The 144,179-nt window shown below is 39.2% G+C and overlaps 5 protein-coding genes and 1 long non-coding RNA gene across 7 annotated transcripts; 2 read left to right on the top strand and 4 right to left on the bottom strand.

The window, feature by feature from the left end:
* Window positions 1-23,943: 23,943 nt before the first annotated feature.
* Window positions 23,944-42,617, bottom strand: znfx1 (zinc finger, NFX1-type containing 1). Its single transcript, XM_062415546.1, is given in 18 exon segments — window positions 23,944-25,328; window positions 25,330-27,030; window positions 27,269-27,364; window positions 27,922-28,032; window positions 29,534-29,701; window positions 31,029-31,161; window positions 36,403-36,542; window positions 36,985-37,223; window positions 37,703-37,817; window positions 37,929-38,072; window positions 38,344-38,492; window positions 38,783-38,914; window positions 39,086-39,324; window positions 40,220-40,326; window positions 40,698-40,877; window positions 40,990-41,342; window positions 41,517-41,751; window positions 42,245-42,617. Coding segments are annotated over 18 exon segments (5,217 nt in total). The 5' UTR covers window positions 42,470-42,617; the 3' UTR covers window positions 23,944-24,578.
* Window positions 42,618-43,055: 438 nt separating this feature from the next.
* LOC133978225 (uncharacterized) lies at window positions 43,056-44,305 on the bottom strand. The gene is made up of 3 exons (XR_009924996.1): window positions 44,175-44,305; window positions 43,279-43,363; window positions 43,056-43,176 (listed from the first exon to the last, which is right to left on the bottom strand). It is a non-coding gene; the product is annotated as an uncharacterized LOC133978225 (long non-coding RNA).
* A 2,963-nt stretch (window positions 44,306-47,268) lies between these two features.
* tbc1d20 (TBC1 domain family, member 20) lies at window positions 47,269-53,571 on the top strand. The gene is made up of 8 exons (XM_062415551.1): window positions 47,269-47,679; window positions 47,903-48,088; window positions 48,248-48,328; window positions 49,876-50,062; window positions 50,220-50,321; window positions 51,107-51,248; window positions 51,827-52,005; window positions 52,167-53,571. The coding sequence occupies exons 1-8, from the start codon at window positions 47,622-47,624 to the stop codon at window positions 52,429-52,431; spliced, it is 1,200 nt and encodes a 399-aa protein (XP_062271535.1). The 5' UTR covers window positions 47,269-47,621; the 3' UTR covers window positions 52,432-53,571.
* A 1,753-nt stretch (window positions 53,572-55,324) lies between these two features.
* Window positions 55,325-63,017, bottom strand: rbck1 (RanBP-type and C3HC4-type zinc finger containing 1). 2 transcript variants are annotated; one of them, XM_062415559.1, is made up of 14 exons: window positions 62,690-63,017; window positions 62,553-62,600; window positions 61,984-62,128; window positions 61,247-61,343; window positions 60,859-61,057; window positions 59,700-59,848; window positions 59,404-59,577; window positions 58,645-58,805; window positions 58,262-58,358; window positions 57,687-57,809; window positions 57,630-57,653; window positions 57,442-57,540; window positions 56,501-56,644; window positions 55,325-56,377 (listed from the first exon to the last, which is right to left on the bottom strand). In XM_062415559.1, the coding sequence occupies exons 2-14, from the start codon at window positions 62,590-62,592 to the stop codon at window positions 56,297-56,299; spliced, it is 1,533 nt and encodes a 510-aa protein (XP_062271543.1). In that variant the 5' UTR covers window positions 62,593-62,600; window positions 62,690-63,017; the 3' UTR covers window positions 55,325-56,296. The 2 variants fall into 2 exon arrangements, with proteins under 2 accessions (XP_062271543.1, XP_062271542.1); XM_062415558.1 differs by having other exon boundaries at window positions 57,630-57,809.
* Window positions 63,018-63,926: 909 nt separating this feature from the next.
* Window positions 63,927-100,710, top strand: necab3 (N-terminal EF-hand calcium binding protein 3). Its single transcript, XM_062415554.1, has 14 exons — window positions 63,927-64,055; window positions 70,524-70,548; window positions 79,269-79,377; window positions 81,057-81,082; window positions 83,609-83,706; window positions 85,341-85,477; window positions 88,449-88,570; window positions 89,923-90,002; window positions 92,286-92,339; window positions 94,874-94,876; window positions 95,538-95,650; window positions 96,161-96,238; window positions 96,751-96,842; window positions 100,682-100,710. The coding sequence occupies exons 1-14, from the start codon at window positions 63,927-63,929 to the stop codon at window positions 100,708-100,710; spliced, it is 1,095 nt and encodes a 364-aa protein (XP_062271538.1).
* An 11,687-nt stretch (window positions 100,711-112,397) lies between these two features.
* cbfa2t2 (CBFA2/RUNX1 partner transcriptional co-repressor 2) lies at window positions 112,398-133,852 on the bottom strand. The gene is made up of 12 exons (XM_062415548.1): window positions 133,543-133,852; window positions 120,800-120,958; window positions 120,281-120,522; window positions 120,040-120,129; window positions 117,369-117,553; window positions 117,000-117,253; window positions 115,263-115,348; window positions 114,615-114,836; window positions 113,303-113,369; window positions 112,890-113,080; window positions 112,611-112,760; window positions 112,398-112,511 (listed from the first exon to the last, which is right to left on the bottom strand). The coding sequence occupies exons 2-12, from the start codon at window positions 120,930-120,932 to the stop codon at window positions 112,398-112,400; spliced, it is 1,734 nt and encodes a 577-aa protein (XP_062271532.1). The 5' UTR covers window positions 120,933-120,958; window positions 133,543-133,852.
* Window positions 133,853-144,179: the final 10,327 nt, after the last annotated feature.

Genomic DNA, 144,179 nt, shown 5'->3' with positions numbered 1-144,179 from the left:
AGAAGCTATTTTGTCAAAGACTAAAGGCTTAATACCCGTAGTGGACAACTGGTTAGTAATTTACTGTGGAAACTGCATCAGCAACAGATTATATGGAGACTGTGTCTCTCTAAATTCTACATTGTCAGTGTCCAAGTGTCAAAACAGCTCGAAGTATCAACACAACAACAGATGGTTTACTTTCTAACAAGCTGTAAATATAAAGTCTTGTGTGTCATCACTGTAGACTATTGCAGGCTGATGCTCAAATTGATCCCACTGATCTGTTTAAACAAGACAAGGTAAAAACCTAATATATGGCTGGGCTTTTCATTTGAAACAACACAAACAGGAACTTGGTTATAAAGTACCGACCTCAAACCAAACAGAGACAAACTCTTTCAGTGCTTTTTTTAAAATAGGTAAAGTCAGAAACCTTTACATCAACGAATTGACCATTTATAGCACAGTTTTGGCAGGAAAGACTCTGTTCTTGAGGGAGCTTTCAAAGAATCCCCTTCAAAAGTAATCCACAGTGATGAGGATTCTGCTGACAGAGAAAATCTCCCTATATACATCCATAAACATTAATCTTAGTTAAATCAACAATATGGAAATACCACATGAGGAAAAATTTGGGGTGCAGGGAACGAGCGTAATGAATATGGTTAGGCGTTACTAGCTACAGAGCTGTGAATTGGCCAATGATTGTGAAGGATATTGAAAACAGCTGGCGCCAATCAGCCAATACAAGCATGACTTCAGTGCTGTATCAGAACTAATGATATACTTAATGAAAGGCAGAGAAGGGATTCTAATTAGTTATTTTTTAAAGCTCAAAAGTATTGAGTTTTAGACATGGTGTGTGTGTGTGTGTGTGTGTGTGTGTGTGTGTGTGTGTGTGTGTGTGTGTGTGTGTGTGTGTGTGTGTGTGTGTGTGTGTGTGTGTGTGTGTGTGTGTGTGTGTGTGTGTGTGTGTGTGTGTTTGCGTGTGTGTGCATGTGTGCAGCAGTGTTTCTGAGTGACCTAGTTCACATTTACACTGTAATGCTCCAGAGTGCAACCATCTGAGACCCAACACCCCCCAAAACACTACAGCAATAATATTTTAGGGAATTTTAATTCAGAAACACCATAAAGGGAACAGACACTGCAGGGAAAAAGATGATGCAAATCACACTGGTGAGCTCTCCAAGGTTACAGTCTTTATATGTATAAAGAGGGCCTGACAGTCTCAGATGCACTGGGGGCTGTCTGACAACACAATTAGCAGTCAGAAAACATGACATTGCTGTTGCATCCAATGAGTTATATTTTCATCGAATTATATGACTACCCCACAAGTCACTTAAGACCTGTGAGGCTATACTGCCATTGTAATGGATTAAATATGTTTTTTTCTCTGATGATTACCTTGCAGTGCTAGCTATTTAACCCGACAGCCACATTTGTTTTCAATGAAAATCAGCTAAACACTTGTGGTATGATGGGTTAACAGGCACCTAGAGAAAGGATAGTACAGTATATTTCTCATATAGAAATCACATTTTAGGGATATGAGGCATGTCAACAAGACCAATGGCACTTTTCCACTACACAGTTTCAGCACGACTCGCCTCGCCTCGACACGGTTCCTTTTCCATTACAAAAAAGTACCTACTCAACGTGGGCGGGGTCGTCATAGCACGGCTCCGTGAAACTGCCCTGACTTCGTTTTATACGCGACACAAAACACATAAACAATGGAGGACATTGAGGCAGTGGTGTACTTGCTGCTGTATGTGGCTTTTTGTCTCACACAAAGCAAGAAAATTGAGCCGTATGGCTGTAACTATGGTTGTAACGTTGCTGCCGGTATTTAAAAATGCCGGGTTTGATTCTTGTGTGGGACGGCTCATGACGCTTCCAGCGACAACTACCAATCAGCGGCCAGCAGTGTGTCGACGTCACATTTTAGTACCGGCTTGGCTCGCTTGGAACCTCACCAGAGCAGGTACTAAAAAAGGACCAGGTACCAGGTACTTTCCCTAGTGGAAACGCAAAAAGAACCGAGGCGAGTCGAGGCGAGTCGTGCTGGAACGGTGTAGTGGAAAAGCGCCACAAGAGTCCACAGCTATGTAAGTGGACCTGTGAGGCTGAGCTTAGACACAGTGGTGCTTTAAGATACATGTTAACACTAGCATGGCAACATGATCACAATGACAATGCAAACATGTTGTTTGGCAGGTACTGTTTTTCTTGTTCCCCATCTTAGTGTAGAATTTTAGCTTCCAACATTTGCTAAATTGCAGTAAACATAATGTACAGCTTAGGCTGGTGTGAAAGAAATTAAGTTCAGACAAATTGCAAAGAATTGGACAAATAAAAAATTTGACTAGATGAAGGCACAAAATTTAAGGGATAACCAAAGTTAATACAATCAGACCCTATGAGAAACATGAATACTTGTACCAGTCCATCCAGTAATTGTATCATCTCTATTTTGCATCAATTAAAAGTAGACTTTTTATCTTTATTTAAACTTAACAACTCTGTTAAATCTGAACTTCATTAATGATGAAAATACGTTACAATGATAATTGTACAAAAGTACAATTAAAAGTTCTGTTATGACCTCTTAGCCCTGCCAAACATTGTTTATTTAAATGTTTCCACTTTGCCTTTTTATTTCTTGTTCATGAGATCAACACCTGCACTAGCAGACAAAAAAACAAATCATCATCCTAAAATGCCTGTTGTTAAATTTGATACATGCTACATTACATGTACAGTCAATTTGAAACTGGTGCAGGTTGCAAAGAAGTTCTTGAAAATCAAGGGACCATCAAATGCTCATTAAGCTTTCCTTATCTGCCCCATGGGAATGGTGTGTTTACTGTCGCTGGGAAACAGGAATGCTGAACAGAGAAGTGACTGACCAGTTGTTCATTATGGAGGAGAAGCTGGTTTACTGACTTGACTGAATATCCATTGATGGTTTAGCACTGGTTTGGTCCAATATTGACCAGTTTTAGGCCTGAATAGATCTAGTATCTGCTAGGGCCCTATTATAACGATCTATAGCGCATGGCGTGAAGTGCGTGATGCAAGTGCCTTTGTGGCGTATCCAAATCCACTTTTGCTATTTTAACGGCAGAAAAATGGTCACTGAGCCAGGCGCATGGTCTAAAAGACTTAAGTCCCCTCATTAATCATAGGTGTGTTTTGGGCGTAACACGCGGTAAACCAATCAGAGTGTCATCTCCCATTCCCTTTAATATCCAGGCCCGCTGTCACCTTGGCAGATTGTTAATTTGATGGCGGATCTACCAGGATTGGTCACATGACTACATTGACAGTTTCATTGATCATTACTGCGATTGACTGATTCTGATACATAGTGGCACGTCATTGTGACTTTTTTTAAAATATGTACATCATAATACAAATTCACATTGTGGTCCTTTTATTTGTGATGTTTTGCATGTTTGTGTGCGGCTGTGCGCCCGTGTGTGTGTAACAGACACAGTGTCTAATATGCTGTCTAGGAGCATATTGGACTCTTGATGATGTGCCCTTTAATAACAGTGACATATGCTCCAGTGACTTTAGACCTGTTTTTTTTTTTTGGTCAGTAGCGCAATCGCTTTCCTCTGCCTCAAAATAGCAATGCGCCTGACCACACCTCATTTTGAGACCAACAGGCCCATAGGCGCACAGGGAAACTAACAAAGACGCAAGATGGGGCCCCTAGTGTTTAAGCCCAGGTTTAGTGTAATATTCATTCCAGCTAGTGTTGTTTTTGGCGGCCTGTTTTAATTTTAGTCTTAGTCTAGTCTTTGTGTCAAGCTGTCAATTTAGTTTTTATTAGTTTTAGTCACGTTTATACTCTTTTTAGTCTAGTCAAGTTTTAGTCGACTAAAAGTCTGAGCATTTTAGTCTTATTTTAGCCAAAATTATCTGTGACTATTTTAGTCTAGTTTTAGTTGACGAAAACTGATGACATTTTAGTCTTATTTTAGTCAATGAAAATTGTATTTTAGTCTCTTTTTAGTAATGCAATTCTATTTAACCCAGTCAATATAGTATAAGTACCTAGTAGTATAGACGAAACCAAAATGTTCTTTTAGCCAAACCCATTTCACAATTCAAACAAGGTTGTCTTATTATATTATTATTATTATTATAGACTCAAGAATAACCCCAGCTGGCCGGCCATCATCCCCGTTCTCTGTGTCAGTTGTCTGTCATTAACGCTAACCTACCGCAGCTGCATCTTCTAAATAATGCCGCGAGTGGGGATTGAGGAAGTGACGTCGAAGTGAGACACAGGAAACAGAAATACTGCAAAATAATAGTAACAACGCGACTAAACGAGACGAAATAACGTTATAACATTTCGTCTTGTCTCGTTTTAGTCAACGAAAATGAAGAGACATTTTAGCAGAGTTTTTATTTTGTAAACCACATTTAGTCTTGTTTTTATTCGTCCACAATATTGCATTATATATTTAATTATGGTTATCGTCACATGACTAGCATTTACGTTACGTCTTGTCTCCTTTTCGTCACGTGATAAAGGTTTGTTGACGACGATATTTAGTCATAATTTTCGTTGACGAAAGCAACACTAATTCGAGCCTAAAGGTGTAAATGCAACAATTTTAGTATTTAAGTATATTTGAGGGTTTTTTGTTTGTTTGTTTTTCCTGTTTTGGAGTGCTGCCATGTCCTGTTTTCATCTTGTTGTCTACAATCTACTGGTATTTGGGAGAGCATGAAAGAGATTGGTGATACATCTGCTATTCATTTACACAAGCCAAGTACATCTGTTATCCATTCCCTGCTTAAGACAGGTGTTTTCCTATCATACAATATGTATCCAGTTATCTGTTTTCTATTATCTATCCAATGGGTATAAAAACAGAAGAACAAGCTTAGAAGCAAAACATCAACCTTGACCTTTCTTATTCTGCCAGCACCTTTGATGAATGTGCAACCTTAAGAAATAACCAAGGCTGGTTGAGAGACACATAAGACTGGTCAAAAAGAACTCATTGCTTATTTATTGCATACACTACACTGTACATTATTCATAGCATTCAGTTATTGCAGACATTTTCCAGATATATGAGGTTCTTTTGTATTGCATAGGCTGTTTCTGTGCTATGACTTCCACCACAAGCTCGTTGATCACGGCCTGGAGTATGAATGTTATGTCATCTTCTGGGTGTCTATGCTTGCCTGCAGATGCGTTTTTGTTCAAAAAAGAAAGACTACTACGTTCTCATGCAAAATAGTGGTAAATAATGAAATAAACCGTGCCACCTCGACAGGATTATTCTACATTTTAAACCAGTAATAAACTTATTTAGAGAGTAATAATACCCAATTGTACCCTTAAAAAAGTAGTCAGTGTACATATTGGTTCCCTAAAATGTGGTTGGTTACAATTCCAGTCACAGCACTCATTTATTTACATTTCCAAACATGGTAAAACATTGAGTTTTCAAACAAAGGGTTTGTCAAACACAACTCAAATTCTTCAAATCATCTTTCTTGCTTGTTTTTTTTAAATATATGTTTAAATCTGTTCATCGTTGCAAAAAAGCCTACACCATTGTTTCTGTGTTGCACAGTGTAACTCTCCATCAGATCTATCTGTGACAGCCACATTAACCAAGAAAATGTCTTGCTGCAGATTCACTGTATTCAAAGAAAATATGCCTTATGAGAATTCCCACTTCAGCCCACCCCTTCAGACATTTCAATAATGAATGATCCCTACTTCCTGAACCTCACTCATGGGTCAAGGGCTGATGTATGGGAGCCCAGAGGGGACATACAGGATGCATTAGCTTGGCTTGAGTCAGTACAAATGGGAAGTGAGTGATGGTGGAGAATGTTGACATCCTTTGACATCTCAGACAGAGAGAAAACAAGGCACTGGCATTTCAGACATTGTAAACTGTAGACAGTCAATTCTTATAAAAAACAAAAACAAAAGAGTGTCTATAGGATCAGAACAAAGAAGAGAACACTTACCATGACATAATTTCTTGCTAAACTTTCGGAAGGCAGTGAAATGTTTTCGTAATCACTCATCAGCCCTCCTTGGTATTGAATTCCTGTTACATTGTGCCTGCTTTGCATAGTGCAGGCCAATTAATCCAACTTGGCTGCTTCCTCTTTGAGTGCTAATGCGATTAATGGGATTGTGACTAAAGCTAGTTGGATGTGGGTGACCATACTCTCGCTAGGGGATAAAAGCAGTGACAGAAAGACATATGTTTACACTTCAAAACCCAAAGAACTAAAGGGATGTTAAAATCACTTTGAAGACCATCTTAAAGCAGAAAGGTAGGAAAAGGGTCATAGCCTATTTTGAAATGTATACTTTTTGTATGCCCCTGTGTTTCAGCAGAGGACATACATTTCTTTCAGACTCTATCCATCACACCATGGGTAGGTAGATGAAACCTAATTACCTTAACATTGAACATTGTGTTGAGTAGATGTCAAGTTGTTACATGATTCACTCCCCCTTTCTCTACTACTCTTTTTGTCAAACACAAATTAACTTCCCTCTTAGTTTTAGTCCTCAACAAGGCCTGTTTTTGCTGTTACTTGTTATTGTGATGTGAGCTATTACAAAACTTTGAGCTCAATGAACTGCATGCATAATTTATTTTAAAATATATAACATAACACACAAAACATAATTTTGATATAATATAAATAATATTTCAGCAAACAGACAAACTGAAAGTGGGCCATGCCCTGATTCTGTGTGGTCAGTGCAGCTACAAAACACGGTCGTCAGTAAACTCCATCCCACAGAGGCCACTGCCCTCACAACTGCAAAGCGGCTCAAAGTGTTTCACAAATCCAGAGACAAAAGGCAAGCAAGAGTGAGCAATTTAGTGCTAGCTGCTTTGTGAAGGGTCTCGCAGCCCACACAGCACCATTCAGGGGACTAAAACACAGGCCAGGATTACTCTTATCAAGCATCAACTGTTTGGTCACACAGACAAAGGCTTATTGCTGTGGGACAACTTTAATGGCCCATGGCTGAGTGCAAAGAGCGCCTCTTATACAGAGAAGGAGGGTGAAATGAGGGCGAGAAAGGGAGGGGGCCGCAGCAGCACAATCACTACTTTCGATAATGATGAAAGCAAATGAAGGGATGGGCAGTTAGAGTTTGTTGAGTGGTATTATCTCTTTGGACCGTAATGAAAAGGAAGAAGCACATGAGCCATAGTGAGAAGCTGAACTATTTCAATCCCTCATCGTCCAGAGGTCCATGTGAGTTTCAGAAGCTAATAATAGCTGAATGGATGAGAAGTCTGCTGAAGGCTTGGTATAAAGTGGTGAGAAAATGTTGCCATGGAATTCCAATCTGTCAATAACACACTGTCAAAAAACAGAAGAAGCTGTTCCAGTTGGTTTGGCAAAAATCCACAAAAATATGAGCAAACTTTCACAACCTTGGGAAACAGGTGTGACCTCACTGCCTTGCTGTCACTTGCATGAGATAAATGCTAAATTAGGTCTGCAGCTTTTACCACATTAACACATAATGCAAATTATTTTCACCTTTATGCTCTTGGTCTTGTTTTTTTTCATGCTCTGTTCACCATTTTAGATTGCTCAAAAGTGTAATTTGGGTTTATTTTTAAGTGGGTCCCATTTTGAAGTTTTGGCCATAATTCTAAGTTGCAATACATTGTACTCATCAAATGAATTGCTAAAAAATCTGGGAATATGGCGACATAGCTAAAAAGAAGTCCGCTGAGTGATCAGAAGATCATAAAGGTTTTAAAGAAACCTCCTGGTATACCAAACATATTTAAAAGACAACAAATGGGAATGGTAGAATTAATTCCCAAACTGTCGAAAGTTACCTCTGGTTCAACTTTGACCTACTGTATATGCTGTGGCTGTGCACACACGGGCAGATTTTGTGATTTGGGGTCCCAAGGTAAACTCAGGCATGGGACCAGTCAGTGAAAATAAAGTAAAGTACTTGAATAGTCTAATGCTATACTACTTTATATTTCTATTCCACTACATTTGCAGAACAATATATTAGATATAAAATATATCAACTGATAATGTATGATGAATTATCATAGATTACACTACCCAATACATAAGGTAGTTATTATTTTTATTTTAAATTATTACATGTTAATACATCTCTAATAACAATACTGCAAGTAATAATAATAATATAACATCAGTAAAACGTTGAAATCAGGACGCTGACTTGTAATGGGGTATTCCTATATTGCTGTTATATGATTCCCATCACTGGGAGCTAAATGCTTCTAACATGGCAACATGCTTACAATGATAATGCTAACATGCTGTTTAGCAGATATGTTTACCATGTTCACCATGTTAGTTTAGTTTGTTAACACTTGCCGATTAGCACTGAACACAAAGTACATCTGGGGATGAGGGAAATTAGTTAATTTGGCATGTATTTGGTCATTTAAAAAATTTCGGAAAAAATGTTGGTGCACAAAGAAAAATCGAGTCAAATTGAAATAATTCACCAAAGTTATTAAAATTAATCTTGAGGAGGACATGAATGTTTGTTCCATATTGAATGATGGAAATGTCAGGCAAACACCTAAATCATGAGGATTCATTGTCTGGGAACCATGACTGACCTGGCAATCCCTCCAATAGTTCTCAAGACATGTCACAAAAATACAAAAATGTCAACCTCATGTTGGTGCTAGAGGAAAAATCAGGGGATTACCTAAATCAGTAGACTGTTTCTTTGGGGATGATGAATATCTGTACAAAATTTTATGGCAATCCATCTCAAAGTTCAACCAACCAACAGACTGACATGTCAATGCCTGGAGCAGTGTTGCTAGCATGGCTACAAGTAGGACCCAAGTTGTAATAAAGCAGAATTATCTTTAAAAGAAGGTGAAACACTGGCCACATCATACACTAATCTGGCATTTTTTTTTACCTGAGCTGCTTTTTATGTAAAAATCCCTTCCAGCCATCATGTGTCCTCTGCCTCTTCTAGGCTCTTACTTTTGGAGTAAGAGAGGAAGCCTTATTTCTGGTTCAACCAATACTCCTCTATCCCATTCCATATGACACCACTTCATCTGCTCTTCTCTGCCTACAGTTCTTTAGCTCATTTCATGTAATACTTTTATCCTCGCGTCAACATTACAGAGCTCACCTACGTATTCTCAGAATCACTGATACACTCTCCCAAATCCATCAGATATAGTCTCTCCCTGTAAATCCATTTGGGAACTAGACTCTATGTAAATCCTGTTCCTTCCTTTTTTTTCTCGCCCGTTATTCTTATTTCTATAATCCTCAGCTTTCTATCTTTCTTTCTTTTAGCGCCTCCACCCATGCCACTTTGTTTCTCTTCTGCTCCTTCACATCCTCAACACATCCTTCTTATACTAAAATAAATGCCTGCCCTCAGACCTACATCTAGTCAAGGACAATATGTAAACAAGAATAAGTAATTTGGCATCTCTCAGTGCAATATGTTTCCTTCCCACCTCTCCTCCTCCTCTCTCTCTCTTTAAAGCTGCTTGTCTAATTAAAAGGCATACAAAACGTTACATTATGACTCTGGGACTTCAAGCTCATCTCCTCGCAGATCTACAGTAAAAAGGTCAATTATATGATGCAAAGTGCTGAGAAAAATTAAACCCACCATTAGTTGCTTTGCACCATCTGCCTTATTGCAGAGTGCACAGGGAGAGTAATGTCGTAAATTTTAGTCTGATTTTTCTTATGAGGCTGGGCTTGCATTGCTGAGTTTGCTCCTAATAATTATTGTCAAGGAGGTGTGTCACAGTTAATCTGATTCTCTGTCAGACTAACTAACTACTTATGGACATTTTGCAATCACAAGATAGCTGTTGGGACAATAAGATGCGTGTTTGTTTCTATTTTACGAGATCAGCTTTTGAAATGACATGCAATGGACCAAAGCCTTCTCTGCCATCTAGAAAACAGGGCCATTACTCTGCCTATTGATATTCCATAAGAGTTCACATTCTAAGGCTTCTCCTCTCTTGCATCCCAGTTCTCTGTACTGACGTGACAATCTTTACTTCCAAAACACAACATAGCACAGCACAACTCAACACAGCAAAGAGCAAAGAACCAGTCAAAGAGAAGGAGGTCGATCAGCCATTCTTCATTTTCGTCTGTTCTCGATGTGGCAGACTTTCCTGTGGAGTCCTGTGGTGGATGAATACTAAAGAGAAAGCAATGCTGTGATGTGGAGAAGGCACACAGGTCTCAATCACCTCCCCAGAGACACCAGGTGCCTCAGCGAACGAGAGAAGAAACGGAGACTAGGACTTTCTTCATTGATACCGCCCACTGAGGTAAAGAGTTTCAAATGGGTGGAATTACAAGATCAATAGTGTGATTAGCAGAGGCCTTGTAGCTATAGCGTGTTGTTGGAAATTCATTGCATCAAGCTAAACCCAGGAGATGAGGGGGCTGTTGCTCCTTCCAAGCATGGAGCCCACAGGGAGGAGGAGAAATGCGTGAGAAAGAGGCTGAAACAAGAGTAACTGGGGACTTACGTCGTAAGCCTTTGACATGGATGGATGGATGGACGGATGGATAGATGGATAGATAAACATTTTAAGAGCAAAAATGAAATACAAAGAAATTCTGAGCAAGCCAAAAAAACAAAAAAAAATATATGGATCAAATGCTCATCAGTTGAGACTGAAACCATTAATTAATGGAAAGTAAAAGTAAAAATAATAATAATACTACATTTGACACTATTCCTAAAAGTAAATGGGGATGAAATAATGGTTCAAATTGTGATAACTCAGAGTATTTTTCGAAATGTGTGTCATTCTTTATTATTCTTCAGCCATTTCTTCTGCAATGGTTGTGTATAGCAAAAAACTGTTTGTTCCCAAGCCGCAATATTACTGTTGCTGTGGGCTTGTTCCGCACAGCCTTCCACACTAAGTCAAGCATTTTTGCTGTAGATCTATATCATTGCAAGTTGTGAAAAGCACAAAAAGCTACTGTATGGATTTCCAGAAAGCATAACATTACTTGGATGGACATTAGTGCTTTAAATCAGTGGTTGGAACATTGCCATCTTTTTCCACAATACTGTATAATTGACGCTATTATGTGCATTCTCTGAGCTCTTTTGTCACATAGCCAATGCTGTTATATACTGCATGTTCCCAATGTCAATAATGTAATTTCTGTCATTACCAGCAATTTAACATTGGACTCATCCCATTTTTTTGTGTGTTAATACTTTGTACATGCAAAATAATGGTACTCAAGAGCAGGACAAGATTTAGTTTTAGACAGTCAACACTCATTTTCTATTGCAACAATATATTTTATTTGACATCTATACCATCATCAATCTTTATTTGTAATGAAGTATAGGTGTAATTAGTGTTTCATACTGATCTTAATTTTTAAAGTCCCAGCCTAAATGAGCCATGGGCACCTTCAACAACATTTATCAAATTCCAAAAATGAAAGAATTTGGCACATATGTTTTTGAGCTAAGCACAAAATGCATCTGGCCTTACAACCTCCAATAATGGACTACCAAGTGAGTGGTCCAATTGCTTCTTTTTTTTTTTGGCTCACAAACCTTGCCTAAATGTGACTGCCAAAGAAAAATCCCTAACAAACAGCTTACTAAAACACAAGTTCATGACATTACATAAAAAAGTCACCCTGGGGTCTAAACACAGAGTGGTTTTCCCTCTCAGCAAATTTGGGCCACTGTGTGGCCAGCATATATTTTGGGGGGTGAAGCAGGGATAGTGACCTCCACTTAGTGGTACACCAGAAGGCACTCTTTCCCCTGCCCTCCATGCATGGCTCCACAGTATCACCAGTTTACCTCAGTTCAGGCCAGTCCTTATGCTTTTAGAGCTGCTGGCTCTGACGTTCTGGTTGAATTTCATTACAGCATGCTATTACAAGAGCAAGCTGCTGGGCTGGCCTCAGGATGAGAAGGCCAATCAATACAGTCAGTATCTGCCCCCTCTAATCTCTGTCGCCTGTGTCAGCCCTGCTATCTGTAATAGATCTTAAGGATTAGGGGGCCCTTCTTAAGACACTTCTTCTTGCTGAGAACTGGCCAGCCAACAGGACCCATGGGGACCCAGTCATGCTGATCCAAAACTGTATGGGGAGTGCCATCGGGGTGATGAGTGACATACTCACCAAAGGAGAGGAGAGGCAGTGGCATGGCTAAAAATGAAGATAGGGGTTGGAGAAATAGAAATAGGGTTATGTCAGCGGGAAGCAAGTGTAGAAGGCAACGGAGCAGCTATGACATTGAGAGATTGATAGAGACAGTCAAAGAAGAGAGGAAAGGACACAGCAGTGGGAAAGATGGTGGGTAAACAGCGAGAGCAAGGCGAAGAAGGTAAAGGAGCAAAGGATGGAAAATGACAGAGAGAGAGGGAGAGAGAGATGAGCAGAGAGGAGGATAAGCACCAGGCCAGGAAAGGCGAGAGCCCATGTAATTTCTCTAATCCTCCTGGCATTTATACTTTCACCAGACAGATAATGAAAATGAAAAATAAAATGGAAAACTTCCCCTCTCCGACTGGGCACAGGATTTTTTTTATCTGTTGCACTGCTCAACTTTCTTTTTCTTTTCCTTAATGCCTCAGTGGGTGTGTGCTGAGTCAGCAGAATTGTCTATATGTTATTACTTCACGTCATGGTAGATGTGACTCACTTCAGCCTGGTTTCTCAAACAGGAAAACATCAGGATGCAGTACATCAGTTAAAGATAGATAAATAGATAGATAGATAGATGGATAGATAGATAGATAGATAGATAGATAGATAGATAGATAGATAGATAGATAGATAGATAGATAGATAGATAGATAGATAGATAGATAGATAGATAGATAGATAGATAGATAGATAGATAGATAGATAGATAGATAGATAGATAGATGTAATGTGTCATTGTGTACAGGTTCTCTCTCACTCAGACACACAAGCACACAGACAGGAGATTGAACTGAAGTTATTGTGAGCAAGCTGGAGGGCAAGAGCCATGTCCAATTGTTTATAATGTGCATGGCATGGGAAAGCAGCTTCGACACACTTGTAAATCAGGACAGACAGCAGCGAGCCAATTAGATAGACGTCACTGTTCATAACCTACAAAACATGTTAGTGTTGCTTATGCTTGTCAGAACAGGGAGACTGCATGTGAAACCAGTGGCAGGTCATGCCGGGTCATTCGCTGAACATCATAAAGCATAATTCATAGTTTATATTTACAACAAGGACATAATCTATAAATACAAAAAGTGTGTTGACACTTTAATGTCATGAATAATAGTCCTAGTGATTATTTTGGCACAGCAGTTTACTTATAACCGTCAGCAGCAAGCTGTGTACACATTTTGTTGAGATAATTGCTCAACTGAACACAGTGAGTTTTGTATTTTAAATTCTTGTGACGATTTTACACACAGTTGTGTGTTGCACCGAAGGATACAAAAGGGCTCCTCCCTCTTGAGTGAAAGATTGAGATGAAAAAGAATTGCAGTGCTTTCTAGGTGACACACAAAGCACTCTCATCTACAGCTCCACCTGGACTCAAACAAACCTCTCCTCTTTTTCTAAGCACATCACAATTAACCTCAAGTACAACCAGGTCGGAAAGAAGTAATTTCAGTCATTTTCAGTCATTTCTACTACTGTGATGATGCCACTGCCCCTAATTCTTCACTCTGTGATTGATTCAGCCAAGAGCCAGATTAATGTGTGCATATAGCCTTGGGAAAGCAAATGTAATTGCGAAAAAGGAATGCAGAAAAGCAAAATGTACTAATCACCACGACAGCCCAGTATTATGTCCCTTCCAGTGATGTGTCTGATCAAGAAGAAAGGGTGAATAACTGAGATTTTGTTTATCAGTGGTTGGCCATAACCTTGAATTGTGTTTGTAATTCACAATGGTGCTTGAAAGTCCTCCAAAAATTCTGCCTCGGGATTGTATATTCCTTCAGCCTATGTCAATTTTCAAAGCTGTTTAATTGATTTTTCCCATTCAGCATTATCTACATATGTGTGAAACAGTAGATGCAACACTGAACCACAGGTGAATTCTTTGAATCTCACCAAGCCTGTGCACGTCTATTAACCTAACAACACCAACATGTCTCCAAGCGTCCCTTGGCACTGTCCCACTACATACTGAACCTTTATACAAGCAACATTCCAAAACTTACTACAACCAAATGCAAACCATAAAGTTACACATGCATGAGGCGTGTTTTCTGTGCTGTTGACAGGACAGCTGGTTCTGAGGTCAGTGACAGGCAAATGTAGGACAATGTAGATTGAACTGCAGCAACTGGATGCTAAGAGTAAGTCTATAGCCATGCTAGCTGCCTTGTAAAGCTGTTTTTTGGACAACTTTTAGCTAAATTCTCACACTAGTATGCTATCAGTGCTCATAATGGTAATAATTTGTGTACTGGGACCATGTACAGAGTTAAACATAAATGTTATCATTTGACGTACTGTACCAGAGTTAGTTTATAGCTAATTTTCATCTGCATTCCCTTCAATAGGTCAGTATTAAAACATACACAGCAAAATAACAGCAATTAAAGCAAAAATGCACAACACAATAAGAAACAGCACAAATCGAAGAAAATCACACTGGACACATACGAAATTCAAACCTACAAACAATAGCACATCATATACAATGTAAAGTCAATTGTTACATAACTGAGAAGCTTTTAACAAATTTTTAATTAGGTTTTAAATGTGTTAATGGAACTGCAACTCCTCATGTGATCAGGTAGGGTAATTCCACTTAGTGAATAATGACAATGAAAACATGATGGTGTTAAAGACAAAGTCAGTGATTAACTAAAGGCATTATGAGTAATCCTTATGGTAACATAAATGTCTGTACCACATTTTATGGCAAACCATCCTATACTTGTTGATATATTTCACTTAATAGCAAAAATGTCTCTGCGGACCTTTAATGTATGTACTAACTTATTTGACAATCCATTCAATACTTATTTACCAACACAGTGATATCACCATTCGTGGCTAAAAGAGAGCACATAAAAATATATATTCAGCAATTTAATATACTTTGAGACGTGTTTGCACTCTCTTGTTTATGTTTAATTTGACATTTCTTTTGTTATGTTAAATCTTTTTTTTTATGACAATATTCATATTCAATGCCAATTGGGCAGAAAATCTAATACCCTGCTGACTATTTTATTGTACCATTTTCTAAAGTATCTCTCAGGTTTCTCTCTCTGCTGGATGAGAATTAAGCATTCTAAACAAGTACGCTTTTCAGGGAGTTATAAAAATGATCTTTTCATGGCATTCATATTTAAAACATCAGTTAGGTAGTGTTTTCCTGAGCTCTGAGGTTACAAAACAAAAAGGATCATGTGAATTTCAAATTGAAACTCAAGAATGGATCAGCTGCCTTGAGAACAAGTTGGAAAGGAGACTTGCTTGGAATTAATTCTTTAATTCATTATTTTGTGTTATCAGTCTGTGTAATGGGTGCTGAGTGTCACCTAAGCATTTTTAGATTGCGTTGCAGTGTTGATCAGGTGAGTGCCTGGTCTCTGACAGTGTGGGCGCGGTTCTGTCACTAAAAGGTCTGACAGGGTTTTTTTAAATGGCCTCTTTTCTGGATCCAGTTTTGCTGTCGTGGCACATTCTGACTATCTGTGCCTTTACAGCTGTCCAAATTCATTCTCAGGGCTCACACAGTACCCAAAGCCCAGTTTATCCAGAAACAAAGAAAATGACCATAGCAAGATCTTCAAATACAGTACAGGTCAGTAGATGACGGCCAACACTAGGACGGACTTAAAATCATTTACTGCAGTTGGCTTCTAAATATTGGCTGCATCTTTTTCCACTTATGTATGAAAGTAAAGAGAGTATTTGAACACATTTTAAGCACCATTTTAGACGTTGCCTCTGTGTAAATGTATTCAAATTGAATCAACCATTTACCATTTTACAACTCCTTGACTCCACTTAATGTCTTCCTTATTAAAGGCTTGCATAATTCATTTTATTCCATTTCATGTTATCACTTATGTGGCCATTCTGCATCCTTTCCAACTTTTAAAGCTTATCTGAGGTGCGAGCATGTTATATGTTATATGCAGTGTCCTATATTACAGTATGTGTCTCAAATGGCTAAATGAGAAGTGTAGAGTACATTTTTTTTAAATATCCTTGTCTGTAGGCTCTGTTAAAATAGTTGTCACAACATGTTTTACAGATGAAATAAAAGAGAAAGAGGGAACAAAGGAGACAGAGAAGACGATTTGTAGAAACAAGGATGAGTATACAATTGTAAAAGTGTTCAAACGAGAATAAGCTATAAAATCAATAAAAAGTCAGAGAAAACAAGTGATACCTTAGAGAATGTACACTGATCTTCTTTTTTCAAACTGCATACGGCTGTATCAAAGTGTAGGGGCAACAACAGCTAAAGACTAAAGAAAAGAAAAAAAGACTAAAGAGAAGTCAGTGTTTCTCTTGGGGAGGTTGGTATGTTTTGTCAAATTATAATGCCTTGCATGACACTGAATTAAAATGGCATCCCACACAGTCAAACAGTAAACAAATATTACTTTTACAAAATGATATACTCACACATCAAGTTAGTTAGTTTCCGCATGGCATATTTTTAAATCATCGGCACACTCACACATTTACATTGGTTGGTTTAAACTGTACACACTGAGGCTTCTAGTGCTCATAAGCAGCTAAAGAGAAATTTAACTGCAGGCATTCATTGTTTTTTTCCATCTCGGTAGCTTGAATACACAGAGGGTGGGAATGACAGCTTTGCCACTTTAGATTATTAACAAATGCAATGTTAACTTTTGTACTACAGTTTTCATTATAAATATATTGTTTAATTAGGGGAAAATATCCTATAATTTGGTGCTATCTAAAAACTAGTATTTGTCATAATCAGCCAAAGGAATGAGGATGACACAACAGCACAAACATTTCAATGAATCCAGCGACGCATACATGTGTGAACAAGACACTGTTGTCTCCTGCTGGGAAAGGAGCAGTCAAGCAGAGTAAGGCTTACTGAATACTGACAGTTGTAATCATATCTGGGTTTCTTTTCTCTCTAAGTGGTTATGCTTCATATCAAGCAAAGGCCCCTCTAAAAGTAGGATGTGAAAATCTGGCAACAATAGAAACAAAGCCAGATATTTTAAGTGTTTTATATACTTGATGGGACCAAAAGACTGACTTTACTTTTGAAAACATACCTTTACTGTTCTGATTTCCTCTCACTGGTATACCTGATATCATGAGGTCCATTTACACCACTGTTGGTTAAAGCTACAACCTGTATTTTCTGCCCCACTGAGTGCTTGTTTCATAAACATCGCATCAGAGAGGGTCGTGGCTGAAACTTAAACTGTGCCACCCAGCTTCGGCTGACAGCTTCAGCATGCGGCACAGACTGAGGATAGATAAGTAAAAGTTGACAAATGAGCAGGATGAAAGTAGATGTATGATCAATAACAAAGGACAGTAAAAGCATCAGTTCAACAAGAGCGCTAGAGTAGAATATTAAATGTTTTTGAAGTCTTCCTGGCACTGACCAGAGTCACAGAACACTTGATACAAAGTCCTACATAATTTACAGTTCAAGAGCTACTACAGATTTACTATTACCAGGTGAACTTTTGATGTCAGTTAGTGTCACAAAGCTTGCAAATACTTTTAAAATACAATTTTGATAAGTTGAAAGCGCATATAGGCACAAACACACAAGGAAATAACTACTTTGAGACTTTTAAATTCTAATTATATTCTAAACTGATTTACAAATTGCCTACATCCATTATTAAGGCATAATGTCACAAATATTGTAAAAGATTGCAACTGAGAAATACCAACCTCTATCACTTTGGAAGGTCAGCTTGTTTGCTGCCTTCCCAGGATTAGGATGGGAGGGCTAATCAATTTTGTCTAAGACGCATTAGCATGTGCGTGGGTGCTGTAAGTGAAGGCTAGTTCTGCCAAAAATATGTCTTCCACTAACTACAAATTATTTCCATATGGTAACTTCTTAACTTCAGCTACTGACTGACAAGCATTCAAAATTTACCCCAGAGCTGGAATCCCACAGCTTCAATGTGATGTTGGGGCTTCACCTGGGCTAAGGTAGCTGTTGTAGGCTAGTTTATAAGCTGATATCTACTTTTCTATTTCTACATGTGCCCCACATAGGAGGTGTAAAGTTCAGGTGCGACCACTTTGAAGTTGCTGGAAGGAGTATCATAAATGTCATGCAACTACTTATTTGCTAGTGTGATACACAAAGTATTGTAATTAAGTAATATAATCTTGCTCAGACACAAACTGTCAGTGTTGTCTGTGGAAGCCCCTTACAAATAAATATCAGAACAGACCAATGGAAAAGATGAAGATGTAAGGTGGGATTTAAAAAGCATATAGAGAGTTTACATAATTTTTTTAGGGATTACCACCAGGTTAATCTCTCTTTTTTACCATGTGTGTCTTTATTCTTTCATTCCCCTCTTCTCTTTCTAATTCCCTGCTAAATTTTGCATACTTTTCTTGTTCAGAGTGATATAATCATCTATTGATGTCCTGTCAGTTGCAAGTCTCATTCATTCTGGCATAAAGAGGTGTAATGACAACCATTTTAATTAAGGGCAATAAAGAATAGAGGGCTCACCAGCAGTAATACCGTACTTCTGAACGAGAATGGATCAATGAGTTTAGCGGTGCACAAATCATGCAGCCACACAGGCTTACAAAAAGCTGACAGAGGCCAGGACAGAGTGTGTGCTGGTCTATGCTAACACAAATACCCATTCAACTTCTCTGGCAGATTCAGCTGCTGGGGTGGTGCCAGGAGGATGTGCATCTTTGCTTAATGTTTTCCCTCAATGGAGCAGAAACATAGTTTGTTTTAGGCCTGTCATGGCCTGTTGGGGTTTTGCTCGATGGTGAGATGCCCTAATACATATTGATAATCATACACTGATGGTAATGGTAATAAACCACCTTTGTCACAGCACTCAGGCGTAGGAGAGTAGAATGGATTAGCCTGGGTATTATTTTCCCTTTCTTGGCCATATTTCACTGCTGTTCTGTGAAACACCCGGCCAAGCTCATTGCATATTCCGCAAAGCACATATGGTGTTGTATTAAAAATTTGGAGGTAAATCCAGAGTTATGAGGCGGCAGGAGTAGCACTTGGAAGCCCAATGCAGCAAAACAACTTAATGTCAGTCACTAATCTAGTTGCAGGTGTTCAGAAGAGCAGGGCTCAATTAAACCAAATTGGCTTTCACACAGTTATTCAAATTAGTTTAGAATCAAACGCTTACAAACTAAATATGCTTACCTGGGCAGAATCACCCTATTCCCTTCGACTGCCTCTCTTCTCCCACACCATGACACTGTAACACTGGGAGGAGCTGAAATAAAAATGAATTTACATTTAAATCAGCCTGGAAGCTGAACAAAAATGTGATCAGGGTCTGTGCTTTTCCCACTGCATTAATCAAAGTTTTGATGTGATGACACATGCCCCACGAGAAGTTGCCGGGCTAGTATCTCAAGAGAGGGCCAAGGTAATAAGTTATTAATGTACTGCCCAGGCTGCAATTAAGCACCAATTAAAACCACAGGTTGTGTGTCTGACATTTTACCAGACTCTAAACCCTTTAAACCTCCCCTTGCCTGTAGCTGACTTCTAACTGAGTCTCATAAAGTACACGTCATGTTCTGGGTACAGTACAGAAGATTGAAAGGGAGACATTTTTAGAGCTCAAAAATGATTTAAAGGGCACATGAAGTGACAATTTCCAGTTATTAGAAATTATTTGTACATAAAGATTTTTGGTAAAATGAACTACAAGTCATCTAAAAATATGAGGTTCAAAATCAGTGTTGAATGTTGCTGTGCATGACCATAAATGATCATAAAGTGGTAGAAGTTGTTTGGGGCTGTCAATCATTTGGTAAATTAGTTGTCACCTCTGTTACAGCAAATGGAAGCATATTGGAAGCAAAGTCTTCATTACCAATATGATTGGATATTTCTAGAAAGACAATCATCCATCTCCTCCTGTGGTTAACACTGGAGTATGCCGAGCAAGCTGGTGCATCTCAACACCCAGCATCTGCTTTGTGAATCGTAAATTCTCTCAAAATTAAGAAGGCTGTAGTGGGTGGTTTGTCATAATCACATTAAAGTTGCATTTGGATTTGCCATTACACATGAAGTGCTCATGTGGAAATCTGAATTTGAATGAATGATATTTGGCAGCTTCCTTTAGAAAGCACGCTGACCTTACAGAATATCAGATATAAGCCGTCAAAGTGTAACAAAATTGTGATTACAAGCTTATATTGTGTTACCATAAATGTCAAGTGACAGAGGATTTGTACTGTAGAAATGTCCTGCCTTACATCATCACATTGTGAGCACAGCTGAGACTGACAATGTATGAAAGTCGGGCCAAGTTTGACAATAGAGCTGAGCCTCAAAATGTCTCAGTTTTATTCTTGCAGATTTTTAGTTCCCCTTTATTCACATTTTCTCTCCATTCTACCACCTACCTTTATATTTTTTTCTTTTTTCTTCCTTTTTCCTCTTCCTTTCTGTCTGCATTTATATCTCCCTATCACGTTCACTGGTCCATTGGTGAGGTAGATCAGTCAATCTATCCCATTCACTTCACATCAAATCAGGCCTATTCTCCCTCCATATCATCTCTTTCAGTCTCTCTCTCTCTTTCTGTCTTTCTCCTCATATCAGCAGAATACATTTCTTTCTAGTGGACTGAAAGCTGATCAGTCAATCAGTCCAGTACATCCCCTTCCCAACCAAACTATTTCTATTTCTAACTTGATTTAATCTTTCTTTCTTGTTCTTTCCATATGAATGTATGTGTGATTTTGCCTGTGTTTCTGTCTGGCTCCTTGTGTTGCTTTCTCTGTTTCTCCGGTCCAATAGATGGGGATCAGTCAAATCCAGTGGGGAGTGAACAGCATGTTACCAGAGCCCAAAGCCTCAGGTGGAATCGTGGTTGGGGGTGGAAGGCCAGTTGTGGCTAAGTGAGCCCACCACTGTCAACTAGATGGAGGAAAGTCCTGTCAGCTGAGGTGACAATTTTGGAGGGAATTCAGGCCAGTCAAGCAAAGGTCAAAAGAGAGGAAAAGTGACACTTAATGTAAGTGTGAAGACTGTCATTTCTTTCATAATAACTTGTTTTTCATATAAATCTGTGTTCTGTCTTTTGGAAAGTGTGCTGAGGAGTGTGAGCTTTGGTGGAGTATGACCTTCTGCACAGGACAAAAGTGAATTAAAGTGGAATGCGGTTGAATAAATTTCAATGTACATAAGTTGAAAAAGTTGATTTTTTTCTGGAATTAAATCCTGCGATCATTATAAGAAAATGTCTATACTTGTAAGATGTGTTTAATAACTTGCATGCAAAAATATGTTGCAATTATGCAGTGCAGTAAGAACGTTAAAAAGGAACTTCTCTTGAGCACAACCATGTAAACAACCACTCATCTATTATTAAACCTGGAGACATAGTTCATCACACATGAAGATTTCATTTATGAAACTTTATCACAGTTCCTGTTTCATAGAATATCTTGTTTTAAAGACAAACTTTGGACCTCAACTAGCTTTACTGATGAAATGCCTCCAAGGGAACATTAATAAGCTATTTTCTGATAATACAAACCCATTACCCTTGCAGCTAACATAATACCAACAGTTCATTCTGCGAATATAAACCTTGTTGCATTTTCTCAGGAGTAGAGTTATAATTAGTTATTAAATAGTCTTTTTCTCCTCTACATTATAACTGCAAAGATGTGAACATGTTTCAATGAAGATGTTATTGACTCAGGACTACACAGTTTAAATAGTACTTTTCACTATGACTTATTGTGTTTGAATTCTTAAATTCAAGCTAAATATGATACTCATCCCCCCGACATTTGTTATTAGAAAGGTTGCAGACCCCCTGATTGTCCGTTTATATTTTCCAGAGACCTTAGGTAATTTTGGTTTATATACTACATTTAAATTAAACATAAAAATCTTACTGACCACTTTGGAGCTTGCTTTGCCACTCTCTATGAACTTATCTTTGAAACAACTGTTCAAAAGTTGGTTTCAGCTAAGATTGTAACACTTTTTGTCAGCCAGAAATAAGATAAACCACATCCATCTAATCTTCAAGATCCATGATGAAACATGTATATCAGAGATAAAGTTATGCAGATAGGAATACATCTTCCGACTTAATTTAGTGTCTTTACTTTCTAGTAAAGTTTCCCCACTAACTCAAATTTTTGTTTTAATTGTAACACAAAGTTGTTATCCTCCTACTGTAGCTCCACATAAACTATACTACTACAGATTGTCATTTTAACATTCATAAGGTATACTTAAGGAATTTCCGGTGTCGCTTTTCCAGTACATGCATTCAACATAACTGTAATTTGTTGGCATACATAGCTCTGAGGGTCAGCGTATGCAGCTTAAATACTATCCTATGTAATTATATCATTAGGACACTGCTCATATTATGCTGTGAAGGAATGTTGATGGATTGAGTTTCTCTAGCTTTACCTGTCCGGTCAGCAGTGCCCGTGTCATCACACTTTATCACATAGTAAAGTTTGTGTTCATGTAACCTTGTCAGTGACAATGATTTTTACTCCAAATGCGAGGAGAAACAACTTCAGTAACACAATACTATCCAGTTTGTCCTGTTGGTTGTAGTTTGAATGTGAGGGGAAAAAATGCGGGTGGCACCTTTATAGAGAATTTTCCTTTTTAATGTGTTTTACTTTTTACATACCCTACAGTTATTTCTTTTCACAGATCACTGCTTCGTGTATCAGCTCCTCGTTTCAACAATGCTTTTTCCACCCACGCAGTCTTATCAGTTCTGCTAGAGACAGTAATCAAACCACATATTGTACAATGGGGGAGGGGGGGGACTTTGTAGTTTTTATTGCGGGGCCAGACTAGCTAAAACTCTGACAATAACATATTTTAAGGCCATCTGACATGATAGATGAGACAGTCCACCCTGTAGGATATTACCATTTTTCTGCAGTGCCTCCTTTCGTCCAGCTCTCTCAGCCTGGTGCTCGGATCCTATAAATACTAGTGGCACCCTTTTAAAGTTTGCTCAATTTTAACACTTGTCTTGACAGCGCATTTTTGTTGTTCTTTTTTTCCCCCCTGCAGACAGCACAGTTTGCATTGGAGCTGGTTTTGTGACAGGGACACATTCATCATGTAATAAAGTGATGCAAGCTGTTATAAAATGCCAAAATGAAACTCAGCAACTCTGAGCCTGTACAGTAGTGAAGAGGAATTGTAGCTATTTAAGGGTTGTTTCTTTGGCTTCACTGGCAATGATGGCCTCTAACAGACACAAATGATTAACTCTTGCTGGTGCTAGCTCTATGTGTGCTAGAGAGAGCCAGAGAGAAAGAAAGAGAGAGATGGGGGGTGGGGGTGAAGAGAACTGATGATTGTTAAAATGGTGAGGAGGACATTATTTTTTCACTAATCAGGCAATTCATATTATTACAGAACATCAAAAAAGGATTCATAAATGTTGATTGTTCCTGTGTACTGTGTGTTTTTGTGCATGTATATGTGTATACATGTGCGTATATATATGCGTGCCCTGTAGCAGCAATGTTAATCAGTACTGATCTTAATGCTCTCAGCCTACAAAGGTCTATATAGAAAATATAAACATATAACCCCATTAAATGTTCTGAAACCTGCTATTTGAAGCCACTGCTCTCCCTGGTGGTATTTCGTAAATTATTGCATTATATGTGTATAAAATTAATACAAGAATGTGCTCATAGATTCAGATACATTTTATTATATTTGAGCAAATTGCAAGCACAATAACAATCAATTCATGTTTTTCTTTTACAGTGTTTTACTGCCATCTATTGTTAAGGCACAAGAAAATGTACACAGGGGCCTTGAACATACAGTATCTGAGGTACAGTTAATATTTGAACAATCATTCAGCAAGCTATTATCCAACACTTACTCTTTGCAAAATATATTGGAGAAAAAAAACAGAAAACAGTATCCACTGTTTTGAACAGCATATGGCAAAGATCTCATGAACTAGAAGCTCCCTTTCTTCACATCAGTTCATGTTAGAAAGCAAAGTGAATATTGATATGAAAGACATTATTGCTACTGTTTTAATACTCAAGGCTGTATTTTCAAGTTCAAAAGTCAATTTCATGCAAAAAGATTGTGATCTGAGAAGCAGAAGTGCTCTGCCCCATCCATCTTAAAGGTGACTTGATTGTCATGAAGAGAATAGACAATGTCTTCACTTCCCTTAAATGAATGTGAATTCAGTACAGAACCATAGAGAATCAAGCATGAATAAAAGTGGTTATTTCAGTTAAATCATAACCTGCCATTCACTGGTTGTGCAGTTGGGACTGAAGGCAACTGAACCTGCAGACTTTACTGGCTTTTAGAGGTCAAATCGATCAAAGTTAAGAAGGTTGTTGACTTCAGACCAAGCAGGGTGTTGTGCTCCATCCATCTCAGTGGCGACATGGTTGCCACTGGCCAGTCTGTGATTGGCCCCCCCAATGGTGGCATCACAATCAGGGCAGGTTCGACTCTGCATAGCCCCACCACAGTCTGCTATGAGATAGACATGGCCATTAGGACATTTGTGCCAGTGTCCAGGCGGCATTTTTACTGCCGAGATGATCATCTTTCTCTCCTCATCACTGATCCCCAAGCCGGTGAGTGGAACCTTTTTGCTCAGCTCCTTCATGATTTCTTTTACTCTTTCTTCATCTTGCTCAGTGAATTGGCCCAGCTTTTCCAAAACTTTTTCCATTGTTTGGACCTCAGATTGAATTTTGTTACTTAGTCCTCTTTTGCTTGCCATATTGCACTGGGCATTGAATTCAGCCAGGAGAGTGAGTCTCCGTAGTTCCCTCTGCAAATCAAACACCTGCTGCTCTGTGAATTTTGATTGGAAGCCATCGAGCCAGCGCACAAAATCCTGAACAGTCTTCCTAAACTTGTTGCCTTGAAGGATTGACATTTCTTCTCTTTCAATCTTCAGCAGTTTTTCAACCCTAAGTAGGAAATCCATTTTGTTTTCCAGGACCCATAGCTCATTTGCTGTGTGATACCGCATTTCCAGTCTTTTTTGGATATTCATATATTCTTGCTGGTGCGTTTCACATATGTGAAGGTTGTCGTTCCATTGTTTTTTGAAGGGCCCTCTTGTGCTTTTCAATATCTTTCTGGTTCCCATTTATCTTCTCCTTCACCATCTCTATCTCAGCTAGACTGCGGTTGATGTGAGATCCATAGCGAAGGTTCTTGCGGATTGGTGTTCGACACCTTGGACATTCCTTCAGTTTTATAGCCACCTGCTCTCCTTCATTTGCCTGCTGGTTGTCATCCATCCCCATGTATATGTCCATGGCTGTGTACTCAATGATGTGCCCGCAGTCCTCCAGCTGAATGAAGTGAGCCTCAGGGTCATCCTCATTGCCAAAGAAAATGTCAGTGACATCATCTTTATCACAGATGCGACATTTGCTTGGACATTTGTCTCCACAAAGACCTATGCATGGGTGGCTGCAATCCAGTGTCTTGTCACAGGGTTGGGTGCATGGTTGACGATCACACGGTTCATAGCAAAGCTTACCGCAGCGCTGGTGAGGGCACTGCCAAGCACAGGGCTCAATGCACGGAGCGCAAGGCTGTCCGCATGGTTTCTTGCACTCACTGTGGATGCAGCAATTCTCACACGGTCTCCTACATGGGGGACAATCACGAGTGCAAGGCTCCCTACACTTGTGAGAGCAAATGAGGAGACGCTCACACTGGTGAAGACAGGGGTAATGGAAGCGTCCCTGATAACACTTGCCACAGGTACCACGACAGGCATGGCCACATATTAGCTGATGCTCACAAGGGGCCTTACAATCAGGGTCCTTTCCCTGAGTTTTATAATGGCAAGCATCTTGCTGGATGTGGCCGCACCTTAGTTTTAAGGTGATCTTTACCTTGCACTCATATGTGCATGCTTCCCCGCAGGATGAATCACATGGATGTCCACACTGGAGCGTTTTCTGACAAGGCTCCTGGCACTTAAATGTCTCCGGGTCCTGGTGGCAAGGAACCATCTGCTTGTGTTGACACTGGGGTATGATCTTTTCAACCTTCACTTGACATTTCTTTGGGCATGCTTTATGGCAAAGTAATGTGCACCTGTGTCCCTGGTCACATAAAATCTTCTGGCACTTCTTGTTACATTTGTACTCTTTGTGCTCTGGGTCGTAGGGGTGGCAGACTCTTGAGCAAACATGGCCACAATCCAAACGGAACGCGCAAGGCAGAGTGCAGCCCCCCTCAGGGGCTTGTTTGAAATCGTCAGCACAAGACGCTTTTACCTGTCGAGTTGGATGATTCTGACAGCACAGGGTCAGAGCCTTTCCAACTTGGTCCTTCTCCCTCAAGGTATGGAAGATATTGCTCCACAGTTTGACTTGACTCAGCATTGCACTGTTGCCTATACAGTAGAGACCTTTCTTGGCACGGGACAAGGCTACACAGACGCGATTGGGGATGTTCAAAAAGCCAACCTTACCCTGCATATTACTGCGGACCAGAGACAACAAGACAATGTCATTCTCTTCTCCTTGGTACTTGTCAACCACATGCACTTTGACCCCTGAGAACTGCGGGGCAGGCATTTCTCTGCGAAGACAGTGGAGCTGGCCAGTATAGGTTGTAAGGATGGTAATTTGTTCTGGTTTGTAGTCCTGAAGGAGAAGATAGCGGCAAAGAGCAACTACAAACTTGGCCTCATGTTGGTTCTGATGGCTTTTCCCATCTTTGATCATTTCTTCTTGGCAGTTGTGCTCCACAAAGAATAAATTTGTGTTAAGGCCCTGTAAGACATAATTGAATAAAAACATTGACTATGTTATTATTTGATATTTATTGTATTATTTTGAATTATGTACTCTTAATCTTATACACTTTGCCTAACTTCAATTGAAAATATATTAAAAAGTTGAAAAGACTGATGCAGATACTTTATACCCATGCAGGCAAGTAAACAAATATTCACTGTTAGGAAAAACAAGTGGAATGGAGACACAGCGGGTGAGCAAATACAATATGCACCTTGATGTTGTCATAGTCCAACACAGAGGGATGGTTTTCCAGCTCTGAGTAGATGTGTGGGGTCAGAAGACGGGCAATGTCTGGCCTCATACGATGCTGAGAGAAGAACAAACAAAAGCACAGATAAACATCAATCACACAGTTTGGGTCAATATAGCATCAACAAAATATTGGGCTAATGTTACCCAAAAAGCCACTCAAGACGAGGGGTTATTTTTTTACACAGTTTTAGTGATTTTTTTTAACTTTAGGGTTATTTACCCAAACTAAAGCTTATTATAATCTAGCCTTCGTGAATTTACATGTGATGGTTATTGATAATTAATAAATAATAACATATTTTGAATGTCATATGCACATTGTTTTATACAAGAGACAATAAATCTGTGACAGTTTTTAGCTGAAGCTTGTTGTATCAGAATAACAGTTTGCTACTGGCTAATGTTAACTCAATGTCATGTTGGTGCTGTATTCATCCAAACTGGGTAAAAATGTTAACCCATTGATTTTTAGTGTGATGGCAGAATACAGACACAAAAAACACAGAGACATTTTTGAGGATGATGCATTTAACTCTGTCTTTACATAGGCTATCATCTTAAGACTTTTTATGTTTTAATGACTGATCATATCAAAGATGCAATAGCACAAACCTGATAGTTGAGTCTGACATAAGGAAGTCCCATCTTCACCAGCCTCTCAAACATGGACATCTCCAGATTGAAGTTCTTAGCAAGTTCATATACTGTGGCACTGGGACGCAGCTACAGAAAGAAATCACATGGTCATCATTCCATATGTTCTAAATGATTTGTACTCATGTATTGTTGTTAATAAAAATAAAATGTGATGCGCTGGTTGGATGTTTTGTGAAAATTGATTTGGGACTGCCATGGAAAGGTTTTCAGGGCTAGAAATATGCTTTCAGACATTATACCATTCTTAGACACAGGTGGAATAACCCATCCATAGCAAGGCTAAAAGGCATAAACAATAATTTGGGTTGGATTTCTGGTTTAAGGGGCTTGGAAAATAGAATGTGTGCAAATGCAGCCTAACTTTCTTTTGCTGTCCTGTTAAGTTTTCGCAGTTTTGCCTCTATGTGTATGTGTGTGTGTGTGTGTGTGTGTATGCAAACCTAATTTAGTTAGAGGACAGAGTGTGATTGTGCATGTGGGAGGGGTGTGGGGGCGGCAAGACAAATTCTACTATAAATGTGAAGCATTGTGTTCTGCTCGATTCAACACCAAACCTGTGATTAATGAACAGCACAACAATGCCAAAGCTTATTTTACTCAGAAAGTGTGATCCATCCACCTCCATTACATGCACAGGTTCGAGTTTGGGTCCACAGAAACAAAGCTCTAAACACAGAGTCAGAATGAATACTATGAAATGGATTAAAAACCCATGAAACTAACAGACTAGCCTGCCTTATCGTGATTGTTTTTCATAAATGCTTAACATACCTGTATTCATGTAATTGTCTACTAGTGTTAAAGATGATACTTTGATATTTATTTATTTACTTGTAGTCAGCATGTGTCTAGCACATTAAAAAGCATACACTTGTATAAAAGATTTAAAAGGGCCTTGGGAACAGTGGTAAATTACTTTTACATCAATCTGTTGTATCTGATGTATGAAAATAGCTATTGATTTCTAAGCTCAGGTTAAAATAAAAGCAATTTTCAAGTTACACTCTGTTTTAAATTCCATTCTTATACTTTCAGTGTAAGAAGTCAGGTTTGTTTGTATAATCAAATACATGCATAGATTCATGCATAAAATGGCTGCAACAAGCAAATATTAGGAAATGAGAAAAGAGCAGACAGGAGTTACACAGCAAGAGGAGACTAGAACAGAATATTGAGATGTGTGATAGAAGTGTGTGTAGTTGTGAACCCATGCTACAGATTGCCAGACAGGCTGCCTGGCCATATGTCCTTGGCAAGCCCTGACAAGTTGTTGTAATAGTCTACTGATGTCCAGCATATCATTCTTATCTTCTCTATCTCTTGTAATGGTTGGCAAGGGATGGTTTTTTTTGTCCAGCATCCATTTCCCTCAAGGCAAAACACAAAGACACTGTGGACAACTACACAGATACACAAATCCCCCATGACAGGATGTCCTTTAAATTTTCACCTATGCGTGTAACTCCAGAGTACAATGGCTTAATAAAACATATATATATAGATATATAGATGTAGGCCCACCGTCAGTACAGGAACCATTGGCCTGTTTGCTAGTGTGGGCTCTTACCTGCTGGTGGTCTCCAATGAGGATGAGGTGCTGGCATGCCTGACTCAATGTGGTGATGGTGTGGGCCTCCAAGACCTCTGCAGCCTCTTCTACAATCACCAGACATGGACGCACTTCCTGTAAAGTCTTTCGGAACTTGGCCGCCCCCGTTGTAGTCATTCCAATAACCTGATGAGCAGGATATTTGTGAGTTTATTTACACATAATACTAGCATATAACCATTTTTTTCTGATTAATACTATTATCACAAACTGTTATATTAGTGTAATTACATGTGATATTTAAATAATTATTATATAAGCAACATATTTGATAGTGATGACTTTTTGAGGTGATATGCCACTGCAGCTTAATTCCAAGGGAGGCTTATCTTTGCAAAGTGTCGTTTGATGTCTAACGAGCAAGTGTTTTTTCGCTGTTCTGAATGACTGCACTCAGGCAAAGTCAAAAGCCTGCCATCACAGGAGGGGTGAGACACAAATTTCATTCAAATGCGGAAACTGGCATGTACTTTCTGACAGTCTCACCCTGAGAACATTTATGACAACTAATTTCTTTGACACAATAATACTGTACATGGCAAAGTGTGGACAAGATTGAGTTTACACACTTAGCCAATCACTACAGGAAGTGGGTATGCTTATATTGTCAGCTTTGGAAAGTGACACAAATTGTCAGACGCAGCCGTCATATTGCAATGTTGGAAAGGCATTGAGAGAGGTGGTTTCCAACAATGTTCAATGATCCTTCAAGTTAGTTTGAAGCACACTGATGCCTTACGTGAACCTGTTATAGCTACCACAATATTTGCTGATAAACAAGAATTATGGCATATAAATTCATATTTATTAAATTAAGATTCCAAAATAAGAATACATTCTGACATATTTTTCCTTCATCTCTGGGTATATCTAATAATTTCTCCAGATTTTGAGGTATGCGTCTGCGATTTCTGTCCAAATACAATGGAGGCTGGAATGGAATTTCATCTGTGGTTCTACCAACACTGAAACAACATTTTTTTTTTTATATGTCTTTAAAGCGACATACTTTCAAAAACAACTGCTCATTTACTATGGATAATCCAAAGACTTTTAATTGTTGGACTCACTAATAGCTAAATTCCATTCATCCTCATTGTATTAAAGTGGAGTCAGTCATTTCAGCAAATTATATGTTTTTTTGTTTTTTTATATAATTTGGGTCAACTGGCCCTTAAACATGTCATGTCTGAAGCACAAAGATTACTCCAAAACAAGCTTGATGGGTATGTTATAATATTAACTAAACATAACTTCCTACTTGATTTTTAGAGAGTACAACAATGTATTATCTCACATTTACAAAACCCCAAAAATTCCTTAGCAGATGAGATGTGTATTTCACTTTCCTTGTTAAATATAAGTAGACATGGCTGCTGGATGTTTTTAATAATCTGTAGGATCGTTTAGAAAACCATTATTCCTATTATTTATTACTATAATAATACTGTACCGTGGCTTCCTTGAGGAGACAGAGTTGCTGGTGACGTTTCACATCAGCTAATCTGTCCACTGCATTCTGATAGGCCTGCTCAGACTCGAGAGCTCTGGTGCGAAGCTCTACTCTGTAGCGTGCCACCCACAACCTGCAGATACAAAGTAAATTAATAATGGAAGAACACTCAGAACCAAGGTAAAAAAAAATGGTGCTTGATATAAGAGTGTTGTTATACAATTACAGCAAGACATATTGTATCTATCTTGGAAAGGACATTGCACTATTTGTTAGTTTAAATCAGTGGTTCTCAACCTGGTAGATAATTTCCGGGGGTCGCCAGATGGTTGTGGAGAAAAAATAATAACATACTTTAGACTGGGGAATGATTTTTACATTACACTGTACTATTGATATAGTTTGCCTCATAATAGATTTTATTGAATGTGTTTGTGAGAGTCAGTGTGCTTGCACATGAGTTCTCATTGGACACACACACACACACACACACAAAAAAACCTCTTTCATTTTTCTGCTTTGTGTCACAGTATAGTGCTATGAATATAGTATAGTGAATGACTATGGAGCAAATGCTTCTCAGAAAAAGTATTTCAGCTCAAGATTCGGGCCAAAAGGAGGCGTCTCAAAGTAGGTCACCTGAAAGTCCGACAGCAGCACCATCAACTGAGAAACACAAGGCAACAACAACATAGCCATGAGCTCCCAACAAGCTTCAAAAACATCACCCTTACCGTGTGTTATTTGTTCTTGAGTTTCTTGCACATGAAAACTTAAAACCAGTTCAACTTAAAGGACTAGCATGTATGAATTAGTGGCATCTAGCAGAATGGACTTGCCAGAAATGTGTATAATAGTTTATAATTACCTGAAAATAACAACTGTTGAGTTTTTGTTAATTTAGAATGATGACCTTTATATCTACATAGGGAGCAGCTCTAGAGAGGGACATTGATGTAGGCTCTCCTACATGCTTGGAATGGGAGGGTAACGGGAGGTGTATTCATGATATGTCAAACAACATTAAAAACCAGCTCATGGACCGAGTAAAGAAAATTTGAATATTCCCACTGCAATGGACGAATCAACAGATGTGTCAGGTGATAAACAGCTGCTTGTATTTGTAAGATATACCTAAGAGGTAAAAATGCATGAGGATATATTGTTGTGAATGTCACTGTAAGGAGGTTGCACAGGTTGAGACATTTTTAACAAGCTGAACATAAAATACATGAAGAACGACTGAGTTGGGAAAACTATGTCTCCATGTGTACAGATAGAGCTGCAGGGGACAAGAAAGGGACTAAAAGCCTAAGTTTTGGAAGTCGCTTCACATGTGAAATTTTCACACTGCATTATCCACAGAGATGCCCCGGAGGTGTTCTCCAAATGGCAGTTAAAACTCCATAAAACCCCCGCAGTGCAAACCAGACTGTTCGCCACACTCTGCCATGACATTGGATTGGACCATGAAGTTCATATCGTCCTATCAGATTGTGGTCCTTCCTTCGTTGACAATCAGACTGTCCTGAAGTGAGTTGCTAGCCTTTGGCAGGCATTTTTGACAAACTGAACTGTTTAAACATGTTCCTCCAAAGATGAAATACAAATGTCCTTGCTCTTTCTGACAAGGTAACAGCATTTAAAAGAAAGCTGGAACAATGGGCTATGCAAATCAAGGAGGGGTTTAATCTTAACTCAAATATCATGTGTCCCCTAAGCACCTCTCTCCAGCTCTCTCCAGGATGTTGTGCTGCTTGGATGACAGTGGCTAGCTGCTCAATGGTTTCCTCCAGATATTGGTATTGTTCTCACTCACACTGTAGTTCACAATGACACCATCAGCTGTGTTAACCCGCCAGTTCCAGAAAGTACACTCCTTGCATATGTAAATATGAATCATAAATTTGCAAGGAAATTCTCTTCATTGTCACTGTCCAACTGCATTGTCACTTAGCTGGAACCAGCAGAAGAGGATGTACTGTAGTGGCCTTAAAGCTATATGCTGCTGTGGTGTCAAACTGCACTTGGTGGTTTATGCTCGTAACAGGTATCACCAGCCAGCTTCATTCCATACCACCCCAGGAGTATGGGGTTAAGAGTGTACTGTGAAACTATTTCTCAACTTGGACTTGACCACACTCACTTTGCTGAACAGCCGTTCAACCTCTGCATTTGAGTGGGGCAAGGAGAGGGTAGTGAGCGCAGCTTTTTACAGTTCTTAAAATGGATTTGATCCAGAAGAGTCAGTGTCGTTATTCACTTCACTCCAAAACTCGACTGTATGTTCAGTGAAACAAACCTAAACAGATGGTTGTTTCTCCATTGGGAAATAATTTTGTCAATTGCTTGGGGCTGGTATCTCAGTAGCTTAGCTACTTTAACAATTTCAGTGGTGCCTTTATTGTGCTTTAGTGTTTCCTTAACACTGAACAAGGCTGTGTTTCAGGCTGTGCCCTCTGGTGCAAGACTGAGTTGGGACACTGTGTTATTGAAAAGGTATCCAAGGTATGGTGAAGGCCATCAGTTTTTGCCATAGGGTTGACTACTCTGCTGCAAATTAATGTTAAGATGGTGTACCAGATTGTCCAAAACTTTGACAGGTTCTGTTTGCTCTCAAATGACTTCACTGCAACTTGTATGTCGGACAGGATTGATTTCAAGAATGTCAGGTAGACTTGGTCTTGTCCATGTGCATGACAGAACACATCAGCAATGTAGCAATGCCGACTGACCTTTGTCAACTCAAAGTGGAGTTTCAATTCTTCCCACTGGCTCAATATAGTTACCACAGGCTCAATAGATAGCCACCGTGTGACACACACTTTTGTGAGCTGCAGGGGTTTCTGGTTCAATTAATAGTAGCATATATTGCTTTGTACATTTTCTGTCGTTTTGGGGAAATCAGAAATAAATTGTTGGTTTCTCTGATAAAGTACTCAACACTCAGGATGTTTTTTTAGGATGCTGTGCTGACAGTGGATGAGAACCAAATTGGACAATGCACATTCTTCCTTTCAAACCTTGTGCACCTCGTTGTGCACTCCAATCATCACAATTACATTACTAGTGCCAATGCCATGAAGATTCTCCTTTTTAAGGTTACACTTCTCAAGAAGCTCAACTACCGTCTTTGCTATTCATCTGGCATTTCCCCCATCCAATTCAACAAGCCAGACATATGGGTTAGGGTTAGACATCACACATTGACATCAGTGAAGTATTTCCCTTCTGAGATAGTACTAATCATTATTGTACACTTGGTGTAGTCTATTTGGTTTGTCACTGCCACAGAATCTGAAAAGGCAGCTTTGTAAGCCATACCTAAATGTGTTGCATGCTAGCAGCGAACAATGCTCCACATTGATTTATTTATATGTTTGCTGTGGCAGAAGGTTTTTTTGATATCATACATTTTTGCAAATGAGATGCATCCCTATTAACTGGCTTCAGTCATCCTTTAAATGCAGGTACAGATGGTCATATTTTTCTGTACTTCTGGCTGTACAATTTTGATTGAGACACATTTATTGATATTGTAAGTTCTGTTTGTGACTATCTTCATTGTGTTTTAACTGTCGTTGTGTAACCATTTAAACATGTCTAGTAAGTTTAGCAAAGAAACCACCAGAGAAATACATAATGTTGAAAAGCTTTTTCAAGAATAGCTTAATTTTCATCTGCAGAGTGCAGTAGCACATAGTAATATTACTGAAGATTTGGTCCTTTTAAGATTGTTAATGGAACTTTGTGGAGGAAATTCTATATTTGTATTTTTTTCTTAATTATGACTTCCTATGCAAACAATTATGCTCTGAACTGAATTTGTCTGAGTTTGAACTGAGTTTGTCTCATTGAGCGTGTGTTACTGCTGCTGCAGTTGCTAGGGTAATCTAAAAAGTTTGTTCAATCTAGCATCAAAACTGCTACATTTGGTATCACTGCAACAGGTCATTCCCAAAAGATGACATGCCAGAGAGATACGACTCAATACACCAGGCATTCACCAACTCATCTGTGCAACACCTGTTTTCAAAACTGAGGTTGCTCTTTTGGACCTCTCTTCTGACCGCACATTACAGATTGCTTCAACATTGCGTACACTATAAGAATTCTGGCTGTCAGTGGCCATGGAATACTCAAGACTATCAAAAGCTGCAATCATATACTTATTATTTTTGAATTTATGTTGAAAGACAATTTCCACCCTGGCATTCATCATGACCGAATACAGATAACAGCTCATCAGAATTGTAGATGATCTTCATGTGGCGGTTTACAACATAAAACCAAGGATATTGCTTTGTTCAAATAAGCAGGCCCAGCCATCCCAGTAAAATGTGTCAGGATAGGTGAATAATGTCCCAGTTACATAAAGGGAAAAAAAGAATGAACTGATTATTGATATTAGGCTACAAGCCTTTAAAAGGAAGTCTATACAAAACTGAGGAAAATGTACTCTATGTTGGCTCATATAACTGATGGGTTTTGCTTTGATAGCAGTTTTGTATTCAGAGGACAGTTTATCTATGGATGAGACTCATTTTTTCTGCAGCTGGGCATGTAGACTTCAGTATTGACATGGTCTTTCTCTGCCCTCTTGTGGTCAATACTGGTGGTACAAGTTTTATCTTAATTTGCAACTGGAGCTTGATGTTGTCACTCATTCAAACTGAAATGCTAAAATCAGTCCTTGATTCTTTGATGCACCAACACAGGTCTGCTGTGCAAATCTACATCAGGATACACCAGACTGACAAATTGAGATTTATGTTGTTTTGAGATGTTTGGTATCAAATCTTTCACAAGGCTATATACTCTGTTTTTAAACATGTTAACAGGCCCAGTTACTACCTCGGTAATATGAATTTCTATTTATAATTGTTCTTTTACACCTAAAGCAGACATGTTGACTGTTGACTGTGAAGCGGCTGTCATTTCAATAAATCTAAAAACATCACCTCAAGCCAAAATCAAATGAGTTGTTGTTTTGTCTGTAGGGAAAGCATTTGTCTTCCTGTGGGGGGTTTGTGACTCCAAAAGGTTGAGAACCACTGGTTTAAATGATAATTACTACTAGTCCTTGTGACCTGGTTTTCACAGTGATAGAAGTTTGGAGACATGTCTTGGCTCTCTGAGGTAAGAAGATCCTCTGGGAAACATTTTCTCGGTGATTAGTTGACTTAATTATACACACTGGGAATAGACTACTTCTACTAGACTGAGGTTGCTTGGGGGATGAGAGGGAGGGAAAAAAATGAAGAAGCGAACAGAAACACACAGTATTAAGAGAAGTGATGGAAAGTAAGAACTAAAAAGAGGCACATGGGTAGTGAGGAAAGGAAAGAAAACAGAAACAGAGATGCAGACTGACCTATAGAGTCGCCATCGATCGGGCAAGCTAAGGGTCCAGATATCCAAGACGTGATATTCTTCTGTATCAGTCATTGCTGAGCTCCTCCCCAGTTCTTTCCTGATTTTGTTCTTCATCTTTTTCTTCTGGCCCTGTTGTATCTGTACGGACCAGAATAGGGTAAAGTGTGAACTTCAGACCTTCAGTTCATTAACTGTTTAATCTGCTTTAAATTGTATGTAATCTGATAAACTGTATTGTTCTGTAATTGGAGTAGGAGCCTACATCAGCATTAGCCCATAGGGGAAGCTGTAGTTTAATGGAGGGTGAAGTATGGTGAAGAGATAGCATGGCATAGTAGTGTTTTTAACTATTTTGTAGACAGACTATGACTATGTTTGGAACAGTAACAGTAAGGCCCTTAATTGTGTTTCTGTTGGTCATTTACTGTAAACACATGTATGAATCAACATCTACCCCCCAAACCAATCTGCTATTGCTCTACACAGTCACATTTTCAATCAATTTATAAAGGGATTGAAAAAAGTTTTAACTCATGAACTCATGACAATCTCTACATGGAAAATCTCATCTTGATTTTACCTCCCATCCTTCTTCACTGTTCTCAGCCTTTATTTCAACTTTATCCAGGTTCATAGCCAGCATCAGTTCTTCCACTTCTCTGGCAGCCTCCTCCATGAATTCCCTCTTTTTGTCATCTCTACCACCTCTGGGATAAATGTTGTCTTCAATAAATCGCTCTGCCTGGATCAGATCTGCTTCCTCTGCAATCTCAATGAGGTCATCTTCTTCCTCTTCCATTGCTTCCTCTGCTGCTGCATCTAACATGGAGCATCAGAATGACTGTATTCACCCAGTGCAATAAAAGTACAGAATTTTTGTTTTCATTGCCAACTGATAAAGTTGCATGCACATAATAATAGACAAGAAAAGGTCCTAAAATACAGTAACATTACATAGAAACTGGGTGAAGGGACAGAAAATATCAGTCCGCTTTCAATATCCTGTATGTACTGTACATTCTATGATAAATGTTGGACATTTTTGGTACATTTCAGATGTGGCCTGGCTGAACTTGGTGCTGGATTATATATTATTGTGTAGCTACAACATCCTGCTGCTTAGAGCTTAGCATTCAATTGAGCTCTTACATGTTAATTCCAGCTAATTTGGAGAGAGCTGAAATGGAACAGCTAGGGCTGGCATGAATACAAATTGCTTGGGACTGTCAGTGAAAGTATAATGACAGAGCTACTCTTTTAATGTTTAAGTGGAGCTCCACTTACAGTAAAAGACTTACCACCATTTGCATTTGCATTCTCTGTCTCCCTCTGCAGGAAGGCCGTGGTACCCAAACCCAACCACTCCATTATCAGACTGGACTTCTTACCCGAGGTCTCAAAACCATCCTGTGTCTTTTCAAAAATATGAATTCCTAAGTTAATAACATATTCTCAACTGTATAGCCCTGTTTACATATATACATTAAATCTTTTTTGATGTTGTTGTCTTTCAGTTTGACTCACAAGTGGTAGGTGCAGACTGTCCCAGTGTATTCCTAAAATGAACCTCTGAAGGAAGTTTTCACGCAGGACGCCTTTCAGAGAACACTCAAGCTTCACACTTTGATTTTGAATTTCCCTCTCTTCCTGACACAGCTGCTTGTAAATCTGTCATGTCATGAATAGGACAATTAGGTGGAGGAATCACACGACAATGTATGAAATATACCACAACATGTAAAGCTGGTTTAAGTGAAAGAACATGTGACAAAAAGATGAGGTAGACCATAACACAACATCAGTATGATAAACTTACAATTTTAAGTCTGAAGTCTATAATAAACTAAAATATGATGGCTTATTAAAACCTATTATATAGGTTCCTACATTCTAATCACTCACTCTAGCTCAGGCAGTTCCCCATACAGTTTGAGCTCACCTCATTGAACGCAGTACGCAGATGAGCTGGCAACGTTCGTCTGAATTCATGTGAGGTGATCAGCTCCCTCAGATTGAAACGCTTCAGGACTTCACTGTTGCTGCGGCCTCCCACTCGCACTATGCCTGTTGGTAGGAATTTATGGATACCTGGGGACACAGAGGCGAACAAAATCCACACAGGTTATTTGTCTTATATCATTCATTCAACAAGCAGGAAAAATAATTCAGATTTGAAGTGCATATTTGCAGCCCATTAGCAAACTTTCCACCACATAAACAAATACAGCTGCCAATATTTTTATTTGCCTTAGTAATAAATGTACACTTTTTGTTGACAAGAAACCTTATTGCATTTTCAAATATTTTGATAAACCACTAAAAACAAATAAAATAGATTTGATATTATAATAATATAATGAACTGGCATCACGTCTTACCCTCAAGGAACTGATCCAGAGCATGATTAGTGTAACACACTACCAGCATCGGAGAGTTACCAAATGGACTTCTCCAAAGACCCTGATTGTTTAAAAGAGCCTGAGCAATCTTAAGTCCAACGTAGGTTTTTCCTGAGAAAATGTAAGAAGCAGAGTTGCACAATTTCAGGTTTTTTATGAGGCAAGTAAAACTTTGCACTTCTTAGGATTTTGTCATTTTACACATGTGTAAAATGCATTTGACTACATTAATTCCCAAATTAATTAGGTTATGCTTCCAACAATGGCTTTTCAATGTGTTACCAGTGCCAGGAGGTCCCTGTATGATGGCCAGTTCCTGTGTGAGGGCCAGCTGGAATGCTTTCATCTGAGACTCATCTAGTCCCAGCTCCTCCATCCTTGGCCAGGCCTCTGCCTTCAGGCTGTGAAAGGCCTGTACACTGGCCTTATAGTCAGGGTCAGCCACGGATGACAGGTTATAAATATCATTTCTTCGGAGATAAGCTGGGGGTTGCACGTCTGTGTCACACTCCACAATGTACCTAGCAGCATTACACAGAGGATGACATATTTTAGTATCTATTGGCTGTGTATAAAAAGACATTGCTTTTCCGAAGTCAGTTTTTCTTAATGAGTCAACATTACACAAAAAAGTAGCATGCATCTAGTAAGGATAAGTAATGTAAAAAACTTGAGAATTGATCTTCAAACAAAATTTCATTTCAAAGGTTTCCATTGTTTAATTAACTGTTTTTTGTTTGTTTTTGTTTTTTTGGGGGAGGGGGGTTATTATGCTTAAATGTATTGTGCAAAGCACTCTGATTCACCTTTGTGTGTGAAATTTGCTATGCAAGTAAACCTTGCCCTGTAATATCTCTGGCTAACCTTGGAGTACTTGAGAATTAAAAGAGAAAGGTTGAGAAGGTTGTCGGTGCACTGCAACACTTTCCTGAATCAGCTTCTAACATTAAAAGCAACATCAAGAAAATGTGTTGACAGAAAGCAGAACTTTTCATGGAGAATTTTATTTAATAGACTAATTTTTTTTAAATATATATACCAACTTTCCTTGATATATAAAAATGCCAAAGTTGCTAAGTCCCATGATGCAGTTCTGAGGTAAACACAATTTAATGTTGTTTGAGTTAATGAGTCACAAGAGAAATGTCTGGGAGACATATGGCCAACAAAATATTTCATAGAATACATTACTTTGTTGTGGCTGCAGAAGGGCACAGAGAGTGCAGATAATAACAGAACGTTTGAATTATTGATGTTATTACCAGATGGCAATTAAGTGTGATAGCTGAACCTGCTTTGTACCATTTCTCCCCCCACTGCCCTTTAAAAGTGTTGTGGGATTATATAAAATCTATTACCCTGACTTTAAAATATGAATATCCTCCACAGCACAAACACACAGATTCAATTGCCTACCTCTGAAAGGGCAGGTCAGCCTCCTGCTGCTCCTGTAGGCCATCTAGAACATACCGATAGGCCTCAAAGTAAGCGGTGGTCTCCACCATCAGGAACATCTGACTTTTCTGTGGAATTAAACAAGTTTAGTTGATGTGTATCTGTTTCATAGAAAACAATAAATGACCTCCAACCATCACCTGCAACATCAATGCTGGCAACAACTAAATTGAATATGGTGAATGCCATCTAAATCTCAGATATCAGTTTGTTACATGCAGTACACCTAGTTAAAAGTAATAATACAACTGCCTGTAAGTAAATCCTACATCTGTAAGCCTGTAAATGTTACGTTTTTGTGTTTTTGTTAAAACTGTTTAGAGAGGTGTTGATTTAACTTTAAGGTCATTATTGAGGCTGTAGCTGTGTTGTGTTGGTTTTATTATTATATTGTACTGTGCAGAGGAAAGACACAATATTAGTGACAGTATTGCCCCACCTCAAATTGGGCCAACTTGATTCTGCTCTCTTCAGTAAAGATAATCTGGACCTGTCCCTTCTGCAGGTCTTTGGGGTCCCGGTCTGACACTGTGGCAAACAAGAAGCTCTCAAAATTATCATATGACAGGCAGACCAGGGACCCATAGATCAGCCTCTTGGAGTTCTGCCAGCGCACAAACTGTAGGAAAGATGGAGGAAGTTATATGATTAAATATGCCTCATTATGTATGATTAGCAAAATGCCATCATCTTCTAAAATGTCAATTCATCAATATATCTTAAAGGCTAACCTGAAGTGGCTGAGTGTCAAACTGGACTGTGTAGGCGAGGCCAGCGTGAGTGCACTTGGGCACCACCAGTCGTGCATCAAAATATATTCGGATATCATCAAAGCGCTTTGCCTTCAGAGGTTTATCACTCCTCCCCATGTCCATTTGGTTCTGAAGCAATTGCTGGATCCCCTCCCTGAGTGGCCTCACAAAGTCCTCTCTCAGCAGGCGGAAATGTGTGTCAAGGTAAAGGTGGGTGTTTGTGTAGCGCTGAGAGGTGAGGTTGGGCCTGAGAAAGGGCCTGTGGTCCTGAAGAAACTCCTCCGGTGTTGGGTAGATAGGTATGGTCCTGAAATCTTGCTGGTCTTCTCCACCTAGGTTAGGAGTAGTACGTTTCAGTTGAACTTACATATCTATAAAACTAGCTGAGAATTTTGTACAAACATCTGCACATTTTCGGGTTAATTTTGCAGCATTTGGTTATGGGAAGGATAACAAAACGGTCAAAGATCAGCATTTAAGTAAAAATATCCATAAGAGGTCATTACCTGGGTTGTTTCCACCATTGTTTAGGAGGGCATAGGTGTCCCTGCCTGAGCGGAGGGTTCCCTCCCTGGATCTCTGCTGGAGGTGATTGACCAGGCCCTGAAGATTCTCCACATTCTCTTCCACCTGAGCCTTGATGTTCACTCCTGATGCCCTCAGGTTGTTGATGGAAGTTGGGATCAGTGTCAGTAACAAACTCACAGCCTGGACTGAGCTAGCAGGGAAGATGTTGAGCACCTAATAATCATATATTAAGAATAATTCAAATTAACACTAATTAAAGAACTGTTAATAGAAAGAAGCTCAATAAGGCTAAAATAATACATTTGTAAAAGTGTATTTAAGGACCTGAAAACCAATGTCCTTACTATAAGCAATAGAGCGCTAGAGGAACACTGAGTTGTCTGTTAATATTTGTACACTTTTGATTATTTACATATTTAAGTTTTTGTCTGAGTTTTTCTTTCCAGTTTGAAGTGTGGAGGGCTAAATCTGACCCAACCACACCTACATAGTCTTGACAAAGCCTTTGAGCAATAAACTCTTAATGACTAAGAATAGGTTTTGACCTCAGGGCGGAAATCATAAAACAGACAAACCTGGTACACTAAAAGGACATTACACCAGCAATAACATTTATATGTATTTTCCATATATTCCTTCATTCATCCTTAAGCTGAATTTACTGATTGATAGGTTATTTCATTCATTCATTCACTCATGTCTTTACCTCTGAGAGAATCACCAGGATGTTTTCCAGATGCCGTGGGTACTGTTCCCTGCGGACAGGGTTGAACTCAGTCAACATGCCCACAAGATAGTGAGGCAGGATGGTGCGAAGGAACCCTGAATCTTTTATGATGCTAGCCAGGTGCTGCAGGGTTCCTCTGTCTGAGCGTGAATTGAAAGCTTTGCTCAGCACCAAACTGAGGAGTTCAACAAGGTCCTGCCTCATGTTTGTCTCACGTAGTGCATCGTGTAGGGCAGGGTTAGAGGAGAGGGTGATAGCCACTACAGACGGGTCTTTTTCAGAGAGTTCTTCCAGTGTTTTAAAGCCCAGTCTGCGGCCCTGTGGTGGCCCGGCTCTGCCTACAGAAACTGATCTCCCTCCATTCCTCTCTTGTCTTTCTCCCACACCGTCTCTTCTTTCACCCCCTCTGACTCCTCTTCTATCCACACTATGCCCTCCTCTCCTTGCTCCTCCTTTATCAGCTGCACCTTGCTCTCCATGTCTTCCTACCCCACCTCTCCCTCTCTCTGCCCATTCCCCTCCATTCCCGCCTCCTCTCCATCTGCCTCCCCTTCCTACATCTCTTTCACCACCTCTCCCAAAGTCTGCTGCTCCTCCTCCTCGTCCTCTGCCTCGCACCCCTTCACCTCCACCTACTCGTCCCCCATTTATTTCCTCCCTGACTCCTCTTCCTGCCCCTCTTTCTCCACCTCTCCCTGGGTCTGCTCCACCCCCTCTTCTTCTGCCTCTCCCATGCATCCCTTCCCCTCCTACTGCTCCTCCTCCATCTGTAGGCGTAATCAAGCTTTCACCTTGATTACGCCTACGACTTCTTGCTCTTCTTCTGCCCTCTGCTCCTCTCCCCCTGTCTCCCTGTGCGCCTCCCCATCTTGTCCCACTGCCTTCATGGACATTATCATTTTGGCCAGTATCTGGAGAGAAAAGCAACATTCACATTAGGAGACCTTGAAGATTTAGAACAACATATTTGTATCCATGTTTTTAACTGATTCCCTCTCATACTGTAATATTACCATCATTAGGTCCTCCTCTCCTTATTGGTCTTTCCATGGTCATACATTTGGTTGTTGTTGAAATTTAGGCTGGTAACACTGATTTCTGGATGGATTTATGGCAAGAAATGAGAAAGTGTGAGTAAAAATAACACATTTGAGCATCATTTCACAAGACTTTGTGATTCAAGAAAATTAAATATTAAAACAACAAATTAAATAAAACTGCCAGCATATATTATGTTCCACTCTTGATCCGCCCAACTGTTATCTGTATGATTTGCAAGGTCACAGAGTTGAGCCAACAGGATGATCTCACTGTTTATGGCTTCTGAGGAAATGACTGCATCTACACTGCTCGCCTGTTCTTTTTACTTTCAAGATAAACCTGTTATTTGATGTGTATTTGAATCCCCATTGTGTCAAGAGCAGACACCTTTTTAACTATTCTGAGACTTAGTTGTAGTGTGACATTTTTTTTAAACGATGCACTTTACTTGCAATTGCAATGACATAATGCAAATGAAGAGTGCGCCCTCTATTGGATGCATGAAGGACTTGCATGGGAGTGTAGGTTTCATTTTCTTCAGAAATCGGTTGACAGCGTTTAACCACAAGATATGTTTGGTTAGTGAGTTGTTGAAATACCCTCAGGGTTTCTACTTATCCAACAATCTAACAATTGTGCGACATAGGTACTCTGTAGCTCAGTTTCGATAGGCTAGGCTACTCTTATAACACATCTAGGCAATACATGCACTATAATGACGAGTGAGGTATTTCTTCCCGTCTGTCTCTTTATTATCAACCCTATATTTTAGGGTTTGTTTGTTGTTGTTTTTTATCAGCTGAGCCGACTGCTTCTCCCTTCCACCCTTTCCCCGACAGTAACAAAAAAAAAGAAAGAGAGCTCTTACCCAAATTGAAGTCTATAGGACGTTAAATTGTCCACTTCAAGCTTTCGAAAGGCCGATTTGCGATTATTATTAGACAACAGCTGATATATCCTGCTCTGTCTGGTCGCGGTATCGCAGGCTCTGACTTCTCGGTCAGGAAGCGGCTATTTAACTGCTCTGTCACTTTCGTTTCGTCAGAACAAACACACCTTTCGTTTCTGACTAAGAGTCATATGATTACGATAAATAAAACTGAACTTCTGGGCATGATGATGCTGCGCCTTTAATCTATGTAGGCTGCAGCGCGTTGGCGATATGTTATAGCCTACTGTCTGTCTGTGGTTATGTTCACAGGGATATTGCACAGAAGCACTATTCAGAAATGTTTGGTTAGTGATTTCATTTAACAGTGCATCGTTTGCCAAGACAGGATGAAGATGCAACGTTGTCGAACCAGATACAAGTCATTCGGACAGGTGCATGCAGCTTTCTTAAATAGACCACTATCGATCACAGATGTACTGATGCAGAAATGGGGAATAACAGTGCTGCATATTGCTCACCAAGTGAACAACAAATTCTACTACTGTTCCACTGAAACTGTCATAATTACAGTTCAATGAGTTACTAATTTACACAAATGAACTTTGCTATGTATATATGTAAAAAAAAAAAAAAAAATGAAATAAAAAAAAATAATAATAATAAAAGGCAATAAAGTTAGGCTAGGCTACATGTTAGAGTACTGATCTGTTCTTTGTCTGATGTAGGTCATGTTACTGTTATATATTTTTTTGTTATCCTTTCTTCATAGAAAACCACACAACAGTAACATCCAGCTGTTACTGCATGTGCCTCTGTATGTGTTGCTGCAAAGAGAGAAGTAAAAGGAAGTGTATATGCCAACTGAAGCTTGTCTGTAGCTGACCCTGGAAATGGAAATGTGACATCACTTCAAACCAGTGAGAAGAGCCCAGACAAAAATAACTTGAACTTTTATATCTTTGGCACAAATTGTTTGTTCATCACTCATATGTTTGGTCTGGTCTGGTCTCTCTCTCTCTCTCTCTCTCTCTCTCTCTCTCTCTCTCTCTCTCTCTCTCTCTCTCTCTCTCTTCTGCTACCAGCTCTATCTGGAGCAAGATATAGCCATCCATTAATAGTGCTCTAGGGCACAAGACAACAGAGAGTTCACCTCACAGTAGCTAAAACATACATGCAAACATGGTTCGAAATTTATTTTTTTGTATCATATAATGTGACAACTGGATTTTAAAGTTCAACATAAAACTGAACCCAGGCCCTACTGACAGGCATTCTGGTATGATATCTACAGGTTGAGACTGTCATTTTGCAGATTAGTTCAGTAATAAGCTGGCACCATCCCCCTACCAGGATCCAATATGGATCCAGAGGTGTTGAGCGGCATTGTATCACACAGAGCCATTTACAATTTAAAAATAATACAGTCATATGTCCCTTCTCGGGTTTCATAGTGTCAGAGTATGGAAACCAGGAAGGCATATGACTGCACATAGCATGCATGGCTCTGGGCCATATAACACTCAGTTTGACACCATTTATTGGGAAATGAGGACAGTGTGAACCATGTGAACTAGTCATGGTTGCCTATAGGAGTTCTAGTTAAACTGCATCTGTAAAATGATGATGTTTATATCACAGCAGAATGTCTGTCAGTATGGCCTGGGTTCAGTTCTATTGGAATTGCTCTTTAAAGTAAAGCCATTCCTAATTACCACAACCCATATCAGTTTTCTCCAAATAAACAAAATCTGGATCCCTTCTTCCTCCGCTCTTTTCTCTCTTCCTGTTAACCCCCCCCCCCCCCCCTTCCTCCTTCCATCCCCTCCACTCAAGTCTTCCTCTGTTCTCCTCTTCTCCCCTTCCCTTCTGTCCCCTTCCTATTCCCTCATATTTCTTCCTCTCCTCCCTTAAGGACACAAACTAACAATTAGCTTTTGACGTTTCTTAAACATATGAATCACACTATTTGCATCAAGGCCAATTTAACAATCATAACATATCTTGCCTAGAGGTTGCGTGCATAATCCTAGAAACACACTCATGAATGTCTGCCCCACCTTTGATAGCCAGTGTGTTTACCTGAAATCATGTTTCTTTTTTTTCTTTTTGTAAGCAATTTTTCAATATTAAAGTATTTTAATCAACAAAGACTATGACTTTCATAGAGGAAATGTGTTTTCCACATATCCTTAATATTATTAGTATAGATACAGTCTCTGGTTCAAACAAATAATGTATATTTCATATTTTAAATGGAACATCTACAAATCACATTATTTATGAGTATTACATGCATTATTATTTTTATTATTTGGAGTAGCCTCCTCTTTTTAAAATTAAAATAATAATATAATCACAAAGGTTTTGCCAGAATATCTTCACAAATCGGCAATGCCAAAATAAATGTACAGTGTTGGGGAGTAACTAATTACATGTAACGGCGTTACGTAATTTATTTACAAAATGAATGTAACTGTAAACTGTTACAGTTACTGAAAAAAATTGTTACACTTACCCTAACAGCTGAAAACATTTGTTAGAAAATGTAAAAAGTAATCAAAAAAAGTAATGAAATGTAATAATTTACATTACTTTGATTAAATAATTGAAATAGTTACTTATTACATTTTAAATAGGGTAACTAGTAATCTGTTACCTATTACATTTACAAAGTAACCTTCCCAACCCTGTAAATGTACAATAGCTTAATTTCTGACTTTGTTGTGGGTTGCAGTTTTGTTATGAATAACAAAACTGCAAGTTCTATGTTTCTTTTTTTAAATTGAAAATATATTTTCTTTGGTTTTCAAAATATTTCCACATAAAGTGAGAGAAGTGTACAAGACATATGTATGACTTCATTTACATTTACATTTACAATACATGGTTAATGTATATATATGATGAAAAAGACAATGATCATAAATGCAATCAAATCATGTTCAGAAAAACAAAACAAAACAATAAAGGAAGAAATTTCATGTTTTAAACATACTTTAAATGTAGACACACGTCGACGTCGTGACGCTATGACGTCATCAGTCCGTCTCAGTAGGGAGGCTAGCTAAAGCCGAAGGATCCTATTGGCTGCTTCTGCAACGTAAACATGTAGCTGTTTCATCAGTATAACTGTATTACTATCGAGTAGGGGTTTTCACTAATTGTACAGCAATTTGTCAGTAGTCAGACGAATCATGGCAGTGTTGCTGAAAATATCCCTTTCGGAGCCGGGTCAGAGCGGTGTCAGCTTGATAAGTAGCTAACACTGAGTAGCTAACTACCGTGTTTGTATTTGGCCTTGCTAATTAAACGGCTAGCCTCCAGTAGGGAGTAGCGAAGGGCTACATCGACGTTAGCCAAACAAAGAAGGATGGCAAGTAAGGTTATCTAGCAAGGACACGCTAAGAAGAGGAGTAAAAAAAAATGATTAAATCTAGAGGTTCTGGTGCCTCAACACCAGTGAATGGAAAGCAGGTTACTGGTAAGTGTGGCTAAGTTAGCTGTCTTCTTTCTGGGCTACCAGATGTTTGGGACATTTCAGCAGAAAAGATGGTCTTCTTTATGATCTCTTGTATCTGTTGCTCGAGTCTTCCTCCATAGCATCCGAAAATAAATGTGTGATCTGGATACAAAATGAGCTGCTGCAAGACTAACGCCAACATAGGCTTACTAGACGGTTGACTGTGGTGTTTTCTGTCTCTCAGACTGGGACACCAGGCGGAAAAGAAAAACTGCGGACATCACACAGGCCCTGAGTGCGAGTCCTGTGGATGTAGCAGCTCTGAGGAGGATGGCCATCAGTGAGGGGGGGCTACTGACTGATGAGATACGCCGTCAGGTGTGGCCTCAGCTTCTCAACGTCCCCCCAAACCTCTTGGATCAGGAGCCAGGTATCATGTTAGTCACACATGCACCAACAGAGCAACAAAGGCAAAATATCTCACTGCCTCCTGCAAGATCAATATTAAAGCATGGCGTCTTTGCAGGTGCATACTGTCCCACATACTTGACTCATATTGCAATGATGATGATTATGATGTGTTGTCCAGAAACGGTAGAGCGGGAGAATAACAAGGACTACAACCAGGTGCTGCTGGATGTCCAGCGTTCCCTACGAAGGTTCCCACCTGGTGAGTGCTGACAAACCATTCAGTCTGACTCATATATCCTGCTGTTAGCTGTGTTGTTTGAGCTGCATTTCTTGTATGAAGCACTGCTGGTTGTTACCTTGCGAATCAGCTGGATTCACAACATCACAGGATTACATGGGGAATCTATCTTGTAAGGCTTTAAGTTCTGCGCTTGGGTTCGAACCACCAGTGGTTCAGACCAGTCGGCGTCCTATGTTGGTTTTCGTGTGATCTTGCGAATCCAGCTGTCTCTCAAGGTAAGATGGTGACTAACAATGATAGGCAGGCCGTTTACCTAATCACCTGCAAAGTATTTTTTTGAAAGTGCCTCCCCTTTTTCCAAACTGTTTCCAAGGACGACTTCTCAGATGGTACTGTGTAACAACCCATCTGGCGACACGCCATGTAACAATTGCATAACCTGTGTCAGGTTATGCAATTGTTACATCCCACAGAAACACTGATACAACCACAGATGAACACATACACACAAACAAGCTGTGATGCACCAGTCTTGAGCACCAAATTTATTTATTTTTGACTTAAAAAATCAATTTGTTGAACATACTTTATTGTCACTGATAATCTGTAAATTAAGGTTTTTTCTGCACTATCATTGAACCAAAAATAAAACTGTTTGCTCAGTGGTGAGTTAGGCTATCTATCTATCTATCTATCTATCTATCTATCTATCTATCTATCTATCTATCTATCTATCTATCTATCTATCTATCTATCATTTGTCTCTGCACATAACTAAATTCCATTCACTGTAAGAAATGTACATGAATTGTCCTGCGGACCTGTCCATGTGGAAACAGCTTTGCCACAGCTTGCTTGTTTGCTGGACCGCAGACACATTTCCATAAGTCATAATGTCTACTGTGAACTGCTGGGGGAGGAGGGGCTGGGCAATGATATACTCTATTGTATTTGTATTCAGTATCCTTTAAATATCAATGCAGGCTCTTGCTATTACTTAGAACAACACAGAGTTGTCATCAATTAAGGTTTTACATTGAAAGTATTGAATTGCATTATTAATTTGTTTTTAATGAATACTATCTGGCAGGGAACAAGCAATCTAGGTCAATATATTGACCTATATCAGTGTATTGCAGATATATTGTTAAGGGTAAACGTTGTCTGATAAGAAACTTTCAAACTAGGCCAGAGGTCATTTAGAAAGTGTGTCGTAGTTACATTTTTTGTTTTCTAGAGGGCAATGACAAGATGAGTTTTAACACTGTAAAACCGTCTGCTCAGTATGTTTGTTGGACACAATTTATAATATATTTTTTATTTTTAAACTAATAAACAAATCTAAGGAATCCATATCAAGATTGTTTATTTATATTAAGATTATTGATTTATTGTAGCAGATGTTTAAACCCCCAAATATCTTCCAATATCCAGTCTCGGTGGGGCTATAATTGTTACTGGTGCACCTCTTGACATTTCATATTTTCAGGGTTGTTGATGCAGTGCCATTCCCAAAACAAATGGTTAACGAGTGTATATATTTTGTTTTGGTTCAACTTTTGCAGGTATGCCAGACGAGCAGCGGGAGGGTCTCCAGGAGGAGCTAATTGACATTATCCTCCGAGTTCTGAAACGTAATCCCCAGCTGCATTATTACCAAGGATACCATGACATTGTCGTCACCTTCTTGCTTGTCCTGGGAGAACGCTTAGCCACTGCCCTCGTGGAAAAGCTCTCCACACATCACCTCAGGTACCGACTGAGCTTGTCACTGCTTCTTTACCCGTCTACATTCTTTCTCTGTTATGTGCCCACGTCAGAAAGAAATGCCCTCTCCCTCCCTGCCCTCCATCCTTCAATAACGGTCTATTGTGCACTGCAAAATGTTCTGTATTATCCTTTTTCACAGGGACTTCATGGATCCCACCATGGACAACACAAAACACATCCTTAACTACTTGATGCCCATCATTGACAGGGTCAACCCTGAGGTGCATGACTTCATGCAACAGTAAGTCTCTCATTGTTTTTGTTACTATAGGGAAACTTCATTCATGTTCTCTGATGAGAGAATACCTGAAAGGCATTACATCTTGCAAATTAAAAAATCCACCAAATCTTTTATGTTCAGTATAAATATAGAGTAATCTGCTTCCTTGCCTTGCAAATTAAAACCCTATATTGAGAAAATGTTTTTAACTCAACAGAGTTTGCTTTCTGGTTATAAAACCAAATACCATGTACACTACAAATTTCCACAAGTGTCTCCTGTCCTAAATGGAAAAAATAATTCATTTATATTGTATGACTCAGTAGTGTTGAAGGGTAACATAAGGGTTATCTATGATTGTAGCTAATGTGAGCAGTTTTTACTATATTGCATCAGTACCATTATGAGCCTGGACATCTAATGATAAATGAGAAAAAGTTTATAAGAATTATGGACAGAAATTCCATTATATATGGTGTTTATTATTTTTGTTGGCTGTCTTACACCGTTTCAACACACATAAAGCATATCATCTTCCTGGTGTTGTAAAACAACAAAGGTTAATGTTAAGCTTTAGCATGCTTATCCTCTCATGACAGCTTAAGTCTGCAAAGACTTGAGAACATAGACCGTTAACACCTCCACTTGGAGGGTTAACATGAAACTTGCTGTCTGTAATATATCTCACTACTAATTGACATTTTTAATAATGTCTTTATATTAAGTGCTTTGTTGTACATGAAGCGTGAGGACACATGACTGTTTTGTATGCTGATGAACATTTTCTGTCATGTATTGATCATCAGGGCTGAGGTGGGTACAGTCTTCGCTCTCAGCTGGCTGATCACCTGGTTTGGCCACGTCCTGTCAGACTTCCGTCATGTTGTACGGTTGTATGACTTCTTCCTGGCCTGCCATCCATTGATGCCCATCTACTTTGCTGCTGTGGTGAGTTTCTTGGAATCAACACTTTCTGGTTTGCATTTCAGAGGGTTTGGTTTAGGAATTAAGCTTTGAATTTAGACTCCTGTATGACTTATTGGCTAGAACATTTGTATGAGCTACATTTATCACATCTAAGACAATTGTCCTTTGAGAATGTGTCATTTTATTCAAGGCCTTGAATACCTTGGATAGTTTTTTCACCATGCAAGCGGCTTTGTGACCGCTTAAGAAGAATGTGTATTATAATTAATATTATGTCCAGTTGCAAGAGTTGTTAGGACAGTTGAAGTTGCTAGACTGTGATAACATATTCTGCTTTGAGAAAGGTAACAGATGTTTTGTATTTTATTAATAGTTTTATTTAGCAGTTCAACTTTCATTGACCTCTAACTATCCGTGACTGATTGATTGGTCACTCGCTGCAGCAGTATAAAACCATAACATCCAATCAAGTTTGACTAACCTAATCATCTCAGTCATGGCATTGTATATCCTTGGATTTGTGATGGGAAATGGCCTGTTTAGTTATTATTGAGGATTAACAAATGTGATTTTGTGCATTATTGGTGATTGTGTTACAGATCGTACTGTACAGAGAAGAGGAGGTGTTTGATTGTGAATGTGATATGGCCATGGTTCATCACCTGCTGTCGCAGATTCCCCAGGATCTGCCATATGAGACTCTCATCAGCCGAGCAGGAGACCTCTTTGTCCAGTTCCCACCTTCTGAACTGGCTAGAGAGGCTGTCTCACATGACAAGTACTTATCTCCTTAGACAAACTACCCGCATCGGTCACATACAAAATTTCAATTCGTATTTCTGCTTCTCATCAACTTCAATTACTCTGTTCTTTCAATAACACTTTCATTTTCTGTCTCTCTTGCTTTCTCTTTGTGTATCTTTCCTTTTCCTCCCAAAGCATGGCATCCTCTACCTTTAAGGACTTTGACCTTGCATCAACTCAACAGCGGCCAGACTCTGTTCTCCGTCGTCGACGTAGACAGAAACAGGCTGCGCTGGAGAGCTCAGCAGCGAACTCAGTAGTGGCAGTGGCCCAACCTTCAGCAGCACGTCGGTTTGTTCGTTTGGCAGTCATGGGTCTGACGGTGGCTTTAGGGGCAGCAGCTCTTGCTGTGGTCAACACTGCCCTGGAGTGGGCCCCCAAACTGGACCTGTTTCCTTGAACTGCTCCTCCTTTAACCCCTTCACGCTCCAATTTACCTATCCTTGACTCAATCTACCTGTTGGGTCTGTTTCCAAGACTCCTTGACTGAATTACACCATGAACTCTGCAGTCGATAACACTGTCTGGAGTGTAGGCTCTAAACCGAGTTAATGCTCCTCTTATCTTTTGTAGGGTGTGTCTTAACACCCTATGTAGGGCTTCTTAGGCCTCAGTTGAGGATCATTTTAATGGCTCATGAAGAACATGCATCAGTGTAACAGCTACACATGCTGATGCTGAGAAATGAAGAATCCATCCTGTTATAATGAAAAGACTGAAAAGACTATTTCTAAGAACTATTATTGGTGGTGTCATTATTAAAGTTAATTTATATTTGGTATTAGAATAATCTGATATTCAGTTATTCCCATAGAGATTAATGAAAGCTTGGTGGACGCACTACACTTGAAACTGCTGCCAATTTAGAGAGTTTGAGTGAATGTGTGAGTTTGTGTATGTGCGCGTGTGTATGTGTGTGGTTGCAACCCATTTCTTAGCTATTTGATATCTGGACTGAGACCAAATAAGGGATTGTTAGAATCCTCTTTCTGTATGATTTCCTGTTTATAGGTATGCAAGTCGCTGTAAAAATGTGGTCATGACACAGGCAATTTTTAAGGCAGCCATTTTATTATGTTATTAAGTCACTTTGTCCCTTAAAAAGTTGTTTGAAAAAGCATTTTTATTTTAGAAAACCATGTTTCCGTGACCCAGTATCTTTAAAACATGTCAAAAGTTGCTTCCCTTGAGTTTTAATTGGGTTAGGGTTAGTTAAACGTATATGTAAGAGGATTTAACAAAAACAGTCATGGTGTTATCAAGCTAAACATATTGTAGGCTGCTTTAGACTTCATTATGTATCTCAAAATCAGAGGGTTACGCCCCAGAATGGTCTTAAGCTTATTCAGTCTAGAAAGTGGACAAATAAATGACTTTTAATTATAAATGGTTAATTAGTCACTTAATTGTTTGGTTGCACAACCTCAAAACCTGTCTGTGTTTCATGGCCCAAATGATTAGAGTATGTTATCTCCACATAGTTTAGCAACACACACGCTCACTTATTGCCTGGTAACAGAAAATATCAGAATTAAAAAACGCAAGTAAAATGGTGCATCACTGTAGTCTTTTTGTTTAGCACAGTGGGTGACCCAGTTTGCACTGACTGTAGTTTTGAGAAATCACTTTAAGATGAGTTTGATAGGCACCTTTTTTCACTCCTACTAGAAGGATGCTCTCCTGTCACAAAAATCGTCTGAGCCTTCAGATTGAAGCTAACATTGTTGTTTTAAACATGAATTTAGCTTAATTTGAATACATGACGTACAGTAAAGTGAATTGCTATGAGTAGAATGCATTTTCAGAGGCAGTCCAGCTCATTCCAATGTCCTATATTTAATTCAATCACATTTCTAAAGTCGTGTGGGATTTCATAGGTTTCAGTGGTGTGGCACTCACCTGAAGACCAGGGTCTTAACAGAAAATAAATAGCAAATAGCTTTTCAGAGCACTAAGCTAAGTTAGTCAATTCATTTTATTTATTTTTTTTAATTGACTGAGTTCTAGGTCACCTGTATTGGATGACAGCAACCAATCAACTTAAAGGTGCAGTGTGTAGAATTTAATGGCATCTAGTGAAACATGGCAGAAATAGAATATGATGGGTTTTTTTTTAAATTGGTGTATAATTACCTTAAACTAAAAACCATTGTGTTTTCATCACCTTAGAATGAGCTTTTATATCTTTGTAGAGAGTGGGTCCTCTTACAAGGAGCCCACCATGTTTATATGGTAGCCCAGAATGGACAAACCAAATAGTGACTCTAGAGAGGGTTTGACATATTTTTCACAGATTTCACAGCCACTGTGGGTTCTCCTACATACTTGTAAGGGGAGAGGGAAGAATAGTTGGTTAGTTGCAATCTGTCCCTAAATGCCACACACTGCATCTTTAAGACATCGCTCTTCTCTATTGAGGTTGACATGTTCATTGCCTTGAAAATGAAACACTGATTCAGATTGTAAGAGATCTACTACTTTATAAAAAAGGTGACCTAGAACATGTCCAAGGACGCTCCGAGGTGCCTCAGAGTATAGTTATTCAGCAGTATTGTAATTGCACCATGTATCTGCACTCAGTGGTTTTCATTTATTTTCGTTGCACTAAATGATTTATCTGCCTTTTATGTTTATTTTGTTATAATGAATCTGTCATACTAATGTAAAGTTGTACAACAGAATGCTAATAAACTAGAGTGAAAATGTTCATTGTATTTGTTCGGAGAGTTAAATATCAATGTAAAACTCATATGTACATTATCACATGTACGCACTAACTGCACAGTAAAATAGTATGAAAATGTACAATGTCGCCTTTGTAAATAGATACCATTTTGATAGTCATTATTATTAGACTGGATCTGCGAGTTCACCTGAACTTGTGAATTCATCCACCCAATTATTTGTTTTTTTGCTTGCAGTTCCAGTCTGATAGTGTTAAAGTGCATCACTTCAAAATGCATGCAGTACACCTACAGTATATGATTATGGTGGATCTAATATGAACTCAACTGATGTCTTCTGTTGCAAAAGCTGTAGCTGAATTAATTTATAATTAATTAATTTGCAGTTAGTTTATAGAGTTTCAAAGAAGCCAAAAAAGTACAGCTGATAGTGTAAAAAAACAACCGATGAGTTACAATGAAACCTGATGAATGTACAGCTGCAGCAAACAAATACAACGTGTCTATCATGGTTTAATACAGATTTAAACTAAAAAGGCTCAGGTTATGAGTTTAACCTTAATACATAACTAAAGACAAACAGACAAAGCTGAAACCCAACAAAAGTCACACATTTAAGACATAAAATATATTATACACACATAAGTACATTACTTTTTTATATTCCTCGAGTTATGAACACTTAGGAACCACAGATACACTTCCCAATACATTATAGTAATACAGCATCATTTATCCCACCTGTCATATTTTAAACCTGATACTTCAAAGTTATTACGTGCATTACAGCAGCTTGTTCTGCATTATGAACACATTCATTCAATGTAAACACTTAAAACAATATCCTTCACCACAGTCTGCTTAGTCGACTGAAAGAAAATCCACTTCTTATAATTCAGATTACAAATTACTATTCACTTATCTAAAGGCAAACATACACCGGTTTCAACTTGAAACAATTCAGTTTAGTAAGGAAGACATTACTTTGAGCTCCAGTAATCATCAGTTGTAGAAGTAATCAATAGATTATTCAGGAATTCTTCACACGGGATAAGACATTTCTTATTAATGGAGTTGTTAGTTGTTGATTTTTATATTTGAACATTTGAGAATGTTCTTGCAGTTTTGTTTAGAAAGCTTAAAAGTTATATTTCAGAAACCAAACTAGAAAAAAACATCATTATTGGCTCCTTAAATTGAACTGTGATAAAAGCTGTAGCCAGAGGTCAGAATGTACATTGAGCATTAATTTATCGCAACAACAAAGTATTTTAATAGCAGATGATCTCAGCAAAGCGTATTGTATTGCACTAACAGTCGGTATCCTGAGCTGCAGAGATGTAGAAGATATAGCTGGTAGTTTGTTTAGTTTGTGTATAACATTTCCACCTGCGGTTACCACACCATGGGGCAAGACAACTGCTGTTCACTGTCTTGCCACTATATCACTGAAGACAAGGTAAGAAGTAAGCAAAATTACTCAAAATAAGTCATTAAGATAGCTGACATTAGCTGCACTCTGGATTGCTTCAGACTGTGTGTGCTTGCAGCTGTGTGTATATGTTCATTAAGGTGCTCGCCTCAGTGGCAGTTTTGGCAGTTGGGATGGCAAGGCTGATTATTGACTCTGCATCTACAGCCACTAGATATGTCTCCGCTTCCCTGTCAAACACACAAAAACAACGAGTCATATTCACATATCATATACATAATCTCATCTTCTTGAAAACTGAACACTGTGAGAATTTGTCTTTGTTTTGTCTATTTTTACATAGGTTTATTTACATTTGGTCCCCAGCGAGCCTGTTTGGTCACCCAGCAGATTTCTGTCTTGCACATCAAACAGCAGATCCAATCACAGCCATCCTTCTTCTGGACGATAATGTCACACCTGGGACATTTCATAGCCTCCCCATTCTGTAGCATGTTCTATGGTAAATGTAGAAATGTACAAAAATGCAACAACTCAGACAAAAAGTCAACCATATGTTCAAAAACAGCAAACATTAAATGGGTACATAATACAAGCATCCATGCTAACTGAAAAGCTAACCCAAATATGTACAAACATTTCAACAAACATATTGAAATATTGAGTCCTCATTTAATTCATTCAGCATCAGTCGTAGGGTTTAGAACACTCATCTTGTAGATACATACAGTACGTCAATCAGGTTTGAAATTTGACTCTGTTAGAAGCCTTAAAATAGGCTTAAGATTCTTAAATTGATGGAGGATCACTCATATTTAATGTATACATTCCAGCAACCCTGCTAGGTTTGTGAATGAAGGAGTAAAATAAGGAATGAAGAAAGTTTATTTTCAATCTATACCAACATCTGTTTTTACTCATATTTAATCATAAATATTTAAAAGGAGATTACATAAAATAAATGAAATCTCTAAGTGGTGACTTTTACAACGTAAAATATTAGCTTTAAATGTTTACCAGTGTTATAGTTGCCTGTTCTGTCTGAATAATGAACTGGCACAATATGGCAGCATCACACAGGAAGTGATGCTTTCTTTTGTTTGTAATAAACAGAAATTATAAAAAATATGGTTATGTTCCAAATGTTTCTTAATCTATAGTGATCTGCAAGTATCAGGGAGCACATGTCTTTTTATCGTCAGATGTCATTAAAAGTGCATCTGACTGCAACTGTGAACTTTGACTGGGGAATGTGCTGATAAAGTCATTACATAAAGCCTCTAAGATAACTCACCTCTAACATCTGCTTTGTTTGCTGGGCCGCCTGGTCGTTCTCTGCTCTGATACGAAGGTCATCCTGGTAGTCCTTACAGTTCATACCATCATGGATGGCCTGGAAACATACAAACAGTCCTTTATGCTTGGGGCTTCAACTATTACGAAAACCTTTGTAAGTTAAGTAAATAAATAAAACCGAGTTACCCTGCAGAGAATGCAGTTGGTTTCTTTGCAGAGTTCACATTGAAACTCATCGACTTCGTCCTCGTAGATGCACCACCCTCGGCAGTTGGGAGTCTGACAATGGAAGCTGTGCTCTGAGCGGCTTTCTGCGATGCTCAGACGCAACTCCAGAAACCGGTGGTGCTCCTCTTCTGTGAGCAGCTGTATCCAAGATCATACAATAAATGACAGATGGAGAGAGAGGGAAAGTGTTTATCTGTATGTTTGTACCTATGAAAAATAAATATAGTATTTTATTCTCAAATAGATTTTCTTCATTAATAAAGATCAACAATAAATGTTTTCTGTGTCATATGTACCTTCAATGATGACAGAAAAAATACATTACATACTACAAACTTTTTACATTTTGCCCATTTGACAGGAGGGCTTAAAAAAGAAATCATTGTGTTATGCTTCTTTTATGAGTCCAACCAATGTAGATACAAACATCACAATTTTATTTTACTCCGGCATACATTTTAGAAACTTTATCTAAAACATCTGAAATGAAAATCTGGTGGTTCTGTGTTGTATTATTGCCCATTAACATTTACATTTAGTCACTTTTTGGCCATCCATCCCCAAAGTTTGATGCCCTGTCTTATACTCACCGATTTGATCTCTCGGTCCAGTAGCTTGCTGTCACATTCTTCAGGACATGGCACCTCAGCATCCTGACTGTTCAATATTGTCCCTTTCAGACAGTCCCTGGAAGAGGACACACACATACATCCAAGAAAAATACAAATATAGAAATACATAAAATAATAATGTTTTGCACATTTTGCAAGTAATAGCATATATATATATATATATATATATATATATATATATATATATATATATATATATATATATATATATATATATATATATATATATAGAAGTGCTGAACATACTGCCATATATATATATATATATATATATATATATATGGCAGTATGTTCAGCACTTCTATAACAACGTTCCAAAACTGCCTTTTCCTGTATCTGACCTGCAGAAGGTGTGCAGACATTCTCTGAGCACGATGCCCTCTTCTGGCTGCAGGAGAGAGAAGCAGATGGGACAGTCTGTCTCTGAGGTGTTAAGGATAAGGTCCTGATCATCTGTTGCCAACAAGTGCAGGTAGTTCCTCTCTCGCTCCTCCTGCTTAGCCTTCATGACCAAGAAAGTGAGGGAAACAGGCACAATGCAGGAACTCATTACAAACTGTTCTGACTCATTAGTTTATAGTCCTAGGTTTCCAGAAAATGGAAAGTGAAACAGCTGAAGAATGCTTCAAAAGTCATGGTTCTTGGCATCAGCTTAAACAGTTTTGGTAATCCATTACTTCTGCAGTTAGTTCAACTGTTGAACATCCTCTTCTGTAAAGGAGAATTGTGATGAACATTGGGAACACTACACTTTACTTTAAGTTTCAGTCACAGTTTTTTAATGTTCACTATTTTAATAGTACATGCATCAGGTTTTTAAAATATACAGAAATCTGCTCTGTGGGTAACAAAAACCAATAGATGTATTATATTCATTTGCAAGATATTTAAAAGTGTGCAAAAATGGAATGGTAACAGTGTATAGCTTCAAAATGTGAATATTAACAAAAATGTGTCACAAAAAAATGTAAAATTTAACTATACACATTATTTTTCTTTAAAAATTAGAAACTTACATTAATGCAAGTTAAGATACAAGGCTAAACAGATTTGAAGGAATCCTGTTTGCCTGATACAGCAGTGTTAATGAGCAGTGTTACCTGTTCGTACTGCAACATGGCCAGCTCTTCCTGCTGAATTCGTTGAACCTCGTCCTCATCTGGCTTGTAAATATCTGGGACCTCATAATCCTCTGGCCGTGCTGTCCCACACATCTCACAGCCAGGACGCGTTGGCTTGTTCACAAATGTGCACAAAACACAGGCCCAGCCCAACTACAAACACAAACACAGATATATGCTTTCACGGCCCCTGGACTCACACTATGCACAGTAGACACGTTTATAGGCTCAGTCACACTGCAGACATCATGTGTGAAACAGAGGTAGATTCTGACCTGAGGTTTGGGAGGCAAAGCAGGTTTAGTTTGATTCGGAACTCTGGGAGGAAGAGGAGGAGGAGTCTGCTGAGCCTCTGGAGGAGCTGCCTTCTCACCGCCACCTCCGCCCAGCCCTCTGGGTAAAAGCTGCATCGAGTCCATGATGCCTAAGTATAGTTATCATCCCAAAACCGGTTAGTTCACTTACTTGTAGTCATGGCTGGTGATAACAGAAAAAACGCGTCTATGGCTGAAATCAAATTTCAATAGATGTTATGTAAACTCCATCCTTATCCTCAAAAAGAAAACTGAATCAATTAACAAATATTTATATGAAATCTTTGGATATTTTCTTTGTTCTGTGTAATTATTATTTAATCAGATATTACCTAATTCAAATTTGGATTATATTAGTTTCACTTTGTTTATTTGTACTTGTTTGAAGACAACATTAAACTCTGAAGAATTACAAAAACTACCAAAAAAAGGTATTAAATTGGTACCATTATTGACTATTCATGTCTGAATAACACCATAAAAGTTTTGCCTCATGTGTTTGCCATAAGTGTTTTTACATTTCTAATGCATAATGGTTTAAATCATGTGTTCTAATTTTGGGGATTTTATGCCAAAATATTAAGTAGAGTAACTAATTGAGTAAACCAAATTTTGATGATTAATTGATCATTTAGGTCAATTTATCTGGTAAAATACAAAACATTTGATAGTAATGATTTCCTAAATACTTCAAATCGACTGTTTTGTTTTTTGCTTTTGTTGTAAAATGAATACTTTTTGAGTGCCAAAAATGTTAAAGCATCACGTTGGGCTGTAGTTGTGATTATTTTTTTGATAATAATGTAATGATAATAATATGTTTATTTAGATACAGTAGCACCCTTCAGTCACAAAGAAATAGAGCAAAAAATGAATTATTAAAAAAAAAAAAAAAGCCAATAAGAGACACAGCAACCAACATTAAATGCAGACCTCCAGCTAAAAGCACAAAAACAGAAATAAACTCAACACATTAAACAAAAGCAAGCCTTAAAATGATTTTTAAATAGGTCCAAATATTTTAAGTCCAATGGGAGAGAATTCCAAAGTTTAGGAGTCATGGACTTATTGGTAAAAATAAAATGTATTAATTGATAACATGTGTGTGTTTGGTACTTACTGTCTAAGCGTTGTTGCTCCTGGTCCAGGTTGTGTTGATGCCGTGTTAGATGAGCAGCCTGGGCAGAGAGGATAAACAGGAAAGCCTGGTCACCATCGTTACGAATACCGTGACTGTACAACGTGTCCCTGTCCCGCGCCAGCCGCTTCCCAATCACCCAACGCTGCAGAAATGGGTGGAACCCAAAGTCTTGGCTGACCTGTGTGCAGAAAATACAGTACAGGCAATGAAACCTCAATTTCAAGTTGCTTAAAGGAGAAATTGTAGCAAAAAAACAAGTGAAAGGTTATAATTAGTTGGCTCAGTTCAGTATTTTCAGTTTACATGAATGATGAGTTATTACAAGATATTCTGCATGTTAATGTAAGGAAAATGGCTGTTACACCACCTTCTCTTTAAGTTCTGCAATAGTCATGCTTGTAGAAACCACAACGATCACTAGGACGTAGTCTTCTGACTGAGCATCCTCCACTCCCACCTTCAACCTGTAACATAAAGAATAATAGTACCAGTCAGTCTTTTTTTAGGGCCCGACTGATGCCAATACCGATATTAAGGAGTAAAAAACTTCTGATATCGATATGTCAGCCAATAATTTTATATATAAAGAATATACATGTACATTTGTTGCAATGATCCCTTAAATGTAATAATCAAACACTTCAATGACATCAATGCACTGAAACAGTAAACTACACTGGGAATTTAATAATTATAAATAACTAACGCTAAGTAAATAACAAAAAATATATATATAAAAAAACACATGTACATACTGTATATATTTCAATTGACTTTAGGAAAAGGATCAAATATACATTAAATGCTGCCTGTATAACTTAAAAAAATATTGGCACAATATATGGTATCAGACAATATATACACCAATACCGATATCTGTGATAGGCTAATATCGGATGATAATATATTGGTCGGGCTCTACTTTTTTCCCCACAGTTGTTTATTTCGTGATACAATACTTGACCCTCCTTCCTAATCATATCTACTACATAATCCCACTTCAAAACAGACCACATCCTGGAAATAAACTCTGCTCTGTGACAAAGGGTAACTTTGAGCTTTGTGGTTTCCTGTTTTGCCTGTCTACACCCAGTTGTGTCCCACCTTATGGATTCCTGAGGATAGGCCTGACTGTCAATGCTGACAGACACTGGGATGGAGAGCTCTGACAGCTCCTGGCACAGTCTGGTGGCTTCCTCTCTTTCGCCGCTGCTGAGGGCTTCACTCAGAGACAGAGCCAGTTTCTCTGCTGCACAGGGAGCAAAGGAAGAGTATATATATCATCACGTGATTAATCATCAGCACACAGTGAGAGTGGCTAAAACTGTTTTCCTCTTTAATGATGGCTGCTTCCATTGACAGTGGCAGTGCTCTGTATATTATGTGATGCATTAAGCTATGTAACCTGTTTCTCCCTCAAACACACAACAAGTGTCCCAGTGCAAAAATGAGAAAGTTTTGACTATATTGTAGGCTGTAAATCAGTGGGACTTTAATTTAGAGAGCACATGTTGTTTATATTTAATCAGAACAATGAGACACTTTCACCCTTTCACCCTCACCAGAAACACATAATTCAGTAATAGCCTAACTCAGTACTAAACTTAAAGTAGCAGCCATAAAAACAGGTTCGACCCAATATCACAAAATCGAAACTAAGTGGGGGCGCTCACCGACTTCTAAATTGACACTCGGTGTAACTTCAGAGGCCATGTTTACACCTGAAACGACACGTAGCACAAGACTTGAAGAACAAATATCACACTCAATGAATATATTGACTGTCTGTAATGGAAAGTTTAAATGGCACCTCTTCGGGTCGTGTTATTGTTTCAGTTCAGTCCGCATTAAAGAAACACTTCCCTCTCCTTGACTCAGCAGAGTAGCAGCGCCAGCTCCGTCAGTGTGGAGGCGTTCACTTGCAGCGTAGAGAGTAGGTCACCCGAGTGTTGGAAGCGCTCACAGCCCAATGCGTTACGCGCGTCAGTTTAGCCTATTTAGAGGAAAAAAATGCAACCCTTTTAAAGTCTTAACTGCTTGATTTCTTCTACAATCGCGAAGTCCAGCTCTCGCTCCTCCCTGGCAGCTGACAGGTAGAACTGAAAGTGAAACTACCTTAAGTTCAGGAATACAACACTCTGGCCTCTAGCCTACTCCGCCCCTCGGTCAGCCCATGAAAAGCGTCGTGTTTGGTATTCCAGTTTAACCAGCTACGTAAAAACAAAACCAGGTGCCCTAAAAAGATTTGGCTTTTTTTTTAATTTAATCAACCTGACTTTTTATTTTTCCTACCTGATGAGCAGATATACCTATACATCTCTTCAGTCGGACTTTATTCAGTTTATTAACAGAATAAAACGACATGCAACAGATTAGACAATATTAGAATAGATAATCACACATAATCGAATATATAGCCCATATATACACTGCAAAGGGTAAACATAATGACTCTCAATATCCAGCAGATGGCAGTGTCTGTCAAACATTGACCCAGTGTTATTACAGATCAAAGTTTACTTTTAAATGAATGCGTCATTCACATTTCACAGCTATTAATTTAAGTTGACATTTTAGGCCGACCTAGGCTATAATTGACCTCAGAACTATATGATGCACGGCATAAGCGCACATAATGTATTTTTATTAGTATCAGTTACTATTAAAAATTGCTAAATATGACCTCCCCTTACATCACATTAATATTCCTACATTGTTTTATTGCTCTGATTCAGACGCGTGTACAGTATTTATGTATTAGGAAGTAATTCAGAAACGAGGGGGTATTTGGTCCTGTTCCAGCTGACACTTTGGTCCAGATGCACGGTGCAGATAAACGAGCCAATCACAGCGGCTCAAGGAGGAGGGGCAGGCAGCTCTGCTCAGCATCGCACAAAGTTGCAGAGCATCTCTGAGTCTCAGCCCGCTTTCCACTTGACATCCTTCATTTTGCTCCACGCTTCACACTCTCACTCCACTTCACAGCGTTTCATCGTCAACAGTTAGGGCGACCTGCACGATCAAGGTGTGTCTCGGTGTGTTTAAAGATGCTGGCTTGTACGGAGATGATCACTATGTGCCTGCAGTCGGCCAAACAGAAGCATCTTCGGGCTCAGCAGCAGCAGCAGCAGCAGTCGCTGCACAGCGCAGGACAAGGGCTTACTATCTTTCATGATGTAAGTGCATCGCCTCTTTTACTCACACATTTCAGAGAAAACTTGTAGCCTATTTGCTCACCACATTTCTACTCCTATTGGCTGTTACTGCTATTAGCTCTGAAGGTATTTTCGGTATCTTGTCATATTGTAAAAGTGTAAACACATTATTGTAATTAACTGTCTGTAAGACATCATACATGGTTGATAAAAACTCAGCAAATAATTGACCTACAGCTCAGTCAGTTTAGTATAAAGATGAAATTCTGACCCTTTTGGTTATTTATTTGCAGAAAAAAACTATATGAAAGTGAAAAGAAATGAATGCTTCATCAAACGTTCTTCTCTTGTGTACTCACAACACACACCCAAAGATGATACAGTATTTTGTGTGTGTGTGTGTGTGTGTGTGTGTGTGTGTGTGTGTGTGTGTGTGTGTGTGTGTGTGTGTGTGTGTATGTGTGTGTGTGTCAGAGGAAAGTAGGAAGAGCTGCAGCTGCTGCCTCTGCATGATAAATTAAGCTCTCACAGTTGGACAGGTTTAGGGGTAGCTGGGGGTTCTCCTCTTTTTTTGCACACACACACACACACACACACACACACGTCAGGTCTTTCAAAAGCTTCATTCACCATCACATATGACTCACACAAACAAACACACACACACGCACACACACACACACACACACACACACACACACACACACACACACACACACACACACACAAACTCACACACACACACACACACCTCAGGTCTTTCAAAAGCTTCATTCACCATCACATATGACTCAAGCGTATGTTTTAACTAAATCATGTGATTGATGAAATGCTTATTATCTGATTTGTGCTTTGTACGTGGTGTTGCATTTTTTATTTTCTCTCAACCAGCGTTTCTTGCTCTCTCTGTCTCGCACACACACACACGCACACACGCACGCACGCACATAGACACATCCACCCCAGCTTTAACCAATAACACCTGCTGCCTGATTAACCTGCAGTACTGCATTAATAACATTTGACTGAGTCTGTTAAAAGATATCTACCAACACAGTATGTATGCATCCATTCATTGTCCAGTCCAGCACACAGTTGACGGCTAAGGATATGTTCAAAACTACAGCTCTTAACAACTGGCAGGCTTCTCTCTGTACTCTGTCACATATACAGTACACAGATAACCTTGTCTGAATAAAGACACATTACTCATATTCTGCAGAAGTGTCACAGTATTGGTGCACACTGTACCTGATCTGTCTAAAACATCCTGTGCAAGGTAGATGATGCTAAATAGTCCAAATCCAGACAAGGACAGAATGATGCTTTTTGTTTGCAATCCTTGCCTGATCGTTGTCTCCTCTTACCTCAGTCATTGTTTTTTTTGTTTTTTTTTCTTATTTGGTCAAGGTGAACACTGCGCAGACATCAGAAATCTTTTTCCTGCCTGGTCCCCTGATTATTTAACTGGGAGAGCTGACAGATCGTAGCAAGATAATTCAAATGTTTTATATTAAACAAGGACAGGGCTGTGCTATGCTGTATTTCCCATAGCTTCACAGTGAGCAGTAGATTAAATAAAGTCAGGTGGTCATCTCCTAGGACTAAGAAAATAAATATTTTGTGTGCCCAGAGCAAAAAAATTGTAAAGCAGATCAATGGTGATTGATTTTTCAGAGATAATGTCAGTGGATTAACTTGATTAATGCAGGAGTATGTATTGATTGTCAATACCGTACCAGAGATTAAGTATGCAGCAAAATAAGTAAACAGAGGGAAATAATAATTAGAGTTAAAAGCAGCTTAATCCTTTTTGATAAACTTACCAATTTATCTGAATCAGAATTGGCTTTATTGGCCAAGTACGCATGTTTATGCATGCAAGGAATTCAAGTCAGGTCTCTTGTGGCTCTCAATTACACAAATAGCCAAGAACAATGCAGGAAGATACACATGGAAACATTGCCAACACAAAGACAACAAAGCTGAGCCAAAATAAGTAAACATAAACATATAACTATTATGTAAAAGCAAATATGTGAAAAAATATTCATGTGCAAAGAGTGTTGGATGAAATATATATTTTATCAAGCTTTTCATTTATGGCTGTTTTTATATATGATCAGAATGTTACATAATGTAAGCCTGCTTAGATTTACATTTGATGATGATAGATTATATACACATTACACAATCTGTATGTTAAAAATGTAATATGATTTTAATACACTAATTGTTTCAGTGTAAGTGGGTTATTGTTTTTGAGCATACTGCCCAGCTGTCATGTTGATTTCAAAGTTCCATTCAGCAGATACTCTCTCAGTGACAGAGATATCGATAAGTCAATAATTCTGTAGGTCTGTATTGAGTCCTTTTCACATGATAATGAGCCTATCAGTAATGAGAGAGTTGCAGAGATTGTTACAACTCACATTTCTAGAGTGAGAGAGAAAGCACTACCTCCAAATATTCCTGTAAAAAGGCCAGCGACAATTAATGATGCTGGCGATGGTCGTGGGAGGTTTTATCATGCACGTTGTTGGTTGCTTTTTTAATGTCTTTGCTTTGTGTATCGTGTGGTTCTGCATTTCTGAAGGCTTGCTCGATCACCAGCACTCTCTCTGATTTTCTCTCTCTCTTTCAATCTCTGTCCTCCCTCTCCCGATGTTCATCATTTCCCCCTCTGCTATTGTTTTGCTGCTCTTGCGATAGAGCAACAAAAAGGAAACAGCGATATACGTCTCAGCAAATCTCCAAGTATCCCCAAGAAAAGTGAAAAATATGTCACTGACAATTTCATCAACAAACTATGACCATTAGTTCCAGTTTCCTCTTTCAAAAATACAAAATCTAAAGCTCTCCACAAACTGCATGTCAGCAGAGCTTAAGAGAACCTACTGTCTTAACACCTGCCACCATGACATCAGAACAGCAGCGCTCTGGGAAGCAGGTTTGACCTTTCCTATCCCCGCTGTAAATGACACGTTATCGTCTCTTGACACTCGAGAGCCCAAAGACCCAGCCAAACAACAAACAACTTAAACACTATCTGTTTTCCGCCGAATTGAATAGGATAAAAAAAATAAAAAACACTGCTGAGATGAGTTACTGTGCCAAAGGGGAAAAGAAAAGACTGCTGACTGTGAAGGGAAAAGAAGGAGATTTATTGTTCACTATATGCAAGAGCCTGAAGCAAGCATGTTTGACGTCAAGAGGTGGAAAATTTCAGATTCTTGTTTTAAATAAGGAGCATTAGTGAGATTAGAATGCACATACTGATAGACAGGGGGCTGGAGTGTAGACCTTGAGCTTGTTGACCTATGGAAAATGAAAGTAAGGGGCAGCTTCTGCTGTTATTATTAACCTTTAGGTCAAAACTGTCAGTCCTAATCGCCTTAAGAATGGAGACAATAGATTGAGGGTGTGGAATAGAAACAAAGATCACAAATAATTTGTGTTGGCAGATTGTGAATAGGTTATTGGCAAAAGTTACAGTTATTCATTTAGGAGTTGTGGGGTATTTTTCCTGTTGGTTGATAATTGCCCTGAGAAAACCAAATAATGAAATAGATACTTATAGAAATTATTGTGTTAGCATATGTTATGTTTGAAATATAGAATTTCCAATTTGTCATTGTCACATTAAACTGCTGTTTTAAGAAAAAATGTGCTTTATTGATGAATTTTGAAATGTTAATTGTAAAACACATATGGAAACTAAATGCCTGCAGGTGATGTTTAAAATACAGTTTCCTCCATGAAAATCCAGGTTTTGTTATTAGTTTAATTTTAGCTTCTTGAAACATTGGATTTGGGATAATTATTTTAAAGGTTTTGGCCAACCATTCCTTCAAGGAGCAAGTTTTGAACAAGTTAAGATTGCATAAGATTGCATCCCCAACCATCCATTTGAATCATCCATTAGAGTTTTTAAGAGCTACTTCAAACTACTTTAACAGGCTAGTTTATGCCTGTGTGCATACAATTAAACTATACAATGGATGATTGTAACAGGAGTATTGGGAGCCTTTGTTTTCACTTCTCATAAGTGTTTCAGTCATTATAGTTACACTGGGGACTTGTCTCATTAATTGTGTGGTTGTTTGGTGCCCTCAGATCTTGACTCATCTCAGAAATTAAGCTGGTGAGTGAAAATAACCCAGAGTGATGAACAAAACAACAAAAATCTTCCGCATTTCACTTTTTTGTTTGAATCTATGCTGTATGGTGAAACCAAGTTTATTCCTACTTAACAAAGTATTTCAGTTAGACCTTGGTTATGACAAAGTGAAATTTTCCTTTGTTGACCATGAAGGCAGCCTTTTCCTTCAATGCCGCTAGCAGCTGACTAACACCACTCTCATGGTCAATCACAAACCATATTGTATGGCCTTGTGGCTTGTTCGTGTCAGCCAACAAATTGTATTTCCCAGCGTTAGTCACTCATCCGTATTGTATTCATTATGTTGTTGATTTCAGTCGATCTGTCTCATGCAAGTTTGGCTTTACAGCTTTTGACTATCAGACACACTGAGAGTCACTGCGAGTCTCCATGACGATAACCATATTCTCTGTCAACTCGTGACACACAGTCAGAGGATGAATGATCACGCTGTCAATTTCCCATGAGAAATAGAGAACAGATCCTTGAAATCATGTTCTGGCTACAGTGTGTGCAAATGTCAAACACTCCTCTGTCATATACCTCATTTCTCAGAGGTCTCCATGTATAACTGCATGCAGAAAGTATTTGATTGGTACAAAGAAAAAGAAGCATCCTCATCATAATTGCGTAATTATAACAAATACAATTTACTCTTGTGTTACAGCTTCATTCTAATCCAAAGTCAATCATTCAATCACTTGTCAATCATAAGCCATCTCATAGTGCACCAAGTCTTACTGGTAGCACTTTATTTTAAGTCCCCCTGTTTAGTATTTATAAGCAGTATATAAACCTTGAATAAATGGTTTATATTGTACTGAAAAATTATAAGCACAGACGGTAAAAAGACATTTTAAGTGTTTAATAATGTACAATACAATTGCAATGTAATACAATTATAACCTGGCCTATTAACACATATATATTAATAAAACTATGTTTTACAATATTGTCTTTCATTATCTAATACACCAGCATCCACTTAAGGGTGCGCATAGAAGGAGTTATAGTTCTTATTAAATGCATTATTATACATGTATATCTTCTATTAACTACAATATAGTATTATATTCTCCTTATAAATGCTAAAAAGGGGGGATTAAAATTAATTGTTACAATTTTACTGAAAGTCCATGAATCGGCTTTAATTGGATAACATTTGCTTTGAACTTGCAATACAGCGGTGGCCATCTGCCAGCAAATTAGCAGTAAGCAGCAGGCAAAGTCTAGCTCAAATAGATATTTTTCACAGCAGGCAGTTTGACATGTCATTGTAGAAAATCACATTTGTTAATAATAACACTAATGATGACTCTGTTAGGTTTCCCTTGCTATACCATGGCCCTGGGAGTGAAATACTTAACTGTAATTCAGCCATTGATGATGTTATTAGTTGTACCTGTGGTTTTCCTGTTATTACATGTTTAAATGTCTCAGTGGAAAAAAAGGTCTACTCAATCACATGGTGGGGGCTGTATTTCAACCTCAGCCAGTAAACACAGTTAACTGCAGCAGGAGACAGCAGCAGATGTTTCGTCTTTTCAATAGACCACTCTGATGACTTTATGTTCCTGCTTGAACCTGCACTATCGGGCACCACTGTTAAGCCTCAGCTTGTGACCATTGCTCTTTTTTCAATGTTTATTGTTTATTTTGATCCACATTAGTGGTTACCTTGGCTACATATTTAAATACACAGTATCGTCAACACATTTTTACACTTACATACAGTAAACAGTTACAATATCACTATGTCACCCAAACCAAACATTACATCAAACCAAACATATTATATGCAATCAAAAAGAATAACTGAACTCTAAATATAAAATAACAATACTTCTCAGACATTTAAAGAATAATTATTTGCTAACAGTATATGTCTTCAACCTGTTGAATGTCTGTATTAATTCAGTTTCTCTGTAATTGTAGAATATTATTTAAAACTTATCTCTAGAGCAGTTTTAAGCACCTGCCAGATAATAACTATTTAGCCTCTTTGATACTCAATGACCTCGCTGCTTCTGAAATTACTATTTACTTCTAAAGTGGTAATTGTCAAACCAATTTTAGAGCTGACACATACTACCAATTGGCATATAGCATCCTTTGTAAATGTCATTCTTCACGTGGTGTTTCGGCTCAGTCTGATCTGCTGTAGCAGAATAAATGAACCTACGCCAGCAGATGTCAAACATCTTATTGTATTTTTCACAGACTGCCGTGATTCTTAATAATAATATATACCTGCTTATTGCAAGAATCCTTTTAGTACTGCTTGACAAGGAATAATAACCATCTCCTCCCTTCTCTTTATTTCCCAGATTTTCCGTCGAGCAGACAAAAATGGTGAGTAAACATAACATGTTCAGTGATGAATAATTGCTTGTCATTTCCCCCATTCTTCCAGTTGTTATTATGCCTTAGACCGTCTGGGAGGAGAAATAAACGATTTGCATGAATGGCTCTTGAAGTGAAGCAGCTCTTCTCTTCATGCTCTAACAAGTTTCTCAGCCCAATTAAAATGATGCTAAAATGCTGGATTATAGCCACGAATGGAAGAATGTGTCACACAAAATGAAGCACATCTCTGTCATTGTCGACGCAGATGACTGGGTGCTGTTTACAAATTAATGTGAGTCATGTGAATGCAGGATGAGCCTATTTTTTTTTTCCTAGCAGCTGATAAAATGGCTTCATTGGCAAATGCAAATGTGGTAACCAAATATTTTATAGTAGTTAAGAAAAGTTAAGAAAGCGATTTATATAAGAAAAGTCAAAAAAACTATTTTGTCAACGTTTTTAAGAGGAACATGGTGACATTTTCAAGTCAAGTCAAATCAGAGGTCCTAAGTAAAAGAGACTAAAAGACACATCCACAGATGGCCAATTTAGAGCTTTGCTGACCAAATACAACCTACCATCAGAACTCAAGTGTCTGAAATGTATGACCAAATTCTCACAATGTGACTGCTGTTGGTCCTCAAACCACTCATCACTCCTCAAACCACTGTAATGACAGAAAACACTAGCCAACAGCAACATTTTTAGTGCCCATAGACATATACATGTACCTTTAAAAAGTACAAAAAAATAAATAAAACAGTGCAAGCAATAGCTGAAGCTGTTTTTCTTAATTGTTAGGCAAAAGCAAAGCTGCAAACTGAACCATTCCATTGTCTGTCATGTCACGTTGCCCTGAAATTGCACCTATACAAAAGAATTACAAACACAACTTGAATGTACAATGTGCAAATTCTGCCTGACACATCACATATTTATATTGTGTCACCCCTAAACATGAGAATCTAAACTATCCTCCTCATCTGCTGTCCTCTGCTGCGGCTGCAAATTTGATGCCAAAAGCGATATTTATTTCTGTCTAACAAGAGATGAAATAAGGTGCCAAAGCAGATCAAGAAACTGTGGACATCAACAGGACAGTGGTGCATTTTCTAGGGATGTAATCAGCATGACTCAAAACAGCAATTACTTCTCAACAGATTTTAACCTTCAGTATGATGAGGATTGGTTGGATATGGTTTCCAGCCAAATGTATTCACTGTTACATTTAGATTTAAATCTTATGTATTGTAATGAGTTCAGCTTAGAGGACTGTCATCACTGAACCAGTTGTGCATAAAGCATGGCAGGGAGATGGAGTAAGGAGTGTTAATATAAAAAGAAACAAAAAGAAAATATATTGTGCTACATTCACTGCTCTTTATCTTTTAGTAATAAACATCAGTAGGATTAGATTAAAAATGTAATATCACAATAACGATAAGGTTTTCAATGGTAGAATGTTTAATTATAAAGCAGTATTGTATTTATTAGATGTCTGTACATTACTTGCTTACTGCTGAGCTATATGCTGTACCACAATATCTTTATCAGTAGATGGAGTTTGTTCAGTTGCCATGGAGATGGATCTGTTGACAGGCAAGCTCAGTAGCTGATGTGATTTCATTCATAGCACTTTGAGATTTCCGTGTTGGCCTAACTGTTAGAGTTAGATGTGATAATAAAACACTAAGGGCCTGATTTACTAAGATCCCAAATAGTGGGTACTAAATTGCGTGCACGGTGCAATAGATTGCGCGTGCCGTTTGTGTGCGTTTTGCGGGTGATCTACTAAGAATAACTGCGTAAATAAAACAGGTGCAACAGGGTGGAGACAGCAGTATTTCAATGAGGGTTTTGCGTGTCTGAATGGAGAGTTTGGACGAGCAGAAAGCCCGCAAGCCAAAATTAAATGTGATCAGGTTCTAGTGGAAGAGGTTAACAAATATATTGAGTTATAACAAAAACAAATATTACCAGAAAAACCGACATATGGGAGAGTATTTGTGACGAAGTCAATGCTGTTAGTAAAACCAAAAATATTCCACTCCAAAATTATTAACACAGGTGGAAAAACTCCGTCCTGTGCATACTTTGTCATTGTGCCTCTGTCTCCTCCTCTCCGCAGTGACAAAAGTCATCTGTGCCCAGTGCGCAGCTGGTTAATACCTGCCCTTCAAAGGTATTATTTATAGACGCAGTTAGCGTCAGAAATAATACCTTCAGGTTTGGTAAATCACAATGTGCGTGCTAAATAACATAGTTGCATTTTCTCCTCCCTGTATTTTGCGCACTGGGGTTGAAATGCCCCATATTACATATTAATTATGGCAAACGTACTAAATGGACAGCGCGCGTCAACTTTGCACAGTTGAAAGACGCAAACCTCAGTGTGCTGCGTTAGTAGATCAGCTTGCACATTTTTTGCGGGTGATGTCAAGTTTGCACACGTTTCTACACACGCAAACCTTTAGTAAATCAGGCCCTAAGTGTAAAACTACAATCTGCAGCCGATTAGTTTAGCTCAGCATTTACACTAGAAGTGGGGGAAGCAGCCTAGCTCAGAAATAGTCTGACCACAAAAACACTGCTTCTTGTTTTACACTTCAGATTAAACACGAACACGATATTACATGTTAATTGAGCTTTTAGAGGCTAGTTGCTTCCTGTATTTATGCTACTTTAAATGAATTGGCTGCTGGCTTCACATTTAATGGGCACATATGAGTGGCATTGATCTTTGTACCTGTGTATCACGAGAAAGCAGTAATGATGATGATAACAATGTCCAAATATAATTTATTTAAGCATGAAGTTCATTCTGACCTGAGGTTATCGTACCAGTAGTTTCACAAAACAAGGTCTTTCAGATACCGTTATAGATCCAGCCAGTATGTGGAGCTTTGGCTAGAATCGTTAGTAAAGAACTGCAAAAAAATTCAGTCCAACTCAGTTTCACTTCATGCCCTGTAAGTTTCGTACTGCAATTATATCTAGCTTTTAATGGTGTAAGACTGGTTATTACCCATGTGCATGAAATCCTAAGAATAATTAACCACGTTATATAACCTCAACTGTACCACAACCTAATTGGTAAGATGGTCTCAGATCCAGAGTCTTTGTTTTATGTATAGCATCTTCCTTAAGTTAAAAAAAAGAAACATCTGGGGACCTTTTTAAACAACTAAGACTGATCTTAATATTTATTTGGAAAAAAAAGGCTCATCTCTACAATCCAAATATTCAGATTGCCTGTAGACATAAAACACTGTTTGCAGTGAGATAGTCGAAGAGGTATTTTCCTCTTTTGCTCCTCAGCTTTTAATGAACCCCACTTATTGCCTGACATCAGCTCCAATATGGAGGAAAAGACCAGTCGAGCTCAGACCATTAGTGAGGTGGAGATTGGTGAAGTCAGTATGATATGCGGTCTAAAAGCAGTGCACAGTATTAGATATGGAAGCTAAAAGACAGCTTATATTGGACTTCCTTACAGATAGCCTGGTGGAATGTATCCTAAAGAGCAAAGATACTAAGAATACCAGAATCTGTAAGAGCTGTACAGTATTTGTAGTGCAGAAAAGGTTACTATGAAGAATATAAGATCCAACTCTCTTAGTAATGCTTTTGAAGCTGTTCGTGGGAATTTATAAACCACTTAGGAGAGGCTGCAATGGGACTAACCTTTGGAGAGTTAAGAGTACGGCCTACTTTGTGCCCTACTTTACAGGACTTCCTCGCTCACTCATTTGGCTCTTGTTTACTCTGTTCCTGTGAGCACTTTGTTTAGACTAATCTGACTGTAACAGAGAAAAGGCTGCATATGAGCTGGCTGGATCCCTGTGTTGAATAAACAGTGCATGTCCCTTACCTCACACTTGCTTTGGAAACATTTTCTCACCTTGAATTTCCTAAGTGATTTTTCTGGCTCAGTATTAAAGGCAATTTATACATATTGCTTTTGACTCAACCTACAGTATGATTTATAGCTACTTTTGTTCATCGCAATAATGGATTTTCCTGTGCAGCAGTGCACTGTAGGAAGGCTTTAACTGTTTAAAAAAGGAAATCACACAGTTAGCCGAGGCCTTTTTCCTCAGGTGTGCTGTGAATATTTTCTGCCACATCTGCGTTCAACATGCTGCTGGTTTATTGTCGTCAAATGAAATAGCTGTACTGACAAATTGCTTCAGTGATGAATGGTTATGTTTGATGTTGGGACCATATTCCTTACAATTGTACCCCACCGCTAAAGTGTGAGGAGTTTTTTATTCATTGATGATAGAAGTGACAAGACATGCAAACTTAAAATGCACACTTTCCTTGTAGTCGTGCCACCTTTGTGTCACAAGGCTTAAAGCTTTTTGGATAGAAATATTCTATTTTGCACCACTAGTTATAGTGAAAAAATAACAGAAAAATGAAATGAAAAATGTAGTTTACAATAAACAGGAAATACTGTACAAAATAATTGGTTTTGTTCAAAGAGCTCCTGTTTCCTTTCAAACCAGGTGAACATTTGTGTATGCAGAGTACATATAATTAATGTTCAGTCAATAATTAAGTTACTCATCTGAAATGCTATTGTTTGCTCTCTATGAATATTCCAGGAATGGGTGCTATAAAATCACATCACCTCCACATTAATTGCAAACATGGCAAAGCAATCCTTAGTTGTGTTCATAACATAGGCGTTAATGTGTATGTTATGAGTCTTTTTCCCCTGTGTGTTCCTAATATATGATTGGGCCGCGCATGAATGATTTATTCATTCAAAGGCATCAGCTGGCATTTGGGTTGAGAATCTGTTTAGTAACTGGATATTGCAGCTGCTCTGAAATAACAGTAAGAGTTTGTGTAGAGCCACTGAAAGTCAATGACACTTTAATGTGCACAATTTTTCATGAAACACAAGACTGATCTTGAAGACTTAATGATTTTTTTTAACATTTCAGTGCATGAATAATGGTGGATGTTTTTCATGTGTGGTTTTATGAGACACTCTTTAGTGTCTTTTAGATTTATTCAGACAGTTTGTTTTCCATTTGGAGGGCATGAACAAGTTAATAAATGGAGCGATACATTTTACTATACCTACTCTACCATATTTTTTGAATTTATCCAAGTTATAAGGGAGAACTCAAAGGAACTGTCATATATTATGACCCATAGCAGGTTTGGAAAAGCAGATTCCACAATTGTCATAATCCCAGCAAAAAGGTACATCAATATATTAATTCTATAAAGCTTGTAATCCATTCTGCATATTAAGTGAGCTCACATTAGGTCCTGATGCCAAACTTGAGAAACTCTGCTCGAAGACAAAAACTAATCTGTGCAGAACAGTAGAACCAATAGTGAATGTGTAACACATCATAAACGATAAACATCGCTTCAGAATCATGCTTGACTGAACAAGGATGTCCCATTTGACAAATAAGTGTTGCATCAATTCTTCCATCCTCCAATCTCATCCTCATATCCTTCAAGTCATAGAAAGAGACGCATGTGATAAATGTGAGGATGCATAATATTGAAAGGACCAACAGGTACGCATCATTAGCTAACGAACACCTAATCCCCCACCAGACTGAGGATCTTCAGTTTCCTGATGCTCATAATGCCATCTTTCCACGCCATCTGGCAGCATCAGCTGAGGGCCTCAGAGAGATTAAAAGCAGGATGCATGTGATTTGATATTTCCAAAGATGTTTTGGGCCACATTTTATGTGGAAACATAAATCTGACGAGAATCAAATATCATCTAATTTGCCAGGTCCTTACCCCAACTTACATTTTTAGATTTGTCTTGTTTGTCCCCTTTTCAGATGCCATTTGGACTCATCTTGGAGACTGGGTTTTATTCATTTATTTATGTGAACAAGAATGATATTTTGCAGGCAGTGATTAGTTACGGCTCACATTTAAAAATAGATGTAAATTGAAAAATTCCGAAGTGGGAATTAAAACCTTTCATAGCCTTAGTCACTGAAAAGTAAAAGGAAACACAATCTGCATAGAGGTGCAGAGTAACAACAATTCTACATATTAGCCATCTTACATGCAACAAAGTCTTTCATGAAGAAGACATTTAACCCAGAACTGTCATAGTTGATAGAGGAAACCGCCAGTAACAATCATTAGTCCATCAAAAAGCATCATGAGTGTCACTTCGGAGCATAACTCCTGTCTGTGTGGTTTGGCACCCCAAATATAGGAGGCTTTCCAAACATAACACTGTGAGAGAAGACAAGGACATGTGTGTTTGGAGGGGATGATCTCATCCACCAACTAACTACAGATGGCATCGAAATATATAAGTAAAATTGCATAAACTATACTAAAGGGGATCAAAATGCTCCAGCATGCACAAATACTTTATGTAAGCTAAGATTAAAACACTAAACTAAACTGAACTAAAATATAAAATTGCACCTGTTCAATAGAACATGAATGATGCACTATATTTTTTTTATATTGCATACCTGTTAGCAATGACAGAGCAAAAAAACTGAAACTTTCTGATTTCACATCCCAGTGACATTATAGCTTTACAGATAGCTGTGGTAGAGAGTGATGCAAGTTCACAGACACAGATTGATCTGCCCCGAGGTGTAGATAACACAGATTAGTTTCCTTTAGAAATGTCTTTTTCCATTCTTTAATGTCTGTAATGATGCAATTCTTTTAAAGTTTTACTTTATCCCAGATAGATAAGCAGAGGCACAACCCGGTGCCTGAAACCATTTTTTCCTTAAATCACAAAAGATGTTGAAAATCTTGTTATCATTTAGATTTCTGAGTGGAGGAGAGAGACGCAGATGTAAAGACCGTCTGAAAAAGAGGGAAAGTGAGCCACACATTGTCCCAGCCAGCACATTAGACATTCTGCTCAGAGGTAATGATGGCCAGTGTCAAAGAGGCTCCAGTTGAACAGATGGTCTTCAAGCTTGCCCTTGAGTTTTTTCGGCTTTGCTGAGTCAGCCAACTGGAACTCCATGGCATATTAAATTGCTCTTATTTTACCTTGTCTTTTGTCTAGACGCGGGTCATTATTTTGGCAGATTACTCAGTGGGTTGCGAAGCCAGCAGTCATCCTGCCCTCAGAAGGTTTAAAACTAAAGCCAAATAAAAATGAGGGATGATAGCTCCCTGATGGGTGCTGTAATGACATGGCTGGATAGTTATTGTTTGCCTCAGTAGCAGTCTGACCCTCTATAACAATACCAGTCTGTTTGTCTGATTCAACTAATTCTTCACAGATCACTCATTTGTTTTTTTTGCCCATTTCGGCTCAGTCTGATAGCTCTGCTCTGTCGTTGGATCACATTACCTGTAACCAACTCCCTCCAATATACTTCTGATTGCTTGAGTGTCTGTCATGTCTCTGAAATGTTTTCCATAGAACCCAATCTATCTGTTGGTGTGGACTTCTTTATGAGGATTAAAGCATCTAGCAGTTTCTCTATGGCAGGCTAACTGCTGACTGATCTGTAGGATTGGTGCCAGTAGACAGATTGATGGTAGGCTCATGAAGGAACGTTTCTTCACAGTTGACGATCGAGCTATTTATCTTGTGCTATTGATTTTTCTGCGTATTGTCTATCACAACAAGCTGTGTTCACAGTAAACTGAGTAGAGGTCCAGACTGCTGATAGTCTGTAATTTCTTCTTCTTATACTTTGTGGAATACTTCCTCAATATATGCAGCAAGTATTTTTATCTTTCAAGATTTTATATACATTCACATTACCACATTAAATTATACATTATGTTATTCCTCTTTAAACATCTGACAATTGTTTAATTAAAACATGACTTTTATGCTTTTGATTGCAAGCTACAAATCAGAATTGTCTGTGATAAATGACTTTGTAGTAAGAAAATGTGTTATCAACAATCAATTAATAAAACGTTTCTACCTTGTTAAATGTGACAATTTGCTGCGTTTTTAATTTTAATTGAATATGTTTGGCTTTTGGACTGTTGGTTGAACAAAACAAATATTTGGACTCTGGGAAATTGTGATGCACAATGTTATTAGACAATTAGATTAGTGACAGATTAATTGATAATAAGAGTGGAAATAAGAACAAACCAGTAAGGAACCAGAATAATGTTCATTGAGATGGTGCTCATCAGTTATATTAGTGCACTGACACACCAGAAATAGATAAAGGGGTGTAAACACAAGAGAACTAATCTCACAATATGATATTATTATATTATTTTAAATTACATAAATGATGTTTCTAGAGTATTAATAGTCGACAAGCAACATAGTTTGATGCTATTAAATATAAATGTTATCTCTTTAATGCAGTGTAATCATTTTAATTTAAAATGAAAGAATTTATTGTGTATATTTTTTATAGATACACACATTTGAGCCCAAAATGTTTGTTTGCTCAGTATGAAGTTCATACAAGACCAGATGGTACCGTTGCATATGTATCCATCGTTTTCTGAGTGATGAAAAAGGAATATACAGTATAACAGGTTTGAGAGTCTTGATTCAGACAAAATTATGTTGAAAGAATAACTGTTTGTAATGTATTTATCCTAATGTGTTTGTTAATATTTAGTCTTGATCTGTCTTGAATTCTCTGAAAATGATACTCATAGCAAAACTTTGATTGAATAATCCTTATGATTTCATAAGAGCCAACACACTATGTAATTATGCAATTGTTTTCTCTTTTGTAATGTTTTTTACTCTGTTTTAGATGATGGCAAGCTGTCATTTGAAGAGTTCAACACTTACTTCGCGGATGGTATCCTGACTACTGAGGAGTTACAGGAGCTTTTCTACTCCATAGATGGCCAACAGAATAAGTGAGTTTTTTTATCCTGGATTTTAGTCTAACCATCACACTGAAAAATGACCAAATAATATTTAATCTTCATGTGCTACATTAATTTGAAATAGTGTTCAAGTTATTATTGTATGAAAGACACAGAAGAAAGACTCAACAGCAAGTGTTTGGAGCTTTAAGGCACAGTTAATGTGTTCCTTTCAAGTCATCAGTTACAGGCTAAATGCCTCACAGTTGGAGAGAGGTCTTCAGTAAAAAATAAGCCCAGCATCCAAACTCAAGCAGGCCGAATTAATGTTTACCCCCTTCCCTTGGACACCAGCCACTTCAATACCTACTCTGCTGAAATTGCAATCAAAGAAATCAGCCTCAGGGTTGCTGCTGAAATCACTGGTCTGCAGAGAATACTTAACTCTCCGGAGAGCCGCAGAAGAAAAAAAACAAAAAAACATTCCCCCCTTGTTGTGGTATATTAAATGGTTTTACTTTTCATTCTTTTACTAAAGCCGGTTGCCTTTATTGTCTTTGGCAGATTAGATATTTATATTCAGCTATTTATATCCCCTCTTAATATATACACGTTCTACTTTGTACCAACAATTGAAGGCTAAGCAAGGCTTTTTAACTTAGCTGTTGAACCATATGTATCAGCTCTGGTGAAATAATTAATTTGATATTTAATATGTAGTTTCACAAGCCATTTAAAAGGTTTTGTTTTTGTACCTAACCAATTAGAGTGAGCGTGGTGTTTGAACGTGGCATGTTTTCTGCTGTGTTGCTACTTCCTCCATCACTGTGTGATAAATTGACTTTGGACATGCTGCTAGGCCAGCACTGTCACAGTAGCCTTCAGACCCTCTCTAACCAAGCTCCAAGCTCTGAGGCACTTGGCATGAACTAAGCTCTGATATCTAATTAAAGGCCTTTTCTCGTTTGGAATAACAACACTGTTAGCTCAACAACATCAAGACTGGAACAAAAGCATTTCCAAAACCTGCACAGGCTTTGATGACGATGCTTATAGTAACGTAACATAGAGAAAGCTTCTTTTCAACTGAAAACAAAGGGAAACAAATCTCATCTGTAATTGTTGTAACCTCCTACAACAGAGATGTGTGTGGATTTGTCACAATCAAAATGGAAATTTACAACAGCGACTGAAAATAAAACATGGATTGTTTGGCCTGTAGATTCTGTTTGAGCTTTTGAATAATACAAGCCATTAACCAGCTTCACTTATGGTCCCCATCTGACAGCGAAAATGACCTGTAAAAGGCCATTAAAGCAACAGGGGAACTGTTCATAAAGTAATGCTTTTATCAAGCTATGATACTGAGAACAAATTTGCCTGCAAACGAATCATTTCTGCCATGACTGGTAAACAAAGAAGTATTGATTTGAGTGTTTTTTACAGCAGCGGAGCAAGTTAAAGCACTAAAACTGAACTAACATGTATTTCTAACCAGAAGGCTACATTATAATACTCAAATTGACTGGCAATTGCAGATATGGTCATTTTAGGCTGCACCAACACAAGTTTTACAAGATTTGTATTGTTTTACAATAACACCAGTGTAATAATCACAAGTTCAGAGCCCTGCAATCCCTCTAGCAGGAATGAAGTGCAGCACATTTCATTTCTCTAATTAACTTTCTCAGTTAGTCTCCTTTTACCATCTCTTATGCTCTGGCTTGCAGCAATCTGGACACTGACAAGCTATCAGGTTGGTGGGAGAATGCTTTGTCTGATTTAATATGTCACAGTACATCCATTTCTGTGAAACTTTTTTTTAAATCATCTTAAAATGTGTTTTTGTATGTGTGCATGCATGCATGCATAGGCGCCGAAACCGTGGGTGCTCCGGGGCCCGGGCACCCACGGGAATTCATGAGAACCCACGGGATCCAGCTGACATTTTTTTTTAATCAAACACGTACTTCGGACGAGACTAGCGGTTTCTCTGTTAAAACACTGTAACTCCTACCGTTGTTCCTACTTACACTTATTATAGACGTCCGATTGGGATATATAGCGCTCTATTTAAAATATGTTTGCATAACGGTGCGCAGAGAAGTGTAGTCATTTACTTAATAAAGGAGCACAATCCATACAAACAAGCATTATATTTGTAATGTTGTGTTTTGAGATGAATTCTGAGGTTCATTTTAGGCATATTTACTTTATTTCCATCAAAGAAATGTTTAAATATTTATAATATAGCTTCTAATTACTTCTAATTTTTGGTTATAAAGCGTCTCACGAATGCAATGAAATGTAGGCTATGATAATGTAATGTAGCCTAATGATTTTCACTCTTGATTTATTTTATTTTATTGTCATCTCATCTGTTAAAGATAGGCTATTTTTGTGAAGCGTTTCAAACGCACTCATGTTTAAATCTGTTATAGGCTACAACCAGTAGCAAGACCTGTCTAAATCAACTGATTTAGCCTAGTTTATGAATGGAATCAGTTATCTTGGGCAATGTGATTGTGTTTAACTTGTTTGATTGCAATCAACCAGCGTTCAGTATCAGCCTGTTGTTTTACCTGTTGAATTTCCTGATACAACTTCATGGTTACTCAGCTAAATAAATTAAGCTACTCAGTTAAAAAAAATGCAATGCCTAGGACTCACGTTGACAGTGCCAAAGTTAGGCTACTCGCCTTGCAATAAGAGGTAAATAAACGTTTCAAATGGAAAGCACTTGTTTGACTTTACGCTCCTTTATTCAGAGCGAACAACGTTTCGCCTCTGTGCGTTCTGTTCGCTCAGGCATCAAATAAGCGTTTCTTTTATTGTCCTGGAAATTATTTTAGCCTAACTCTAAACCAGTTAATAGAAATATTTTCATGATGTCTGAAACCTTTGAGTGTCGAAAATTTGGAGGAGGGGAGTCAGATTAAAAGTGCCAATGGAGATGGCGCGCGCACCCACCCGTTAGCAGCCTATCCAAACTCAATGCAGGGATAAAAGCACCACCCTTGATAAAATGTAGGCTAGATCTTTTAGCAAAGTGATATTACCACACTACAACACATGTACTAGGCTGGCTACAGATTGATTTGTCATATTACAAAGCTCAGCTTGACTGCTTTACCGTGTTTTCATCCCGGGAAATAGTTTTGGTCATAAGTGCCATCGGTTGTGTCGCGTCAAGCGTTTGCCGTGTAATTCCATTTTCGATTTAAATTTAAATAGGTTATTTTATTGTAAAATATTGATGCGATATGCACAGGGAAAATAAATAGGACTATATGAAACGTTATTATGCAATTTATGGGTCGCGACCCCCAGTTGGGAACCGCGAGCACCCACGGGCAAAAACAAAAGTCAGCGCCTATGCATGCATGTATGTGTGTTTGTGTGCACCAGACGGCCTGAATAAGTGAAGAAATGGGGCAGAGACCTGTAAATACCAGTAGTACCCAGAATAAAACATTTGCATTATTTATTGAATGGGAATGGCATCTTCCATCTGACGTAGATAAGTTGACTATTTTTCATGACAGAATGTTCCTTTTATCTCAGATTTAGTTCACTGACCATGTATCAGTCACTGTGTTTTGCTGTTTTTTGGAGTTTCAGATTGATGCTGGTGTAAAAATCAGTTGTACAACTTAAGTGAATGGAAGCAAAGGGAGTGTAAAAGGTGCTGCTGACCCATTAACCCCAGTTGTTGCGTACCTTTGTGTCATATTGAGTGCACTCTACGGTTATAGTGATTAAGTTTTTAATTATGAAGTAAGTTTTAGTTAAGAATAGAGTGATGTGGCATTACAAAAGGAACAGATTAACTTTCCCCATGCAGCCTCTTACATTGATTCATTAAAAAGTTAGAGCACTTTCTCAGTTCATGTGAACTTCATCATTTATTACAAAAAGAATCCCTGTTTATCTTTTTTCTATATCTGGTATCAAATTAATCACAGCTTCTCTCACGTCACGAACTGTACACAAGTACACAAGAATCTGTTAATAACATTAGGTCGTTAAAATTAACACAGCATCAATATCATACAGTGAGTGTTACTGACATATGGGCATGTGTACATCACATATCTCCAACTCCAATAATAATGTCTAAACTAAACTTGGATATTTTTTACCCATTTCCAAGATATTCTGACTGATTGGAATTTGTCATGCAACATAAAAAACATTTTTCTCAGCATTTCAAGACTCAAAGAAAACGTTTGATTGCTTTGACATTGTAATGACACTGACAGCTGTTTCCTTTCTCCTGTAGATTATTTTTCTCAGCACCTGGGGGAATATCTCAATGTTCTTTCATCTTTGGAGAGCCTGAATATTGCCATTTTAAAGGCGATGGATAAAACTAAAGAGGTAAGATTTCATTGAGAACATCCTGTATTTTTTGCTCTTAAAGTTATGTTGTAAACCACTTAGTTAAAGTGACTTTTACAGTACTAAAACTGATGCTGAGTGAAAAGAAGGTGTTAAACACAGACACACACAAAAACATCAGAGGTTTGTGTTTTGTTTAGTGCTGAGTCATGCTGATGCAAGGAAACACTGTCCTGCACAGATGGAGCCCGTGCTGCGCTGAGTCTCTCAACACTTATGAGTTAACTTAAAACACTTCAGCCACATACATTTCCATTACTTACCATTATATTATGCTTGATCCTTAAGGAATAGTTTTTGAAATTGTGTTAATTTGCTTTCTTCTCAATCTACCACCAACAGCTAAAGGAATAGGGTGAAACAGCTCGCCTCACTCTGTCCAAAGCATCTTTAAAGCTCACTAATTAGCATGTTTATATCTCATATGTATGTAAATAAACAATATGTTAATTAGTGATCTTTAGAGGTACTGGCAGGTTCTGTTTGTTGTGGGAACAGCTAGGCTAGTTGCAGTTTGCAGTCTTTGGGTTAAGCTAAGGTAAGAGGCTGAGACTAGTTACCACACAGACCAGAGATAGTGATAACCTTCTCATCTAACACTCAGCAAGAAAACAAGTAATTGTATCTGCCAAAATGTCAACTATTCCTTTAAGATTCTGATCTTGACTTAAAAGGATAAAGAACTGTCAGAGTTAGTCCAGAGTGTGAGATATTCATAAAAATTGATTTCTCTTTGAGCTTTTGCTCATTTTGGAGATGTGTCTGCTCAGTAGTCTGACAGTCTAATGAATCTTATCACTACTGCAGGAAACTATTCACTTGCTATTCCAAATGTTCCAGTATATTTCACACAAAAAAAAATGTATGTGCACCCATTTCCCACAAGCTAACTTTTTGATTCCCTGTCATCCCATTATATAACTGAAGCAGACAAAATAATATGGTAAAATTGCCTCAGGACTGTTGGAGGTAACAACCTCGAATCAGAGATTTTAATTGTAATTGAACAGAAAACAGCGATGCTTGTTCAACTAGAAGAGGAGAGAAGATGTATTTCCGAGTAATTATGCATCCTGTCTTAATTAGATCACCTCACTCCTCTGTTCTGGCTCCTCTTTAAAGCTGTCGGAGTGGGGAAATCCATAGAGAGATGCGCAATCACCAGTTAGTAGCTTTGGTCTGTCACACCGTGCTCCAGACTGCTAATCCCATGATGCATTTTCAGTAGAGGCTAGTTGTCATCGTAAGCTCTGACAAAGAGCTACTGCACTGTTACTTCAGTACCACACTGCGTTAACAACACTCCCTTAAGAATGGAATCAAATTTATGTTTGGGGACTGGAGGAGCAATTATGTCTCCTATTAAAGTTCCTCCACCTCGGAAATTTGATATGCAGTTTTGAATAATGTATGTATTGAGCAAATGAATTAGCCTATTTAATTGCAGCCATCACACATGTGTATGTAGTTGTTTTGGAGAAGTTGTCAAAGCATCTTTTTTTATCCAGCTCTGTGCAGCTTGTCCTGTCTTGGAGATACTTACATTTTCTTGTTGCTTCTGTATTATCATTTTGTGATCTCTATGTCTGTCTGTTACTCTATCTTTCTCTCAGGAGTACCAGGGTTCCAGTGTGTTGGGTCAGTTTGTCACCCGGTTCATGCTGCGAGAGACGTCCAGTCAGCTGCTGTCTCTGCAGAGGTCGCTGCAGTGTGCCATGGAAGCTGTGGAGGAGCAGAGCAGCCCTGCCCCGTTAGTACCAGCAGCAACACTTCACTTCAGCACACTATTTTATACCATTCTATGGGCATGGAAAGTACTCACTCAGTATGTTACAATCATGTATCAGGACAAAGATGATCTTTATTAGTGTAATGTTGTTATTGTACAGCAAAACTATCTTTCTTATCAACAGTTAAATTTGGTTGCTTTTAACTGTATCGTTAATGTTTTCATAACCTTAACCATGACTATAGTATCCCTATAAAGTGTTTTAGTTGCTTCAACTTAAACACAACTCATCAACCATGTCAAATCTATGTCAATGATCTTTCATTAATCCTAAACAGCACTTTGCCCAAACTAAACTTAAACCAAAAGGGCAGCAGAATAGAAAAGGTTCATATGGGTTCATGCTTTTCCCTTTAAGCGCAGTCATAGAATGAAGTCGACGCTGCATGCTTTTTATATCAAAGTTTTCCAGCTTTCTTTGCAAGTTATTCTACCTTTTTTAAAGCTACAATGAATCAAGACATTTTCAGCAGTAAAGCATACTGAAGGTTTGATTGAGCATGTAAGCTACACAATGAAACTTCTTATGTTTTCATTCATGTATGAGGATATAGATATATATATGAAAATGATTGACCACAGAGGAAATGCCACAATATATACAGATTTCACAGTACAATGCAGTATAGTATGTAACTGACAATACACAACACAGTGCCAGGCTGAAAATTGGAGACAGACACCAATGAAACCCAATGAGTGATGCTGAGTGCTGGTGGAGAAAACTGTCAATCAGTTGCACAGCTCACTGTATACGACTTCAGGGCATATTCGTCCTTACCCTGGCCAGACAACAATCTTCAAAGCAAAATAGTAATTTTAACATACAGCACTGCACTATATTCTGCTAGTTAGTATTACAGTCACTGCTACAGGAAGGGAATCCAACATTACATTATCAGCACTAACTTTATGCTAATAAAAATGAAAATGCTGTCACATTGGTTAAAGCAGTGAAGGAATTCAACTAATGAGTTCTACGTCACAAGCCTTTTCTTTCAAGGTATGCCTTTTAAACACAAAGCTTTTTATGTGCTACATTCTCACAATAGTTCAAACAGTTGCCTCAATAATAGGCAGGCTGCTTTGTATTCAATGTTTTCTGTCAAAGAGCCTAACGCTTTCATTAAATGTAAATGGAGGACAAGGAATAAAAACAGATTGAAATAGCTGTCACCAGTTTGGGATTTGGTGAAGCACTGTGTATGAGCCACTGTGTGAAATGGATCAACTGATTACTATTTTTTTTTATGCAAAACTTGTATTTTACAGTTTTCTTTACACTTTGTAGTACATCAAAAATCTCAGCACAGCCTCCCACATCACTTATTTAAAAAACTAAATGCAGAAGATATTCAAAAATAATCTATCAATGGCATTTAATGAGTAGAAATCTGTCCCACCACAGGTCAACATCGTGACAAATTTCTTTCAAAATGATTGTCAATTTTAAATCAAAGATAGTCATCCTCCTTTGTGTTGCTACCCAATTTAGTAGCACAACTGGCAGCTGGGTTGTCTGTTGCACTGCATGTGTCAGCAGAGCTCTGACACACTGGGCACCACACTGGTATTATTGGAAATAATGGAGCGATTATAGCCAAGGTGAATTATTGAGAGGGGACCAAGGGAGGCAGAAGGAGAAAGGATGATAAGGATGGCATTGAAATACAGAGCAAGTGAGTCATGGAGGAAGGCAGGAGAAGGCAGATGAATATGAAAGTAAATGCATGACAGAAAAGCACAGAAAGTAGATAGATTGAACTCTTCAAGCATATATAGATTACAGAGAGAGAGAAGAGTATGTGAGTGTTGGGAGCATCAGAATTACAGGAATATTGAGTTGGCAACAAGCAGTTTATTTCTCTCTCCTTTGCATCCCTGCAGTGGATTTACGGCTGTTGCAGTGGCCTTTGGGTTCCAGGCTGTTCTCAGCATGAGAACCTCCTAGCAATGCGCTCCCTCTGCGCTGTCAGCGTGTCGCTGCACACACATGCACACACACAACGTGCACACTCAGACACACTCAGACACAACAATAGGAGCGAGAGAGAGACACACACTAACAAGAACAAACAAATGTGCACCGGCATTCAGAGGCACAGACACATACACACACACACACACACACACACACACACACACACACATACACACACAAAATCAAAGTATGCATACACACGCACTGTGAGTGTGTGTCTCAAGTGTCACACTCTCAGTGTTTGACGTCTTGTCCTTGACACTCTACATTTACATACAGTAAACATTTCCTTCCCACTACAGTGTTGTGTGTGTTTGTGCATGTGCATGTGTGTGTGTGTATGCGTGTATGTGTGTGGGTGTGTGTGTGGGTGTGTGTGTGTGTGTGTGTGTGTGTGTGTGTGTGTGTGTGTGTGTGTGTGTGTGTGTGTGTGTGCACGTGTATGTGTATGTGTATGTGTGAGTGAGTGTCTAAGTGCAAGTGTAGGTCCTTCTTAACACCCAGCCTGTGGGTTAATAAGCAGTGGTGTGTAACAGGCCCTTCACTTAGTGTTTTTCACCTCTATTCTGGACACTTTCTATTTATCTCTGCTTCTTGTGTCTCTGAACCAGTAACTTCTCTCTCTCTCTCTCTCACACGCATGCATGCACACACACACACACACATACACATCAGACAGTTTCTGATTTAAATCCATTATTAATGCATCTCTCCTTTCTTATCTCCCTTACTCTCTATGTGTATTGCTCTGCACCTCTACTCCCTATCTTCTCGCTTTCCTCTTCTTTCATTCCATATCCTCTTCCTTATTCCCTGTGTGACCATACCTCTGTCTGTCTCCATCTGCCATATCTTCAGTATCTGTTTTTTTTTTTTTTTCACACTCCTCTGACAGTTGCTGTCTTTCTCTCTGATGTTTGTCTCCCTGGGTCTCTACTGCTGTCATGGCAGGAGAGAGGTAAAGGCACCGGATCTGACAGCAGTAAAGAAGAATGGCAGGCGGTGTGGTCGCAGGATCCATAATAACCTGTGCATGTCCCCATCAGATCCCTGCTCTGGCATCCTGACCACAGGTAAGAGGAATATATCATATTCAAACTAGTAGGAGTAAGGATTAAACTGGTGTTTCTTTGTCTATATTTTCAACAGTCTTTATCAGTTTTCTCACAATTACTTTTACCACTACTTTATAAAGATTATTCTTTAGATCCCTATTCTTGGCCATTAACTATTAATAACACATCAAAAAGCCACACTGTTGCTCTGAGTGATACACTCTTCCATTATAATAATGAGGACAATAAACACTGAATATTATTTATTAGGCTTGTTGTTGTATTTCCTCCTCTGGTCTAACACACGCTGTAAATTTCTCAATAATTGTTAAGTCCGAAATAGTCAATGATAAGTCGTGCAGATAAAGAGAAAGACTGTGACAGATTTAGGAGCATTTTTTTGTTTTGAAATTTTCAATAGTTAATTTAATTATTTAAATCTTCATCAGATCTATTTACATTTTACACATAAGGATTTTTCACTAGATTTCACTACTGTGCCTGTGATGTTGCATGGGCCAGACAATATGTTTTGATCTCATCTGTTGCCCTCAGCTTTACCCTTTAAAAATATGCAGAATTGTGTCAAAGTCCCATACTACGTCAATTTATATCATACTATAACTCAACATTTCTTAAATTATGATCATGTGATTACATTCCCAGGAAAGAATAACAATAAGGAGATGTTTCTCCTATTGTCAGACATCAAGGGAAATTGTGCTCAGTGGTGTGTACATAGATGAGTCCCATCACTGTCATTAGTAATGTGCATAATTAGAGTGTAAGATTCCTCTGAGGGTAGTGTTCACCTACAAAAATCATATTGACATTAGAGACACCTAGAGACAATCACTTTGTGCCTCATTAACTGAATGCCAGATATTGAGCCCACAATGAAAAGGAATAGACAAGATGCCTCTTCAACACTGTTTTTATTCATGCAATAAGGAATCTGAGATGATTTTCATTATTTATTGTATTGGGTTAACCATACTGTTTTCTCAGATTTTTTTCCACCTTTGTTGTTTTTAGTGGTAAGAGATTAAATGCATTTTTTTTTTACAATTTACACAAGGAAACACTTTCACATTGAACATAAAGCTGCTTCTGTACTGCTCTTTGCATTTTTTTTTTTTATCCTTGTAAGCTGATGGAAACCATCTGTTTGATATAGTCTCCTGACATCAATCAAAGGATTAAGCACAGAAAGGAAACTCTGAGAGATGTTCAAACTCCAAAACATTCATATGCACATATGTACGCACTACCTGTACTTACTAGTTAGGATCAGTACTTAGAGTGAAAAATAGGCTACATATTTAATGTTTTCTGGTCATTTTGATGAGTTTGCATTGTGTTGTTTCCAGGCGTGAACATAGAGGATGGAGAGAACTGGTGCTCTCAAATCACCAGGCTGCAGCAGCTCCTGGATAAACTGGAGTGTCAGGTATGAAACTGCTGTTTGTGAATATTTTGAAATTGACTGCAATGTATCTCTGAGACAGCCTCCGCTTTGATATTCACCTTGCTACTTCAGTGACATACTTTAAATTTCAACTGATAAGATGAGACTAACTTTTTTGATTAATATGAGTCATCTTTGTATCTCTCTTGTATCCCAAAGGTTACACACAAGTGAGCACAGAGCTTTAATATTTGGACATGCTGGTCCTGGTGATCATAGATGAAATGAAAGCATAAACCCTCTCATGAATACAAAAATGTAGCAGTCATCAGCAGATAATGGGACTCATTTAATTAGAAACATCTAAATAACTAACATGGCTGTGCTGTCACAGGTCTTGTCTGTCACCTTGCGTTTTAAAACATTTTCAGCATGCAATTACCGATGAATAAACTAAATTATACAGATACTGTGCAAAATACAAACACCTAGTGCTGTATTGATGGGTTAGGAATCATGAGAAGTAAACAAACTTAGTTACATCAACAGCACAGACAGCCATCTCTACAGAAATACATGTAAACCTGCCTGCTAGGCTGCATTTATGTAACCGTAAAATTACTTAGGATTTTACTAATGTGGGGTTGATGTTGTGTTTCCATGATTATGTCTGGGACAAAGTTTCAGCTTAGTGCCTGAATGGTTTCACCAGTGATGTGGAAAATTACTTATTGTCTATTTTCACTCCCTTGCTTCTAAACTGGTTCTATCATGTTAAACAGTGTATTGTAAACTTACAGTATATTCAGCTTTACACTGACAGAAAGCACATTTTGAAGTGTTTGTCATGATCAAAAAGAACACCGAAGGGTGCACTTGCAGCATGTGAGAAACAATGTTTTTCTGAAAGGAGTTCTGTAGATGTGTGCATCTGTCAGACACAAAGCACACTCACCTCACTCGCACTTCTCTGCTCTCCCACCTCTCTCTCTGTATCCTATGACCCATTCTCACTTCGACGTCCCAAAGTCTCTTTCACGCTCTCTTGCTCCAGCTTCTGCTCCACCTCACTTTCTCTCTCTCTGTCTGTTCTTTTCTTGATTAACTCCTATTATTCCCATCTTTTGATGTTCATTCTTCCCCCTCTTTCAGTCTTTCTCAAAGCATTTTACTCTTGTCAGGTCTTGGTTTTGTCAACCCAGGGGGACTCTGTTCTGTGTTCAATATCCAACCACACACCTCAGTGCTGCCACTGTCATCACACACAACTTCGTCCGTATCGCTCCCTTTGCTCTCTCAAATGCAACAGAAATTAGTTTTCTGCCTCAAAGGTTATGTTCTCTGTACACACGCATGCATGCACTATAACCTTTAAGACAGAAAGCTCATTCTGCATTATTACATTTACTGTATTTCACATTTAATAACATCATACTTTTATAGACTACATATATCCTTCAAAATAATAATGTGTCTTATGACTTACATGGTTTCAATCTGCTTACCCTGCTGTGGTTATGACCACATCAGATCATCATGACTTCATCAGATCATTCATTTTCTCTGCAGTCACATTTCTAGCTAACACAACGGCAATATTGAATGAATGGCTGTAACGTTTATTGCCCCATAGAGATTTTGTCAAAGCACAGTAGTCTTTAAAAAGCATGAAATCCAACACATAAAAAACATCAGATATATTACAGAACAAGGACAGAACAAAAAATAACTACAACAGCAATGATTCACATACTTACTCCATCTTCTTTGCAGAGTAATTTTATGTACCACATTTTTGCCTGCATCCTGCAAGCACATAAATTGACAGCATATACCACACTGTTGTAAATATCAAAGCCATGTCAAGTCATCAGTGCTTTGTATCATTATGTAATGTCTCTGTTGGTATGATGTACTTATGTTGGTTGCTTATTTTAAAAGTAGCAGATGCTTTATCATAGCAAACATTACACCTTACCTTGCAAACATATGCAATGCAAAAGAAGTTCAGTAAAATATGTGAAACCTTTGCTTGTTACTAAAATGTTATGAAGAAATTCTGATGGCTTTTTAATCAAATCAGAAAATATGAAATGTTGACAAAATGTATTCCTCATATTTATAAATTACTGTTTGCTAACAGGGGGGGAAAAAAATAAGCAAGTTGATTACAAGCATTTTCTTCTTCATGATTACAGATAAAAAAAACAAAAAAACAAATTGCAGTAGTTTATGCTCATATTCCTGACATTACTAAACTAGCTCAAGCAGATGTTTTAACAGGTCCAAAAGCTTCTCCTCATATTTTTTACCTTCCTGTTTTAGAGTCCGAAGTTGGAGCCACTGAAGGAAGATACACTGGCCAGCACGTACAAGTCTGTAAGTCAGCACTGATAGCAGGAATTTAACTTTTCTTGACTACACTGTAGCTGGATTGCAGAATTTCACTAACTGAAATGACTCACTTTAGTGGGTAAATGCTAATTAAAACAGCTCAAATTTAAAAGCTGAGGGTGGTTTCACATTTTGTTCTTTTGGCAAAAGAACATTGAACCAGAAAAGAAGATTGAACCAAGGGCATAGGTTTGGTTTTAACTTTGATGGGAACATTATTTGTCAAACACCCCAAAATATCTGCATATGTGCACTAGTTCTCTGTCTTTAAATGTTTAAACCAAACTATCTGCTGTAAGACTTTCAAACCTTACCTGATATTCTACAGCTCTGTTCTTCTGTCAGTCTATTGATTGGTGTCTTTAAATCAATTCAGAAACTTCTACTTGTATTATTTCTCATTCAACTCCAAAACTCATGGCTGGATCTTTGACTCAGACATCAGAGCTCACCTGAGAGGCTGCAGTTCACCTGTCTGTGCTGCTGCTGAAATGATTTTCATAATGAATTGATAATTGACATTCACAAGCAAAACAGCTGGACAAGCTGTGCAAATGTACCTTTTATGTAATGTTCATGTCTTAATGACACAATAATAACATCCAACCCACTCTAAATTGTTATTATGACCCCCACTAATTTAAAAGAAGTTTAAATTAGTGGGGGACATATGTGCACATCTCTCTTTTTAAAAATCACCATTGCTTGCATAAGTCATTTAATATCATATTTCATCAGTGATACTCCAGTAACTCCCCTATTTTTTACTGTTTCAGATTCAAAACTCTGCCAGTAGGTACAATATGTTTGTTCACCGTCCTCATCGTAAATGTCAAGTAGCACATCTGTTCCTTTCTTAACCCCAATTGATACCACAATGGCAAATGGACTGCATTTATAAAACACCTTTTTAGGCTTCTGATCAAGCGCTTTACACTACATGCCAACATTCACCCATTCACACACACATTCATACACTGATGGCATAGGCTGACATGAAAGGTGCCAACCTGCTCATCAGGAGGAGTTTCTATAATCATTCTCACACACATTCACAAATTGATGGCACAGCCCTCGGGAGTAATTTGGGTTTCAGTATCTTGCCCAAAAATACTATGACATGTGGACTGGAAGAGCCGGGGATTAAACTTCTGATCTTCCGATTGGTGGACAACCTGCTCTACCTCTGAGCCACAACCACACATACTGGCCATTTTGATGTCTGTATTGGCCATTATTGATCTCCCTTGTGTAAAATCAGTATGTGACAAGCCTCAAGGGCTAAAAGATAAAAAAGAACCCCCTATAAATGTAAGTATTACATAACAAAGATCGAAAGGGGCAGAGAGGGTTCAGTTCATTTGATGTGCACATATGAACAAAAACAATTACTGTAGTCATAGTCCACTTGAGAGGCAGAAATGTATGAAAAACACCCACAGACAGTTGAGTATGCAACCCATTGTCAGCGGGAGCTATAACAATGACAATTACAAATTGACAATTGACATATTGGAGTATTTATAATGATGACAGTAAAGTGAAAGTCTTTACCCCGCTGGATGAAAAGGGGAAAATGGTAGATGCTGCAACTAATGATAATTGTATTATTTTCGTTATCAATTAATCTGTTGTTTATTTTCTTGACCAACTGATTAATCAATTGATCTATAAAATGTCAAAAAAGGGACAAAATGTTGAAAATGTTCCAAAAAGGTGACACTCTTAAATGTGTTTTGTCCCAGCTAGCAGTAAACAATCCAGAGGGGTTCAGTGTACGATTGATGAAGAAAATTAATTTGTATATTTTATTCATATATACTAAATACAATAAATCAACTAATTGTTACAGCACTATATTCTCTCTTATCTCTATTAAGTGATGAAATATGTAATATGTTTTTGGTTCAGTGTGTTGAGAATCTGAGGTGTCCGCCTCTAAAAGCTTAAAAGTAGTATCCTGTGTGAAAGTTCCCATTTAAGGTCTGTGGATTATCCAAAGTAGCAGGGAAATTGTTTCTGGAAAGTGACAGAGATTGATGCCTCAAAATCATAAACTACATGGGACATAAAAGCAAATATAACTCTATATAAAGTATATGGATACACACTTTTAGAGGTAGGTCAAAAATTGTGTTGTAGTTTGGATGAACTCACCCTTTAAGGCAGATACAGTGTATGTCTGTGAAGACAGCTCTTACAAAAGAAGCCATAAAATGAAATTAATTATATACTTGTTGCGGTAGTGACTCACTGCTGTTCTGAACTGCTGAGAAAGTATAGAGGGCAAGCTGGTACACCAGGAGACTGCACGTCAGACAGGGGATGTTAGTTCAAGCCCAGTTTCCCTGAGGAGGGCGCTGAATCTCTGCCAGTTGCAGGGATGTTGCTCAGTAGCTGTGCACTTTGATCGATAAAGTGGAAAAAAAAGTATTTTCCTTTGTTAGGAGACCAATGGATTGATATGGCAAGTAGATGATTGAGAGCCCCAAGTCTTATGTAACATTTTCAAGGTGAAGCAGGTACTCAGGGAACAAAAGGAACAAATGTGAAAAATAACTCAGAACACTGACTCACTGAAAGTTCACATAGGAAAAGCCTACCTCCAGCTGCAGTCAGTATACCTTATGACGAAAGTGACAAACTACTTAGAAACTTAGACACTGATGAGGTATCATGGCAACAGTTATTACAGTGCAGGCCTAGTGTTGGAAAAATCAGAGTTTTCCTCTGTATTGTTGATTCATAACAATATAGAAGAAGTTTTCACTAAAATTACTCAATAATTAGTGCCTCCATCTTTTCTTGTGCAGCTGTTTCCTCTCAGGCTTTCAGCTACATTGACAAATAAAATTGAAAGTACTGAGAAAGTGCCTTTGAGTGAGAGCAATACAAAGAGACATCAAATTTATTTATTTATATCTCATCTGTTGTTAGTGATGGTGAGATGTGTACCCTCAGGAAGGTACAATCAGTTCCCCATCAAGCATTTCAAAAGGATCCATCTTGACAATATGCACACACATGCATGGACCTCAGGGGGTGGTGTGAGCTTGATGGCACACACACACACACACACACACACACACAGAGAGAGAGAGAGAGAGAGAGAACCAGTTTTTTCTTGGGGTCAGCCGGTTGTTTAATGTCTCATTCCTTTCTCTTAATTCTTGTTGCCAACAGAACATCATGCTGGTACAGAGGCAGATGGCAGTGGCCGAAGACGATCTGGATAACTTCCAGAAAGTTCTGAAAAGCTATATTGATGCCACCTCAGCTCACTCTGACAACCTGCAGTAGGTGTCTTGTTTTTGTTTTTTTAATCCAGGCAAAGCAATAGATCTTCAAAACATAGTGACAGGCTCTGCTGCTGAGGCCACATTTTGAATTTTGAGGCAATGTTGAGTCAGGGGTTTGAATTGTAAAAGGATGTCCATGAGTAAACTGAACAACAACAATGCAAAAAACATGTTCATGAAAAACCCTATTTGCATTTTCTCATCACTCAACCTGGGATATTACAGCAGCTTTTATGTGACCATAGGCAGCTTGATTAAAAGTGAGAGCTGTACAGTAATAACCATTTAGCGGTGTGACAAAGGCCGTGGTCACTATCTAGAGTGCTTATTGTCTTTCCGTCTGCTGTCTTGCAAGAGGCTTTGCTTGCTAGTTTTAAGTGACACATCTCTTTCTTTCAAAAAGATTCAAACTTTTTCTTGTAATTTATCCTTACTGAGTGCAAAGTGTCTTTCATTTTGTATCCTCTTCTTGCCCCACTTTACTTTTCTTTTCTATCTTGCTGTCAGCGTGTCCGTTCAGAAGCTCCAGAGAAAGTCGTGTTACATAATTTATGAGTTCTGGCAAAACCGCATCTCCTGGATGAGGTCAGTATGGTGCTCTGCGTATGTTTGTGTCTGTGTGTGTGTGTGTGTGTGTGTGTGTGTGTGTGTGTGTGTGTGTGTGTGTGTGTGTGTGTGTGTGTGTGTGTGTGTGTGTGTGTGTGTGTGTGTGTGTGTGTGTGTGTGTGTGTGTGTGTGTGTGTGTCAGATATTGGCAGACTGTTTGGCAATCTTAACTTTTTGATGGAAATGTTCCCCACCAGTGAAGACGAACAGATGGCCCATCTCTCAGTTTGCGCACACGCACGCACACACACACACACACACACACACACACAAGGTTCTATGCAATACACAGTGAATATATTAATCTATCATACAGAACATTTTGACAGACATGTAATGTATGACATTTGAAGAGTATTTGCTCTTTTCACATCTCAACCTTGATAACCAACCTGCCAACTAATTATCTGAATCAGTGATATCTCTGATCTTTTTCAAAAAACTGTGATTTCCCTCTCTCTGTTTTACTCTGTTATTGTCTTTCTTTGTAGCTACCTACAGTCCAACGACAGTAAAGATTTTCAACGTTGCATCATTGACATGTTGGAGGATGCTGAAGTAGTATCTACTATGTTGCTCCCAGGTTTGTATAGCTGTGGGTGTGACAGCATTCACACATGTGCACATGTAACATGCATTCATTACCATGACTGACTGTACTCTAGAAAACCAGTATGTGCAACTCAGTCTTAAATTCATGGAGAATCTGACTAAATTGCTGCAATCATGCAAAGAGTTTACAGACTCAAATTTATATTGCACAGTAAATACATAGGATTTGTTTTCTAGAATGTCATATGTTCCTTACGATGTTGCAGATTTAGGTGTGTTTATATATAACTCATCATGAGTCATATTTTGGCTCTGCCGTATCGATGATGTATTAGACCCAAGCTCATAGGTGCTGTGAGGGTGCTGCTGTATCAACTCTTGCTCTCCTCTCTGCTTTGTTGCTCATTGCCTCAGAGATTGCTCATTTTTATGCCCCTTTCAGAGATGTTTGTGATCATATCTCACTGGGTCCGCCAGGTCAGAGCAGTGCTTCACCTGTGTGTCAACAGCAATTTTTAGGCTTTTGAAAAATGTCTTTATAAATATGGCCTGGCTAGATGATAGCAGTAAAAATGTAGTAAAAATGTTATATGGAGTATCGTCATCAGGGACCTGCTCACATTCGCCACAGACTGCTGGGTTTTTAGCTCTGTCATTGTGGTCATTTTTGGCCTTGCTGCACAGTGTTTGTATCTGAACCCAGGCACCACTGATCAACTTACTGATCATCTAGTGTATTCTGCTGGTAAACAATGTGTCCTTATTTCATACCCACTACAGGACAACTGCTTTAATCAAGACATTAATGTACTCAACAGTTTTGCATTGACATAGACAATAGTAGAACAAAGAACTCCCGCACACTTTCTTCTGTGCTTTCAATTAGAGATTTATTGGGAAAAATGTTTTGGTACACAGATGTCTGTGTAGCCAAAGGTTATTTTATAACCTGATGAAGGTCGGTGTACTGAACATTACCAATAAATGTCCTCTAATTGCAAGAACAGAAGACAGTGTGCGGGAGTTCCTTGTTCCACAAGTGTGAGCAATTACAAGCAGTCAAATGGCAAAAGTGTTTGTGTCAGCTTCCTGCAGTTGTGATTCTGAGTAAAGGGTCAGGAATTTTTTGACAGTCATATCTGGTGAACAGAACTACAGAGGTGTCAAATAACTGGTGGTGAAATGGCTACAAAGCCTCCATCGCTTGCAGTTACATCAAAATAAAATCCAATATCAACCCCTTTTCAGAAAAGGGGCAGTGTTGGCCTAAAGGTTAGAGAAGCCCTGAGGTGCCCTTGAGCAAGAGCATCTTAACCCTTACTGTTCCAGTGAAACTGCTCATGCTCAGGCTGGCAGATCAGACTGTGGTTGAACTGGGCCAGGTGTGAATGTGTGTAACTGTGTGAATGTGAGTAGGATGTTTCTGCAAAAGAGATGCTTAATTTCAGTGAAACTTCCCTGAATAAATGAAGCTTAAAAAAGGAGCTATAAAATAGCTATTTAATGTTTATTCATATCAGTAGTTTCACCTGTCAACAAACCACTACATATGCAGCACAATAAAAATAGCTAATAAAGGTTTTTTATTTGTACAAATGCTTCCAAGTCAGAATAAGCAGAAGCTTTCCTGTTCTTCCCATCCTACAAACCTGACGTGCATGTAGTATCTGTATGCTGTATGGAATTGGCCAAATCTAATTATCATCTAATTACTATGTTGTCCCAGACTTTTTCACATATGCTTTTCTTCTTTTTGTCCTTCTGGCTAACTGTTTTGTATGACACATTAAGGTATTTTGTTCATACATTGGGCCTACATATGTTAGGATGTGTTTAGATCTACTAAAATCTGAAATCAGGGGTGCATCCAGATTGGAAGTTCTGACTGTACCACACATTGAGATTTTGTTTGCTTATCGTGAAGATTGAAAATGTTTCAAAACAGGTGTTAACTTGTGAAAATATTAGATGTTTCTGAAGAAATAAATATCCAAGTAGGAATATGTTTTCTCTAGGTTGCAATTACGCTGCCTGGTAGAGAGGAACCAGTTCTGATGTCCATATATTATATTATTATATTTTAAAGGTGCAAACAAGACAGAAAATACAGATGAATATTTATGTGGAAAGTTAAGTAGGATCCTTCAGCTGAGCATTATGATTATCATCTGACGCATGTAGCTTATTTTTCTCGTCATCATGTCATTGACTTCTCAGCTGGATCAACACATATGAATCACTGCCACTCCAGCCCCAGGCTGCAATCACAAGTTTTCTCTTTTACCTCGACATTTGATTGATTTGTTGCCGGTCTCTAAATGCGCTTCAGAAAGCAATAGCATTGATTATTATTTCTCCTTCTTTACATCCTTTGGAAAAGGTTATATAGCTGCGTGGGCTGCTTGTGGTGTGCTCATTTATAGGTTATTGTATATGGTTGTTTACTTGCATGACTGTGATTAAACAGTAGACCCATACGCTATTAAAAGTGTATGGGTCAGTTTTTATAGCAGATATAAACAGGCAGCACAAAAAATCTGATATCTGAAAACATTCAGAGTTTGACGTAAAGAAAAACAGTTTAAACATAGCCTATCAATAATTGCTTTTTCAGAGTGTGTGATTAAGCTGAAATTAAATTGAAATAAAAATGGCCAGTAGTTTAAAAGATTGCACAGGCTCAACTTAAAATAAAATGAAATCCTGACGTGAGTTTGTAAAAAGTGCCACTTAATTAATAATTTTTACTTGGCTTCCAACTACAGCATTAGTTCTGGTTATTCTCATGAATTCTCCTGGAACAAAAAAAAAGACATCTGCAGCTTTCCTTATTATTTCATGTAAACAGTTTTGTTTGATTAAGGCATCAACAATCAGTAAGGAGACATTGTACTTTGTAACCATTTGTGTTGGTCCTGCTGTGTTGTGACAACTTTTTGATCTTTTTTTGCTATTTTGGTAACGCTATTAATTTGCTTTCTGTAAAAAAAAAAACTAAAAAAACCCAACTGCTTTTAAAAAATGTTTTTTGAGGCACTGTCTGTGTTTTTCTCGGAAACGGGCATCATTAGTAGGTTACTTTGCTCTGAATCTCTGATGGGTTTTGCTGCTGAGTAAGTGAGGCCACAATGCACTGATTGCAAGGCAGAGGGAGGATAGTTTATGAGGTGCACATCCCGAGTGCAAGAATAAATGAAACAAAACACAGCTTTCTTTTGCGCCTATACCTATGGCTATTATTGTCTGTGCTGCTGACTGTTAAGCACCACTGCCTCTATGTTTTTTTTCAGTAGGTCCTTAGCACCAACAGCCAGGTGCTTTAAGGAGAGAGTTATTCTCTTAAACTTTAATTACCCCTAAGAAACTGTCCACAGCTTAGGCAAGTGCTACTCTGACTAAGAATGATGACTGATGATCTATCTGTCCTATGTCTGCTTTTTTTATGAATGATTTGAAGACATATAGTGTGTCTATAAAGCTGCCATTTACTTGGAGTTAAATTGCCACATTCCCAAATGACACATTACTGACACATGAGTTATTTGGTTAGAGGAATGTTCAGCTAATAAATAACAACTGAGCTTCATAAAACGTTAAGTGCATTAATGGTTTATAAATCTACTCTGACACTTCCCTCAAGTATCATAAATTGCCCGTAGTAACAAAGTAGATGTGAATCAACCTAACTCTGTCTTCCTGTGTGTGTGTGTGTGTGTGTGTGTGTGTGTGTGTGTGTGTGTGTGTGTGTGTGTGTGTGTGTGTGTGTGTGTGTGTGTGTGTGTGTGTGTGTGTGTCTATCTGTGTCTGTGTGTCTGTGTGTCTGTGTGTCTGTGTGTCTGTGTGTCTGTGTGTCTGTGTGTGTTTCCTCAGCTTCCTGGTGGATTATGACTAACAACTAACGACTGAATCCAGAATGTCACATCTACTGCCTACACTGTCACACGGACAAAGACACACTGGCGCATCAAACCACCTACATGCACACACACACACACACACACACACACACACACACACACACACACACACACACACACACACACACACACACACACACACACACACACATACATACACACAAGAAGAATTAAAAAGGCATCCATGTGTTTGAAAGCAACAGGAGACGTAGAGTTGGCGTCATCCAGCATCCACCAGAAGCATCTTTTAATGTCCCTCTGTCTTCAGCTGTTCATTATTGTGCCGCTAATATCAAAAGGGATAGTTGCATCCGATAGCCAACCAATAGACTTGAAAGAGACTGATTCTCTGCAATGCAAAAGCCTTTTTTTTAAGTTTTATTTTTCTTCATAAGACTGCCTCTTTCAATTATGCTATGGACTCTTCTCTTTTGCAGTGTTGCAGAGTCTGATATTATACCAGTGGAGAAAAAACCAAAAACAGTCAGACACTGTAGTGTAGGCTACTAGAGTAAACCCAAACTGGAATGGTAATTATCATGCCAGTAGTGTTTTGTGCTTTTGATGGGTTGTTTATTGTTGAATATATTTAAATAGGAGGAAAAAGTGGGGAGGTAAAGGAGACAAAGACTGCTGCCTAAACGTGCATGCTGATGACTATGGCCAAGAGCTTTCAGGAATAGTTCCTTTTAATCCTGGCTGTATATGTTGTATGATACTGTTGTACTGTTTTTGTTTCATTTTGCTATCCTAATGTAATGTACACGGGAATGCAAAAATGCTATTATTATAGAAGCTACACCTGCCCTGACATCTATGTATTACTAGATATACTAGTGGTTGTTTATATTAGATACATCTTCTCGGTCTTCATTCTGAGACACTCTCTTGCTCAAATGAAAAAGCTAAAGCTCTAAAAATGTACGTATATAAAGAAATTAACAGTTTGTGAAAGGGATTTAATTGTATCACTAAGTTATAAAGAGGAAAATATATATTAAATGTATTATGTATTTATTTTGATCATGGTAGTTTATTCCAGCTGTACATATTTAACTCAGATATATTCATATTTCTGTTGTGTTTTGGTTCATTAATGGACACCAACAACTGTAAAGAAACTGAAAGTAATTAACTTTAATAAAATCGTTAAAGCTACTAATTAGTTGTTTTGATATGTGAAATTGCCCCTAAATCGTTAATATGACGGTGCACTTGATGCAACTTTTTACTCATTTTCTTCACACCAAATCTCACACACAGGGGTGCAGGGTTGAATATAAGCCTGAACTTAATTGTAGGGAGATGAATAACCACAAGAATACAACAATATCCAATAAGCAATCTGAGAAAAAGAATAAAAGCACCCAGTCTGACTCACAAACTAAGGAGCTTAAAAACCTTTCACTCTGTTTCTGTAAATAATTTTATTCATCACTGAGCTATGAATTACCCATATTGCTTTGAAATGAAGACACCACATGCAATGTATTTCAAGTTTCTGTGAATCAAAGACGACATACGTCTACTCCAAAATTATAAACCTGTGTGAGCAGAATTCTCAAGAATATTTGTGTCCTTTATAGGCTGTATTGCATAATGGTTATGAACCCTATCTACTTGTGATCCCACTGTATGTTGCATTTCTAGTCAAGTTGTGAGCAGTTCTAACAAAGAATGACTTTCCATTTTCAGATAGTTGCTTTTCTCTTTCAAATTTTCAGAGGTCTGAGGAGGTATATCACCAAAAAGCAAAGATCAGAAACAGATCTAATAAAAAACAATACATTTTTGTAGCATTGTGTTTTTGATAACATTTCTTAGACTGATAATCTCCTTGCAATCCCTTAAATTAATCTTGCAAACCCTTGTAGAGATTTTGAAGCTCAGCTTGGGAGCCACTGCATGACACCATCATACAGATTCAGTCTGTTGTCTCTCCAATGCTGCAACAGAGGGGATTGCAAAACAAATGCAACAGCAGTGTACTGCAGAATGGGAACTGGGATGCTGCATGCATCTAATATAATGTGAAGTAAACTAAAGATACAGAGCTCAACAGTAAACAGGTCATTTAAGCAATAAATATCCATGTGTATGCTTCCTTTTTTTGTGTCAAATTTGCAGATGCACACACACACACACACACACGCACACAGAGACTGACACATCATTGCACTGATTGCCAAGGCTGCAACATTTGATTGCATGATTGATACTAGGGAATTGAAGCCCTCTCATTTTCAACCTCCTGTCAGACAGGAGAAAAAGGAGGATGAATGTAGTGGCCATCAGGGCAGCCATGTAAAAGGTTTGAGGATGTGTACCCACACCTCCCGCTCCTCATCTGCTCCTCAAAACACATGGGGCAAGTGTCACAACTACATCTATTACTAATGCTGAGAAACTGAGTAACAGAACATGGAGCATGTTGCATATCCAAGTGCAATATTGCCAGCATGGTGTCACAGAGAGATGAGGGATGGAAATCATCTTCTGAATATAGAAAGATCATTGAAATAATTCAGCTTTTTTTCTTGTTTAAACTGTTCGACCTAAAGCAACTTTAAGTAAGTTATACGATTAATCGCACAGAACCCCTGCAAACTCCTGCAGCCCGCAATTTAAGAATTCACCTTTTACTTTACCTGATGCTCTGCCAGCCACAGTGTGGATATGTGTACATGATTTATTATATATCTTGGAGGTTCAGCTGGGATTAATTTTCCCAGTATTTGTTCCATTTTTACAGAAAATCTAGGGATTCTGTGCTGCTGTTGGATGAGAAAAGCTTGCACTGAAACCACTGTGGAATGCATTATTCCCCTCAAAATACATCCTGAGAGTCTCAGTACATTTCTTCTTGTTGTTATATTACATACTCCAACATGAGGATAAATGCCTGATGTGAGCTCCTCGTTTAAATAAAAATATGTTGACAGCCCTGACAGATTTCCTCACCCTGTTTATTGTAATATTTTCTGATGATTCATTTGTGAAGTATCCTTTTCTTTGGTGGATGTTGGAAAATGAATAGCCAAAGTTAAGGTTCAGTCCTTGTAGCCTACAGGTTTTCTTTGGGTTTTTTTAAAACATACAGCTCTTTGAATAACACTACCACTTCTCTGTGCACTTCTCCTTTAACAGGAAGGGAAAGAAACAGAAGCCTTTTTAATTCTCTTTCAGGCAGGTGCCCTTGGCTCTGATGTGCACAAATACAGCTCATCACTTCAGAGAGCCAAGGGCCAGGGCTAAGGTGGCTAAAGGACATCTGTTGTCCTGCTTTGTTCCTCCCTGTTTCCATTTCCTCCTCCTTGGTTACTTTATTGTGCAGAAGGTAGCACACAGAAGGCGCCCAAAGTCAAAGCCAGTGTCACCTCTGTGTGTGTGTGGTGAAAAAATGTGTTGTGAATGGAGGTAAAGGAAGAAATCCTTGACGAATGTCAGCACAAATGGTACAAGATGGTCATAACAAACACAGTATTTCAAACCGTGTTTCAGCTCACAGGGAGCATTTTTAAAAGGTGGGTGAAGTAATGGAAGCATCATATGTGAAACCCAGCAATGATGATGCAAAAAGGACAAAATTAAAATGGACACCAGTTAATAAATTATTTAATCTCCTCACAAATCTAAAGACTGGAGGTCAAAGGTGACAAAACAACAGCTGTTGTCCTATTTTATGCCTCAGTATTTCCATTTCTTTCACCCTGGAAACATGATTGTGTGGGAGGATACATGTTTAGAGGGTGTCTCACCCCTCAAAGGCTGAGTCACTCGTCCTCTCTGACTTACAGACTCCTCAAGCTGACTGGATCTTTGCCATGTGCTGATTTGTCCTCACAAGGTCTAAGAGTTTTGTGTTTCTGTTATTGTTTATTATATTTATTGTTTGATGTGATTGTGAGTGCTGTGTTATACAGAGGATCTACAATCTACATGTCATGTAATTCATTCAGTTGCACATCAGTCTTTGTCTCAATTACTGTAAATCACTCCTGACCTGGAAGAGCTTTAAGTGTTCATAATAACATGATGTCAAATGTTATTTGCAAATTTTACTGAAGGGCAGGCAGGGTGAGAGAGAGACGGAGGAAAGAAAAATGTCTAAAATGTGAAGATATGGAAAAGACAGATGGGAACCCACAAAACAGAAACCAGACAGTTTTATCATGAAAAAAAAGATTTTGGTGTTATGTGACGTCCAGCATGGGAGTAAGATATAGCTAGTTTGTTTGCCTCTCTGTGAAAATGAATTGTTACACATTTTAAAAGGTAATTCAATTTGAGCATCAGTCTGAGCAGAGGTTTGTTTGCTGAGTGCACTGGATTTGTGTAATGTTGTTTGTAATTTAGAGTGCAGTCCTTTTCGTGCGCTCATTATTTTTACAAGGGCTTACTGAGTGTGTATACTGTAATGCTTTTGTGTGTTTTGTGTGCTTTTTGTTTTTCAGGTCATTTCAACCCTGTACTAATTTATTCTCATTTTATTGTTTGTTCTTGATAGTGTATTCTTCTCAGGATATAACCTTGTGATGTTTAGTGATAAATCTCAGCTGTCTGCCTGTCTTTGACACACTGTGAAACTTGCCAGGCCTACATTAAATGCATTATTAACAAGTAGTCCACTGGGTACAAATACTATTCTCCTGTGCAGCCATCTAGCTCAGCACTGATTCCAGTTCACACTCTCTGTTGTGACCTATATATCTGTGTCTCATTAACTATCTATGACGAATGTTGTTTTCTGAGAAATTCAGATGAGCTACATTAGAAAAATGGCTCTGCATGCGATCATACTGTGGTTGTTAAAGGAATAGATTTGGGAAATATGCTTATTGCTGTGAGTTAGATGAGAAGATTAATACCACTCTTATGTTTTTACAGTAAATATGACTCTACAGCCACTTAGCTTAGCATAAAGACTGGAAACAATTAGGCAGTTCTGTCCAAAATTCACAAAATGCTCCTCACTAATGAGTACTTTATACATTGTTTGTTCATTCAAAAGCTAAAAAGAACCTGTAAAAACAACAATACACCATTTTTGGTTGGAGCGCAACAGCAGGAGCAGCCCTATAACCGCAACTGTCCATGATTGACTGAGTAGCTGGGTGATGAAGTTATATCATTGGTCAGTGGGCCGAGTGTTGCAGCTTCCCACTTGCCCACCTGTTGCTCTTTGAAAATGAATCAACGTGAACTGTTTTCTACTACGCCCTCAGGGGGCGTTTACAGCGGGTTTACTCATTGACTGCAGCTTATTCCAGATTTAATGCACTAAGGCTCTCTGCAACCAAGCCAGCAGATGCCCTACCTCAGTCTGCACATGGACTCCCATGACCAACTGCATTGTTGACCCGGTGAGTGACGTACGAGGCCTTGGCGCCAGCAAGGAGCATCATGTCCCTGCTGGGGAAGATACTGGCAGCTCACCCTGTGGCGCGGCTGGCGTTGCTGCACATGAAGAAACTTCCAAACTTGGTTTGCGTGGCTTTGGCTGCACCAAAGCCAGGACAAACAATGCTCCTCAGACAGTAGGAGAGAAAACAGCTCTCTATGTGCCAAGATGCATGAGGAAGAGTGCACAGTTAAAGCACCCCCAAATAACAATCACAATGACTCTTCTAAAGTCAGGAACACACACACACACATACAGTATTAACCGACTGTGAAATATATGCATTAGCACTTTGTGTAGTCTATCTTCAGATCGATTAACAAACTAAATCGAACCCCTTTTGCCTGTCTCATTAGCAATTCTGTGCCAGCAACAGATCTGCTAGCCTAGCATGACATTGTATGGCTATTTTGGCACATTACCGCAAAGTTTGCCTCTGAGAGTTCCTCCCAATCGCCACATGCCATTTAATGATCTGTTTGAGTTTGGCAGTGATACGGTAACAAGTACAGTTCAGTGACATCAAAACATCAATACTGGTGTTGATACTGACATTTACAGCAAATGTATTATAAAAAATAATCTGCATTTCATAGTTTGAAAATAGCTCAACTTGTGATCTGTTGTTTAAATTCAGCCCTGAAATGGCAGGGCCGATACTGACATAGAGTGGAACATTTGGGAGTTCTCTACATCATGAAATTTAAATGGTAGAATGATAATGCCCACCTCACTCAGTCCAATGCTCATTTTCAAATATATGTCAATTGAGACAGACAATTTTAGCTTCAGGAGCTTACAGCAGCTACAGCAGTGTTGTCCTGCTGACAGATATCTCTGTGTGCAACTGTCTATGGGGGGAAGAGCTGCTGGCAATCACAAAGACAACAGAAATCCTCCTCAAATCACACCCTGCAGCAATTCATTTTTCTGGCTGTCTGTTCCTGCAGTTATCAACTGGTAAAATCTTGTTTTAAAACACTAAAAGCTCCCCCTGCCTCCCCCTTTCCTCAGCACTTTCCACTCCCTCTCAGCCCCTTGCCCTCCCCTTTTTTCCTTTTTTTTGTTAGCATATGTCAAAATCATGCAGTCGGTGGATTTAGGCTCAGACCTGGGGTTGCAGTTACACTTTAAATTGGTATTTAATCACTATTTAAGACACAATAAAATACATTGGGGTGTGTATTTTATAAAAATGAAATGTACCATTAGTCCCAATAACTTTTTAGCAAACTTTAATGCCATATTTAATTCCTGTATATAATTTTTTAACCCTATATGCTCTATGCATATTTATGTCTGGTATAACATTTTTTTTAACCCTTTACACTGGCTCCAGCTATCAAACAGACATGAGAATGGAAGCCTGTCAGTCTTCTCAAAAAAGATCTTTCAAAGTTTTTTCCCAAATGTCAAACTACTGCTTTAAGCTTTTTTAAATGTGTGTGTGTGTGTGTGTGTGTGTGTGTGTGTGTGTGTGTGTGTGTGTGTGTGTGTGTGTGTGTGTGTGTGTGTGTGTGTGTGTGTGTGTGTGTGTATAAGTTACACATACACATATCCATCAAATGTGTTTTCTATTAGTAATGCAAGATTCCCTTTGTAACCACATAGTGTCATAATTTAAAAAAAAGTAGACCCCATGAGCTGTCACAAGTGTTCCACAGGTAAGAAATATAAGTGTAATAAACTCATTGAAGCTTCAGTGTGATATTGTTGAATCACCACATCTTTAAAGGTCTTAATTAGGTAGAAAGTGTTAAACATAGTCTACTGCGTGGGAGACAAAACCAAAATAAAACCAATTAAATGCTATATATATAATATAACGAATCAGAAACCATATTTTTAGTGTTAATTACAGGAATGATTCACTCTTGGTGAATTATCGAAGTAAATGATATAAGAGACTGCACTGCAGGAATAGGAGAAGTAGAGTGGAAAGAGATGATAGATGGGGAGTAAAAGAAAGAGAAATGTGATTTTCTATGTATCACTGCTTTGTGTACTGTTTGTTTTTAGCCATCATGAAAGGAGCTTTTGAGCAAGAACAGAATCTGAAGTTTCTTCCATTCGTCTGCCTTCAAGCTAGAAGTTGGGGCAGAAACCATGCACATAATTAAACCAGTCTCTCCCCACAATCATTACAACATGGGAGCGGCAGCTTCTTTTTGGAACAAGAAAAAGTAGCTCACCACACACTGAGAGGCCCCACTGTCCCCAACAAACACAGACCAACACATACACACAAACACAACCTGCTGACTCTACTTTCTCTTATCTCTCAGCAGATAGACTTATGGCACAACTCCTAAAAATAATTCTAAAACAAGTGATACGATGCAGAAGAGAACACTTTAATACTTTCACACAAGATAGAGGCAGGATTTAGACAACTCAAGTTTCCAGTATTCTCACACATATGGTATGCTCTCTGCTGCCAGTATATTAAGTAAACTTTGCTAAAACTAATATTTGGTATACCCTCATTAATATAAAAAGGATAGACAGCACAAGAGCACACACTGCAGTCCCCAAAATGACCTTTACGTTGGATCCATATTTCAACAAAAAGATGTACATGGAAATTGTATTAGACTGCAGTGGTTTTAGTTCAGTGTACCGAATAAACTGCATGTATTTATGGATATAACATGCAAAGGCCTCCATGTAAAGATACACAGCCTATTAAAAACTGGATGTAAAATTTCAACCTCAACTTGAAAACACTCTGTCTCATACTCAGCATAAAGCAAGCGTCACATTCCTGCTGCTAGGCACTGATATAAACAATAACACTGATTCTGGTGGACACTCTTCACACACGCAACTGCATCCAGACAACAGATGAGTCATGTTTCATTTTTAGATCAACTAATGATAATGGTAAAAACACTTCATGATTGTGGTCCTTTGCTGATCTGGACTTTTAGGAAAAATCATAGCAGAAACAATGATGCTCAAAGACAAACAACACTTGTAGCTTTAAGGACATGGCTAAAGTTTAGATTTAATTTCAACTACAGCAGCAATTTAACATCATATGTGCCTACTTATAAAAGGAAGTACAGTATAATATTGAGGTATTGGTACCTAATTTGAGTATTTTTAGCCCTGTAGAATTCTACTTTTTACCCCACTAATTTTGTCTTATTTGGTTTGCAGATAAGTTTTAGATACTGTATGAAATGTAATGCATTGCCTTACATTAAACTATGAAATAGTTTTAAAGTAGTTTCAGTGCTTAATACTCCATCTCAATACTCTACTGCTGATACTGCTATCACTGGCAAAGGTGTAATCTACAATGGCATCTAAAGATAATTTAGCACTTATTAAAAGTACATACTTTACTCCTTTTTGTGACACAGAAGCTCGTCAAATGAATGAAATATTTACTTTCACAAATGAGCAATTGTTGATTTTAAAAAGATTGAAAAACAACAACACATGGTATGTTTTTCATCACAACCCTGTACAATAAATCTCCCACATATAGGATCTTCTAACTTCAACTCTTCAGAGGTATACAAAGCAATGATGCTTCACTTCACTTCAATATAGAGCTTACACTGCCACCTCGTGGTTATTTATAATATTACTATATTATTATGTTTCTACTATACGCTGCTTTTGTTGGCATTAACATTTCGTTTATTTGATTAATGTAAAACACAATGATGATTAAGGTAACCATTGAAGTAAATACAGCCGCAGTTCCTTTTTATAGAGATCTTCAAGATGAACTGGTAGGTTTAAATAAGTATATGCTTCATCCTACTCCTTTTCGGACATTTTGGGTTCACATTATTATTGTTGTTTTGACTATTCTCATTGGTTTTGTTTGTTTGTTTGTTTGTTTGTTTGTTTCTTAGATTCCTTTTTTTGTGTTACTCATACATGTTCGAAATAAATCAAATCAAATCAAATCAAACTGACTTGAATATAAATTAACTGGAAAACATTATACATTATAAATGAATAAATTTCCATCCACTTAAGGACAAATCCATCTCACAAAGAGCATCCTCATTATTTCATACCTGGATTCAAAGGTACCTCTTGAATATTTCATCAGGAGTCACTGAATGATTCACAGCATTAAGTAGACAAAAAGGATGAAAAAAATGCTGCTTTTAAGAGGAACCATACAATTTAGCAATAAAGCAGGTTTATTGAGAAAGTGATTGCTCTCTATCATTAATTAATTCTAAGAAGCTTTTGTGCTCCCATATAATGCTGGTTTGTAATGGAAATTGCTTTAATATCAAAGTGATATTTGTTCTGCTCTGCACTCATTAAATCAGACAGACCTTTGGAGCCAAGCTGGACACCGATGACCCCGGATCAAATACTTGAAAAACCAAGAGCCATGTTGAAAGCAGCACAAAATTAAAGCAGTTGTGCTTTAAATATTACAGGATTGTGATAAGAATATGTTCTCAGTGAAGAAATAATATAACCTTGATAAACAATTTGCTAAATACACAACCCTGAAGACCAGATGATATATATTTTGGATTTAGAATACAGACCTATTGCTTTTTGTGTGAAGCTTTTTGACCAAGTAGTTCCCTGATGGCTATATGTCCAAAGCAAGCACACATTTCTCTTTTTAATTAAATGTCAGAGGCGAGGATGTGTTAACTGAGTTCTTATTTCATACTCAACTCTTATAAAACCATTATGGTTGGCCAGTTTACATCCATTTCATTGCATCCTCCTAATGTTAAATCAGTCACAGAACAGCAGAAAGATATTTTGAAGTAATTCTATTTCTTTATTTCATACTTCATGTCAAGATATCTTTTTTTATTTGAAGGTATGCCTCATAACAAAAGGTTGTGTTTAAAGAACAAAGGGAAAATTGTGGCTCACAAAATAAAGGCATTCTCTCATAATATTCTTTACAAAGTCATTTTACAAAGAACAAAAACAAGAACAACGTCTCAGTTGAAACAGCAGAGTACGATAAAGTTCCTCACTAAACCTTTTGGCTTGGAAACTAAAGGTGACCAAATAAAAAGAACAGATGATCTGTACATACAAATACAGTTTAGCTCCTGAGATTCTCCATGGGACAGTTGCTGTTTTAAACACGCACCACTGCAACGTAGACACCAGCAAGCAATTTCCCCTTTTAGTAAGTAATATGGATTTCAGTTCGATGCCTTAACTACCCTTCTGTTGAAAATGCAGTCATTTAAAGGCTGTGCGACACACTGCTCTTCTAATGCAAACATTGCAATGGTGGAGGTTTTTTGGAGCAACATCTGACCCTGCCATACACAACTGGTGAACAAGTACCAAAATGAAACTGCAACCAGAATGAAGTCGTTACTGATTCTTCCTGTGCTCATTTGATCCAATCACCATCATCTTTCTCTCTGCTCTTTGAAGATGTCTGATGATCAGAAATAAAAAATAGCGACCAGAGTTCCTTGTTAAGCTCATTATAAAAGTAGATATGATTAGTGTATAAGTATCTCTTGTTCACAAAGACAGTTACAGGCAATGACAATAACTCTCTTTATTGAATGAAAACTTTGGTGATGCAGAAACGGCTTGTGATACCTGAACACTTCATTGTAATATTGCTTTGACAAAAGTAATCCTATGCTTTACAATATTGACTGACAGCACAAGCGTTTGAAACACGCATTCACACATATGACAACCTGACAAGCAAATATTTATGTGTACAGGATAGCTGCAGAGGCGACTCTTATGTGGTCTACTGTCGGATTTTTTTTACAGAACAAAGACAGATGCTTTATGGCTGGTACTATTACACTGTTTACATATACCACTGCCACCTCCCTCATCTTTAATCTATACACAACAAAGTGAGAAAATAAATTCGAGGGGGGAGGTGTGTTTATACCTCAGGCTTTTCTAATATGCCTTCCTTTCATAACTTCCTCCTCGCAGCCGGAGATAAACCAAGATCAATTGTCAGTTTTTTTCCTCCCCTTGCAGATCCAAGATTTCGGGTTTTGGACGAAGACAAACACGTTTCCATCTGTTAGGGAGATCTGTTCATCCAATGGATGCATTCGAGACGAGTCCTTCTGTTCTTTGCCAAAGCCAAAGTCCCAGTTGACATATCACTCAAACAGTCATCCATAATCTGTCCTTTTTTATCTGCCAAAGAGTATGATGAAAAATCTGTTATCCTAACTTAACCCACAAATAGTTCCCTCTTGCTGCTGATTCATCCCCGTTAAGGGAGAGGATAGCTGACACATTAACCACTGATGTCCTTCACCTCCTAGTGTCCGTTGGTCTCAGGGGCTGAGGCGGGGGTGGAAGGGGTGGAGGAGCGAGAAGCAACCGAAGCCTTTTCTCCACCAGGACTGGAGACTGAAGGCACACTGTCAGGGGCCTTGACCCCAGCCAGGCCGACAGGAGACACCCCGGCTGCTGCTGCTGCTGCTGCTGCTGCTGCTGTGGCCATGGCAGCTACTCTGGTTGCAGTGATGGCAGAAACTGGTTTGGGTTGAGCCTGAAGCCCTGGGCTGCAGATGAGGTGATGCCTCTCCCAGTCTTTATGCTGGCAGAAAGAGCCGCAGTAGCGAGCTGCGTTGCAGCCGCTGCATGTCTCACTAGCTTTACGGCCACAATTCCAGCAACACTGAGAACAAAAGGAGGGAAACTGTAAGTTTTTCACAGAAATATAAAGGGGAAAAAAGGTATGTCTCCACTGAATACAACCCTTAAATATGAGCATTACTTAAGTATATTTTCAGCAATGGCTGCTCACCTCACTGGAGTCCTCCTGTTCATTGATGACCAAGATGGCATCATCTTGAGCCTTCCTCTTTGCATCAGCCAGAGTCTTTTCCATCTTAGCCCTCTCAGAAGCAATCATCTCAAAAGCTTTCTGCTCAGCCTCTGCCACTGCTTTCTGTACCTCATCCATGGCCTGACGCTTGACCTCATTTACCGCCTCTTCTTTACATTGGGAGAGACAAATGTTGTGAGTTTAGCTACAAGTTAGTTTAAAATAGTAGATCAGTGCATTATAATTCAGCAAACAGCTATGTGTTCTATCTTTAACCATTCATGTAATTTTCTTCTGTTTACTTGCTTAAATAAAATACATTACATTTGTGTCTAACAAAACCTAGACAATTTTTACACACAAAAGCAAAATTTAAATTTGAGTTTTCTTACCAGCTTTTCTCCAGATCTCATCTGTAACGTATGCTGAGCCTGGCCGTGGGGCAAAGTCACGCTGGGACTCTGCAGGAAAGCAGAAACAGAAGGTATTAGCACCTGCCATGGCTTATACAGATATTAAGATGATTAATTGTTGAAATAATCATTGACTTGAATGGATGACAGCTCAATCAAGGTAACAGGTGCTTACAGCGAAAGGCCAAACAGTTATATCATCTTTGTCATCTAGTCTTTTATTTTGTAGTCGATGCAAACAAGTCGACATATCTAGGCCACACAAACAGCGTAATTGTTGTTTATCAGAGTCTTGGACGGATCTGAAAACTGACAGCTTTAGAAAGGAATGTGTTTGGCTTGGAGGGAAAATGCGGACCAACAAGCTGTGTCAACATTCTGTCTGTTCTCTCAAATCTCTCTCACTCCCTGCATTTCAATTCATTTCTGTGTCGCTACCGGGCTTTGCCTCCCCAACCAGCTGGCTCATCTCCTCTTTCTCTAACTCATACATCCTCTTTCTCACAACCACTTTCTCTCTTTTCCTTCATTTACATCCTCTTCTCCTCTCTTTAACCAGGCTGCATACACCACCATTTCCACCCCCACTACAGTCCTCCTCAGCCCAGGCGGCCAGGCAGGCAGGCTTCCCGGCTGGGGGCCCAGATGGTGCTCTGGCAAGTCAGCCAGCTCTGGGTCTCTGAGCCGGCAGGACGGCAGGACGGCCCTTCTGTGGCCGATATGGCCAAGGCCAGTCCTGGCACCTGTCTGTGACTATGGACCAGCAGGGGGACGGCAAGGCTGGCAAGGCCGAGAGAACACTGCCAGTACTGACATAGTACATAGCAGACTGACGGACTAACTGCGGAAGGACTCACTAATGTGACATAGGTGTTATTTTATTAATGACCACTAGACGGTGTAATGAGTATGAAAGAGAAGTAAGGCTTTCCTGTTCAGAGCTTTGAGTTTCATGACCACAGTGTTACTAATACACTTTCAGGAACTGAGACTGTCTGTATTTAATTGAAAACACAAACACAAATCTATTCACTTATATGCTTCTATAGTAGATGTTTGGTTTGTACAACTCAAAATCTGAATGATTAAATAACACTATTGAGAAAAATGAGAAAATATATTTTTATTAAAAATTAGGTGAATTGAGTTTTCAAATTTAAGTTGAACAACGAACTGGTTTCCACTGGTTTGGCTTCATCCCCAATGGATGAAGCAATCTTCCGTTATGTAAAACAATTGGCACCAATCACAGCACTGCCAACTTAATCGTTGGTTTTTGTGGCATACCAACATCATTACATTGAAAATAGCTGTACCCACCCGACTCTGCAGAGTGGGGGCTGTGCGTCTTGGAGAAGGGAGCGGAGCCTGAGCCTCCTTTGCGAGGGTCCTCCTGCTCACTTGAGCGTCGTCTCCAGTAGTTGAGCTCCTCACGATCTGATTCCTGGCATCGTCTGAGCACACTCACTGACCTCCTTGTCTTTTCCACCATGTCAACAATGGAGTTCAACACCTGACATAGGACACACAAAATATATTGACTGGATTTGCATTTAACTGTTTATGCAAAGTGTATGCAAATCTTAACACTAGCCGTTAAATAGATAATTTGAGGGAGCTGCACTCCCTCAAACCCTGGCGTTATAGCTTTTAGAAACACTTATAGCTTCTAAAAACACTTCTTTACTCTTCAAGTGTTCTTTAGTAGGAACCAGGAACCTTTTTTTATTACACCTCCATGACAAATAGAAAAATCATCCACAAATATGAATGTCTTGTATGTGAATGCCTTGTATAACGTTCAGATGTACTACAAATTTGTCATTCCTTTCGGGCTGTGAACACTGTTTTGCTAAGGACCTCAGTAAAACAAATTACATTTTACATTCTTTCGGGATCTCAAGCCATTAGCAGTCGCAGTGCCTGTCTACAGACTTACGTGGTCCAGATGCCTCCATTCATCAGCCCATTCTCTGTCTGTCAGTCTGTGGTCCACTGGCTCCTCGCGGTATCCCCCGTTAGTGCCTGATTAAAACACACATGAGACAGACCACAGGCCACTATGATTAACACTCTTCTTAATGTAAGGGAACCCACAAGCGACAGTCAGTGAGTGAAAGGTGTGTCTATATCTGTATCTGTGGCAAATGGGTGCTTTACTAAGATTTGCTTACATTGCTTAAGAGGTTTTTATAACTTATCATTAATTGGGAACAACGTAAAAGTACACAATCACCCTGTGTGTACTCTTTGCTCACATAGCAAGAGAGATATTACCAAAAGGCAAAGCTCATACTCACATCCCAAAAAAAGTGACATTGGTGAGGTAAATGGGGGAGAAAAGATGACAAAAAGATGTGAGATGGACTGGGGAACAGTGAGCAAGAAAGGTAGAGTGAAAGAGAAAAAAAGAGGCCTGGGATGCAAACCAGACTTCCAGCACCCAGAGCCTGAACACATCTGGAGGTCAGCTGTCAACCACACACACACACACACACACACACACTCCCCAAACGTTTCCCTTTGCACCTCCCCTCCTGGAGCTCACAGCATTCCAGTAGGGAGACACTCAGGCTGAGTGGAGTGGCTCCACTTCTAAACACAACCAGCCGCTCTGACACTCACTGCCGACCATTACAATCATGAAAACACACTACGGCACACACACACTGACTGTTAAATATCTGATTCGAATTCAGTTATTACACAACACTATAACTTAAGCAATACCTAATTGCACATTTACCAGTAATAATAGTTTGCACACGCAATCTTGTGCTGATGCAAGGCCCAAAATGTCTTGATACATGTCCATTCACTCTGACACCACATGAAAGCACACACACACACACACACACACACACATACATACACACACACAGTAACAACAAAGACTAAGCAAACTGCAATCTCTTCAAATTTGAGCAACAAACAGCCAACAAGAAGCCACATGCACAGTAGGCCTACTGAAGAGAATAATTATTCTCTCATACACACACACACGCACACACACACGCACACGCACACACTCGCCTCCCCCCAACCTCTTCTCTACTCCTGGTTCTCATCAGTGTTCATCAGTTCAAAGCCATGAGTGTGTGGATGTGTGTGTGTGTGTGTGTGTGTGTGTACATGTGAGTTAAGTGGCGGCAGACGGGCGGGAGGCTGTCAGACAAGGGACTAAGGCCTCATAAACACAGCACCTCTACCATGAACCTATCAAGGTGTGTTCCTGTGTGTGTGTGTGTGTGTGTGTAAGTGTGTGTCTGTGAGCTACTGCTGTTTCCACTGTGTGCTGACAAGCCCTAAATGGAGGGTAGATATACACCAGAGTAGATACAACCCTCCCTGCCTGGACAGTATGGCTCTGTTTATACACACGTGGGCTACTAAGATATATTGGGCAGTCGCTCATATGGCCATGGCTACACAGACACACAGACCACCCGCTATTATGTTAATTTCTAAATGTATTTCAGCATTCACGCCACTGTGAGGAACCAGTTAAGGCAAAGGTTTTACGTATTTACCTAACCTGCAAAGTGGTCTGTCAGACTAGTACACCACAAATAACATTCCTACAAAATGAGTAGAAAAATTTAGTAACCTTTATACCCGATATCATCAAAGTCAGCAGTCAAAACTTTCAAAACTGGTTGAAAAGAATTTCAATTACCAGGGAGTCTAGGCCTGTCTTTGAGCTCGCGGATCTCCAGCATACGTTGGCTGTGCTCGCGGTGCAGAATGTGCGGCGTTGCGATGTCATCCAGGGCGTAGTGCTGCAAGGGTGGAGGTGTCGGGTGAAGCTGGGCGCTCAGGGGCAGCGGGTGGGCGGGGCTGTGTCGCGGAGCAGGGCTGATGGTGCAAATCCGTTTTGCAGCAGGCTCCATGGCTACGGATGGACGTTCATGGAAACCATTCTCTTTACCCCTAAAGAAGAGATGGCAGTTGGTGGTTTCAGACATGAGCGTCAGGGTGGCGGGTCTGAATATTTATGTTTCTGTATATTTCCTAACATACAGTATAGGTTATCCTTTTAACTAACCTGTTGGGGCTGTGTCTCTTGGTACCAGTTTCATTAGGCTCCATCAGCAGCTCAGAGGAGTCTGGAGAGGAGGCCAGGGTGGTGCTTAGCAGGAGGTGCTCATGCTGGGACAGGTACTGGGCTGGGGTCTGTTTGGCTGCCCGTGCACAGTGGAGCAGCTCTCTCTGCAGCAGGGGAAGGTTTGCCTAGAAAGAAACGAAAGAAAGACACTTGTGAAAGCAGCCCTGAGAAATTGAAAATTAAAGTTTCCCTATTTCTTTCAGTCATCCGTGGCAGAGGGTCGAAGCTTCAATCAGTCTTTTGCCCTACACATATTCAGTCACATCCCTCCCTGTTGCTTTTCTGAGGATTCTTCCTTTTTCCCCCTTGGTTTTAAGGAGCTTTTCCCTATTCGAGGTTCTATATAACATTGGGCTATACAAGTAAAATTGACTTAACATTTCAGTCATGCCTAACATATTCACCCAGAGACAGATTAAGACATACAGAAAGAGAGAAACACCAGAGAAACATGTAATTAAAGAACAAGAGAGGAGATCTGGAGCAAACAGAGCAGAACTGTCCTAGACAGACCACCACCAGACTGTAACAGAGCTAAGAGACGCAGAGCAGATCTGCCTCCTGGGGAAGACGTCTGGCTGGGAGTAAAGGGGTTTTTTAAGGGGGGCGTTGACTCCTTGAGGTCTGGCTGTTAGGCTCAGTCTGGGTCTGGGTGTTGTTCTGTGGCTGCTTCCATGGTGGCTGTGGCTTCCCTCATTTAAATGAAAATGACTGAGTTTTCTAAGCTGCTGCTGAAATTGGTAACCAACTCCTTGCTCATGACATGAGCACCCAGCACAAGAAGTTGGCTGCAGCAAGGACAGACACAGTAACACAGAGGCTTACAAACTTAGAAACATTTTATAACAAATGATACACAAACTCCACTTCTCCCTCATTCCTTACTCTGTTTTTATATATTTATCTATGACTGTCTCAGTTCTATCTTTTCATCTCTCTTTTCTTCCCTGCATTTCCCTAATTAGGAACATACTCTGGTGTGTTTGCAATTACACCATTTCCTCACTCCCTCTTTGCCCTCCTCTTCAGCAACCAAGTAAATAACCATAGCGTTCTCATTTTGTGACTCTGACCTCCTTCTATCAAGCTGTTTTCAACCATCATGTAGCAGAATGTGTAGATCCAAAATTTCCGATCTGATTTCTTCTTCTTTTCTTACAACATGGTACTTTAGCATGTGGGGAGTAAACCATAAAGCAGAGGTATTAGCATTTTTGTAAAGATGGTAAAAAAATATGCTAAAGTACCATGTTGAAAGAAAAGAAGAAGAAATCAGATCAGATCGGAAATTTTGGATCTACACATTCTGCTAGATGATGGTTGAAAACTGCTTTATAAAACCATAAAGCAGAGGTATTAGCATCTTTGTAAAGATGGTACAAAACCCATCTACTATGCCCATCTAACATGCTCTTCTGCCTCCCTTCTTTCCCTGGGGCCCCAGCTAGCGGACACATGTGCTGTGTGTCAGTTGAGCAGAGGGCTCTCTGGGGTTCAGCGGGGCGGATGCTAGAATGGCGGCGCCTTGGCAGCTGAATGCTCTTTTAACGGGACAGCGGCTCCATATGGCGCACTGGAGCCCATAAAAAAGGGAAGGGAACACTTTATAGGCATGTTTCACACTTCCGAATTCCCACTTTTCCCTCTCTCTTCTCCTCACCCACTTCTCTCTCACTTTTCCACGTACCTCACCCCCTGACTTTGTCCCATCTGTTTATTTCTCCCCCTCTTTTTCTTCTTTTTCTTAAGAAAGACGACTCTCAAGAAGTTGGAATTAGGTTATGAAAACCCCACCCCCTCGTAATAAGGAGTGAAACAGAGGTTTCTTGTCTCAGCATTCTCAGAAAGACAGATGGAGGGGCTCCAAAGGTGAGTAAGAGGTAAGTGTGGAAAAATAACCGATTTTGACTGCTTGGAGTGACTGAAGATTTATGGGCCACTTTACTGAGGGGAGCTCCTAAAAAGTATACTCTTGCAGACTCCCCTGGTTACAAAAGGGGCTCAAGAGGCTGTTTAACACACACACACACACACACACACACACACACACACACACACACACACACACACACACACACACACACACACACACACACACACACACACACACACACACACACACACACACACACACACACACATCTGTTGCTTGTCAAGTCAACACAGAAATCGTGATGGTTACTTTGAAGTGTTGAGAAGCAGTTTATTCAATTAGAAAACCTACACAGAGGCCTATTTATAGAGCACTGCATGTAATTAATCTATTACCTTTCCATTATTGCTTCAATGAATCACAAGATGTAATGTGACTACTCATAGATTATTCACACATCCTGAATCAGGGTTATGTTGGTGTCAATGCCCTTCTTCTATGGTTAATAATGCATCTTGGTTGATACCTACAGCCAAGATATATGTGAGGATGATCAGAAAGTAAAGCTTTAAGTGGGGCTGGATGATTCTGGCGGGTCACAAGCTAACCATAGAAATGTATGGTTTACAATTGAACTGAAAGACCATGAAAATACCGTGCAATGAAAAAGGAAGTAGTCCAACGGAATAATGCAAAACAAATACAGGAGGGCGGGGAGGAAGATGAAGACATGTTTACCTTGAGAAAAGGAATAACAAAGGGCCGTAAGGGAAAGTTGGTGGCCTCCTGAAGCCGCGAGTGAAACTCCTCAATGGTAACTGTTGAATTCTAGGAGACAGGGAGAGTCAAGTTGAAGAAAGACAATAAACAGTAGATTTTATTAGCAGTGCTAATAAAATCTATGAATAGAAGATTAAATGTCAGATTTTTTTTTTTGCTTAATTTTTTAAAATCTTAAACACAATAATGAAAGACTTACCACGAGGGCCAGGACTAGGCTTCTGACGCTGTCTCCAATCTCAGGAGAGATGTCGTTGCCAAACTGCTGCAGTGTGGTCAGGAAACGTTTCAGCTTGCTCAGCTGGCGTGCCCCACAGGTGGCCGGCAGCTGTTGGTTGGCCAGCGATGAGGAAGAGGAAGAGGATGGACCGTTGCTGTAACGCTGCGGTGGAGACGGCACTGCATTCAAGGTTGGTGGGGAATGATGATTCCCATTGGTCACTGGGGAGCAAAGGTGAGACAAAAAGGAGAGAAATTAAGATGATCCCTGCTTAGAGTGGACAGATGTTTTCGACCGACTTATGTGACTAACACCATCATATGCTAATGTGTTTCCAACTCAATGCAATTCATGAATTCAGCGAATGATGTAAAATGCTTTAAAAGTCTCATTTCCAAACACACTGTAGCTTATGAAAGGTAGAGAAACAACAACAAGAGAGGTAATGCTAGAGGCTTATAGTGGGAAAAGGAGAAAGAATTTAAGAATGACCCTTACATGCTGTGGTGGAAAAGGAGGCCGGACGAGGGCCGCTGGGGTTGACAGAAGGCAGGGGTGGCATAGTGAGGCTGGCGCTGCTGCTGGGGGCTGATCTGGAATGAGTCTTAGCATCCACAGGAGAACCGGGCATGGCAGGGCTCTTCTTCTCTCTACTGTCTGCAGAGGGGAGAGAGGTCAGGTGAGGGTCAAAAACCAGAATGCTTTTGTTGTTGTTGTCGTCCTATAGGCGCAGCAGTTAATACAAATCTAAACCAGGTTTCAACTACACAAATCTTCCTGAACATTTCTACTTAAAATCTGTGTTTAACCAATAAATCTGAGCAAATGTTTTAATACTGATTTGCTCATTTTATTTTTCACTATTTCACACAATTTGTTAAATACAACAAATGTTTTCAAAATCTTATCAAAATTTGAATAAATAAAAAGGCATCTATAACTTTCACTGATGAATTCAATGGTGTAAACCAATGCAGAAGCTTTAGGTTTATAGATTCAAACGAACAAAAATGCCCACCCCCCCAACCCACTTCACTTCATGCAACACATACTGCCTGGGCATCAACCCCCACCCCATCAAAGAGCCAGATGTCTAAAGTTTAGCCCCTCTCTCCCAACCATTCATATCAATAACAGAAGAAATGCTGAAGAAGGCTATTGTGTGGGAGAAGAATGCCCCCTCATTGAGCTCCCCAGCAAATAGGGGGGCAACGAAGGAGAAGAGAGAGAGAAAGGGCCGGGGCTATTTCACGCTTTACTAACAAGATCGCCAAAGCTTTTGAATGTTAAACGCAAATTTTCAATATGCTATTGCCGCTGAATGAGACCACCAGATAAGAGGTATGGAGAAAGTGCAATGGGGGTGTGGCGGTGGGGAGATGTGGGATCAGAAGCCGCCTTTGTCTCCTGGAGATCCATGAAGGCTGGGCCTGTCTCCATTTAGAGTGGATCAGACTTTTCTAACTGCTTTGAGAATGGACGATTAATAGACAAGCATGGTCTCACGGGTCATGGGTCAGCAGAGAGCAGCTTTTTAAATGTGGTTTCATGGTTTTAGGGCTTTGGTTTCAATGGCACCCTTTATATCTTTTTCACAGCTATGAACTCTGCACAGCCTTGAGCCACAGGGTCCCAGTTTATAAAGGCTTAAGATAGAAGGTTTAAGACGTTAGTAGGTAATGCAGTAGAGCTGAAAAGGATGGATTACCCCTAATGTATGAAGAAAAAGCATTCTGGGTTGTGTGATGCACAGATAAATGCATTAAGAAATTTAGAAAACAAATAAAATTGCATGCACATATATATAAACTCTCACTCTGACAACAAATCTCTCAGCCTTGTCTGTCTTCCACTGAATCCTACTATCTGCACACTTTTTCAATCTGCCCTATGAAACTCATCTGTCATGTCTGCAACTCATTATAGCGTTGACTGTTCTTCCTTCTGTTTTGCAGTCCTCCTCACTCTCTCTCCCTCTGCCTCTCTCTCCCATCTCATTCTTTCTCAGCCCTGTGGCCTGCCTGCCATTGCTCCACCTGTTCACCAACACAGGGGGCAGGAAGGAGGGATCTATGCAGACATTTGGACTGTCATCCCCACCACACACACGGTCTGCCAGTGCACGGCAGGAAGCAGCCTGCAGCACGCGCACACACCGGTTCCAAAGCTCTGCACACTCCTTCCGTATGGCCAGGAAATTAGACTGACATCTCAATAACAGAATCAACGGGGCATATGGCCTTAGTGTCAACACTGTTACCATGTAAACAACTTTATACACAAGAGCTAGGATTTGGACATTCAGCTTGTGCTATGTTGCATGGTAATGTATTCACAAGTACTTGTTCTTGATTTGTTGATATGCTGACACATCATCAACAGATCTCCACTGGCAGTAAACAGCAGTTTCACGTCCAAATTGACTGTCATCAGGCCGGTTGTGTTTGACTGACAGGTCTACATGAGGCCATAGAACATAAACATGCACAACAAATACAAACATATGTCTTATTGTGTATCCCGTTTCAGCATGGAACTGAGAAATTGATTTGCAGCTGCAATCTTAAGATGTGCTAGAGGTGTGTTGCTAGTAATGCCAGAGGTTATGGCCAAAATAGAGGGCATCAGGTGTGTGTGCGTGTAGTGCTGACAGCTCATAGTGAATTACCTCTGCCTGTCAACTAGACAGTGTACATAGCTGGATGACTGTCACAGCAGCCAAAACACACACACACACACACACACACACACACACACACACACACACACACACACACACACACACACACACACACACACACACACGCAGTGTACAAAGTGGTCAAATGTTAACGCAGGTGAATATTGGCTTAGAGGAGGATGTAGGTAGGGTGTTTGTCTGTTCTAAATGCCACATGTCATCTTTGCTCTAATGGAACAAAGGGGAGGTACACAAAGCTCCTCACCACACATCAACAGGATTACACACAAATGCCATGATGCATAGACAACACTTTGAAGCAAAGGGGATAACACTAGCAGAAGCACAACGAAGGATACTGACTATAAAACTGGCTAGCAAATTGTTATTAACACCAAATTAACACCAACAATTCAGATTTCCTCTATTAAAAAATAATTATAAATTATCCTCATACCGTTGTGTGCTGCTTTTCCTCCTATTGTCTTCATTTATCTGAGAGATGATATAGTTATAAAGGTTTAAAATCTTGTATGTGACTAGGGCTTGCTTATTTGCTTACTACAACAGTTGTTATTGCAGAGATGGAAAGGTAACATGCATCTGTGGTGATGGCTGTTGTTGCTAGCCAGGTGTTCCTTGTTTGTTCAGCTTCAGGTGACGCTCGTCTGCATTAAAACATTCAATCGGCTTTAATTGCCTCAGCCTCTGCAGGTGATGATTCAGAATGAGGCTTAGAGGGAGACAGAGAAAGAAAAAAGAGAGAAACAGGGCTATTCCCAGAGCCACTACTGTGACTGAAAGCAATCCATTAAATACTGAAATCGGAAACGACAAGGCAAATAAATTGGTGAGAACATTACTTTAGCTCCTTACGTAAAGTGAGGATGGATAACCTACTTTGAGTCAAATAAAGTAAAGTACAAATAAATTATACTTGATGCGATGTATAAATAAATGTGCTCAGTTAGGATTTATTAAGCTCATGGTTTAACTCTGAAGTTTAAACTCTCTGTGAAAGGTTGGCAGCTGTGAGTCATGAGGCATGTGTGTATGTGTGCGGGGTGATGTGTGTACTCGTGCTGTGCTGTGCTATCTCTGTCCTGTCATTGTAAATGAGGTGAGCAAAGATGTAACACAGGCCGAACTCATTTATCATTGAGCAGAAAGACAATTCACAGCATGTGCAATGCTACAACTATGCATAACACACACACAATAACGCCCACAGACACAGATGTAAATATACTTTTGTTTTCTTACCAAGAATTAGACAAGAAGATTGCATTTGATTTTTTTTTTAAATAGTCCAGGCCTATCTTACCATACATAGGCAACTAAGAGAAGAGGGGAAAATGGTTCACAACAGTTCAACTGCTGACATAAATACACAATGTATTTTGTGTATCTAATGTATTAAAAAAGTAAACAGAAGGGGTACAGATAGTAAGCAAAGTTATGTTCTCAGCGAAAACCCAAGTGACTTAGGTGTTTTAGTGGCTTGCTTGACAACTAACACACCAGCACATACAAATAAGGAAACCTTACCTTAGGAACATTGCCACCGGCTAATAGAAAATAGCAGAACTATTACATGTCCTGTAATCACTTCTAATTAACACTACAATTGTAGTACCTCTGTCTCTTAGCTGCACTTAGTGAAGCCATGTTGCAACATTGTCCTATCCACACAAAGAAAGCCTCTGACTAATTTGATGCTGGGAAATGGGAAGGATGGACTGATGGACATTTGAATGTTTTCATATGAGAAACAATACCACCCATCACACTGATTCCATTCCCGTTACATTAAAGCCTGTGACCGTGTGGAAAAAATCAAAGTCATTCAGCTGAAATTATCTCTGTGCTCAAAGCTAACACCACTCTTAGCATGCAGAAAAAAAAATTCCTGTTTCATACAAATGCATTTTGAAACATTTATAAAAAAAGATTATTTCCACATGTAGTCCGAGAGACAGGGTGGATACGTTATGCTTGAAAGAGAAGGTTTTGAAGGAAAAATGTACCAACAAAAAGCTCTAAATGAAAAACAAAACCCACCAGCGTTTGAGTTAACACTTATAGGAAGAGTACACTGTTTTGGTGCAGAAATACATCAGTGTGAAGAGGTGGGACATGAACACAAATAAATCTAGGTGTTTGAATCTTTGGGAATCTTGTGATTCAATTCTGATTCTTTGGTGTCCAACTCATGGTCCAACTTATGGTCCTACAAATGGTCAGAATGGATGTGAGAAAAAAATACTATAGTTTACAGAATACAGTTAAAAACATGAAAATTGTACTTTTATCATTTTATTTTACTTTATGCAAATAAGAATACCTGAATAAGTGTCTTCAGCCATTTACAGATTTACAGTGCCTTGATTTTCCCTATCAAAACAAATTCAAGAGGAGGTGACAGACATGGATTTAAAAACATAACAGTGAACTAAAAAAGTGTAAAAAGTGTGGAATTGTCTTAAAGTTCGGTGCCAAACAGGGACAAGCTCACAGCCTCCTTATATCCCATGCAACTGATGGACACATTTCTCTCCTCCTCCTCCTCCTGTACCATATGGATCTAATCGGCCAAAAGCTGGCCAGCTGGGACCGCCAACAGTCACCTGTGAGGGAGGAAGGGGGAGGGAGGCTCCGGCAGAAGGGACTGCTAGAGCCTCCTCCACTAAGCCAAGGCAACCCCATCCTCCACACACAACTCTGCCTTCCCTCCAAGGAGAGGAGGAAGTGGAGGGGAGGGGAGGAGAGGCACGAGGCGGCTGAATGCAAGCGAGTGGACTTAAATGCCAAGGAGACAAAGGCTGCACCTGGTCCCCGTCCGTTCACGCACACCACCACAATACAGCACACATCTGTTCCTCTATCCTGCGCTCCCTCCTGACCTCCACACACACAAACACACGCGCTGCAAAGACAAGAGTCCCTGCACCAACACTCACACAACCACATCCACTTATAAACACAGATAATCCAACAGTGCATGGTCTCTTTCTGTGTCAGGTTGTTTTTATAAGCTCAGAGCTAGACAACAGGTTCAAGGACCTAAGTATTTTAGAGGCTTTTCAATGTGCGGTGTCAAATTTCAGAAAATCAGGAGACACACGTTCCCTCTCTGCTGATTTCAATTAGCTTAATTTATATTATTGCTCTCCTGGGGCTGACACCTCCTCAAACTGTTGATGAGCCTCGATACAGGCTTTTCACCACTTATGTGGTAACCAAATACTTTTTACGATACAGTTTACAATATAACAATTATATGTTACAAACCTTATTTTCATACAAGCCATTTGAAAATCACATAAATTATTCTGTATTAAAGAGAAACACGTTTTTTAAGGTCTAATTTTCCCTCACTTTCCAACCAAGGTTGGAGAGGGACTTTTCACATATTCAAGACAATTATTTCTATCTCTTCTTACAGCTTAATTGACTTGATCACTTGCCCTCCCTTTTATGTCTGTGTATTATCTCTGTAACACCTTTACAGATAGTGCAGGAGTGTTGAACAGGTACAGACAGGAATAAGAAATTAGTCTGCAAATTAGAGGCGCCAGAGGAGGAGAAGGGGGGATATAAGCAGGGAGAGAAGGATGGAGGATGGGAGGGAGGGAATAACAAGGATAGAAAATACTGTTTTCATTTGGTTTCATCAGGAAGACAAGCATGGTTGTCAGACTCTGCGCCAGGCTGTTTTTCTTGGCTCTCATTACCACCTTCCAGCCCCGTAGACTACATATTTGGACAAAACCCAATGTCAACACACTGCTCCTCACTCTGCTAGGGAGGGCAGGGATGGGGAGGTGGCAAGGTTGACAGTAAGGAATAAAGTGAGAGAAAGATGTGTACGTAGACAGGGAAAGGAAGGTGGGAGACAATTTTGGTGAAAGATAAATGGGGGGAAAAGAAAAATGTAGGTGATGAAGGGTACAAAAAGTCAGAAAACATGCATTCGACTTCCATGCACACATACGAAGAGGCACAGTGAAATCAATTTGTCACATTTCCCTGAGATGGAATGATGGTGAGAGAAGCCCTCACATAACCTCATCACTCAGTGAGATAATTGCTAAAACACTGCTGTAATCCAGCATGCCACATCGTGAAAAAAAGGGACCCTGGGATGGAAATGTAATTAGTGGCAGAGGGAGAGAAAAAATGAAAGTAAGGGACGGCAAGGCAGACAGACGTCGCCCATAAAATGTAAGAATGAGCCGTAAAAGAGGCAGAGTGATGTGATGCTGGAAGCAGAGGAGGGAGAGGAGGTTTGGCAGAGGCTGGACAGCAAAACAGACAGCATCCACGTGTACATGAGGTCAGACCACAGGGGAAAGTGCTTGGAGAATATACTGGATGGGATTAGAAGTTAGTGACCTTACAAACACCCCAAAGCCATACAGTCAGAGATAATTCCTCTTAGAACATTTCCCTGTAGCTGCACTGAGTTTGGATGCATCCATTCAACAAGTATTGAAAGTTAATGAGACACCAATAGAATTATGATGTTATTATTACAGCATCCAAGCCTGAAAGTTCTGTTCATTTTCTGCATAGACAATTTAGGTTACTGGCAGTTGGGCACTTGAAATTTTCCCAGTTGAATCATCAGCACAGAGAGCAACTATGTTAGTAGATGTCTGTTTGTTTGATTAATACATCACATGTACAAGCCTGTCAAATTAAAAATGTAAGGTGAAGAGACCTCCAAGGAGTATTTTGTTAAGAAACTGAGCACAAAGGCGAGAGAGTGCACGTTGGAAGAAACCTTACAAAACATTCAGCAGTTCAAATCAGTCCATCCTTGGATTTTGGATCAGTGCTAGATAGTCAGCATCTATGGTGCAGTGTTTTACTTCCAAAGAAGTGTTCCCATTTACATTGATACATGAATGTGATGCTCTTATGTAAAAAGAAACTTTGAAATAGGAATTTACATTGCTAAAACAATATTTCAGACACTGGCATCTCCTCCTACTTGTAACTCTATTTCTATTATGATTACTCAATCGTCTTTATGTTAAAAACAATTAGTATAGAGGTTTTATGTTCCAGAGAAGAAAAGACCCATGACTGGGAACTGTAGTAGTAAATTGATTTCTGTTGTGGATTCAGTTGTCACTGGGTCAAATGAATTTGTTATTCAAAGTAACACAAAGTTAAAACACAGACACACAGCTGTGTCACACACAGCTGGACCACAGGGGTTAAAGCTGGAAGTGTATGTGTGTCATCATGCCTGTGTGTGTTTTGGCCTCATTTACCAGGTGTTGGGTTTGTCATTCAAGGACAGCTATCTCTCAAGTAACACACACACCTGTGAAATGGCCTGCCCCAGGCATATGTACGCAGACTCACACAAATACCACCTGTGACATAACAGGGACAATTCAAGTCTGTCAATCATGACCTCAAACCACGAAAGCAGACACATACACATACGGAGACTCTCTCACACTCGCTCCCCTTCTCCAAGGCCAGTAGATTATCTGCCTATCTGGTTACAGCCCTTCTCACCTCTCCGTAACAAATTGGTTAGCCTGGCTATCAATCATCATCAGGCTGGTGATTCTTTAAACCCAAGACCGCCATGTGAAAAACTATCAGCTAAAGCATTTATGGAAGCATAGCAGTATTAAAACAAAGTTGTACTGGCCCTGTTTTCTTTGTTCTCCCTCCACATTTCATCTCAGGATGGAAAAAATGAACTTAGAACAGACTTATAGAGCTCCCCTGATACACATTGAAGATGTATATCATAGTGTGTGCCTGGACAATTTAGACTGGGTGGCTTCTATACATTATAAACCCAGAAAATCAACTTAAACTGAAGTTGGCAAAATACTGAAACCTCAACTCCTTACTTAGGACACACACACACACACACACACACACACACACACACACACACACACACACACACACACACACACACACTGAACTTGTGAGTTATAGTTTGTAAAACAAAATGCGAGCTGTAGACATGAGAAAACAAAGGGAACATTAATATTTGCCTGTTTCAGACCAGGTGTCAGAGGCCTTAACAGCCAAATGGTCTCGGCTCGGGTCCAACCAGATGTTGCTATCAAAACGGGCCAGGCAAGCTTTTTTTAACTCAGTCTGCAATAATGACTCAGGAGCTTCATAGACTCCCATGACCTTTTAATATACATATTAGGCATTAATTGGCATTTATCTGGAGTAACTTAAAGTGACAACGCAGAAAAGAGTTCCGAGTCTCAAGACAGTAGACATGAATATTGATGGACGTACAGCAGTTGCAGGGGTCTCCCTTGCCTCCCTGGTCCTCCACTACCAAGTACCAATTTCACATTTTTCATAACAGGCTTTCAAAAACAGCCTTGTGAGGCACACTGAAATGCATCGAGCCCACAAGCAAAGCTCAAGAAAAACTACACACATTTCTACTTACTGTTTTGTAGTAAAACAAAGACATCTGTATATCCCTTCCCCAAGCATGCACTACACGGATGACTAATCTGTCGCCCTCATGTTTTTGGGATGCAGTGAATCAAAGCTGAGCTGTATGGTCCATAGAGTCCATAAACAGATCTGTGGGCAGACTTAGCCCAGCTGTATAAAAAGACCAGAGCTCAACAGTCGCTGAGAGAGACAGATAAGTAAAACAAAGAGGCCAGCTGTGCTCAAAAACAATGAGGAGAATGAGACAGAGATAGCTGTGGGGAGTGTGTGTTTGTGAATGTGTGGGCAGAGGCGTGTTTTGATGAGACTGAGTGTTATCATTGTGTATGCATGCTGTATGGGTTTGAGTACACAGATGTTTAAGAATACATTGTATTGTTTTGTAGATGTCTTGAAGAAATATGCAAGGCTATTTGATGGTGAGGTGGGACATGAAATGTTCTACTACAATAAAGTATCAACGTGCGTGTCTATGTAAAGTTTTAAGCAAATGAAGATAGGCTACAAGAATTTTATCTTTTGTTGTTGAGGATGTACCCGTTTCTGTCCACGCTTTCTGAGAAGGGGACTGAAGGAAAAGGAACAGAAGACTCAAAGTAATGACTATGACAGACAGTTCATGGAGAGAGGCTGCACCACCCATTTCTTGTCCACCCACACACCTAACAACACAGGCTCATGCAAAGTTCTGCTATTGCAAGTTCTCTTGAGTATCTACTCTTGCCTTTTGGGTTTTGCATTGGAAAGCAAAACAGTCTTTCCAGAAAAGTTACACAAATTTAAATGCATCCTTCGGATTAATTTTTTCGCGGGGGCTCACAAAAAAACCACTGTCCCTTCCTTCTATTCGTTCCTTAGTGGTTAAGTATTGGAAACCGTGGCTTGCAGGCTCTATTACTTAATGTTTGCACTATTGACATTCAAATGACTCAGTGAAATGCAAATGAAATATTAGCTAGTACTGCTGAACACACTGAGAAATCAACATGGCTTTGCTGCTTCTAGATAATTGTTTTAATTATATGGTCTGCATACAGACTGCAATGTCTTGTTGATTTCATCAACCCCAAATATAAAACTGCATGCAGACATTTTGAGCCAACGAGGTCAGTAAAGCCAAAATGGCTGAGAGTTGAGGGAGAAAGGGCGGATGAAGAAAGTTGAGCATCTAGCAAGCAAAAGAGACAGATGCTTTTTTTTCTGAAGAGCTGCTGACACTAACCAGAGCTAAAAGCCTATTTTGGATATTGAAATTACAATCTTTATGTAGCACACACACACACGTCTTGAGTGAAACGGCCATGTCATTTGTGTATTTTGGATGGGCAATAGGAAACTTTTTGCTTGTTGCTATTAGCTGCTGTGTTTCTATGGGAATGTTCTGCGCTCGTACCGGCCCCAAAAATGCCCAATACAGCTATCAACTGAATCTGTTGAAATGAAAACCCACTTTACCACACAATCATTGTATATGTCAATTTCATGTTGATGTTATTTATTATTTGCATGTTTAGGCAGCCAATCAATTTCAATTGAAAACCTGAAGTCAGTTCAGGAATTAAATTGAGGTCATTTTACAGCCTTTAAACATGTTGCTGATACTCTTCCCTCTCAGACTACATCAGCTCAGTAAATAAAGGTCTTGTCCTGGGTCAGTGAGCAGGTCTCTCAGGCCAGCAAGGGGTCACTAGACCCCTGGAAAACACCTCTGACTCATGCACTTAGCACAAGGAGGGGGACTCCCCATACAATGTCAAAGGGGCTGCTATACGAGGGAGGGAATGAGCGCAGGTGGTTAGATGCTCATTGACACGGATACGCCTCTGTGCACACACACACACACACACACAGCCATTTACACAGTCAGGAGACGTTTCCCGTGATGAAACAATCTTTCGGAGCGCTACTTGAAGTGACTGAGCGGTTTCTGTTGAGTAAATGGCCTAACACGTTCATGTCCACACACACACAAACACATGAGTGAGTGCACACATTCAGACACGCAACCACTCACTGAACCCCTGGGGCCAGATATCACAGTCCTCGCCACTGGAACTAATAGAGCACTTCCTGCATCCAGTTCTTAAAGCAGCTGCTCCATTCGGTGTGTATGTGTCTGTGTTTGTGTGTGTGGAGAAAAGGGGGGTATTCTGTGGATGAATTCTTTGGATAATAGCATAGCGAGCAAGCTCCATGGTGGTCTGTTTCACTATTTATTACTACACTTTTAGTAGAGAGACTCACAGCTGGGATTGAGGTCAAGAAGACAAAAGCTGCAAAAAGCTATAAGACAAGCAACATTGTACTTGAGCTGACAAAATGTCTCCAGGACACCTGGTAAACACATGCACACCTTCTCACTTCTTTAGACACAACCATACACTTTTCATGTGATCAAAAACTTCAAAGACAATAACAGTGACTACACATCAGCAATGCATGAAGCCAAAATAATAATATCTATAAAACAAACTGAAACATCATGTCATTGACCTGTGCACTAATACATATACAAACACACACACACACACACACACACACACACACACACACACACACACACACACACACACACACACACACAGAACAGTGTCTGCTGTCAGGAGTGTGACAGTGTCCAGCAGACCAGACAGGGGTCTCTGCTTTGAGACTGTGCAGCAGACAGTTAGTCGCTCCTATCTCCCTGATGGACTGGCCTGTCCTAGTATGACACTAGCCAGGTCTCTCTGCCTTTTCTCTGTCTGCTTCTCCCTCACACATGGGCGGCTGTGGCTCAGGAGGTAGAGCGGTCGTCCTCCAATTGGAAGATTGGCGGTTCGATTCCCGGCTCCTCCAGTCTACATGTCGATGTGTCCTTGGGCAAGACACTTAACCCCTAGTTGCTCCCGTTGCTGTGCCAACGGTGTATGAATGCGAGTGAATGGTTAGATTCCTACTGATGTGCAGGTTGGCACCCTGTGTGGTAGCTGCCTGCCATCAGTGTATGAATGTGTGTGAATGCGGTGAATGAGTTGTAGTGTAAAGCGCTTTGAGTGGTCAAAAAGACTAGAAAGGCGCTATATAAGTACAGTCTATTTACCATTTACAAAACCATGAGCACACTTTCACCTGCAAGGTATTGTAAATAGACAACAAAAAGTTGATCCATCATTGTAATTGGGGATCCTTACTTAAACGTAATTTCCTTAGTACAACAATGTGACATTTGTACTCCGTTGGGATCCATATTCCCACTGATGTCAGTGTTGTGTAATATGTCGGAACAGCTTGAAAGACACACACAGCAGTTTCCCTCCTCTCCCCATATGTCTGGGATATTGTACAACAGATGCACACGTCTTATTTACCTAGTTGCTTCTGCTCTGCTTGTCATGTGGAAAAACTGATTACTATCTGAGTAAATGACAGCTGAGAAAGATAAATCCCTCTCACACATGAAGTCAATCACATTGTTGGTTTATTTATCCGGGTGAGGTAGTAGGGTTTGATGCATGCATATATATTCACTATGGAAAAAAACAACATGTATTTTCCCACATATTATGACCATTCCAGGCATTTGCCAAAAATGGAAGCATGACAAAGTTGAAAATTAAACATACTGCAGAAGTACCTTGTATAGAAAATCTACAACCGCTACTCATTTTCTCACAAAATGCCAAACATAGAGAGCATTTTGACTATTTGCTCTGAGGGATTGTTCCTCAAAAAAACAAAAAAACATCTCAATCACATTCATGAAAACTATCAACAACATCTAGGCTTCAACAGTTTTCTAAAGCAATCAGAATTGTGTCCATATGGCAGCAATCATTTACTGTGCGCAGGTAATAGAAGCAGGCAGAAATAATCATCTGTTTTTCCCTCCTACATCAGTAGGGAAGGATGAAGAGATAAAGAGGAAAGGATCAGGCACCATCTGTACAGTACAGAGCAGCTCTGGGAATTAAGATGGAACACACACACAAGGGATATATAAATGTAGTTTCCAAAAGTGGACATACACACTAACCGTAGTAGAGATGAATGCACACTTTGTGCTGAAAACACACCATGAAAGACAAACAATTTCAGAGTGAAATCCACTCTTCTCTCCTACCTCCACTCTAGTAGAGTCCACTCTTCAGTCCTTTGAGAAAGTCAGCTGCAGTTGCAGGGTTTTGCTCTCTTATCCGTTCCTTTTTGTCTCTTTCTGTGACTCCACGCCTTCATATGTCAGGCATGTGTTTGCATTCCCACATATGTGAGCTCCAGTGTGGCAAAGGCCAGAGCCAGAGACACAGATGGCAGCCAGATGGAGACAGATAACCGAGTAGACCAGCGCAATGCTGCAGTACACACACTCTCTCTCTCTCTCTCTCTCCTGAGTTTCGTTGTGTCTTTTCTGTTTATCTCTCTTTCGTGTGATACCTCCCCTCTACCACTCTTGCTCTCTGGTTCACTCAATCTGTGTCCGTTGTTGCAATTATTTCTGAATCTCTCTCTCTGTGTCTTTCTCTGACTGAATTTGTGTCCTCTCTTGTGCTCGCTCTCTCAAGCTCTGAGCTTCCTACCCTCTCAGTCTTTCTCTTTCGGCTCTAGCTCCTCCCCTATTTTCCCACACACTGTCCTCTCCTCTGTATTCATGGGCCGGGTGCTCCGACAACGTCACAACCCCCTCCAACCCCATGCCCACATTCCCCCCTCCCCAACCATTCCCCCATGGATCCTGGCCAATCATCCACTACTGACTGGCTCTATTCAAACTGCATTCACCGGCAATGGACCCTGCAATTAACATAACTAATTGCTTTGGCACCTAAAGGCTAAACAAGAGGCCGTGCCAAGGGAGACAAAAGTGTGTGTGTGTGTGTGTGTGCATCTGCATGTGAGTGCTCAGAGGGTGTGGATCCTTTGCAGTCCCACTCCCTTCCATCCTCCCCTCTATGCCTTCAAGAGAAGTGGGGATCTCCCTTTAAAATGTTTTTATACCATCCCCCCCCCCCCCCCCCCCCCCCCCCCCCCCCCCCCCCCCCCCCGCTTTAGGCTCTTTCATTGATGCCCTCTTTTGTCTCAGCTCCTTAATGCGGCTGGCTCAGCCCTGCTTCACCAGCCAACCCATTGGGGGACACTTGAGGAGCATGAATGACTTATTCTTCTCTCCTCTTCTGCTCTCTTATCCTCTGCGCTCCATCTTCACTGAGTTAAACTTAAATCACTGTCTGTTTTACGCCCAGCCTCGCACACAAGTGTTGCTGTAGGGACAATGCAGGTTAAGATAATGGAGCTTGGCTGAGATTGGGCAGCCGGCGTGCTTTATTCACTCCTGCCTATTATTCCACCCGTTTACTTCTAGAAAGTATTGAGGACGGTGCTAAATTCATTCTAAGCCTGGGGTGAATAACACATTAATCTGTTTTTAATTAGACAACTGACAATTGAGAGAGCATGATCAACATGTGAGAATCCACAGGCATTTGGCTAAACAAACAGCAAATGCTGTAAGATAAACACAAACAGTTCATTAGAAGAAGGTGCAGCCCCTTCTCTTTGCGCACATACTCATTCTAGGAGAGCACTGAATAACTTCAAGTGTAATCTGATCAAAACGGGTGCGATTTTTTTTCTGACCTTATAGAATGCAGATGAAATTCATACTACTGTGATATCTAATTCTTTCTAAACACAACAACAAAAGGACTTTTGACGCATCATTATATCGACATTGGTTGTCAAAAACAACAAAGATTTGACTGAATAATCATTCATAATAACCTCTATCTCCCCTCCTTTCTCCGTTTAGGCCTGCTCTATTCAGAGTGCATCTGGTCAGCCAGCAGGCTCAGAGGCAGGGCCAGGTGGCGGCAAGAGAGGGAGAGAGGGAGGGGGTAGACCAAAGATGCAGAAATGAGGAAGGCCTCACATCTGAAGCTGCATACTGTAATCCACAAAGCTATTGTACTATAGTTGGTGGTGAGCTATAACTGACTGACAACTGATAGATGATGGCTTGTTGTATAAGTAGAACAAAACTCAGGTGTGATGAGTGGTGGGGGACGGATAAATAAGCATGGTCATTAATGTCCTTTGTCATCTTCCATCATAGGTTGAAAAGGACAGCCCCTACATGCTAAATCATTTATAATTTTACCTTTTTAAAAAAAAAAAAAACAATCAGCTGTATGATCAATGACCAGGACTGCAACTAACAATTACTGACAGTATGATTTAATGTACAGCATGTTTAATTCTGAATAAGTTTACAGCTTAGATTGCAAAAGTCATGGGCAGAAATGTTCATAAACGGTTAACAAACTCACATGTATTCAGTTCAGAATGACATAACACCCACATTTAAGGATCTGCAAGAAAATATTTGATTACCAAAATTGTCACAAATGTATTTTCTGTTGAATAACTGATCCATGTTTCTACTTGATTAATAATTTTTTAAATAACAATTAGTCACAGTAACTTGAATATTATCACAACCACCAAACAAAATAAGGTACACTCAAACCAACCAAGATCACAAAACTGTCATCCAATGTATCAAATGGCAAATATTTTTTTGATTTTTAGAGCAGCTATACCCATGAAGATTATAAAGCAGAAAGAGTCTACACAAAATAAAATATTGGATTTGCAGGTTGCAGGCAAGTAGCCACATTTCTTTCCCTGTATGTGATCATCAGTAATCTGCTAATGGCCGTTCTTGATGCACTGAAGTTTGTGCGCTGCTTCTTTCAAAATATTCCCAAACAAGCAGAGGGATGAAGTGATCTGTACTGCTTTAAACCTATTACTTTTGTAATGGAAAGTCAACATGCTGCATATGTGCATGCTGTATGGCTTCCTTTTACTGTAGCTGCACAAGCCTCACGCAGCTGTTTGCCATTGTGTGCATGTGTGTGAGATGAAGAGTGAGAGAGAGTGAGAGAGCGACAGAACAAGAGAGTATGCAGCATCTGTTTCTGTTCACACGCTCCCTCTTCCACTTTTAGAAAGAGTAAACAGCATTTTGTAGAACGAAAAAAAAAATGGGGAGAGAAGAAGGAGGAGGAGGAGTGGGAATAGGGGATTTGAAGTTTTGATGATTGGGTAAACCAGAAAGACTTGCCATCATGTGCGTGTGTACATTTAAACCACAGGATGTTTGAAAGTATATAGTGTATCCTTCAATTATCTAAGATTTGGTTTTGAATCGTATTTTTCATTAGAAAATGTCTTATATTTTAAATTGACATCAGAAAACAAATATGTAATTAACAAAAAACTCAGTGGATGCATGTGCTTTTAGTGAAAACTTTTTTCTAAGGAGTCGTTATCATGACAATAGATGCCGATGCATCCAGCCTGTAGCTACATGAATGATGCATACAGAAGTGGTGCATGTGGTGAGACTGAGAGACTGCATCTCTAAAAGATGACTGATGGCTACTCCCCATTTTACTAAAGGGCTTATTAACTCTGGATAGCTGGGCTTTCACACCTACAATAGCAATAGATTAAAACACAATCAAGGGGCTCTGCAGGAGCAGGCATGTTACAACAGGGTGCAGAGGACAGAATACAAACCAACCAGTTTAAAAGCTTAATAAATGCAAAGAGAGTCTTTGAAGTAGAATTGTACAACTCTAGAAAATTAAGTTTGTCCTACATCTTCCAGCTGAGAAGAGCATCAAACAGCATTGTTTCAAGTAACATACTGCAAGGTTTTTGGTATGCATGCTTGGCTAATACAACACAGTGATGAATGACAGTACAATAAATGATTTCAGAACCACAGTAAAAGTGGTGCCACAAACAACTTTTTGCAGCATTATGCTGTGTTTTGAGCTCTCCCCATATTGTCTCCTAGAGTTTATACTTGATTACATTGACAGCAAATATGTTTAGCTAGAAATGTAATGTAGGATAGATTTTCTCTCCACATAATGAGAAAATGTTAATCAAGTTGCACAAATGTTGACGCTGAGTGAAATGTTCTGAGACAACTTAGTTATTTTTTTCTCGTCAAAATACTACTACAGTAATATTTAACTTTTTATGGTCATGTTTGGCACTGGCAGCACTTGGTTAAGATCAAATCAGAAAACGTCTGTAATTACTTTAGCAACATGTTCAAGAGAATGTTCATTAACATTTACGTGAAACCAAGATGTTTCACTAACTTTGCCTGTGAAAATAATACAGGCATTGATTACATTTGCCAACACAATGTAACTGGGAAAACAATTTAGTTGTATATAAATGTAATTTATTGAGGACAGAGTTGGCCCTCCGCAATTGGTCCTCTCTCTTCTACTGTAATTGATCTAGTGACTAGTGAAGTTTTTCCAGATACAGGATTTATGTGTTATCACAGCTCCCATAGCAAATTGGGTTTTTATTTATATGATCCTGATTTCCTGCTTGCTAAGTTTAGCAACAGACTTCTAGTGTGTGGTGGTAGTAAAAAAAACAAGGTCTCCTGAGAAAATGTGCACTGCTGGGTGTTGGGGGGAAAAAGTAAATCCCTGCCTCAATCACAGTGTACAATTGGAATCACATTCATTTACATCAGGCAATACAACACACACATGGAGAGAGCATTTTCCTCCCACCACTCACTGAGGAGTTTGAAAGGGTAATCTGAGTAATGGGATTTAAGTGGGAAAGTAACTGTCAAATGAGTTTGAAATGATGACAGAGATTTTCATAAGCTATTAAAAAACACAACTATAGTGTCTCTTTGTATTCTTTTACTAGCCGCAGCTTCCTATAATAAGAGGTTTTCCACTTCACACTGTGTTGATCATTTTCTTTGTGAGATTTTACGTGCATGTGTCTGCAAAGGGAATGCAGACTTACCAAGCTTGTCTATCATCATACAGTGTGGAAAGTGAGCCAGAACAGCTCATTATCTGGCCTGATTCCCGCCAGCCTTGACTTCACTGGCCAGAAGATCTTTATAGGACCCTGACACAACAAGCTGACCTGAGAAAACTAGCAAAGATAAAGGCAATCTTAATTTGTATCACCTTAAACACCACAAAGACAAGTGACAGCCAGATAATGGCCACCATATATAAACGCTCTGCACCCACAAGTGAGGAAGAAACTAGTCAGTGAAAAAAAAAGAAAAGACTACAAACAAAAAAAAACAGGCTTCAATTTTAACATCTCTGCAAAAACGGTTTAAGGAGTAATGTTATAGGATTGAAACACATATAGAGAATGTGTATGATTAGAGGTCGCAACTTGCACAGTAAAATTTGGCTTTGTGTCGCCCTTGGCATTGTCAGCGTGTGATCTTTTGCTTGTGGAAGATGAAAAGAGAAACTGAAACATAAGGAGAAACCACACCAAATGAGTTAAATCATTGGTTTGCTATAGCCAATCAGAATTCACACATTAATTACTACTGCCGACGTATGCTCAAAAATGGTCTAAGAATGTCGGTTTAGTGTGTCAGAGCCCTTTATAAAATGGTCACATGGTCTTTCTCTTTCTGTCTTTCTGGCTATCTGATAAAAATATCTTTTATAGTTAATTATTCATGTTGTTGCTATTTTTCCCATCAAACCTCATTATTGCTGCCCCTCTGTCTCTCTTACCATTTTACCAGCATGGTCCCACCCCTTCTCTCCTACCCCCTATTCCCTTCATCTCATCACTGTTCAGATGCCTGATCCTGGCTAATCTGATGCAGCCATAGATTTCCCTGTCTGATCTTGCATGGCCATATTTTCCATTACATCTTCAACAGCATATTTATCTAATAGGGACACGTCATTTTCCAGGTCCATGTCTGTCTGGAGGACCGATTACTGTAAAAAAAAAAAAAAAAAAAAAAACCACAGTTAGAGATTAAAATAGATGCTTCTCGGTAGTAATTAAGGGTATAGTGAGGGGGAGAGGCTATTTTCTCTCTGCGTCTGCAGGGTCATATAAATGATGGGTAATCTATACCAAAAAACATAATACTGAATGTGTTGGTTCTGGTATCAAAGAGTGGCACTGGAGGGATGAGATTCCCAGAAAATCAGCATCCCATACACATACATGCATGCACTCACAACAGCTTTAAATGCCAAAGAAATAGAAAAAAACATCCAATTATTTCTCCAGTTTTAGTTAAATGGTAGTTGGAAAACCACAAAATGGTTCTGGTGAGCAGTGTGGCTGAATGGATAAACAATTTCACAATCACGCCAGATGACACAACCTACTCTTCTTAGCTTCGAGGGCAAAGAGTCTGATTCTGTGCTTCTTTCTGTTATCACTCAGGATGTTTTAATTTGGTCAAATACGGGTGTTGTACTGAGATACCTGCATCTGTGGTCAGACTTCACAATTTGAAAGTTAATTGACTGTATCAGAGCAGAAGCCCAGGATTTATCACTTGACTTGGGTAGCAAATAGCATTTATTACAGTCAAATGACTTCTTATACACTTATCATCTATCTTAAAATAAAAACAGAAAGACAGTTCTGGAGACAACAAAGAGTGTCTTAGAGGCAATCTACATTGTTAACTATTTTTGAAGTGCGGCTAGTGATTTTTACGTTTGTCTCACAGAAGAGATATGCCTCCATTTCTACAACGGTGTTAATCTCAATTGACTTCATTGCCACTGACAGTCTGTTTTTTTCTCTGGTACACTTAAAGCAGCCATTTGAATGACACAAATCACTTGTCTATATGGAGTAATTTTTTGTCTTCAATTAAATGAATCAATAAAAAATAATGTTGTTTCCTTTCAGTATACTTGTCATGGAGCTTATTTTAAAACTACTTTTGTCAATTGAATTCATTCAGTTTATCATTAGCTAATGTTGGGACAGCTGGTTCTGAGGATAGTGATGGAGGTTGGAGTTGAGTTCAAATGTGCTGCTGATGTCCTGTGACAGTTTGAATTTTGAATAAAATATAAAGTCAGTCTTTAGAATATTTTGCAACCATACTGCTAGCCATCATTGTCTTCTTCCCTGTCTTTTTCTGGTGCATTGCAACACTTATTGACGCATCATTGTCTCTAAAAGCACCAAGTGCGTTTGCATTCTCATGCAAATGCTGAAATACAAACAAAACAAACTTGTCAAATCATTGCTCCATAGCAACACTAGTGGTCAAAAACTCCACAGCATAACTTTAACATCACTGACAGGCAGAAGTATGTCAGCCATGTTTGTGAAATGTTATCAAATGATATCATATTACAAAGATGAAGTGTTGGTTGAGATAAAAGACTGATTTGCAGTCTTTAATAGTCCAAACGGACAAACATTTGCTGTCACTGAACTGAAAAACACCTGATTCAGCTGCATATTGCTGGAAGATGCACTGAGGACTGTTTTTACTTATGAAGTGCTGGAATTGTCAAGTGCATCTATGGAGACCTTTTATGAAAAGATATATCTTTGTTTTGTTAAAAAAATGCTGTTTTATTTGGAAGAAGGAACAAAAAAGAAGGAACCACTTTTAAAATATCATTAGTCTTTAGATGGACTCAAAACTACATCAATTCCCTTGTGGCTCGTTCACAGCTCATCCCAAAGACATTCAAAACAAATGGGTGGCTGGTCAGGGGGGTCCCACAGTGCTCTGACACAAAACAACCACTGCCTGGTACTTTACCCCCTCCTGATATCCCACTAGCCTGAACACGCCTTTCCCCTCCCCTCTTTCCCCGCAGTCCACCAACCCACCCGTGCCCCCCTCCATCCTTCCATTCCTGGACCATTGTGCCCTCCTTTTCAGACATCCTCATATCACCCATAACAAATGGGCCCTGCATTTTGCGCTCTCTCTCTCCTCCCCCTCCTTTCTCTTATTTTCTCTCTCTCATACTCTCTCTCTTTCTCTCCTTCACTGGCGGTGCCGATGAAAGGCAGGCATTGAGCCGGCAGTGGCATTCCAAAACCTCAGGCCTCGGCTCCAGTGTGTCTGGCTATTCAACACTGCTGGGAGCCATTAGTTTAAGTAAGGCCTGACCCGCCTACTCACCCACAGAAAACCCTCAGATCTCCTATTACACTCAGCACACAGAGGGGAGACACACGGCTGCTCTTCGGGTGCAACGTGTGTGTATGTGTGCAAATACAAGACGGAGACAAATACGCGATGAGTAAATATAAGAAGCGCAACTGTGATTGAGAGAGAAAGAAATGCATGCACAAGTGTGTGTTTATGAGTTAAAGGGGAAAGTGAGTGAGAAAAGTGTTTGTATGCCTCTATGAGAGAGACAGACTGGGAGAGTGGCTGCATGTGTGCTTAAAATTTATGAGCGGTGGGTCACACGCTCACTTGGCTGCATCTTCCGAAAGTTTCCACACAGGGAGGCCAAGTGCGTAGCCAGACGCCAAACCCTTCTCACCAATAACTCCCCTTAAACGATATTCAACAACCACGCACTTTTCGAAAGTCTCTCCAGTCGCTCTCTTGTTTAACTTATGTACCAGATATGCTGTCAGGGATATCCATCTATGGCACTTACAGTTAAATCCTTAAATGCAGCAATTTGGCTAATTGGAAAATGATACCACAGACCCAAATTTGCTCCATGTTGCTAGCCTTACCCAATTGTCAGCACATAAACATGAATAGCTCTCATAAACAACTCCATGTTTGGGAGAAGTTGTGTGTTAAAAGAGCGTGGGCTCTGTAACACGTGGACAGGCCCACACACAGACCTTACACATACACAGTAAGCAACTTTACGCACTTCTTCATGCACTGGACATTCCTCTCAGTACAAGAGGCATTCTTTTTGTGACTGTCTATCGTTTACAGCTGGCTAGTAGACGATTTTGGGACTTTTTTTCAAACAAAATCCTTAATTTGGGCTCAAATCTGAAATGTACCAGTTACATCATTTACAGTCTTTGTACCAGCTGTCACATCACAAAGACAAAGTTAAACTTTTATGCTCTAACTGTACTGTGTCATATATACATTTTCCCTAGTGTTGTGAGGTATTATATTGTTAAATTATTTTTTTTTAAAAGCATAATTAGATAATTAAAGAAATTCATTTGTACTGGGGGTTTAATTAATAATTTTGATTGTTAAAGTGATTTAAAAGCCAAATAAGTGACATCAATGAGAGGGTAAAAGTCACACAACAGGTGGGAAAATGCTCAAATTTAAGACAAAATCTAAGCTGGAGAGACTTGGTACAGTAGAACTCTGGATCCTACATTACCTGTAATGCACTGTATCTTATAATAGATACTTCATTCCTCTGTAATGCCCAATTCCCCCACACCTCTATGTTGTACTGTAGATTGTCTGATAAGTATTTTAGGTCTCAAGACCAAGCCAAAATAACCCTGATGATGTAATCTGGGATATATCCAGAGCTGCAGAAGACAGATGTTTTCACAGGCTGGGTAGCATGAGGTGTAAACGGAACTGCATGTATAAAGTTAGTGTGGTGCTGCTTTAATGTATTTTAGTAATATATTAGAGATAACGATAAAAAGAAGGATGAAAAAAATATACACTGGCAGAACTAATTAATTCCCTTCCCTTTTATGATGAAATTAAAAAGTTATCATAAAAACAAATACCACTTCTAGTAGAAAAGATTGTATCTGAATTTTATTAGTGGATGCAATAAAATTAGCCTTGAAAAAAGGAGCCAGAAAAAAGTAATGGAACATATTACCATGGATATTGCATTCTATTTTCAATGCAATAAAGTAATAAAAGTACTTGGATGCAATGTCAAAAGTCAGATCAACTCCCACTCTTGTCAAAATCAAAACTGAGCTGCTTCAATTCAATGTACTTTACTAGCAAATAAGAAAAGGAAAACCGTTTTCACTGAAAGGCAGGCGATGACAACACCACCTACAGTTTAATGTTACTTTATACTTGTGTGTTTCTGCCTGATGTGTGAAGCTGCCTGCTACCAGCAGTTGATTGTTAACCTTCCATCTCTTTTTTTCTCTCTCCCTGAGGCTGAAGGAGCAGCTGTGTTGTTCTCTTCCCTGGCGATGGCCACACCTGTGATCTGCAGGTGGTTCATCTGGCAGTGGAGCCGGGAACACCTGGCCAGGCAGAGATAGAGCCTCCAGGCTTTACTCCTTGTGGGTGTTTGTGTGTGCGTGTAATAGTTTTGGGGATTTCTGAAGGGCTCAATTAAAGCTGAGAGAAGATAACGGCTGGCTTTGCTCACACACACATATACACAGGCATGTGTTGGCATTAAGCCTCAGGGATGTTTGGACTTGTCAATGTTGCAATACAATCCTCAGTTTGTGTGTGTGTGTGTGTGTGTGGGGGGGGGGGGGGGGGGTGTATGTGTGTGTGTGTGTGTGTGTGTGTGTGTGTGTGTGTGTGTGTGTGTGTGTGTGTGTGTGTGTGTGTGTGTGTGTAATAGAGAAGGGGGTGTATTTGCAGTTTTACATGTTCTGCTTATTTTGTTTTTTTCTCATTTCAAGACATAACCCAAACTAAATCTCTTCCTATCTTTACCATTGCGTCCTCTTACGTTTTGCAGATCAAATCATAAAATTCTCTCCACAGGGCACTGTGGCAGCACCTGCTGCATTGTTGCTTTGTGAACCCACCACAAGTAAGACATCTTGCTACAGTACTCTGCTATGATAAACAAGCAAAGACAACAAGCAGAGACACCAGCTGAGGACAAGACACATAAACAACAGCACCCAGGACACATTCCACCCTGGGAGCAAGAGCAGACAGAGTGCAATGCACGTTTATGTGTGTGTGTGGAAAGAGAGCAGGTCCTGTTCTTTGACAGC

The sequence above is a fragment of the Scomber scombrus genome, chromosome 3 (genome assembly GCF_963691925.1).
Source record: "Scomber scombrus chromosome 3, fScoSco1.1, whole genome shotgun sequence".
NCBI classification, from domain to species: domain Eukaryota; kingdom Metazoa; phylum Chordata; class Actinopteri; order Scombriformes; family Scombridae; genus Scomber; species Scomber scombrus.
The sequence above is the reverse complement of the archived record's forward strand: the minus strand, read 5'-3'. Positions and strand labels throughout refer to the sequence as shown.

What these genes read in the sequence shown, in the direction of transcription:
- necab3 (XM_062415554.1), top strand. Translation starts at nt 63,927, where the DNA reads ATGCTGGCTTGTACGGAGATGATCACTATGTGCCTGCAGTCGGCCAAA. An exon ending in GGCTTACTATCTTTCATGAT is followed by an intron (nt 64,056 to 70,523) that starts GTAAGTGCATCG and finishes TTTATTTCCCAG; the next exon opens with ATTTTCCGTCGAGCAGACAA. An exon ending in AACCGCATCTCCTGGATGAG is followed by an intron (nt 96,239 to 96,750) that starts GTCAGTATGGTG and finishes CTTTCTTTGTAG; the next exon opens with CTACCTACAGTCCAACGACA.
- cbfa2t2 (XM_062415548.1), bottom strand. Translation starts at nt 120,932, where the DNA reads ATGCCCGGTTCTCCTGTGGATGCTAAGACTCATTCCAGATCAGCCCCC. An exon ending in AAGAGACACAGCCCCAACAG is followed by an intron (nt 117,254 to 117,368) that starts GTTAGTTAAAAG and finishes TCTCTTCTTTAG; the next exon opens with GGGTAAAGAGAATGGTTTCC. An exon ending in TGAGATCTGGAGAAAAGCTG is followed by an intron (nt 113,081 to 113,302) that starts GTAAGAAAACTC and finishes CCCAATGTAAAG; the next exon opens with AAGAGGCGGTAAATGAGGTC.
- rbck1 (XM_062415558.1), bottom strand. Translation starts at nt 62,592, where the DNA reads ATGGCCTCTGAAGTTACACCGAGTGTCAATTTAGAAGTCG. An exon ending in CTTTGCCTCCCAAACCTCAG is followed by an intron (nt 59,578 to 59,699) that starts GTCAGAATCTAC and finishes TTGTGTTTGTAG; the next exon opens with TTGGGCTGGGCCTGTGTTTT. An exon ending in AGGCTCGCTGGGGACCAAAT is followed by an intron (nt 56,378 to 56,500) that starts GTAAATAAACCT and finishes TGTGTTTGACAG; the next exon opens with GGAAGCGGAGACATATCTAG.
- tbc1d20 (XM_062415551.1), top strand. Translation starts at nt 47,622, where the DNA reads ATGATTAAATCTAGAGGTTCTGGTGCCTCAACACCAGTGAATGGAAAG. An exon ending in CCTCTTGGATCAGGAGCCAG is followed by an intron (nt 48,089 to 48,247) that starts GTATCATGTTAG and finishes TGTGTTGTCCAG; the next exon opens with AAACGGTAGAGCGGGAGAAT. An exon ending in GAGGCTGTCTCACATGACAA is followed by an intron (nt 52,006 to 52,166) that starts GTACTTATCTCC and finishes TTCCTCCCAAAG; the next exon opens with CATGGCATCCTCTACCTTTA.